This window comes from Periplaneta americana, chromosome 16, assembly GCF_040183065.1.
Source record: "Periplaneta americana isolate PAMFEO1 chromosome 16, P.americana_PAMFEO1_priV1, whole genome shotgun sequence".
In the NCBI taxonomy this organism is placed as follows: domain Eukaryota; kingdom Metazoa; phylum Arthropoda; class Insecta; order Blattodea; family Blattidae; genus Periplaneta; species Periplaneta americana.
The window spans coordinates 43,797,743-43,941,921 of NC_091132.1; the positions used below are offsets into that span (position 1 = coordinate 43,797,743).

At 34.9% G+C, this 144,179-nt stretch overlaps 2 protein-coding genes across 6 annotated transcripts in view; both read right to left on the bottom strand.

Moving 5' to 3' along the window:
* Positions 1 to 7,881: 7,881 nt before the first annotated feature.
* Positions 7,882 to 66,367, bottom strand: GV1. 5 transcript variants are annotated; one of them, XM_069848984.1, is made up of 4 exons: positions 66,283 to 66,367; positions 57,504 to 57,783; positions 12,163 to 12,399; positions 7,882 to 8,224 (listed from the first exon to the last, which is right to left on the bottom strand). In XM_069848984.1, exons 2-4 carry the CDS (start codon positions 57,519 to 57,521, stop codon positions 8,186 to 8,188), a joined length of 294 nt encoding a protein of 97 aa, XP_069705085.1. In that variant the 5' UTR covers positions 57,522 to 57,783; positions 66,283 to 66,367; the 3' UTR covers positions 7,882 to 8,185. The 5 variants fall into 5 exon arrangements, with proteins under 5 accessions (XP_069705085.1, XP_069705084.1, XP_069705083.1 ...); XM_069848983.1 differs by having other exon boundaries at positions 57,504 to 57,774; positions 66,114 to 66,358; XM_069848982.1 differs by having other exon boundaries at positions 66,114 to 66,358.
* A 69,513-nt stretch (positions 66,368 to 135,880) lies between these two features.
* LOC138716157 (cuticle protein 19-like) overlaps positions 135,881 to 144,179 on the bottom strand; it is a 9,826-nt gene continuing 1,527 nt past the window's right edge. The window contains exons 2-3 of the mRNA XM_069848987.1: positions 141,950 to 142,057; positions 135,881 to 136,963 (exon numbers count right to left, since the gene is read on the bottom strand). Of these exons, the coding sequence (XP_069705088.1) occupies positions 136,631 to 136,963; positions 141,950 to 142,057 (441 nt within the window). The 3' untranslated portion in view covers positions 135,881 to 136,630. The remainder of the gene's footprint in view (positions 136,964 to 141,949; positions 142,058 to 144,179) is intronic.

Below are 144,179 nucleotides of genomic sequence, written 5' to 3' on the forward strand. Positions count from 1 at the left end.
TATTTAATATCATGAATGAAATAATCAAGGAAATAAAAAGAATACGAGGATACAGAATGGGACATCATGTTATAAACATTGTTTGCTGTGCGGATGATGTAGTACTGATAGCTGATTCGGAGGACGACCTGCAAAAGCTTCTGTATATCTTCCATCAGTGCTGCTTGAAATTTAATATGAAAATATCCACCTTTAAAAAAAGAAGCCATCACAGTGAGTAGAGAACCAGTACGCTGCTAATCTGTAGACTACTGACAATCAGATAATAGAGGAAGTATCAACTTTGAGGTAGGTATTTAGGAGTTGATACTGGCAGGGTGAAAATCTAGAAGAAGAAGTAAGACGACAGTCAAGTAAAGCAACACGATTCTCCGGTTGTTTGAACACTGTAATTTGGAAGAATAAATATTTACAAAAAGAAACAAAAGTTTTGGGCGAATCCAGAAATGCATATAGAGTGTTAGTTGGGAGACCGGAGGGGAAAAGACCTTTGGGGTAGCCGAGACGTAGATGGGAGATTAATATTAAAATGGATTTGAGGGAGGTGGGATATGATGATAGAGAGTGGATTAATCTTGCACAGGATAGGGACCGATGGCGGGCTTATGTGAGGGCGGCAATGAACCTGCCAGTTCCTTAAAAGCCATTTGTAAGTTAGTAAGAAACAAAAGTTCGTGTGTACTAGCTGAAACTAGAGCTGACACAATAAAAACAAAACATCTCTTAGAAAAAATAGAAATGAGTACATTAGGAAAGATAGTAGGAAAATTCCTGATAGAATTAGAAGTGGGAGTATTAGAGAGCAGTGAGATGTACAGTAGTGGCAAAAAAAAGCCGGACCGACCCTTGTAGCCGATACAAAAGAATCCTGTGCTGTGTATTGTGTCAAACTCTGGTAATTTCAATATGGATAGTGAAGCCAGAGGAATGTACTGCTATTTAATGTAAAAATACGCAGTTATCTTTGCCGAATAGAGGAAGAAATGTAATATTGATACCACATGAAAATAAAACTCTCAAAGTTTTTTCGTCTGTAAGTTTGAGGCACTGAAGGAAACAAAAGACGGTAAGAATCGAACAAATGCAATAAATTTCATTGTTAAATTAATTATACAAGATGGATGTGTTTTGTGACTAGCAAAATTTGAATCTGGACTCTGAAATCAGCTACAAGAGTCGTTCCGATTTTTTTCCACTACTGTACAATCAATTGGAGAATGGGTCATGGGTAGAGTCCTGCGTTTGGTTACTTTGAATACAAGTTAGGTATGCATGGTTCATGGCTATTATAGCTTCGCTTGGAACGGAGCGCTCTGACTACCCGCTCTGTTTTGTGTGTTTATATCTGTTTATGCATATAGGCACTGAACAATGAAAATACTACTCAAGTGCAAAATATATTGTTACGTGGATTTAATAACAAAACGAATATTTATTTAAAGTCACCTTATGTGCAACAGAAAATTATTCTCACAATAAGTAAAACGCATGTAGATTTTAGATAGGCCTACTTTTTTTGTTTCACAATATATTTTTCATCTAAAATGTAAAAATGCTCATTTCTTTCATTGGAGTTTTGAATATTTAAATTGCATTTAATATATATATATATATATATATATATATATATATATATTATCTAAGTAAAAACGAGATTAGAAGTAAATAATATGACAAGTTATTGAAAAGATTAAAATCTGAATATTCACAAATGAAAATAAAATGCATGATGACCTATAATTTTAAAATTTCCAACGTTAAATCTGAGACAATGCCATTTTTAGTAGTAGATAATTTAAGATATAAAATTATAATTAATGATGACGCAATAAAACGAATATCATCCTTTAAATACTTAGGTTGCAAACTTTAGCCGTTCCACTTTTGACTTATGGGTACGAGAACTGGACTTTAAACAGAGATGCTAAAAGAAAACTGGAAAGCAGTGAAATGAAATTTCTCAGAAGTATGGCAGGTTATTCATTATTAGACCATCAGAGAAACGAATACATATGATGTCAATTAAATACAATCTAGTCCATCGAATAGAATAACAAAGACAAAATTGGTACGAACACATTCAAAGAATGGAAGAATATGGGTAAATAACCAAAAATACTCCTTAACTATCTCTCTATTTCACTTCCTTCTGACATTTGTTCTCTTGTCCTGACTTTGACCCGTTGTTTCATATAAAGGTTACTGAACAGCCTCCTCTCTCTTCCAATCCACGCCAATTTTCTTCAGGATCCCCATCAGTTTATTCCAATCCACTCTGTCAAACGCTTTTTCTAAATCCACAAATACCACATAGGCCTACACTTATTTATTCTTCTCTAGGTATCTTTCGCTGATTGTACGTAGCAGTCCAATCGCATCACTCATACATTTTTCCCTTCCTGAAGCCAAGCTATGAAGTAGCGGTTAGCACGCTTGACTGTGAAACGAGCGGACCTGGGTTAATGAAATCCTGGTTATCTGGTCGAGATTTTTTTTCGGAGTTTTCCCTCAACCCATTAAGAACAAATGCTGCGTAACTTTCGGCTCTGGACCCTGAATCATTTCGTTGGCATTATCGCCTTCTATGGCGAGTCCTCGGCATCACTTCATTTCATCCCTTTGATTTGATTACCTGGTTGAGTTTTTCCGAGGTTTTCCCAAACCAAAAGGTAAATGCCGGGTAATCTTTTGGCGAATCCTCGGACCTCACCTCATCTCATTACATTTTGCCAAAATATTGTAAAAAATTGTAAAAATTGTAGAAAATTACTAAATTGTAAAACTGTAAAAGTTGTAAAATATTGTAAAAATTGTGATTTTGTAATATTTTAAAATTTTGACTTGTTCCACATCTTAAAGCTTCATTGTTCATGTAAAATCTATGGAATATAATAAATGAATGAATGAATCATTTCACTCAGATGCTAGATAACCACAGCAGTTGATAAAACGTCGTAAAATTAAGTAATTTGAAAACGAGAAAAATAATTGAAATCGAAACAGAGATATTCGTAATTGATGCTCTATATGACGAATTGAGAACACGATGTTTGAAGGATATCGTTACTGCCAGTCAAGATACACATGCCGTCTTTTTCAAGGGGTTTAGAACAGTTAATCGTGCAGTTTCTTCATGCCCTCCTCATTAGTTTATTACAACAAAGCGTGGGCATACAAAACGACACAATGAAGTATGTAAATATCTTCATTAGTAGTTGTGGCATGCTTTTAAGGTCCCGCATGCATGCAGGAACATTGTATGATCGTGTACAAAAGCCTGCTTGAGTGTATTATGAAATTACTTTACATGACTAGCAGATTCACACTGATCCATTGTAACGACTAATGAGGCATTGTCATTCGTAATACGGATGTGAATCCATGCCAACCTATTGACAGTAAATTCGTGAGATTATAAATTGAGTTCTATGGATTCTGAAAGACAATAAAATAGGCTATATGTCCTTGTTCATTGAGATGCGTTGTTATATCATCAGTGGTCTTTCTCTCCAGTATTTTGCAACATTCCAAGAACCTGTGCAAGAACTAAACACACATCCGGATGGAATAATCCATATATTCACCGCTCTGACATAAAATGCTTCTCGATGACGGTAGAATTTTATGAGGACTGGATAATTTTGTCACATAGAGATGTGAAGAGGCAAAAGCTATTTTTCAGTAATCATCAGGAATGATTTCTGCATTTTGAAGTAGTTGCCATTTTTTAGTGAAACTTTTTAGGCAGGATATTGAGGGAACGCTGTAAAACACAAGTCTGTGACGTATGTTTTAAGAAGAATTTGTTTTGGTTGCTACAGGATTGCATACGATTCTGTGTTATCGCGAAAATAAAGGCTTTGATCTTGCGGTTTTGTATCAATTTACAAAAATTCATGCTTAAATGAGAAAAGTTTGCTGGAAAATGTTCCACAATCAAGGACTGAACGAACAAAAGCATGGAGTGAAAGAATGAGTCCAAATGAACAGCCAAGAATGGAATAAAAGTGAAAAAAAAAAAAGTTTAACTTCTCTTCTGCTGTTCAGTTACAAAGTGTCAACGATTTATTGAATGTTCCTACAAACAATCAGCGGGTGCACTGCCTGATCCATCAGGTGTCAGAAATTCAGAATTAAGTCTTAGTTCACCGTGTAAACATTTCAAATAAATTGAAAGTGCTCTTGAAATATTTTAAAAGCAATTTATAAACAATACATTTTATTTTGAGTGCTTCATTTTTCATGTCTTATTTTTGCTATGTTAAACAATTGCTTTATTCTTGAATTTTGAAGTGTTGTGTAGAAAAGTTTTAAATTTAACCCTAATTTATCGTCTCTTATTGTAAGAACATTAATTGAAAAGATTACAACACATTTACAGCTTAAGAAATTTCACTTTTGCATAGCATACAATCTACGCACTCGTTTTTTTATTTTTGTATACTGCAGTGATTCTATTCGTGTTGGTATTTGTTGATTCTGTCTGTAGGCTACTTGGCACTCGATATTTTTGAAGAAGAATGACTTCAATGTTGTTTGCATTATAATGTGAGAATCTTTCTTTGTTTAGTTGTCTGTAGTGTCATTACTTACTCACAGGTGAACATGACAGGGGATCCATTGGAGGACAATAGTCTTCCCATTGTTATGAAACTCTCACAAATAATTTGATAGCAGGTCAGGGTTTCTACACTTCTTGGCCAACAGACAGCTTGCATTGTCGATATTGCAGAGAATAACATTTTAATAGAACATTGAGAGATTTTGAAATGCTGTTTTATACCATAAATTTTACCATTAAATTGTTTATGAGCCAACGTTGCAATAGGACGTATAAAGTTAATATGTAGTCGTTTATCCCCTAGTTCTACTGTACGTTTAAAGTAAATAGAATATGAATTTTCAAACTTAATTTCGTGCTAATTGTAATTACGTATCTGGTTACATCCGACGAAGGTTGGCTATACTCGTAAATCTTACTAGATAGTAAAATGGCCAATATCATAGGTTGTATTATTATTTGAATTGGAAAAAAAAAATGTTTTTTTACTTTTTTTGACGACGACTTTTAGTGGTAAATATGGTATCACCTCACAATATACATATAACCTAGAACTTTTTACCTTTCCTGTTTTAAAAAAACAAATATAAATCGAATACTATATATTTAGAGTATCACCTGACTCGATAACATTTCATTGATGTGACGTTACGTCTCACGATATTTCACATGAGGTTAATCTTTTCTTCGCTTTGCATTGATATTTATTCACTTAACTTGTAGCTTTTGAGATTGATTTGGATGTGTCCTACAAAATTGTATACGCAGAGATATTAAACATACTTGTGGGATTGCAGATTGCTCTACGTGGACTAGTAAGGAAACGACAGACAGGCAGTACCTGTGTACAGGAGAAATTAATATTTGTATAAAGAAATAACAGAAGAAGTTTGTGATTCTGATGTTTTTATAATGTTTGTTAGGTAGGATTTGATGAGGAGATACATTAGATGCACTGACAGTGATAAGGTTAGGTAGGATTTGATGAGTGACACATCAGTAACAAGTAATCAATGGTCAATTTCACATTCATTATCCCTTTGATATAATGTTTTCGTTCGTAAAATTTGCTTTCGTCGATTTCAACGATATTTCCTGGACCACATTTTTTTTCTCTCTCCATTTCGCTGTGATAAAGTGTTATGATATCTTCGAAAACGTACATTTTCTTTTAATACATTACAAACCCTCCGTTATCCTCGGTAAATCTTGCACTTGACTGGTTTAGTGAATTCTTTAGAATATACACGCCAATTTTACTAGCAACATTTCGATTCACTTTTGTTTGACATGGCACGGTACGGCTCGGTTACTAGTTGTCTCTGCTGTACCGTCCGCACTATCCAGTTTGAGATTTTTTTTATAATTTATTAATCTCAAGAGAAGACCTCTGTACACCCTCTATGTTTCCTAAAGTCGTCGGAAAACGATATAAATGTATCTCTTGAATGCTAATGAACGCTTCTCTACTACACGATGTTCTTATCTAGCACAAAATGAGGAAAAGAAAGTTTCATATAATAACAATAGAATTCGTTGTTCAAAGATATTGGACATTATGGAATGCGGCCACATTGCCGTGAATTTCAGCCCATAAAGCAGTTCTCCTCTTCATCGATGGACTATAGGCCTACTATTTATTTGTCTACCATTTAATTACTCGGTAGATTATCAGACTGCACCTTCCTGAGTTCGCCATCATAATATGGCTCAGGTTTTGGATATAAGATTAATGAAAAATCAAGTGCTGTCAACGGTACAATCATACACCTAGAAAAGCCTGAACCTCACAAGCTATAATGTACAATCTATTTGGCTATTCTTGCACGATACTAACTGCTGAATTACATCAGTGCTGTGTGAACGGTTCTTTAAATATTGAAAATGATTGAATACTATTTTGAAAAATATCGTACTTTTAAGAAAGTTGTATACTTCTTAATCTGGATTTTCGAAGCAAAGAAATTATAGTTGCAGAGCCACGTATAAAGGGGTAGATACAGCTTTGAGCATTAAACTATTTATCATGTGAAATATCTTTTTTCTCAGTATACATAACTGGTACAGAGTTGCAAATTAATAAATAGAAAATCTTATTTTTAATCAATTAATATTAAAGTGATTTTCAATATTTAAGATCACTTTAAATGCATAATTTAATTATTAACCCTTAAATTCGCAAAGTATCCTATAGAATACTACAGGTTTATAGGCTATATGCCATAAATTTAATAGAACAATAGAAAAAAAAAATGATAGAAAAAATAAAATTTCATAATACTATAATATTATATACCTAATATATAAAATATGGATATTGCGATAGTTGTTTTCTTTACAGTCCGACACGGTTTAATAAACTAGTGTGAGAAATAAAGTTTTGCCAATTTAAGGGTTATTTTTTGTATGAAATTTAGATACCTTCTCACTATTCGTGAGTTGCCACAAGGGACAAAGAGTACTTAACCATATAAATGTTTACAAGTTCAGTGAACCATTAATTTTGTTTTAACAATGAAACTCCTACAAGTACATAGTTGCAAATACATTTTGTGATCGGTGGAAAAAAAAATTAGTTTCAGAGAGGTAAGTGTTACAAAAAAGTAAAGAATGCTAATGAACTTGGTTTCATTTCAAATATAGGTGATGCTTCAGGATCCTTTCAATGCAGCTAAAGTTACAATCGGAATAATAGATGTATGTATTCCAAGCCTCTTAAACACATCCAGTCGCTTTGTCAGAATGCAAATTTTTGCTCTCAACTCAACCAATTTTCAACATTTCCATGATGTATTATTTTCATTTTAAAGGTAAAATGTAGCTCTACAAGATTGACAATCATATATCTAGGTAAATAAATATTTTAAATTTACGTTCAAATTTATGTAACAAGTTTTCAAGATATCTTAATTCAACATTTTTGTGGGGAAAATATCTAACAGGAGGGCTTAAGCCACGTCATTTTTGTAGATAATGTGTGTATACATGCAAAAAAAAAAAAAAAACATTAATAAAATTCTATTGACTAATTTCAGAATTATCACTGATATGGATTTTCATATTTAATTATCGGGAAAAGAGTGTTAAAGATATGATATGCAATGTAAGTACCATATGAAGAGTCTTGAATTAATGTTCATAACTTTAAAATAAATTAATACATATATTGAAATAATTGTTTCACCAAAATAAACATGGAACAATAATTGGTGCATATTTAAAAAAATATTTTGAGAAATCAATTTTTTGAAGGAGTTAAGCTGTACCTACCCCATAAGGAGGTGATGTAATAATAATAATAATAATAATAATAATAATAATAATAATAATAATAATAATTAATACAAAAAGTGGTTTCGTTACATAGAAGTGAAACAAGATTTATATGGTGTGAAGAAACAGAAAACATGTTATTATTAGATAAACACGTGAAATTGATCACAATAACACTACACATTATGTAACAATATACACAAAATAATGTAAACGATTATTCAGTCTTGGTAACATAATCCAGCTCGGATTACACGTGATCCAACAGGGATGAAATTCGGTGCAGCAGACATACAGCGTGTCTTCTGAACTTGTGATGACACCCTACTTTCATGATGGCCGGTTTCGTTGTCAGTACACGTACTTGCTGTAGTTGAGTGGCAATTGCTGCTGGAACATAAGAGAAATTAGTTTTTTACTGTGATTATTTTGCTGATTCTTCTTCAGACTGCCGTTTTTAATGGATTCTGTATAGAATTTTGGGATATTTTCTACGAAAAACAAACGGAATTATCATGTAACAGTGTATCGAAGAGGCTTCAATTTAAGAAAGTATCTCAAATCTAGGGGGCGGATATTGATGAAAAGTCGTCTTTTTATTTTTCACATTAGGACGATGCCTGTCAATATAGAAATCCTTTCCATGTTAATATAAACGTAAAAAATTAATTTGTTACATTGCATTTTTTGCATTTTTTTTACTTTTTTGAACTAATAGGTCATTATTTACATTTTTCGTCTTTTTAATATTTTGAAAACTTTTAGATAATTTTGAATGCATTTTATTCCCTTCTTTAGGCCCGTTAAATCTTTTTTCTAAGCAAACAGATCAGTAGTAGGCCCTACTTGTAATTATCTACTGAGTAAGTGAATAACAGTGAGGTTTGAATGTTATAGTTTGGAACAAACTCTAAAATCCATCCCTCATTTCACTGAAGACTTCACCTCACACAACAGAAGTAATATAAAATGATTGACAACAGCTTAGTTTAAGTGAGGGCTAATGTTTTTTGTCAGTATGAGGGTGTTTTTAGAATTTAAGTTTGGAATGAGGGAAACTCACCATTTCCTGGACAATAGGACGTTGTGTCCCCAATATGGTTCGGAAGGGAAGTACTACAGTAGACAGTATTTTTTACATAAAGATTTCAAGGATGCACGCTGCGCCCACAATTTGTTTTGTCATTTACACTCCCTCATGGACATGGACCACCCCTGATTGAAACACATTGTAAACCCTCATTAAAATCTATAGTTTTCCTTTAAAACTTTCGTTTTATTGCATGCTCTTTTTCTTTATTTTAGTCAAATTCCTCCTCCTCTCTCCGACATTTGCAGACAATCATTGAAACAAGGTGACTTATTTTTAAGAAGTTGTGTTGCAAGTATGGTGAATAATATTTAAATGTCATTTTCTTCTAATTTTATGTCATTTTTCATTATTTTAAGGATATTTTATTGATTATTTTTAGTAGAATTTTAGGTCATCAACATCCGCCCTCTGTATCATATCATAGTGAAGCATGGACTCAAAAACAATTCATATACCAAGAGTTGCAGGTTGTGAAATACATTTTCGACACTACGACCCGGTTTCTTCAACCTTTGTTAAATTATAACAGTGTGTCATTCCATTTTAACTGTAAACGTAACAGTTGAAGCATTTCTGCAACTACTGTTAGTACTAACAGGCTGTTAAAACCTATGTTAATTTAACTGTCCAATTTCATGCAGTTAAATCATTTAACTCTCTGTTTGCATAGGAGTATCCAATATGGCTGGTGCGTTAGATGCTGAACTTATATATCTGCATTATTTAGAAAATGATATCCATGAATACATAAACAGAGGGGTTGATTTCTGTGATTTGACAGACCAGAAGTTCATACAAAGGTTTAGGCTATTTATTTCCAAACCTCAGTTTTCGCTTTCAACTTAGATCCGTTTGTTTATTCTCATTAATTGGTTTATACTGCGAAATAATTTCCAGCAGAAGGTTTCTTTCGAACGAAGAGAAATTAGTCCCATGATTTCTTTTTGTTCCAGTGTTTTCCATTTCATAACAGCAATACCAATACGCCGCTCCACACTACTGTGATATAGACGAGGAAAGAAGCAGAAATCAAACCTGAGAGAATAGAAAGAATTCTATCCTCTCTGAATCAATCAACGGAAACAAGCGAGAATCGCAATTATCAGAGTTCAGAAAACAAAATTGAGCCTATACTAGGTTATAGGTTATGGTTAAACTCTAGAATCTCTGGTCCTAACAGAGAGTTAACAAACGGAATGTTAAAATGTGAAATGTAAAGTTGAAGAAACACAATATTTTTAACAGCAATTCATACTTTTAACTTACAGTTAATTAACGCTATTTAGGTTGAAGAAACCGGGCCTACAAATGGCGACATTTTCATTACAAGACCAGCGTGATCATCCGGTTTCTTCAATTATGTGGCGTGGCATCCATCGACATTTATCGTCAACTGAGTAAAACATGTGGTGATGGTATCATGGATGTGGCAACTGCACTTGTTCCACTCGGTAATTCTGTGTTCGGTCCGGCTTGTGCTTGTAGAGACTCTTTCGGTTCATTGTCACATGACGTTGGGCTTCCTTTGAACTGTCTCACCCATGAACACACACAACCTCTTGACACCTTCACCGCATATTTCACTCAGCTGGCGATGAATGTTGATAGGTGTCACACAAAGCAAATGGATAACACACTGATCTTTTAATGAGAACGTCGCCATTTGAAGTATCGAAAACATCTTGTAACTCTCGCTGCAGCCACTCGAGTTCTGTGCGCTGTACGGTGCTGCCATCTGTGTTACGTATTTACTTATTTTAAGCCTACTTATTTTAAGCTCAATTGCTTGTTTCTATGTGCTCTCAGCCCTGAGAGAAAAAAAAAGAGACCTTAGAATGTGAAAGCACCTCGTACTATATTAGTAGAACTACTGCTATTACACTGCTTTTAAATTTTAGTTTCCACAGCATGAAAGACTAAGAAAAATTTGACATTTTTTTTTTAAATTGATTTTGATCCCAAAGGGAGAAATCGACAGAGATATTTCTATTATAACTGCCTACTACTTGTTATACTATTAATTGTGTCCCCGTTTTACCGTGACAACGCTTTTTAGTTCTTTTAGCACTCTGATTGTTGTATTATTTGTGTGTTTGTTTTATGAAGAATTTTTGATAAGGGAGCAAATAGCCATAGTAGCTGACGCGCCTTTCTATTTATTTATTTAACAGGGCAAAGCCCCAATTACAATAGACAGTACAGGTATTTGTTTAAAACATAGAATTGCAGATAACAAGAAAAAAGAGATAAAACAGATACAAATGAAAGATACAAGTTAAAATACAAATTAGAAATGAAAAATGAAAAAAAAAAAACAGACAAAAATAGATACTACCTAAATAAAAGACACAGATATAGATATAAATGAAAAATAAAAAATAAAAATAAATTAAAAATAGATAAGTATAGATATCATAGCCAAAAATGTAAAATGTAGCTATAATTGGCAAATTACAGAGCAACAAATAGTTAGCAAGATAGCAATATTATTTAAAATCAACTACCTTCAGTAAAACCCACCCCACTAACTAACTAACTAATTAACTAACTAACTAACTGTTACACTATTAATGTGGAATGTATAAACTTATGATTGGAAGGAGTTACGTAATAATAGACCAACCGACAATTTGAAAAAAAATAGATATTTGCACAGATCTGTTGATGGCAGGCTAATTTAACTCGGAAAAAATCAAGAATGCGATATCTGAATTTTGCTGCTATTTATAAGCAAAACTTCGTTTATTGCATAAAATTCATTGAGTGGTTGAGTGGAAGAGAAGGCCTTATGACCTTAACTCTGCCAGCGAAAATAAAACATTATTATTATTATTATTATTATTATTATTATTACTATTACTATTATTATTATTATTATTATTATTATTATTATTACTATTATTATTCATTTATTTATTTTGCTTTGAAATATTAATTGAACTGCTGGTCTCTTATCAAAATTCGGTTAGCCTTTTTTGATATTATTTGTGATATTTTTTGTAATAGTATGAATATTATAGCACTTCTTGCATAAAATGTTTTATAAAAAAGAAAAAGATTTATTTCAATGGACAATATCTCGAAACAGGCTTTTGGCGCTTGATCACTTAATGCGAAACTCCGTCCAATTAGAACGTGCTATACCGTATATCTTTAAAGTTGAAACAGACTTGAATTGTCTGTGTCTAATTTCGAACTCAGTAAATTCAGCAACATTTTGTGTGCTTGTACTTACGTATGATCTAGCCAGAGGTTTCAACCGGTAACCGAACTTCACTGGAACTGCATACACGGAGTTGTTTTCCGGTTCTGGGTCCTCGTATACCGGAGCTGGTGGGATCGGAGGATAAGGCGCTATTAGACGCGGAGCTGGTGTTGGTGGGGTAATTGGAGCCATCCTTGTGCCAAAGTCCACCATGATGGGGTTCGCGCTCGCACATAGCAGCACCGCTGCTATGGTAACGAAATACATCTGAAACATAATATCCAATACTTTTTAAGTTGAGAATCCTTTATAATAATTCGTCAGTTACCATATCAACCGTAACAAGGTAATCTTCGATTTCAGGTCAAAACCGTCTTGGAATGTTTATAATAATATAATAATAATAATAATAATAATAATAATAAATAATAATAATAATAATGAGAAAAATGCGCTCGAGTTGAGCATTAATGTCCAAGTTTAGTCTTTGCCATAGTCTGTTATTGGTTTAACTCTCTTCGCACACGTTATGATATGGTATTTCCTACATCTTTGCCCGCACAGCACACATTTGCAGTCTTCGGTCGGTTCATGGAACTTGTTGTTCACATATATTTTATGATGAAACCCGTGTATTGCGAGTCTTGTTGTCACGTGTCTCTGGCTCCTACACTCCCTGGTCCGGCTGTCGTCTAGCATGGCTGATGTGGTGTAGAACTCTAGGTCTATCTCCTTCTTCTTCCGGTCTCTTATGCTTATCAGTTCCTGGTAGGGTCCTGTGGATGGTAGCCAGTGCTGCGATCTGATATCATCTACGAAATATGTCTCTCTCATGAGCTCATATACAAGGCGGGATGGTGCTGCTTTTCCGACTCCTAATATCCGTTTCATAAACATAGTCTTGACTTTTTCTATTCTTATCATGTCACCAATCTTGAGTTTTTCCCAAATGAACTCTATTCCGTACGTCATAACTGGCGCTACTACCGTTTTGAATAGTGTCATCGCTGTGATTGTCGGCAGATTGGTTATGTTCGGAATGTTGTATGAGGCTTTGATGGCTGCTGCAGCTCTTTCCTGAACGTGCATACCGAAAGATGTTGCTGTTGTCTGTAATGTAATTCCCAGGTATTTATATTTCCCTACAACTTGTAGGGGCTCGTCATATAAGGTTATTCTGTCTTTGGGCGCTATTTTTCCGCCCTTCCTGAATGTCATTTGCACTGTCTTCTCTTTGTTTACATCCAGGTCGTTTTCCTCTGCCCAGTTCTCTAGATTTTGTAGCGCCTTCTGCACGTCCTCTTTTACTGCCGACCCTATGTTTATGTAGTGTGATTTTTTGTTAATTATTTTTGTACAATTCTGAAATATATTTTGCAGATTAATATCATTTAGATAACTTGTGCAGGAATACGGTTAATCGGACGACTAGCGCATCGGCTTTCCACGATAGTAGCCTTGGTTGCAATCACATTTCGTCTACGTGGAATTTATGGTGGCCAAAAAGGTTGTTAGGTTCTAGGTTTTCGCGAGATTTTCCCGTTTTCCCTACTGACATGCCACAATTTCTCCTAATAATCATCATAAGCATTATATTATACTAGCATTATAATACTAATACTACTAATTGAGATTTTCACATTGATATGCGCTATGTATCATTTCAGGTTACGTATCCATAGGGACAAGTGCTATGAGACGTTTAAGCTGTTTATAACATTAATCGTGCAAGACACTGGACAATACACAGGCCTTTGTGTTATCAATATTCTCAAATAACTCTGTTCCTTACTTTTGACACTTAGCACCTTTGTTATTTCGAGGCCTCAATTGCAGTGTATTCCTCCTAAAGGCTTATAAATAAATAAATAAATAAATAAATAAATAAATAAATAAATAAATAAATAAATAAATAAATAAATAAATAAATAAATAAATAAATAAATAAATAAGTAAATAAATAAATAAATAAATAAGTTAATATATAAATGAATACATATATATAAATGAATGAATAAATAAGTAAATACGTAAATAATAAGTAAATACATAAATAAATAAATACGTAAATAATAAGTAAATACATAAATAAATAAATACGTAAATAATAAGTAAATACATAAATAAATAAATACGTAAATAATAAGTAAATACATAAATAAATAAATACGTAAATAATAAGTAAATACACAAATAAATAAATACGTAAATAATAAGTAAATACATAAATAAATAAATACGTAAATAAATAAATAAATAAATTAATTAATTAATAACTACTGTACCTGAATAAATTGAAGTTTGAGAAGGGATAATTATGTTTAGGAAATAGTGTTGTCACTTCAGACCAATATACTGTAGTTTTGTTAATTCGGCCACAGAAGACGTTGGTATTAGGCCTATGTTAGTCATACGCAAAATGAAATTCATGACTTAAAAATGGTGCTTGAAAGCAACTTCATATAAGTAGCAAAATTTTAATCGTTATATTGAATTACTTCAACGTTATAAATTGTTTGTTTGTTGGAATGTGTGTATGATAATGTTATGCAATTTCTGTTCCTTTGTTTCGTGTGTTTTTTTGAAAAATATAATTTAAATTAATGCTCCGCCATAAATGTTGTAACTAAAACCTTGTGCATCCCTCGTGTTCATCGTACGGCTAGTCCTTCCCCCACACGTTACCTGCACTTTGTTTACATTTTCACTGTGCCTAAACGAGACGCTCTATTTTACCAAAACGTGGAAACACCAGGCAAATGGCTGCAATGTGTTACGGAGTAATTATTATGGGAAATAAAGGCAATAAAAGTCTTTATGATTATTATTCTTTAATAAAGTATTATGTTACTGTAGTCGATCTCTCGTTCGATAAAAATCCGTCTAGTAATGAACACGTCATGAACTGACCACTTGTCGTGATGTTGCAGAATCTATACAGTATAAAAGACTCGGAAATTAACCACTGATGTCAAACCAACACAATAATAATATTTCATAGGCGTTCACGATCTCTGGGTAAACATTTAACAGCTGCACTTAATTTAAGTGAAGCCGTAACCTAGCAACCTTAACCTTACGATTCCTACTGGGAGATATATTACGCAGTGAACGTGATGCGGGCTACCGCTTTGTACATACAACGGTGATATCTTACCCGACAATTAACAGTAATAAATCTGAACAAAGCGCCCGGCTTTACAACCACAAGTATCTGTCTTAGAAACATAGTACCAACGTTTCCGAGGTCCGTATCTTCAAATTGAGGCCAAAAATAATCCCTTATCACAGCCCGGTATCTTTCTCCATTGGCAATCAGAAACTCTCCTCGTCCATCTTGGAAAAAATATGACCAATGATTCCGCTGTAGCAAAATTCACACCAGACGGTAACCTATTCGGGATGAAGTGGTAGTTCTTGAATCTGCAATGAATTTTCGTTCCTCCAAAAGCGACAATTTTGTTTGTTAACGAAACCGTTAATCTAAAAGTGAACCGTACACTTCACGTAATGCACGGCGAATGGATGATCCGTTTTGATAATAAATTTGAGCAATTTCTTTGCGTTGTGGAATGGTGTAACGTTACATGATTATTTGTCAACAACTGTAACGTGGGAAGAATATGACTGCTGTAGCTTCATAAACACGGCAGCTGTTATATCTGCAGTGCTCGGGAAAAGTGGCATAAGTCAGTTTCCACAAACCTTCTTTGATAATTTATTGACAACTTACGGAACATCTGCTAGCTTGGAAAATACATAAGTATTTCTCAAATTACAATAATTCATACAAAAAAAATCAAATCGACATAAACCAGTGTAACTTGTCAATAAATTATAAAAAAAAAAGGTTTGTGGAAACTGACTTATGTCACTTTTCCCAGGCACTGCAGATATGTTAGATGTAGACCATTCTTATTGGAAGATCCTTTACTACAATTGGACGGAGTTACGCAATAATAGACCAACCGACAATTTTGAAGAAAAATGAGATATTTGCACAGATCTGTTGATGGCAGGCTAATTTAACTCGGAAAAAAACAAGAATGCAATATCTCAATTTTGCTGCTATTTACGAGCAAAAATTCGTTTATTGCATAGAATTCATATATTTATTTTGATTTGAAATATTAATTCAACTGCTGGTCTCTTACCAAAAATCGGTTAGACTTTTTTTGGTATGATTTGTGCTATTTTTTGTAATAGTATGAATGTTATAATACTTCTTGAATAAAATGTTTGATAAAAACAGATTTATTTCAATGGCCAATATCTCGAAACAGGTTTTTGGTGCTTGGGTCACTATTGCTAATCACCGTCCAATTTGTCTTTCTTTCTTTCTTTCTTTCTTTCTTTCTTTCTTTCTTTCTTTCTTTCTTTCTTTCTTTCTTTCTTTCTTTCTTTCTTTCTATTCTTAATAGTATATTATGATACAAGCGTGGTAAGTGCATTATAACAGAATCGACGAAAAGTTAGAGAAGACGAACGAAGTAGAGTCTTCTCTATTTCCAAGATTGTGTTATGCATTTAACACATGTATTGCATACTATTTTTATGCTCGACCATGCCGAAATGTAGTTATTATACACTTGGTAGCAGTCCTTTAATGCATGTCATTAAAGTACACCTATTCATTAAAGTTCAGGTTTTCGATTATTCTCGGATATGCAATCGAAAGACAATGAGGGAAACGTCACGGAGGCTGGAAATCCAATACTGTTGCAGAAGGTTATGTTCTGTTACTATAATAATTAGCGTTAATTGTAAATAATATTCAAATAAATTCAATTTGTCATCTCGTTTTTCAATTCTAAATCAATTTCCAGGTTATACATTCTCTGCATTAATCAAGGTCAATGACATTATTGTTCCTCGGAAAAAATCAATACTTTCTCGTCTGCGCACATCTCACAATTTAAGAGCTATGAACAAGGTCACTTCCGATCTTCTGTCAGATACAAATAAAATTAATACTTCTGAATAATTTCAAGTTAGAAATATGGTCGAGCATAAAAAGTCGTATGAAACTTGCCTTGCGCTCGTTTCATAAACAAACATACTCGCGTCTTAATTACTATCATTATAGGCTCGTTGCATAATGTACTATTTTGGCTGATCTTAATAAAAATACATTATTATTAATCATTTTAAATTTAAACGTTTGTTTTTGGACGCTAATATTTTCATATGTGATCGCCGTGTGTTATTTGTCATTGTCATTCATTTGTTATTATTTGTATTTGTCGATAGGTGTTATTCATTTGTTCTTATTCGACGATTGTGAAAATATTGTAATAAAATGAATTATAGATTGTTTAGTTTTGTCTTCGAAGAAGTAGGTAGGTGACACATTAATCATATATCAGTATAAATAAATAGCATAGCCTATAGAAAATGTTTGTTGGTGACACATTAATTATACATCAGTATAAATAAATTGCATACCGGTATAGGTTAATGTTTGAATACGTATTTTACTCCATGGATGTTTCAGCGTTCAGCCACGACTCCACGAGTGGCGCTCAGAGCAAAAACCGGAAGTCGTCGGAAATAGTTTTCACTCTTACGTCTTAGCCTATCTACAATAATTCCTGTTTTCTTACAAAACTCCACTCAAATAAATTAATTTAAAAAGAGTATAGGTATAATAAGACATTTAGGGTGCTATGCATAGACATTTCGCTAGCCCGCGCTACGAACGTGCTAAACTAGCCCCGGGTATCGACTGATAACTTGTACAGGATTCATATCGTATCATATCGCTAACACTGGTTTATGAATACGAAAAACGTTAGTTCGCTGATCATCCACCTGAAGCCCGCGCTAAGAATGTCTATGAATATGGCCCTTTGTTATTTTCTCATAGCACATAGTGATGCGCGACACTGACATTTCGTTACTTTTAAGTAAATAAGTAAGTTTAACTTACACGGTTTACCAACAACATCGGTAAGGTTCTTAAAAACAGGTACTTTCATGCCATCGTAGCTTTATCAGCTATTAATGTTACTTCTGATTCTTCTCAGACACTTTTACTTTGTACATTGCCCTCAACAAACTGTTCGTATCGTAGGGGTATACAATATGTGTGATACAATACGAAGGATACTTAAAAAGAAAACCAGCAAGGAAACATAATTTAAATTTTATAAAAACATTCCACACCTGTGGAGTAACAGTCAGCGCGTCTGGCCGCGAAACCAGGTGGCCCGGGTTCGATTCCCGGTCGGGGCAAGTTATTCGGTTGAGATTTTTTCCGGGGTTTTCCCTGAACCCAATATGAGCAAATGCTGGGTAACTTTCGGTGCTGGACCCCGGACTCATTTCACCGGCATTATCACCTTCATCTCATTCAGACGCTAAATAACCTAAGCTGTTGATAAAGCGTCGTAAAATAACCTACTAAAATAAAAATAAAAAAAATTATAAAAACATTGGCAGTATCTACAGTTACATTCGGTAGTGAATGTCTTAAGGGGTTAGGTACAGCTTACAGCAGTAAAATTTTTGGAAATATCCAACATTTTTTCCTCCATTACTGTATCTTGTACAATAATGAAAATTGGTACGTGTAAAACGCTGTCCTTCTGCTATATGAAAAACATAGTTTTGCGATTTAAAATTTATTTATATTTTTTTATTTTCAAAATTCATAATGGTGGTAGTTCACTGTGCAGTGATGAAGCGTTTCCCTCGTAACTCATAAATTTGTTAACTTTTTCATGTTCTCTCTCTCTTTTATTTTATTGCTGAAACTCACCTTTACAATATCATGCTCTTTCAACTATGTTCCTTAAAAAATAATATTTTTTTTTTGTGTTAGAAGAAAATACTGATATTTGACAATTTTTTGAATGAATTTATTTTTTATCAGACTATCAAAGGTAGAGAAGTGATCTTGCATCATGTTGTAGATATGACATGCATTAATACACATAAAAAATTTCATCACAGAATGTTGAATAGTTTTTGAGTTATGTGAGAAACGCTTCATCACTGAACAGTGAAATGAGTTTTGAAAAAAAAAATGTAATTAATTTTTTTAAATCGTAAAAATATTTTTTCTTATAGCAGAAGGACAGTGTTTTACACATACTAATTTTCGTTATTGTGCAAGATACAGTAATGGAGGAAAACAATATTGGATATTTCCAGAATTTTACTGCTGTAAGCTGTACCTAACCTCTTAAATATAAAAGAAAAAGCAGAATAAAATCGACCGAAATGATTTTTCGGGAGTAGTAAGAGATGAACATTAAGTGATCACATCTTAATTGAGGATATACAGAAAAGATTAAAAGTAACACCTCTCCTAGATCAAATTATACACTGTAAAAGAAGGTGGATACAGCATGTGGATAAGATGGAAGAAAACCGTGTCTCTGAACGACTTCGGAGTTACACAAGTTTTCCTGTCGGGAAAAGAACTTGAGGCAGACCAAAATAGCGATGGATTATAGAACCAGAACAGGCCATTAGGTCTGCAGCATGATGATGATGATGATGAAGAAGAAAAGCGTGAAGTATATGAAAGATGGAGAGATATGGGTCCGGTGTCCTTTTATTTTTGATGTGATTTCATCAGAAGCAAAACAGTGACATCGATGTGGCAAACTATAATTGCCAGTAAAAAATGAAAACGAAGTCATGTACTTCATACGTAAAGGTATAAAAATTGGAGACTGTGCATAGCTACAAACTCCTACACATATTGGAGACAGTCCAATGATTTCAAGCCACGATCCTTATGAAACAAATCGTACAAAACGCTCACGTGTTTCTTTGATGCATCAAGGCAGTGTTATGTAAACATGAGTCGATTTCTCATCAAGTCGTTATGAATTATTACACAAGTGTAAAAGGAAGTGTGCTGAAGTAGCGCGTATGTGGCTACAAGGTCAGCAGTCCTAAGATCGAGTCCCACTGCGGAGAAATCTTCATCCGTGAAACTTTTACCACTTAGCCAATTCTGCTATCTCATTTTATGAAATATAAAGTGAAAGTATTGTGATGCCGTAAGAACCTATTTCCAAGTTTTAGCGAAATACAACTTTTTACCATCCGCCAAAGTCTGCCAGTGTAACTTACAGAGATTTCTTGTGAACCACAGGTCACATTTCATTCATATTCAGTGTGTATGAGTCATTTTATCTCGTACTTCTATAAATTCTATTCTGAAACGCGAAAAGGACCTAAAGATTGTGATAAAATGGGTTGAGTCTACAGTTTTCTGGAGCGAAAAATCGTTTTATCTAGGTAATTCGTAAAAGAGTGACTAGAAAATGTTAGTTTAAAGAATTGGCTTTTAGAAGTGTTCAGGTCTCTACTTTATTGAGGTTTAAAATTCGTCGATGCTATTTAAAGGCAATATTTAATGATTTAGTTGACAATTCAAATACAAATGAATACAAAAACTACGACTCAACTATTTGGATTATCTTGCGAAATAAAACTTAAGTTTCCTCCTGCTGTAACAGAATACAGTGAAACCTCTCCTTACGGACACCTCCAAAATACGGACATTCCTAATATACGGACAGATTTTTATGTCCCAACTGAAATAATATAGAAATAATGATAGATTCAACTCTCGTTTACGGACACTCACAGACACAGACAAGGACAGCTGTTTCACTGTCTTAAAGCTTGCTTTATCTCCTGACTGCGGACAGAACTTGGATTTCAAGACCTAATGTGTTACAAAAATGGAAAATTTAGTTTCGAGAACTGTACAGAAATTCCTTAACATGAAAGAAGACAATAAGGGTCTCGCAGGCTACCACTAGCCCAGCCGGCTACCCCTTGTTAGCTGGAAGTGGGTGGATAAACAAAGTCATAAAATTTAATTTGTCCGATGGGTCCAAGGTTTCCCGCGATCGTGAAATTGTATTCGACACATGATAGGGTTAGTAGGATTATTCTCTTCACTTCAATCAGTTCTGTTTCGAGAGACATGGCACCTGAAAGTAAAGGTTAAGTTGAAAACTGTAAATTACAGTACTGCATAACTGTAGACCTAGAATAAAACTGCGTGGCACAGTATTGTATTTTCCTTTTTCGGTTTTATCTACTGTAGTTCAAAGTTGCAAAGAATTTACTGTAGTACAGTATATTGTATTTAGAATTAAACTACAGTAATACATTTAAGGGATACATAATGCATATTATAAATTTACTGTTAGAATGGGGAGCCTACCTCCCAAAAAAAGGACACCTTCCAGATATGGACAGATTGTTACGTCCCTTCAATGTCCGTAAATGAGAGGTTTCACTGTATTATGATGCAAGGTTGGGAAGTGCTTTTACAAAATCGAGAAGTTTCGAAAACGAGCATAGCGAGTTTCTTAATTTCCTAGAAACTTTACAAACGTGTATTGTACAACATTTTTTTGCACGATCATTATTTAAAATTGCAAATACAATATATTTTGCATTGAAAATTTAAAGTAATATTATTTGAAAGCCTTCTCAAAACTGTACTGTAATGGTAACTAAGTAACAATAAGTGTACTGCAAGATTAATCCAGTCTCTATCATCATATCCACCTCCCTCAAATCCATTTTAATATTATCTTCCTATCTACGTCTCTGCCTCCCCAAAGGTCTTTTTCCCTCCGGCGTTCCAACTAACATTCTATATGCATTTCTGAAGTCGCCCATACGTGCTACATGCCCTATCCATCTCAAACGTCTGGATTTAATGTTCCTAATTATGTCAGGTGAAGAATACAATGCGTGCAGTTCTTTGTTGTGCAACTTACTCCATTCTCCTGTAACTTCATCCCGCTTAGCCCCAAATATTTTCCTAAGCACCTTATTCTTAAACACCCTTAACCCATGTTCCTCTCTCAAAGTGAGAGTCCAAGTTTCACAACCATACAGAACAACCCGTAATATAACTGTTTTATAAATTCAAACTTTTAGACTTTCTGACAGCAGACTGGATGAGAAAAGCTTCTCAACCGAATAATAACAGGCATTTCCCATATTTATTTATTCATTATTATTATTATTATTATTATTATTATTATTATTATTATTATTATTATTATTACAGTGGAATACATTACATTCTGTTCATAAACGAGTACTACAGACATTTTCCTTATCGGCGATGCGAATATATGGAGATATGAGTTAGTTCAGCATGGAAAGTACTTCATTCGACACGCGTGCTATTATCACTTTCAAGCAAGAACGCGGAAAATAGAATCGCGATTCATAGAGCTTACAGTTGTACACATAAGAACGAGTTTGAAGGTTGTTGGCGTATTACTTGTTTGACATTGCTGCTATACAACTTTTTAATAAAGACTTCTAGACTTTTGACAGCCACACGGCGTCATTGAGAAAGGATTATGGAATTCCAAAGTGCAGTACTACTGTAAATACGGAAAAGAACTAGTATATCTTTTCCTGTAACGTTTTGCAAATCTGAATATATTGACGCGCATGAACTGTAGCATTACAAGAAGAGTAGTTACTGAATTTTTGGTAAAAATAAAGACCTTCATCTTAACTAAATATCTGCACAGACAATAATTATTGTGTGTAAAGTAAAACCCCGATTCATCATCTTAGTTGACAGTCCTGGAAAAAAAATGAATATGGGAAAATAAGTGATGCTGGAGCATTTGCTTATATAAATTTTGGAAATAAAATAAGCTTACGCAATAATGCAATTTGTACTGTATCCATATACAAGTTTATTCAGCCATTGAATGCATTCATTTATTATTATAAATGAATGCTTAAAAATTAATTTTTCCACCGAAGTCAGATATCATTTCTTCAATTTGATGTTACACCCTTTTCGAGGAAGGTCTTCATATTCTTTCCTTCTGCTGTGCAGATTCCTCCATCATGCGCAGATGACTAGGTTTAGTCTATTTTTTATGTGAAGTCTAATATCATGGAAGAGACTTCAGAAAGCGTACTTCATTTGAGATATTTAGAATGATTCTGAGACTAAACATTTTGAGGCTAAGTTAACCTACAGAAATGCTGTATCTTATATTGGTTTTTTTGGTAAAATTTAAAGTTAATATGTAAATGTGTACTCTGATTTTAAATATACTCGCCCCTTGTATGATGTATTTTGCTTCTATAACAGTATTTTTTCAAACACTCTGCATACATACAGAGGTGAGCCTGCCTGGAGAGAAATAAAAAATAGGTTGCAACCGCCAAATTACTCTTCAAGGAACGACCACTCATATAAATTGAGGGAAAGAAGACAGAGGACGGACACTGGAAAGTTTTCTTTTCTCAATCGTACTATCAGGGACTGGAATGCTTTACCTGCAGACTTACTAAAGGCTTTACCAACAACCAAAAACGTATTTAAAAATAGGCTTAAGGACTTTACTAATAGACGGTAATTATGCACAGTATGTAAAGGATGTAAATGATATTTTGTTATTGAAGTGTTGTATCAGTGAAGAATTATGTTGTGTCAGTGAAGTGTGTGGTGTCAGTGAAGTGTGTTGTGTCAGTGAAACGTGTTCCTGTCAGTGAAACTTTATAGTTTATAGTGGCAGTGCAAAGTATTTGAACAGTGAAATGTTTTTGAAGTGTTAGTGAAATCAGGATAGAATCAGTGAAATGTGTCGTAGTTCCAGTGCAGTGAGTGAGTTGACAGCGAAATGAGTGTAATGTGGAAAGGTACTTGTGCAGATATGAACATATCATACTCGTGGGTTTTAGTTCGAACTTAGATTTAAGATACAAATTAGATTTATTTTAAATGTTATTTTAAGTGATCGTGCTTCATTTAATTTAGGATATTCCCTATTATTATTATTATTATTATTATTATTATTATTATTATTATTATTATTATTATTATTATTATTATTATTATTATTATAAATTATTGTTAGTATTAATTATTGGCATTATTATTATTAAGTGTATTTTTAATTAACAAGTTTATTATTGTCATTATTGAGTGTAATTAATTACCACTGCCACCGGGTATATACCCATTGCAGTGTGAATAAATACATACATCAACTTAATAGTACAGTGTAGCTATTAAATTAGTTGCATTTTGGCACAGACTGTACAACAGTTACTCCGCGGGACAAAAAGAAGCGTGTCGAAGTGAATTCCTAGCAGTTATAAAAATTACTACTTAACAATAAAACTGTTTCTGTATTCTGCTACTCTTTCACGTCATTATCCATTCGTTCGTGTTGCTAGTCTAAGGTATTAAACAGCAGGTTAGAGAAACTCTAATGCCGAAAGCAAAATCCACAAACCTCTCGCTAATTTGAGAGTGGCTTGAGAAATTCCCACACTTCAAAATACGAGAACTGTAATTAGTAAACTATGTAACGTGTAATGTGAAATATTCTTGAATAACAGTGGACCCGGGTTCCAATGTTAGTTGGGACAAGTTACCTGGTTGAGATTTTTTCAAGGTTTTTCTTCAACCGATTACCAGCAAATTCTGGGTAACTTGCGGCGCTGGGCTCTGGACTCATTTCGCTGGCATTATCACCTTCATTTCACTCATGCTAGATAACCATCACAGTTGATAAGGCTTCGTAAAGTAAGGTAATTAAAAAGCGCAATAACATCAGTGAATACGCCATGTTTCTTAATTTTTCATTATATTTTGTAGATATTTTATACAGCTCACTTAACTTCTTCAGAGAGTGCATTTTAAGTACGTACAATCTAACTTTTTAAAATACCAAATTTCCTAGTATCATTATTATGACTGCCAGGAAATTAAATTAAAAATACACTTTTGGGTATTTTACTTTGTCCTGAACTACATACTGTTTCGGGTTTTATGATTCTCCCATTTCTTCTCACTCATTACACCAACACTCTCCACTTCCCCTCATTTCATATAGGCCTATCATTTACAGTGGTTAAAAATAAGCTGCGGGTTAAGTCTCATGAGTTTACGGTTTTCGATACCGATACAGGACTTAGGGTCTCTGGGCTCTATCAGGACTCTGCAGGGGATGGAGTCATGGTTGAAGCAGGATGTCCCGTCTGTCAGCACCAACTTTACGAATGCCATGAAGCCCACCCTCGAAAAGTCACCCACCCGTACTCCTGTTTGTTTATTTGTCGTTCTGGGCATTTTCCTGTGCGTGCCAATTCATTGAGATTCAAGGCCTACTAGCCGTCTGCTAACTTCACGTCCACGTGCCTCAACAGAGCATTAAAATATTATGGAGGTACCGTGTGGTTATCACGATTATCCCCCGAGGTGTTAGAGTTGGTTCGCGGAAGAGGATTTCATTACTCGCTATATCTTCTGAAATTCATCCCGATGATGGTGAGCAAAGGTATCATACGTACACTGGCCGACATTTCAACACGCTTAACAACACGCTAATCCCTTATTCATCTGTCGTAAAAAATCTTGGCTTCTTTTTTGATAATAATCTAAGTTGGAATTTTCAAGTTAAAGAAACGATAAAAAAAATCTGTTCCTCCATTCACTGTTTGAGTCGCTTGAGAAACTTCTTGCCCCAGCAACTAAAACTTACCCTAGTGCAAACCCTAGTAACGCCGCACTTCGATTATTGTGACGTTTTGTTAAGTGACCTAAGTTCTGAATTGTCAGTCAAGTTACAGCGAGCTCAGAATATGTGCTTCAGATACGTGTGCAACATCCGACGGTATAATCACATATCACCGTCCTTCGCAAGTCTCTCGTGGCTCCGACTTAAAGAACGTAGAACTTTACACTCTTTGTCTTTACTCTTTCGAATTCTGCACACTTCAACACCAAATTACCTTTCGTCTCGTTTCTCTTATCTATACTCTAACCACGACGTAAATACCAGATCACTTATCTGTGGCACGCTAAGTATACCTCTTCATAGAACATCTTGTTATTCATCATCTTTTACAATATCCACCTCGCGTCAATGGAATTCCTTGTCACAAAGTATTAGGGGCTGCAAGACAATAAACACCTTTAAGAACAGCTTAAAAGATAACCTTATTAGCATTTCACTCCAATCATACTGATTTAAACTATCACTGACTACATTGTTACTTTTTTCTTTAGACATCATCCTGATTGTGCTGTATTTTAATTGTCTCGTAATAATCTCTTTCTATTATATAATATTATTTGAAAAATATTAACATTCTATGTATTTTAGTTTAATTCTGCTACACAGTTTATTTCAGTGTTTAATTAATAGTTCATAGTATTTTGTTGTTTAATTTGTAAATAACTTTTGTATACATGTAACTCTCATCTAAATCAAATTGTTGGATTCTTTGTAAGTTCATGCATATGTATATACACTTTTTGCTGGTTGAGTGGAAGAGAAGGCCTTACGGCCTTAACTCTGCCAGCTAAAATAAATCATTATTATTATTATTATTTCGGTTGGAGGTTAAAATGTCCACACTACATTAATGTCCATTCAATTAAACGTGGACTGAAAAAAAAGTGTCCTATTTATGTAATGTCCACTAATTTTATTACATGGGTGTCCAATGTAAAGAAGGCCCAATATATTTTTCATAATATTGTTCAATTGTTCTCTTTTGGCTGTATAAGACCATGGCGTTTAACGTCGTCGTTGTTTTATAGACTATTCATTGTACCTCCTTACTATGTTTCCTATTCTCCTTTGGCTGGCAACATAATATAGTCTGTTTATAGGAAACCTATTGTTTACGTTACCTGCTTGGATTTGGGTATCATAATTTCGTTCTCGTATTGTTCTTCTCTAATGTGCTGCAGGCACCCCCAGATACGTGGTGAGCAGCAACCATCTTTTGGAATTTACCATGGAAAGCTCTACTGCTTTATTAATTCTTTGGTGCACGTGAAATGTTTGTAAATACGCGTTCCAAATTTCGGAGGGATACCTCGGGGGAACAGCTTTTCTGCGCCCTTGAGCACGTCTGTCCTCCCCCTCCCCCATATTTGTAATTTGAATATAGTCAGCTGGTTCATCGATGTCATCGTGCAACAAACCAAATGTGGCTTCGAAGTCTTGAATGTATCCGTCTTTTACCAAAAATGTCTTATTTATATTTTGGAAATACAGTAAATTATTTGAGGCATGCGACGGTTGTTCTGGGCCACACGTTAGTTGCGCCGATTCGCGACGGTTTATTGTATGTGAGGTTTATGTTGGGCGCCAGTTGCGGTGGTTGCTCTATCCTTCTTTTGCCACGTCGCCGACAAAATCCGGATCGGATAGCTCAGGTGGGACGCCGATCCAAGCTGCTGTCCCGCGGTGGAGATGATCTCTTGTCAGGGCTGCTGAAGTTACGCGGGTATAGGGTTTTGGATGGCATATTTGTCAATCACACGAATACAATAAAAATCCGGAGGTAGAGTTCCATTAATCTGATTTATTGTTGCTCACGTCCATAAGTGAGTCGGAATGACGTAATACTGGCTTGTGTCTGTTTTGTGATATCGGTAACGTCTGTTATCGGATATCCCTATTTAAATCACGAATACATCTAGCGCTGCCGGTCGGCACACCGGTAAATATATTGAGTTAGCATAATACAAAATGTGTACGCTGTGTTCTTCTCATGAATTGAATCTGATTTGCAGTTAATCACTCTGCAGCGGAGTTATTTTAGTCTGTCTCTCCGATCTTGTACTTCGGTCATCTAACTTTATGCAAATAATACCCGACTCCAATGTAATCTAATAACTTGAAGATAAACTGACGTTCAGAATTATCGCTATTCGGTAATTGACACTTAAGTCCCTCTTCCGACGATGTTTGAGGAAAGTTAAACTGCGCTGCCTTTTGGCGAGTAAATCAAAACCCGAAAAATCTAACACTCGCACTGTCTGCCGTATTCAAAACTGTTGCCTACGCGATAACTATACTCGGCTCAAACACACTCCGGCCCGCGTATATGGGCCTAATAAGGGCTCTGCGGCAATAAGGATTTCTAAGCTCTCGAAGTTTGATGACTAACACCAGCGTCTCTATCCCAACACTTGGTAATACAAACTATATTGAATCGTCGCCACTTGACCACCACACTCGGCTCGAAGGTCGGCAATATGAAAAAAAAAATCTTAGTTCGCCTCGCGTTTAAATACATACCGCAATGACGCGCTCTCATGATGCTACTTTACCATTGGCTAATTGAAACATCGCGCGTGTTCCTAAACAATAACCCACGCCTTGCCACGCGTGGAAACTCCAGACTTCTAGAATATTCGATGGGTCTGAGTGCGACAACCTGTGCGAGTCTTCTGGTCGAGTGCGCAAACACTTAGGGGGAATCGAAGCGCGCCTGTGAGTCTGTCGGGACAAAACACCTATTACGCGTTTTGCCGACCACAACTGCTTGGTTTCGAACACCCTAAGATGTCGATGTATAAACGAAGAAATATCTGAGATGTAGCTATATACGATATTAAAGAAATATCTATTCCTATCACTAGTCCATCCTAACTACCGCTTCAGGCATTATATTAGTTATAGTTTGTAACAAATCTTAGTGTTTCTAACTTGCTTAGCAACGGTTATAATGCAGCACAGTAAACAATTTTGGACATTTTTGTTCAAGGTCAGTAAACAGTGGACATTCTTCTGACTGGACATTTGTGTCCACGGACATTTTTCCTTGGACATTTTATACTGGACCTTTTTGTATATGGACTATTTTTTTCTGGACGATTTGGAGAGGATATTTTAACCTGGAAGCGAAATTTCTTCCTTTATTAAGAAGGCGAACAAGCGCCCTTTCAGTAACTTGAGTCCAGGCATGATGCCTAAAGTACACCTGAACCATCAACATTATTTGTCCGTTATATTTTATATTCAGTCGACTTGACATTCCACAAAGCTGGTAAAGTTTTGTAAAGCTGTAGGCATTGAATTTTAAATGCTCTTTCTTCACTTTTGGTACTCGTACTTTTTTACAGTAATAAGAAAATTGGCACGATATGGAAATAAAACAAAGAAATAATCGACAACTACGAAGAAAATAACTTTGAAATAAAGAACGAAGACGACACTCTGTGACAGAGGCGAGCGACTTTACTCCACGGTTTCTCGTGAACAACTGACGGGATATTGCGCAATACTACTTACAGACGACACAATATTTTCAGATTGCACAATACCTTTAAGAAGTTTTGATACCTACACTCCGTAATATTGCACGTTCTTTCAATTTAACTTACATACCCTCATTATTATAATGCAACCTTAAATATTGTGCAATAATATTGATCTTGTTGAGGCCGTTCAAGACCACCACGATATTATAGACACGGGATACCGCCCCATATTCCGCGGATAAATAATTGATAACTTTGTGATGAATTGTGTCCCCTTGCAGTCATGTTATGTCGGGCTTTCACTCTACAATCGTTTAATGAACTTCATTAACTGCCGACACTATATTATTAAGAAAAGGTGTTGAGGTTTTCTGAGTCTATCGACATTGTGAAGTACTTGAACACGTTGCAGGTGCTTAATTACAAAATATTAATGCATTAAGGTGATCGTGAAGGTTAGGTTAATTAATTTAATTACGTTTTAGTTTTCTTTACAAAAAATCCAGACGGTGGGCGTTAGTGTAATACATTTTGTATCAAGCATACTATCGTATTAGTCTCATTAATTATGTACGGATAAGAGCACGTAATCAGTATCGGAAAAAAAAGTCGTGGAGACCTTGGATCGACGTTTGGGTAACTGCCGCTGTCGCCGGAGGCTTGCAACATTAGCGGTGAAAATGGACCGGGCAATGCTGCCGCGCTGTACCCGTTGACCCTGAACTTAGCGAAATCGTCTCGTCGTCAGTGGCGGCTGTTGACAACACCGGTTCCATCGATGCGATGTGCAACCTGATATAAAGGTCAGAGAAATCGCGAACAAAATTACACATGCGGAAGCTGTTTTCTACATGTCTTGGGATGTTCACTTTCTTCCAGTCGAAACTTTGTGCGTGTAGTCTGCGACACGTTAATGTTAAATATAATTAGTAAGCCCAGAATTTTTAGGATTATGTAACTGTAATTATGTTTGATATAGACGAGCTTAGAATTTCATACCTTTTTTATTTATTTAACTAGCTAGCTAGTGAGTACAAATTAAATTTATAAAACAAAAATGTTTCTAGCCACTACCATAAGACCCAGGCTCGTGTACGATGTGGTCTTAGCCAATAATGTAACTTAAAATGTACAAGGACAGTTTACTAAATACAGTAAGTAGGCCTAACTTAATTAAAACCAATAAATAACACACCAAGAGCAAAAAGAAAAAGAAAGAGAAAAAGAGAGAAAAATTCACATTTAATATAAATTTACAATCAAACAGAAGCCAGTGATATTCAATTAAAACATGAATATAGTCGACGGAAATAAAAGGTAAAAAAATACATTTGTTAATAATATATATCATGAATAATTTTATAAATTTCTTTTTTAAAAGCTTCAATTTTAAAATAATTTCAAATTTGGAAAATGGTTTGTAATTTTATTATAAAGTCTTGGGCCGAAACTAGCACCATGTTTAAGAGCTGCAATTGTATGACATTTAGGCTCATTTAATGGGAAAGTAGACTTTTGTCTTCGTGTACGATATTCATGTCGATTAGATTTATGTTTTATTTGATTTCCGTGATAGTACATTAGTAAACTATATTTATACATTTCTTCAATAGTAAGTTAATACATTAAAATCTGTATAAATTAAATTTGTTGGGTAATCCATATTTTTGGCCAGACAAATTTTGATTAATCTCCTGTGTAATAAAATTAATGTGTTAAGTATAGATGATGCTATTCCACCCCAATTTATTATACCATATTGTATTAATGTTTGTACCAAAGCTAAAAATATTATTCTCAATGCCTCCTTAGTTATAAAATTTCCACGTATTATGAATTTATAAATTGTGTTTCTTATACTTGTACACATGAAATCAATTTGTTTATCTCAACGTAAATGCAGATCTATAATAATTCCTAAATATTGAACTTGTGTGAAATGTGTTAGAAGTGGGCAATTACAATTTAAAAGGACATTTAGTATTTTACACAGTTTAATCAGTAAGTGTTAGTAAACAAATGAATAACGGTAAAATTTTCATCTTTTAATTTGTGGTTGACCAGCAGTTAGTTACAGTTGAGGTTCAAGATGATTTATGATTTATGATCAGAAAGCTCAAGGAGATTCATTTTCATCCTTTACTTTGCTGATAACCAGAGTTAGTTACAGCAGTGTCAAGATAACCTTGGGTATTATAGTCGGAAAACTCGGAGAGATCGACTTTCACTGATGACCAGAGCAGTTACATTTGAATATCAAGATGATTCAAGATATATGGTCAGAAAGCTAAAGAAAAAAAAAAAAAACATATTTTCACACTATACATCTCAGACACCTATGAAAAATCTGTATTAAGAATTAATATGAAGAAATCCAAATAGGCCTATTTGTTAGTAGGCAAAAATATAATAAGAAACTTACTCTAGAAAATGAAGAAATTCCATATTTACTTACGTAATTCCCATTAATATTATAGGAGAAAAATCATTTTTTACGAATATTATTTTCTTCTTGTAATTTCCTCCTCTTACATTAAAAAAATTGGACAGCCCTTTTCCTTTTAATAGTTCGAAAAAAAATCTCCTCTTGAATGTTTTTTTAACATATTACAGCAGCATACGCCTACGATACTTAACAGAAATGATCAGTTGAATATAGCCTACCAATAATAGAATGAAACACATAGAAAGAATGACTAAAGACTCTACTTGGAGCAGGAGGAAGAAAATAAATTGTACGGCAATGGAAAATGACGAGACGTGTTGCAAAATTAGAACAGACATCTAACTGAATAGTGAAGTGAACAAGAGAAAATTATTATCAAGATGGTTCCATAACAATGTTATGACATTAATTTTAAGAGTATTACTTAAGACTAATGTAATGCATTTCATTGCTGTATTGAAAGTCTTTCAGTGACACATCCCATTTTTAGAAAAAGTTATTACGAAAAACAGAATCAGCGTTCCTAAATTATTTGCAACATAGTATTTAAGTACGACTCTACTGTAATAAAATAACTTTTTCACCGTGTAAAATAAGATCTACTTCAGGGAGAGATCTACGTCCTATAGAGGCACAGAGTCCACCAAACTACTTAGCAGTTATTGCCGAAGCAAACCCGTTTTCATTTGATTTAATTGAGTTTCAGATCTAATTATTGGAAAGTTAAAATAAATTTGCATAAGGAAATGCAGGTCGAAAGCTTACATGGGTGTCAACTTAATAGGGTGTGGCAAATGTGTGTTAAGGACGGCGATTTCCATCGTAGCAGTTGAATTTATTCTAAGAGTTCACACCAGACAAATCTTGAGTAAGCGTACTGACTTAGCATATGGTTTTCTGCAATAGGTTGTCAAGACAATTTCTAAGTTCTTTCCTTAGGTGTCTCAAACATTTTTTAAGAAATCAGTATCAAAGGAACTACATAGTAATACTTCAACAAAAATGCAAAATTTTATTACAGGCCTCTGGCATGTTATCTCGGTTCATTTCCTTCCCCCTCAATGTTTTTGAGTTGTAGTTTATGAACATTAATCTCACTAGAAGTTTTGATTTATCTAGAGAAAATCAAAACTCGAGTGGGATTTAATTGACTATTACACGATTAGAAGAAAGTATATAAAGAAGAAGAAATAAAGTACTATAATACAATAAAATATTAATTGACTTACTGAAATTCTATTTCACTAATGTTAGCTTCATCAAAACATTTGAACGGAGCCGCCATTTGCAGTTGACTGTCTATGCTGTAAACAAATGACGATCGCAAAGCATGTTTTATAGTACCGTAAAGAATTTGCAGTTTTAAATGTTGGAAAACAAAGAAACAAATGATAGGAAGGTGATAAAAACAGGCGAAAATATATAAAGATTAGAAGAAATAAAGTACTCTGATATTTACTTACTAAAATTCTATTTCACTAATCTTACCTTCACCAAAATGTTTTAACGGAGCCGCCATTTTCAGTCGACTATCTATGCGGAAAACAAATTACTATCGCAAAGCATGTTTTATACTGTAGTACCGTAAAGAATTTGCAGTTTGAAATGTTGGCAAACAAAGAAACAAATACTGGGGTAGTGATAAAAACAAACAAATGCTAGGGAAGTGATAAAATTATGCGATAAGCAGCCATGATTGGTTGAAAGATGTGCTTTCGTACCGTTTTATTGGTCAAAAGTAGTATGATGTACTAGTAAAAGTGTAATAGTCTACATAAAAATCGCTTAAATGGGATTACAATTTCAGCAGGGAATTGGATATTGATGTCTTCCATATGGACTGGTAATTTTTGTCTGTCACTTCAGTCGTCGGACGGATGCGCAGTTTACAGTAACACCACAGGAAGCGCGGCGCACTTCATACGTAAATTGTTGTTGGCAACTGAATTTTCATTAGTGCAGTAAGTCTTTATGATGTTACAATTATCAAATGAGCGACTTTTATTGTATAAAATATTCCACGGTCTAATGGATAACAGCATAATGAAATTTAAGTTATATACGGGGAAAAAAATCGAACCCTATGTACAGTAGTGGAAAAAAAAAAAAAAAAAAAAAAAAACCGGACCGACCCTTGTAGCTGATCAGAGCCTTGTTCGCCCAGAGCACGATACACTGGTAAGTAAAACTTTCGTGGCTCGAATCCTGCCTGGGAAGGAAACTTTTTTTCTTTGTTCCTTATTCAAATTCATTCCCAATACTTTTCGATTGCAGAGATATTTTACTACCTAATTAACTTATTATTCCCAGAACATGAATTTTACCAGCTATCGAAAAGTATTGGGAATAAGTTTGAATAAGGAACAAAAAAAGTTTCTTTCCCAGGCAGGATTCGAACCACGAATGTCTTGGTTACCAATCTATCGTGCTCTGGAGTGAACAAAGCTCTGAAATCAGCTACAAGGGTCGGTCCGGTTTTTTTGCCACTACTGTACACTGCTGTCTGTATGAAATCGATTCGAATAAATGATCATTTCGAGAAATTCCCGTACCGTGTGAACGGGCTCTAAAAGTAACCGTAAACTTATAAATGAGGATCGTAAAAATGAGCTTAATTTTGGTTCAGAAACATTGTGAGACTTTGGCTGTAATGAACTGAAAAGGCAATACTTGAATTAGACTACGACGACGACGACGACGATGATGATGATGATGATGATGATGATGGTGATGGTGATGGTGATGGTGATGGTGATGGTGATGGTGATGAAGTCTTTGCTTTTTCACGGTTATTATTAAACTCTTGGTTTATTATCTTTGCTTTAAGATTTATTTGTCTCCGGGCAGTATTTGAAGTTATACGGTGTTAAACAATTATAGCCTCTAATTAGTGTCTAAGTAGACGTCACGTGAAGAATTACAACTACTCCATCGTCTGTGGTTATTCGCTGTAATTTGAAAGGAACACAAAGTTAAGAAATGCAATTAATCATCTGACTGCCTCTGCGTGCACCGAGCGATTTCAAAAGGAAATTAAATACAGTTACAATATAGTATTCTTCTCATCTGTGTAATAGCCTCTACAGTTAAGAAGGAACGTTAAACAAAAAAGTGCAATTACCGTAATTGACTAGTGCTTATAATTTAAAAGGAACGTCCAATGAAGAATGACAATTACATTCATTTCAAGTGCGTGAATACCTCACGTGCTTTATAAGGCAGGCTTAAAAAAGAGTTCATTTATAATAATCAGTTCATAATCTCTGCCTAGACCTTGCAATTTTGAATGTGAAGTTAATAGAGTTTAAAAATTAACAATCACCTCATATAGGCTACTAATATCTACATGTTCTCTGACTCATTTCATTTCATCTCTGGGATCATTTCATCTCATTCAGACGCTAGATAAACATAGCAGTTCATAAAGCGTCGTAAAATGACCAGCTAAAAAAAGAAAGTAGGCCTACCGACTACATCTTAATGTACAAAATGTGTTCAATAATAATATTAGTAATAATAATAACAATAATTTATTTATTTATTTATTTATTTATTTATTTATTTATTTGCTTATTTACGTACTTATTTTATATTGACAGAGTTAAGGCCATAAGGCCTTCTCCTACACTCCACCAGGTCACAAAGTACAAAAGCAGTGAAATTTAACAAAATGTTAAAGAACTGAAATACTAACATATTACAGAAAATAATAACATAACAAGAGTTGACACTGTGCAAAATGAAAATAATACCATAGACTAATATAAAAAAGTAAAATACAGATCTCAAGATTGAAATATAGCATAAGCAACTCATTTAGTACAAATAGTTAACAGGGAAAACGTAAGGAAGAATACAACAAATGGGATGTAATAAAATAATGGAAAAACTAAATTTAACCAATGACATCATGTGACGTAGAAAAGACTTTCTGAACCTTTAAATTCGTGTTAAATGACAGAAGGTTGAGAATCTCAGAACATAATATAGTGAAGAAGATACTGTAATTGTATAGAAATATTATTTCTAGTATACATTGCACCAAAAATTGGAAGGAAAACGAACTATGAACAGAAATGCTCTATATACGAGTGTTATTTCGTATATTAATCAATTTAATCTTTAAGACAGGAAGTCAAATGGAGGATAGCAATGACCAACGAAGCATTTAATAGAAAAAGCAGCATCTTCTGCCGACCTCTGGAAAAATAACTAAGCAAGAGAGTAGTAAAGTGCTTTGCATGGAGTGTAGCATTCTATGGGCCAAAAACGTGGACATTACGACGAAGTGAAGAGAAGCGAATAGAATTATTTGAAATGTGGATATAGAGAAGAATTGAACGTGTGAAGTGTGCAGACAGAATAAGAAATGAAGCTGTGTTGGAAAGAGTGGGTGAAGAAAGAATGATGCTGAAACTGACCAGGAAGAGAAAAAGTAATTGCTGGCTGAGTAGAAACTGCCTACTGAAGGATGCACTGGAAGGTATGGTGAACGGGAGAAGAGTTCGGGGTAAAAGAAGATATCAGATCATAGACAACATTAAGATATATGGATCATATCATCATTGTTCCTGCAATAACTCCTATGTGCATAATATAAAATTGTTCAGTAGGAAGAAAAAAACATATTTTTTCATCCTATGGCAGCCGTACATAGGAGAATGTGAATTCTTACATTTTCGAAACAAAGAAATATAATTACATATAGGGGATTTTATTATTTGCTGCATCACTATTTAAGTTATTTAATAGATCAAAAATCTGAAAATCGATAAATATGTCACATAGGAGTTATTGCAGGAACAACGACGATATGAGGAAATGAAGAAGGCAGAAAATAGGAAAGATTGAAGAAAGCTGGGTTTGCAGTGAAGGACCTGCCCTTGGGCAGGACACTAAATGGATTAATGTATCTTTAAGAAAATATTTGTATTTTTTAAGAGAATATATTTTTAGGTCCACGCCTGTGGAGTAACGATTAGCACGTCTAGCCGCGAAACCAGGTGGCCCGGGTTCGATTCCCGGTCGGGACAAGTTACCTGGTTGAGGTTTTTTTCCGGGGTTTTCCCTCAATCCAATATGAGCAAATGCTGGGTAACTTTCGGTGTTTGACCCCGGACTCATTTCACCGGCATTATCACCTTCATCTCATTCAGACGCTAAATAACCTAAGCTGTTGATAAAGCGTCGTAAAATAACCTACTAAAGTAAAGTATATTTTTAGTAATTTTAAGAGAATATTTAGTCGAATATTTGGCATATGTTTAGAGTATAAAATTATTATTTACCATTTTATCGGTTATAGAAGCCTCTGGCAGAAAATAGTAGGACAGTAATAATTTACAGTCTCACTGCTCCACAGTCTTCTCTGCATAACGAACCTGCTAACGAAGTAAAGACATACGAGCACCGCCTGAGCTACGCATGGCTAATGTTAATGATACAGCAATGTATTTTGATTGGTATTGAGTTATGAACTGAACGGAATTCCCGTAGTATAAATGATTTTCACAGCACTTGGTTTTATATGGCTGTTTCATTTAATTAGCGTAATAAATCGCTGTGTTCTATTTAGAGATATCGAGTCCACTGTACACAATAACTCTTGTAGCAGGTGGTATTCGGAGCACGCCTTTGTTGGAGAAAGTGAACCCATCAATTTTTCTGCCTCTTAGTTCAACTTCATTCGCTTGCGCCTACCGCAATACCATAAATATTGTACCAGTTTTTACGCCCAATGTTCGTGTTAGTCTTGAATTCTAATCCCAAGCACCAATGTCAATAATTGAGATTAATAATTTTTGGGTTTCATTTGATGATGATGATGATGATGATGATGATGATGATGATGATGATGATGATGATGATGTGAAAACTTATTACGTTTCAGTAAATGCTTTGTGTGGAGTGTGAAATTGTACGGGGGGCAGAAAAGTGGACTAGCGGCAAAGGGAAAAGAAACGACTGGAAGCATTTGAAATGTAGGTATGGAGAAGAATGTGAAATGGACAGACAGATTAAGAAATGAAGCTGACTAGAAATACTGGGTGGAGAAAGAATTATGTTGGAACTGATCAGAAAGAAAAGAACAAATTGACTAGGTCGTGGAATAAGAATAATTTGCCTACTGAAGAATACACTGAAAGGAATGGTGAACGGGAAGAAAGTTGGGGGCAGTAGAAGATATCAGTTGGTAGGCCTAGACAACATATTTTGAAGCGTTGGGCCGAATAACGATCTATGTTACAATTTTTCAAAATCGACTTTTTAATGGAATAATGTTCTATATAGTCTTACACAGCTGTCACAGAAGTTGTTTTCCAGTATCTGTACCAGAGTCGCTTCTACACGTATAGACAGCGCAATGGATTGCTGGAGAATGTAAAGAAACTGTAGTCTGTTCCCTCTATCTACGAGACAAACATACGGGGAGGTAAAGAACATGTGACCTTGCGTGACTGTTTACATTCTCTGACAATCCATTGCGTCGAGTGTACAGTAGTGGCAAAAAAAAAAAAAAAGCGGACCGACCCTTGTAGCTGATTTCAGAGCCTTGTTTACTCCAGAGCACGATAGACTGGTAACTAAGACTTTCGTGGTTCGAATCCTGCTTGGGAAGGAAACTTTTTTTTGTTCCTTATTCAAATTTATTCCTAATACTTTTCGATTGCTGGTAAAATTCATGTTCTGGGAATAATAAGTTAATTAAGTAGTATAATATCGCTGCAATCGAAAAGCATTGGGAATAAATTTGAATAAGGAACAAAAAAAGTTACCTTCCCAGGCAGGATTCGAACCACGAAAGTCTTAGTTACCAGTCTATCGTGCTCAGGAGTGAACAAGACTCTGAAATCAGCTACAAGGGTCGGTCCGGTTTTTTTTGCCACTACTGTACACACAGGGCTTTCAATCTTGAGCGTTCCCAACACATATAGACAGCATTCCAGCCTCTTCCAACCATGACTTTCTTGGTTGGATCAACGGTCTACGATGTAACATTTTTGTTCCTCCTGCACAGCTAGCAGATTGTAATATAGATCGTTACTCGGCCCAACGCTGCATTTGCTGACACGAAGAGGAAGGCGGGAGAGAGGGAAGATTTGAGAATGCTGGGTTTGCAGGGAAGAACCTGCCCTTGAGTAGAAAACAATGCATGAACGTTTATAAAAAATTAAATTAAGATCAAATTTAAGTGGAAAGACTCATAGCCAAATCGCAAACGATTAGGGAAAACGCGGAAATTCTAGTTGAAGCAAGGAAAGCGATAGGGTTGGAAGTAAATCCCGAAAAGACTAAGTATATGATTATGTCTCGTGACCAGAATATTGTACGAAATGGAACTATAAAAGTTGGAGATTTATCTTTCGAAGAGGTGGAAAAATTCAAATATCCTGGAACAACAGTAACAAATATAAATGACACTCGGGAGGAAATTAAACGCAGAATAAATATGGGAAATGCGTGTTATTATTCGGTTCAGAAGCTTTTATCATCCAGTCTGCTGTCAAAAAAATGAAAGTTAGAATTTATAAAACAGTTATATTACCGGTTGTTCTATATGGTTGTGAAACTTGGACTCTCACTTTGAGAGAGGAACAGAGATTAAGGGTGTTTGAGAATAAGGTTCTTAGGAAAATATTTGGGGCTAAGAGGGATGAAGTTACAGGAGAATGGAGAAAGTTACACAACGGAGAGCTGCACGCATTGTATTCTTCACCTGACACAATTAGGAACATAAAATCCAGACGTTTGAGATAGGCAGGGCACGTATGGGCGAATCCAGAAATGCATATAGAGTGTTAGTTGGGAGGCCGGAGGGCAAAAGACCTTTGGGGAGGCCGAGACGTAGATGGGAAGATAATATTAAAATGGATTTGAGGGAGATGGGATATGATGGTAGAGACTGGATTAATCTTGTTCAGGATAGGGACCAATGGCGGGCTTATGTGAAGGCGGCAATGAACCTCCGGGTTCCTTAAAAGCCAGTAAATAAGTAAGTAAGTAAGACTCATAGCCATGTGTCTATTTCTCCATTCTTTAACTACAAATAGGCCTAATGTATACAAAATATGAAATGATAATTTAATATCGGATAGATTTGGAATAAAATTAACAATAAATCGGAAATATTCCCATGAAACATATGATATAGCTACGATACCCTTAGAAACAACATGTGACCAATGAGAGAACTAATATTAATCTTTTTGTTGAAGAGGAATGATCATCTGAGTTTAATACAAGCAGAGGAATATGGATGCAAGTTTCTATTCAGTAGTAGAAATCCGGATATGACTATGTGTAGGTCTTTCCACGCTAAAGGTTTTCAACAGGTTTGTTTCCTGCTAGGTCGTGCCCGCCCCGAAATACAGACGTACATGGCCATGATCCTGATAATAGGTGTTGCAGATCATACTAATGTGCCTTACTGAACAAGTCGCTTGTCAAAACTGGACTTCACAACATCATTCATAATACAAAGGAACCAGTTAACCTCGACTTTATCCTTGCAGTGGCGGATGCCATGTACAGGAAGCAAGACATTAAGATATGTTTTAAATTATTGCAATCCTGTATTTCTCATCTCTTATAAATTACCGAGGCTACCCAGGGATCATGATGTGGCTAGGGTCATAATTTTTAAGTCGCAGAAACCGTAAAATCTAAAATAGTGCAGAACTTTGATATCATTTAAGGGGTTAGGTACAGTTTACAGCAGTAAAATTTTTGGAAATATTCAACATTTTTTTCTCCATTACTATATCTTGTACAATAATGAAATTTGGTATTTGTAAAATACTGTCCTTCTGCTATATGAAAAAATGTTTTTACGATTAAAAAAATTATTTATATATATATATATGTTTTTTTTTTTTTCAAAATTCAAAATATTGTCAGTTCACTGTGCAGTGATGAAGCGTTTCCCTCATAATTCATAAACTTGTTAACTTTTCATGTTCTCTCTCTTTTATTTTATTGCTGAAACTCATGTTTACAATATCATGCTCTTTCAACTACATTCCTTAATAAATATTTTTTTTTGTGTTAGAAGAAAATACTGATATTTGACCATATTTAAATGAATTTATTATTTATCAGACAATCTATCAAAGACAGAAGTGATCTTGCATCATATTGTAGATATGACATGCATAAATACAGGCAAAAAATTTCATCACAGAATGTTGGATAGTTTTTTGAGTTATGTGGGAAACGCTTCATCACTGTACACTGAACTGAATTTTGAAAAAAAAAAAAAAAAAAAAAGTAAATAATTTTTTTAAATTGCAAAAATATTTTTTTTCATATAGCAGAAGGACAGTGTTTTACACATACTAATTTTCATTATTGTATAAAATACAGTAATGAAGGAAAAAAATGTTGAATATTTCCAAACTTTTATTACTGTAAGCTGTACCTAATTCCTTAAACCATAACTATTTAAGTAATGGCAAAGACTGAACAGTTACGTAGTCGGCAATGCGAACCACGCAGTCAGAATTCAATGGAACAGATTCTCTGAGAGTTCCAGTTTTTAAAAGGATGAGAAGAAAGCAATAGATAATGTTGAATTAATCGAATTATGTCACTTTACCATGTGTTTGTGAGATCTCAAAACTGTTACACAACATGAAAAGTTGTGAAGATATGAATTAGCATTCGTATAGACATGAAAACTGCAATATCAGCATTTTTTCCAGAATTTACCTACTATTCATAATATGAATTTGATATAAACATAAAAAGTAGTAAGTTGGAAACTACTGCCATTAATATGACGTTCTTCTAGGCTTCGAGTTGATTGTACTTGAAAATATTTTGAGAGTTCTATCGTGTGTTGAAACTAAATATCTCCAACCTTTCAGAACTACGTACGATTTCAATTATAGTGGTACTACGTATTGCCCAAGACCTGAAGGGTTATATTTTCTTAAAAGAAAAGAAGAAAAAGAAAAAAGAGAACTTGTTTGGCGGTAGATTCCATTCGCAGAAATCTATATATCTGTGACTCCAAGGCAAGAGCGCCTAAAGTTTCAATGACAATATAAAAAATTATAGAAATCGTTTTCCTTAACAACTGGTTAGAGAGGAAAATAATATGCATGTCATATTTTGCTACAATAAAGACACCAATAGGATGCACAACATATCGCAAAATCTAATTTTCGCCGAAAACTGAAATCACGCTTTGCCTTGGAACCACAGGATGTTTAGGGCTATTCGGGGGCCGTTCCTTTAAATAACTATTTTGTACTAAATGAAACATAAGAAAGTTTGATTAAAATTACAAAACCAATACAATTATTACAAAACAGGGATAATTACGAAGAGAATCAAGTCAAGAACAGAATATAAGTTGGAATGAATATAATAGTGTATTGAAATTAAGAAAAAGAAAAAAAAAGGATAAAGGGACATAAATAGTAAATAATTTTCTTAATTTATTTCTTAAATTTATTGATGACTACCTCCGTGGTCTGTTGGTTAGCATTCTGGCTTAGAGATCCGGAGGTCCCGGGTTCGATTCCCGGGCTCGGCTCTCGGTGAATTTTCCTTGAAGAAGAAAAATTATGTGGGTGTCTAGAGTCTGAAAGTTTGTATGAATATGAGTGTGCCGGGTTAATATTAATTAACCAATCATCAAAATATAAAATACATCAGGACTGTCGCTGGGCAGTAACATGAACACACGTTTCAGCGTCACATTGTTGACAAGTAACTCAATCTGTTAGCACAACCATAAAGCATCTAATAGATGCTATAGAGTTACCAACAACGAAAAAAAATAATTTATTGATCTCAAAATAACCTAGGTCAGGATTTATTATTGAAGTAGAGTTGTATAACCTCGGTCCGTAACTATGGCTACGATTTATTCCAATGGTTGTGTAACATTTAGGTTCAGCTAGAGGATATGTCAAATTTCTTCTGGTAGGATGAACATGTTGTTTTTCTTTATATTTCAGACGATTTTTATGATAATATTTTAATAATGTAGTATATTTATATATTAGTTCAATTTGGAAGACATTAAAGTCGGAATAAATCAAATTTGTTGCGTAATCAAGTAGCATGTTTAAGCAAATTGCAATTACCCGCTTTTGAAGCAATATGAGCGGGGGAAGTGTAAATTTTGTTGCTCCTTCTCATCGGATTATACCATACTGCATGATAGATTGAACCAAACCTAAATAAACTAACCGCAGAATGTTTGTAGAGATGTAAGAGCGAAAAACTACAGATTTATAAATTGTTTTACGAAGTTTGTTACATAAAGAAGAAATATGTTTATCCCACCTTAAATGCTGGTCAATAATTAATTCTAAATAATTCACTTCAGTAGATTCCTTCAGAATAGAACATTTGCAATCATTATTAATTGAACAAATAGCAACAACCATATCAATTGTATACAGCATGTGGCATATTAGACAGTACTCTCGTACATAATTGATTTGCACCACATGACTACAAAACGAGACTGTTTTCATACCATTGACTATTGCAAGTTAAGCACGAATAATATATCTTGGACAATTTGAGACAAAGAAGTTTTCCAATCATATACGTTGCAATATGTACATTATTAAAATATATGAATTGTATGGGCATTTCGGGACGGACGTTTTTAATTGATGATTTATCCTCTAATCTTGAGAATTAATTGAAAAATTATGTCCCAGTCTATTCTGGAACATGATGCATCCAGTCAGTTTTGTAAGTTTTGTCAAAATGAGTTCAGTTTTTAAATCATTGTTAATGTATTAAATACGTTTGCGATCCGTTGTTGTGTATTTAGCTCTTTTTCTTGAACATTTCATTTCCGCTGCTGTCATTCTTAATTTATCTCGTTTCGAAGTCCAGATTTCTTATGCACACAGAAGTGTAAATATTGGTAATGTGTTATATAATTATAACCTAGTTTGTTTTAGAGCCGTGAAGGGTTTGAAAGTTATGATACCTATGACTTGCAAAAATTCAGAGTTTTCTTGTCGCATCTTTCTCTGTTTCATAAGACAAGTGTACCGTAGGTAATTGAAAGCGTTCATTTTTTGTGCAATAATATTTTCTATAACCATATTGACTTTCAAATACCATGCCTTTGTTGTTATAAGTAGATAGTGATAAACCAAGTTTTATTAATATACTTTATAATTTGTATATGGACTGTTGTAATGAATTTTTTCAGTCTGCTACAAAGACTTGGTCATCGACAAAAACGAATGTTTTAAGATAAAAAATTTATTGAAAGTTTTACTTCTTTTAACTCGCTGTCCATTTACAGATAATTACATTAATATATGTAGTTAAGGGGGGATATCTAGGTTTGAGGACTTAAAAATTAGGGAAATTCAATATTTTTTTCTCAGCAACTAATGACTCTGTCATCTTGCCAATTTGACATGCTCAGTATTCAATGCTTCTGTAATATTATAGACTATTTTCAGATTTACTAAAAGTTTCACCATTATGAGTAATTATCATGACAAAAAAGTGGCTGTTTTTGTGCACTGATGTGCCCTTTTTATGATAATGTCCACAAATATGAATATTTCTGAGCCATTCTTTTCTATTTATTCCTGAATGCCAAATGAACAATATGAATTATAATTTTTGAAATGTATGCAATAGAAATATTTTTTTATTAATTTCTTATGAGAAGTTAAATTTTTAGTGTTGTTTAGGTAAAGAAAATTAAAAAAATAAATTATAAATTATAAATGTTACAGGAATAATTGAGCCGTTCAGAGCAGAAGTGGTGTAAGTAAAAAATGGGTAATGAGGGTTAAAGTAAATATGCTGTAAAACAGCGCAAAGTAGCAATTAATATTCAATTTATTTAAACTATTAGTAGTCAGTGGATAGCAAGGAGGACATATTAATTGCTACTTTGCGCTGTATTTTTACATAATTTTTACTTTAAACCTCATTATCCAATTTTGACTTACACCACTTTTGCTCTAAACGGCTCAATTGTAGTTCATTTTCTTCAAAAGTATGAAAGACAGTTGTATGCAAAAGTTTACTGCGGGATCTTAAAAACATACCGAGTTATCACAAAACCGGTTTTGAAAAGTACAAATTACTGGAAATGAGCATTAAATATACCTTATGTGTGAAGAGCTACATAAGCGTACGCTCGCACGTTTATGGTCATATCTACCAAAATATTGTGTATATTGTAAAAATTCCTTCTTTCACATAAAGATAAAATAATGTCAAATCTAAACTAAATTTAAAAATGACTTTTTGACCCTCAAATCTGTATATCCTCCCTTAAGAAGTTAATGTGTTGATGATACGGGGCAGCCTTGCTTTATATTTTTTGTTAATACTCGTATATGCAGTTAGTAAATATTAGATTGGAGTTTAATTTGTATTCCATTGCTATTCTGCTTGTTTGTGTTAGTGGATCTGGAACATTTGTATTGCGTAGGATTTCAAAATAATTTCGATCTATTACCACGTTTAAATATTGGTATTATTGTTATTATTGTATGATTCCATTCTTATGTTATATTTCTGGATATATAATTATATATTGTTTAAAGATCAGGTAGTAGCCTTTTCTTGAAACCTCTTAAGGGGTTAGGTACAGTTTACGGCAGTAAAATGTTTGAAAAATAAATAAATAAATAAATAAATAAATAAATAAATAAATAAATAAATAAATAAATAAATAAATAAATAAATAAATAAATAAATAAATAAATAAATAAATAAATAAATAAATAAATAAATAAATAAATAAATAAATAAATAAATAAATAAATAAATAAATAAATAAATAAATAAATAAATAAATAAATAAGTAAGTAAATAAGTAAGTAAGTAAATAAGTAAGTAAATAAGTAAGTAAGTAAATAAGTAAGTAAGTAAATAAGTAAGTAAATAAGTAAATAAGTAAATAAATAAATAAATAAATAAATAAACAAATAAGTAAATAAAACACTTTTTTCCTCCATTAATGTATCTTGTACAGTAATGAAAATTGGTGTGTATAAAACACTATCCTTCTGCTATATGAAAAAAATATTTTTACGATTAAAAAAATTACTTATATCTTTTTTTTTTTAATTAAAAATGATTGCAGTTCACTGTGCAATGATGAAGCGTTTTCCTCATAACTCATAAACTTGGTAACTTTTTTTCATGTTCTCTCTCTTTTATTTTATTGCTGAAACTCATATTTACAATATCATGCTCTTTCAACTACATTCCTTAATAAATAACATTTTTTTTATTTTGTGTTAGAAGAAAATACTGGTATTTGATCATTTTTTAAAAGAATTTATTTTTTATCAGACAATCTATCAAAGACAGAGAAGTGTTCTTGCATCATATTGTTGATAGGCCTATGACATGTATAAATACACACAAAAACTTTCAGTTGGATAGTTTTTGAGTTATGTGGGAAACGCTTCATCATTGCACAGTGAACTGAATTTTGGAAAAAAAAGAAATATATATATATATATGTGAATAAATTTTTTTAAATCGTAAAAGTATTATTTTTTCATATATCAGAAGGACAGTGTTTCAAACATACCAATTTTCATTATTGTACAAGATAGAGTAATGGAGAAAAAGAAAGTTGAATATTTCCAAAATTTTACTGCTCTAAGCTGTATCTAACCCCTTAAACAGAATTTATATAATATGTATATTAATGTGTTTATTTTTATTTGTATTGTGTACATTTTTTTATTGAATTATCGGCTTCTGTTTTTATGTGATTGGTATTTGATTCTAACAACATTAATATGTATTTCACTATGTTTATTTTTATTTTATGAGGTAAATTTTATGTAACTACCTCTTTTGATCTCATTATGTACCTAAATTGTATCAGTATGTAATTACTTAATTCCGATCCAGTTTTATGTTCAACTGTGTAAGCAAGTTTTAATCCTGGTTGAGTGTAAGAGAAGGCCTTACGGCCTTAACTCTGCCAGGTTAAATAAAGCCATTATTATTATTATTATTATTATTATTATTATTATTATTATTATTATTATTAATTTAACAAATAACTGCTAACAATTCCCTACAGTTGGCGGACATGCTGACTTGTCGCTGAAAGGAAATATTTGAAACTGAACTCATAAGAACCGAAATGGTAGCGTAAATCATTTATTAAAGAGTTACATTAGTCTACCAGCAATGAGCCATGACTGAAGGGAATGTGCACAACACGGCTAACCTTTGAAGTATGTTTTCTCTCAGAGCAGTTGGTGATTACTTTTATTTGAAAATGGATGTGAAGCATCACTCTCACTTCCTGAATAGTTCCGTAATCGGAACTTGATGAACCCTTTTTGCAGCCTCGATTTATCTGTTATTCCTGTCTCACTTGTCTTTCTCTGCTACTGTAATATAGGCTACTGTACAGCTGTTTCTTCTCTAACATCTTGCATTTTAAACCAGGGGTCATCAGCACAGAGCACCCTCGGGCTAGCGTCCCCTACCAGCGGATAAGAGACTGCACTATGGTGCAATCGTAGCTACTGGCGGATATGCTCTCTCCCTCTCTGCCTGCTGCACTACGGGGCATATGATGTTGCACCGAATACCCTTTACCCATTTCAGCGATTGTTTTAAACGATCTTTCTTTCTCCTCCTTCATTCTATGTCATCTTCAATTTGTTACTCCTATTTTTCTTACTTATCCTCTTCTTTCAATTTAACCTTTTCCCATTTCAAATTCTTTCTCCTCCTCCTGTTTTCAATTCATTTCCTTCTTCCTCCTCATCCCACTCTTCATTATTATTCTCCTTCCTGTTTTATTTTCTGATTATATTATTCCCTGTTTTCTCTCGTCATGTCATTTTCTTTCTTTCCCTGGTACATTTAATTTTCTTTCGTTTATTCGCACCTATTTTTCCTATCTTCTCTTGCATCTCATTTTCTTCCATCTCATACATAACATATTTTCATGCATTTTACTATGCTTTCGTCCACTTCATTTAATTTTCTTTTCATATATCTCATTTTCTTTTTCTCATACATCTCATTTCTTGTACATCTCATATTCATCTTCCTGCACATCCCATATAATTTCTTCTCCTAGTACATCCCATATTCTTTCTTTTCATCTTACATTCCATAATCTTTCTTCTCCTCATACATTCCATATTCCTTTTTCTTTTCGTATATTTCATATTCTTTCTTCTTCTACATATCATATTCTGTCTCCTCGTACATCCCATATTTTTCCTTCTCGCACATAACACGTTCTTTCTTCTTCACGTACATCCTATATTCTTTCTTCTCCACGTACATCCCATATTCTTTCTTCTCGCATATACCATATTTTTTTCTTCTCATACATATTTCTTCTCCTTGTATATTCCATATTCTTTATTCTCTTCGTAATCTCGTATTCTCTTTTGCTTACATCCCATTCTCTCTCTTATTCTCCAAATAAATCTCATCTTCTTCAGTTTTTTAAAATAAGTTCTTCTTTTACATATCCTTTTGTCACTCTTTAGTCTTTCTTCTCTGACATTCTCGTCTTCCCCCATCTATTCTTACTTCTTTTTCGGAAACTTCAACTCCTACACCTATTGTTCTTTCTTCTGCTTCTCTTGCTTTGCATGTCTTTACTTCTTCTCATCACTCTTCTAACATTTCTTCTCCTTCACAATTTGTCTTCTTTAAGAAGGAATATAGACTGGATTTTTTTTCATTGCTGTTCATGAATAAGAAGTTCACAAAGTTTCTAAGATTTATTTTGTCTTCTTCAGGCAAAAAAAAAAAAGGGGGGGGGAGGTGGAGGGGTATCTTACTCGTTGGGGTCGTTACAAACAGTTTTTTTTTTTTTGCTTGACTGACTCTTCTGTTTGTCTCTCAATTTCGCCCATATGCTGTCGCTTCCCTTCTCCCGTTATTCATCATTTTTTCTTTTTCTTTTATTTCCTCCATTTATTCGTCTCGTCGACCTGGTTGGCGAGTTGGTATAGTGCTGGCCTTCTATGCTCAGGGTTGCGGGTTCGATCCCGGGCCAGGTCGATGGCATTTAAGTGTGCTCATGTCAGTAGATTTACTGGTATGTAAAAGAACTCCTGCGGGACAAAATTCCCCCACATCCGGTGACGCTGATATAACCTCTGCAGTTGCGAGCGTCGTTAAACAAACCATAACATTTAACATTTATTCGTCTCTTCATCTTTTTAAACACTTTATCTCCATCATCTACTTTCTTCCTTTCTGCTTCTCTAACCGCATAACTTCTATTTATTTCTTGAAATGTCATCTCTTATGTCCAAACCGTATCACCAATTTTATTGATACCTAAACTTTAAATTTATTTGGCTTGTAAGAAGTAGCTATATCCCTCAGCTATGCCGCAATATCCTTGTATTGGACTCGCAATACATGTGGAGAGATAATGTTGATTTCGCCGGGACTCCATTCTGTATCTTCGAGTACGAGCTGATGCGAACTGTTGCAGCTAATTGCTCACGTAATCGAACACGTAATAATCTGCAAGTTCAGTTACAGAACGGGCATACATCTCACGATCGACACACACTGGATATCGTGACACGACGTTCAATCTGTTTCGTGGTTTCTGGCTTAATTTAAGACAATCCCTTCGACATATTGTGGTCTGCAAGTGATTTCCAATTACATATTTCTCCAGTTCGTGACGGGTATGTAAGTGTTTTAGTTACGTCGTCTCATACAGATGGTGGTACTTCGGGATTCTTTCTCGATGAGGCAAGTGTCAGATTTTGTAAAAAAAAAATGGAAACTGCTACTCAACTCTTTGAAATACATGAGTGTTATGTTCAAAGTCCACGGACAACCTAATAGCGAGAGCCTCTAACACACGACTGACCGACGATTAGCAATGGTTAAATGATCTGGTTTGAAAGGAAGTGGTTTTTAATATCTGGTGACTGTTAGAAAACTTACGCAATCGCTGTGGTATTGCCTGGATTTAAAATCCTACCCGCATGAGATGTTACTACTCTCATTTCTTCCTCCGAGGGATTCTATATTTATACAAAAGGGTATTAACTCATAGTTAGCATTCGACCTCCGTTGTATTGACCTAAACAAAAGCGAAGATTGTTACCATGGTAAGTAATATATTCTTTGATACATAGTTACCGGTACTTCACGTTTGACGATTCTAGGCCTGTAGCGTGGGTTGAAATGATTTGGGTATAAAACACTTTAATATATTTCCTATCGAAATAAGAAATAAGGTAAGTGTCCCTGATACGGCCATGCTAAGGTTTGAGAATTTTTCTAGCCGCCATTTTGAAAAAAAATTAAACCACTTTTTTCTTACTCGTTCTCAGTCTAATGGACTTTCTTAAAACAATTTCCTTTCCCCATAAAAATAGCTTTAATTATCCAAAAAGTCCCAAATTCCAAAAGTCTACCTAGTGGCCATATCAAGAACATGTGCACATGATATGGCCATCCTTGTTCCATGTTCTACAAATCAGTTTGATAGCGCAGTTGTGCTAAAATTAAATAATTTTGGTGTAAAATGAATAAATATGACACTTAATAATATTTTTTATAATTCAAAAGTGTAGTCAAAACAGGTATTTCCACAAAAAATTAAGTTGTTTTTCTTAAAATACAAAACTTTTGCGTAATCCCAACTATAAGGCATGTAAATTTGTCAGGTGAAAAAATAAAAGTGAAATGATCTTGATATGGCCATGGTGCATTTGATATGGCCGTATCAGGAGCAGGTAAGCTTTCACGAAAATCGTTTGATTATGAACAGCTCGTAAAAGATACGCCATCAACGACAACACCAATCAACAGAACATTAAAAACCGAATGGAGTACGATGGTTTTCATGAAACAAGTATTTCAAAAACATGCATAAAACAAAGGAGACTTACCAGAGAAAAATAAGAAGAGGTCACATGAAAACCGCAAAACAGGCAACTGACGCCATATTGCTCAACCTGACTGGATGGAAAACGATCAAGTGACATACCAGGATGTCCTTTCACTGGATGCTGCTGCAATTTAGCGGATTTTTTGGTTAACTAACTCAGAATAGGGGGGTGGCCATATCAGGAACATGGCCATAACAGGAGCACCCACCTTACTCGTGTTATTATACACCAACAAAACAATGCTTAATAATAAACCACAGACAGGCTTTCACAAATCAATTTTGTTTCAACAGTGAACAAGTTTGAATATGTTTCTTTACATCGAGTCAAATCGACTTCCTGTCATCATCAATGCTATCTCTGTGAAGAAAGTGCGAACGAAATCTTCATAATTCACAAGATGCTTGTATTTTGATTCCAGTAATTTATTGTTTTCTGAATTGTAACATTTCATTTAAAACTAATTTAAACTAAATATGATCTATATAATGGCTACTCATAAACTGTTTGTGGGAGTTGGGGGTGGCAAATTTTTAGCACTGCCTAGGGGAGGCACTATACCTAAATCCGGCCTTGGTCATACTCTGGAAGACTTTGCCTATTCCATGTAACCACCTTACTCGTGTTATTATACACCAACAAAACAATGCTTAATAATAAACCACAGACAGGCTTTCACAAATCAATTTTGTTTCAACAGTGAACAAGTTTGAATATGTTTCTTTACATCGAGTCAAATCGACTTCCTGTCATCATCAATGCTATCTCTGTGAAGAAAGTGCGAACGAAATCTTCATAATTCACAAGATGCTTGTATTTTGATTCCAGTAATTTATTGTTTTCTGAATTGTAACATTTCATTTAAAACTAATTTAAACTAAATATGATCTATATAATGGCTACTCATAAACTGTTTGTGGGAGTTGGGGGTGGCAAATTTTTAGCACTGCCTAGGGGAGGCACTATACCTAAATCCGGCCTTGGTCATACTCTGGAAGACTTTGCCTATTCCATGTATCGCATCCCTCTGTACACGTACATACAAACGCATTAAATGAATTACAGTTGGATATTTACTTATACATAGGTTGGATAAAAAGTAATGGCAACATTGCTGTCACGTGACGATGGTGCGTTCAAGAGTTGCCAGCAGTGTGGACATGAAAAAGGACTGTTAGATGAGTTAGTGCAGCCAGCGGCGACAGTACTCTGTCAATCTACTGCAGTGTGTAGAACGTTGACTTTCATAGGGATAGTGCGAACGCCCTAAGACCACGTTTACAAAACTAGAGCAACGTTCCTGGATCAAAATTGAAGTGACACGAGGTCGTAGTGCACAAGAATCTTTTCAGGGACTGCATGAAGCATATGCCGATGCAGCGTTGCCATATCGCACAGTAGCACGATGGGTTAAAGCGTACCGGGAAGGCAGGGATGCCGTTCAGAACAACCTCCGTACAGGACGACCCCGCGTGGAGGACAACACAGTTCAACTCCTTGCTTCCCTGTTGGATCCACCGTACTCCCCCGATATGATCCATGCGATTACGATCTTTTCACCAAAGTGAAAGAACCACTGCGAGGGACCCGGTACAATACCAGAGATGAACTTATCCGTGCTATAGGGCGGTCAATACGGAACATCAACAAAGATGGACGCACTGATGATGAACGACGCCTTCCAAACATTTGGCAAATGGTAATAAATAAGGGGGGGGCGACTATATAGAAGGTACGTAAATGTTGTACCCCTCTGAATAAAGCCATGTCAGAAATATCGAACTGTTGCCATGACTTTTTATCCAACCTTAGTATATGAAAGTACAATGATCACGGATCATTAAAACATATCAAAGGACAATTGAACAGTTTGTCAAGAATGCCTGGAATGATTATAGAAATAAATATGTAATCATAATGCAGTTTCTAAAATTGTAGGCCTCAAGTTTCAACAATGTAAGATGTAGACGTTGTCATACATCGCAGAAAGGTACCTCGTTTTTCTTATAACTTGATTGTTCGCGCTTATGGATTCTTTATTACACCCAACACTTTCGCGCTTTTGAGCTCTCATTAAGGCCGTATTTGCGCTTATGGGCATAATACATCAACTGAGGTCATAGTAAAAAAGGATTTCCTTCCTTTCCTTCATACAGAGATTATGAGAATGTTTTTCTACACCATAATAGTAGCTCCGTATGCGAAATTATCTACAAAAGACCTTCCACTGTCTGTTACATTGCAGCAATAATTACTTAGAATATTGTACGTAAGTATAAAGAAGTACAAGTCCTCTTCAAAGGTTATAAAACAAAATGTCGATTTGCGTAGTCATGGTAACTGAACGTTCACAAAGGATTATAAGTTGAATATGCTAGTTAATTCATGTGAAATAGCAGGCAGATATGGCACTTTAATAAGCACAAAGAATGCTGAAGTAAACAAACGACTTGTTTGCAATGACTTGCAGCATTTCCTTGCATGCTATTACAACGATCTTAATACGTTAGTAAATTAATTGAAGCACTCAAAGAAATCAGAGAATGTAAACGTCGAAACACTTCATGGCGCTGAAGTGTTTATGCGACAGAAATAGAAAGATTGTCAACAAAGTGACTCAATAAAGCGAGCTGACTCATTCGGCTTCCATTAAATGATCATGTGTTCGATTCGCAGAGGTGGACATTAGTATTTCTAAGAGTGAATAAATGCTGAGTCATAATAATAAATTTTGTTTATTCCAACGAATTACTTTACGATTTCATGAGTCACTCAATTAAAAAAAACAGATGAAGTCAGTTTTGTTATAACATGAACAGAGTCGTCATCAGAATGCATAAATATATTACAAATGTTTATATTTATTTATATATATTTTTTGTTTTACATTTACGAATTAATTTCATAAAATGGTAATTGTAAATTTCAAATATTGTGTTGAAAAATAGACATACGATAGAATTTTCCCCGCGCTTTTTTCATTAACGTGGCACTCAGAATATATCTTATAGATTTATATTTGGCCTAATATCATCGTTAATTTTTTCGGCAATAGAATTCATGTCCTCATTTAATCTGTAAACAATTTACAATGTGATATTCCTATTAATTTACACCTTCTGTATAACGCTATTTCGGTGAAAATCAGTAGCAGATTAATAAGATTTTACTGTACACTAAAATTGATGACAGGAAAATAAATTCATTATTAGTACAGGGAATTGTGAGTAGGAGTTTTTTGGGCAGAATAGTGAGCATCGCTAGGCTCTTCAACTCAATTGACTCTTTGTGCACCCGTGCATACAATCCGCTATACCATCCACTCCTTTCCAGCCATAAAATCCGTATACCATATCTCTGGTGGCGTTTTACCGTACAAACCTATGAAAGTCATCTCATCCTCTTCACGAGAGATAAACCTTAGAATTTTTCCATGCCTTTTATGCAGATCTATAAATCGTACAGAATGCACCGCGAGGAACATCCACTGTGGCAGATGGCTGTTTCGACGTCTCGTAAACACAGGAGAATGCTTATTTTTCGAGAGGAAGATGATAATGAAAGGAGAATTGTGTGGAATGCTGGTGAAATGGTGAAAAAAACCCTCACGAAGTTAGCTATGTTCACTACAAATACAGGGTTGTTTCCGATCTCTGATAACGAATTTGAATGACGTCATGTGCGTCAGGAATCACACCGACATCTGAATTGCGGCGAGAGGTGACAGACTAGTAGTGAGTGATTTCATAATCAGAGTGCACGGTGTATCACAGTAGCAATGCCCAAGAAAATCAAGCCTTTTTGGGAGGGGTACATAACAACTCTTTCCGATGCCAAGTACAGTTACGTGAAAATCATAGGAGCCTGCAAGAAAGGTATCTTGTGTGTACCTAATAAGACTGGCAAAGCTCAAATGGGATTAATTCAAGAGTGAGAAAAGCAAGTTTCCGCACCCCACGAGATGATACAAATTAATTCCATTCGAGCTTTATCAATCTTATTAAATACACAGAAGATGCCTTTCTTGGAAATAACGAAACCTCGTTTATTGCAGGCTTCTTTCATTTTCACTTAACTGTACTTGGCATCGGAAAGGATTGTTATGTACCCCTCCCAGAAAGGCTCGATTTTCTTGGGAATTTCTGCTGTGAGTCGTCGTGTACTCTATGAGATCTCTCACTACTGATCTGTCACCTCGCGCTATATAATTCAGCTGTCGTGTGACTCCTGACGCACATGACATCATTCAAATTCGTTATCAGAGATCGGAAACAACCCTGTATAAGTCCACTTATCCGGAGATTTGAGCTATGTTCGCGTTCGTTGTATGCCAACGCCTTGACAAGTGAAATGCCAAGACGGCTTAGAAAAAGCCTTAAGTCTATATTTGAGTGGTTATAAATTGATTTTTCTTAATATAAATTATTACTAAAATTTTGGAAAATATTTGGGATCTCAAGAAAGTCAAATATCAAATTAGAAAAATGAAGTAATTTGTCAGTGATATTGAGAATTTATTAAATATATTTATTCTTATACAATATTATTAGCTAGGCAATTACATGGAGTTATTTTTATTCAGATTATACATTATTAAAGTAGCTTTAATTTTATGTATAATGCAGTTTCATACGTTAATTAGTTTGGTAATTTTAATGGGGAATTCCACAATTTTAAAAAGACCCAAAGAAATATATTCTTGAAATTTGGATAACATTGCCAAGAAAAATACACTTTAGGTTACAAAAATGCAACACAATTGCTCCTAATATAGTTATTTTGAGTTAATTTTTTATCTTTACAATTTATAATTTCATAGAATGAGCAGTAAAAGTGAACAACGAAATCATCGAATCTGTTTCAAAATATACAGTATATTAATTTGGACAAGTAATATACTTTCAAGGGTATGGACATGGAAATCGGAAGCATAATCTCTCCAGTTTGGTAAAAATTATTCTGGAATTTAGTTCTCATCGTGCTTGATATGAGACAAAAAATGTATCATAAAAGGTTAGTCTTAGGTAGTTTCATTTTATCTGTACTCGTTTATGAAACACGAATCAAGTCTCTTACGAAAAAAAAAAAAACATTTCTAAACTAGCGATATGTCAACGTAAAATGGAAAGAAACATTTAAATACATAACGTTAAAAGACGGGACCGAAAATGAAATAAGAATCGGTTTAGATGATGTGGCAAAAAGGCTCAAAAGATCAAGTGGTATTATGGACACGTGTGAAAAATAGACTAATCAAAATGGTGGGACCCAAACATAGGACGGAGGGGTAATGGAAGCCCAAAAACTAAATAGGCTGACGCATTGAAGATACAGCTAGTTGGCCAACGTAAGAGTGGGACGTCTATTTATACAGTGGAAAGAGCAAATAGATAAATTACATGAAGTGTAATCATAGTCTAGTATATGCAGTCACGAAGCTCAATACATAGTAAATATGCATCCATAGTTAGTTGCTAACCACTAGGATCGCTAATATCGCCTCATTATAGACAATGCGAAATGGTACCGACACAGTCTATTGTTCCTAGCACCCTCACAACTCAAGCTTCGTGACTGTATATACTAGACTGTGGTGTAATAGTGAAGTGAAGAAGACATATTAAATGAGTGAATAACTTAATAAGAGTCGAACAGTATTAACATTTATGTAAAAACAACATTGAACATTTATGTAGGATTAAGATGTGTTTAGTACCCAAACAATGCTGATCTGAGGTGTTTTTCAACAGACAGTATTTTGTCCAATTGGTATCTCGCAACCATTCTCTGATCATTGGAGGTCATGTCCCATTGGTGATTTATGGCTTAAATAAATGCTCTTGGATCCAAAGTATTTATAAATATGTGGCGAATATTTGGAAGCCTAAACAAGTCACGTAACATAGTTTCACAAGTTAAAAAAAAAAATCCAATATTGATGGTGCTGAAAATGTATTAGGTTTTATTTCTCAGTATCATTATGTAAGGCAGCAAATGCTACATTTTCTTCTGTTCGAATTGTACATAATTTGACATTAAAATTATATGAAAGAGTTATATAAATATATATTATTTTAGCTTACATTTTTAGTAGAAAAATTGTTGAACGATGTATATTGAGAAAGAGAGAAAATTTTTGTACTAAAATCAAAGAATATAGATGTTATTGATTACAAAAAACCTTAGTTATTCCATTAAAACTTATATAATCTAGTTTTTTAAATATGTATTTTTTATGGCTATGAAGAACGAAGATTAAGAAAATAACTAACATCTTAAAACCTAGACTTTTGACAAAAAATTATATTTCATGATATTATGAATAACTTCCAGTATATTTAGGGTTTATATACCTGATTTTTATTAATAATAAAATAAAGAAAGAAATAATAATAATAATAATAATAATAATAATAATAATATTATTATTATTATTATTATTATTATTAATGAAAAATTAGGTATAGAATTCTCAAATCTATGGAAAGTTTGTACACACTTCCCTATCTGGAATTGAACCCATGTCCTCTGGAATTGTAGCGAAACAATCCAGCACTTGAATGGCAGTGAAGAAACACAGGATATATTAAGGATACTGTTGAAGCTACTTTCATAATTGTAATTCATATGATAAAAAAGTGCAATAATTTGAAAAAGTGTACTTCATGTAATTTGAAAAAATTATCAGATGAAGGTAAACAAAACATTTGAAAAATTAATTAGAATACTAATTTAAAAATAAAATATATTGCAAAAATTATATTAGTATTGGTTAAAATAAATTACTGGTATAATAAAAATGCAAGACAAATTGTTTATTCAACTATTATTTCACATCGATATGCCTCAAATTGAAACTAATTTACTTCGGAGGGCGGCAATAAAGAATAAAAGCGTACAGCATGTTCACCAGATAAGAAAAGTACTGCATGCAAGAAACACAAGAAGAACTTAATATTGCTTAACATTTTGTACAGCCCTGACAGGATAAATTGTAGTAAACACAGTAAATTACCTGATAGTTGTTCTTCATGGTTGCTTCTGCTCCCGTGCGGTTGCTATTGGCAACTGAATGGAGTCAGCTGTGTTAAAACACTTGAAGTCCGCAAGTCACCACACAGACGACAAGAAATAAAACAAAACGTGAACACATACACACACACGCTGGACTGCCACTTCCACTGTCTCTGCCCGCCGTCACTTCTTCCACCACAGACGCAGATAACTTCCAGGGTCTCTCACTGAGGGAACACTATTATCCTTGAAGTCTCTCGCCGGTTCGTGTACTGCAAATCCTTTGTAAATTATAAGTCGTTTCTTATATACACACACCTGGCTTCCTTTTTTTAAAAGCTAGCCTTGTATTTGTGTCTTTGCGAAGCTGACCTCTATTCGAAGCCTATATCTCATTTGAATACGTTACTGGCTAAGTGCGTGGGGGGAATCGAGTAAGGGGACTACATAGACTTATTTCTTATTGTTTTTCTTATTCACGGCAAACTGCTTAGTAAGCTACATTGGCACGCAATTTCTTCGGGTGTTAGCCTATATGTCTCACCTAACTTCTGAAGCTTCCCCCCCTCCCCTCTCCTCAGTTATTTCATTAACATTTTCACATAGGTCTGAAATACGGGGGAAGAAGTTTAGATGGAAAAAAAGCAGCACTAAATTTTTGCGAATTTAATTCCAAATAAACAGCATTTGATTTTATACAGGATGGAAGCAACGTAACTCTACAGATTTTAACTGCTTATTCTTTGGATAGAGCACAGCAAAAAATTTTAATACCATATTAGTCTCAAATGAATACTTTACTGAGAGAAAAAAAAATTCCCCTAAAGGTTAACACTGTTTTACTCAATAACATTTACGCGTACGATTCTAATTTTTATCTTTATCATTACAGAAACTGAAAAAGTTTGATTTAACCCTTTGCAGTGTGTCATTAAAATGGATGGTTTTCTCGCAAATTAAACGAAAGTTTAATACGTGCATTTATTTCCAGCCATTAAGAAATCTGGCTATCATACTGTAGTGGGCTAAATGACTGAATACTGCATTTCAGACTTGAATTTGTGAGCCAGCGCGCCGATGCGTTGTTGCCAAATTAAGTAAACCTTCAGCTTAATTGTCTTATTAACTGTGCACTTAATTAAAAACATATAATAGTTTTTATGTTTATTTTATTCACATTGTATTCGCCCCTGCAATCTAGAGAATTTAACATAGGCATATATTGTGTTTATAGAGTTCTAAAGGATTTTTGATGGGGAATATAGGGTTCTAGGAAAATTGGTCACATTTCTATTGGACACATCTACTATTGGTCATACCAAATTCGTCATATTCATATTTGTCACGTGTGGAATACTTGGACGGAGTTACGCAATAAGAGACTAAGCGCCAAAAACCTGTTTCGAGATATTGGTCATTGAAATAAATCTGTTTTTTTTTTAATAAAACATTTTAAGGAAGAAGTATTAGGGGAGAGTCGGGTAGTATCGGACAGTGCGTCTCTTTCATCTACCACCATATGGTAGTACCTGAATGACATGTTTACGTTTCTCAATGCGACATCACAGAAACGTAACTATGTCAATCAGGTACTATCATCGTGTGGTATATGAAAGAAACTCACTGTCCGATATTACCCGATGTCCGATACTACCCAACTCTTCCTATAACATTACAAAAAATAGCACAAATAATACCAAAAAGGGCTAACCGATTTTTAATAAGAGACTAGCAGTTGAATTAATATTTCAAAGCAAAATAAATAAATGAATTTTATGCGATAAACGAATTTTTGCTTATAAATAGTAGCAAAATTCAGATGTCGCATTCTTGATTTTTCCGAGTTAAATTGGCCTGCCATCAACAGATTTGTGCAAATATCTCTTCTTTTTTTCTGATTGTCTGTTGATCTATTATTCCGTAACTCCGTCCATTTATCACTCTTATCGAATTTGTCACTAAATGACTTTGGCCACGTGTGGAATATTTGTCATATTTTTAATCTATAATATTAGACCATAAATTTATGATTTATTAATGAAAAAACTGATCATTTACAAGTAAGATCTTTCAAGTATTATGAAAGGATGTTGAGACAAATTACTGCAATTTAAAAATTATATACTGACAATATAAGGTCTGCAAGAATTAGATCTAATAATTTATTCTGAGTGTGAATAAATCGAGATGTTGTGAAACGTTGCACTTTTATCATTCTAACTTTTTAATATATACAGCTATTAATTAATTAATTTTAATTAAATGATTAATTACTGAAAGAAAATTAACTAAACCTGTAGATATTCGTATTAACCGTAATATTAATTTATACAATATATAAATGTTCAGATTTTGTTCTGTTGCTTGCAAATTGCGAAAATGATTTACAGAGATTCATGCGCCTATTATAGAAAATTTCGAAAGAATTTAATTAGGAAATTTCAGTCAACAAGCCCAGAGTAATAACTTTCCAGGTAAAAATTCAGTTAAGTACTAAATCCTGTATATATTAACAACCAGTGGAACGAGTTCATTCTTTTAAGTGTTCAGGTTAATACTTATCATAGTTATAAGAACTAGTTATCTCGGTCAAAATTTACAATTACAATAAAGCAATAAACATTATTGAACAGGTCTTCGACACAGAAACACAAACAAATTGAAGATTATAACACCATATCTCGCCCTATGTTTGTTTATGGCAATGACGCCTTAACTATCGAAAAAAATGACAGAAAAGATCTGTTGCAAAAGAAATGAAACTCTTGTGGAGGACTGGAAGTTATACGAGGTTGGATAGGATGCAGTGCTGTTTACCTGTGTAGACTGAATAGAAAGAATCAAGTACTCCGAATGGAGAGATGTAGAATCCCTCAGCAAATATTAAATTACACACAAATTGGAAAGAGACCATTAAGGGGACGTACTGAAAACAGACATGAAACTGTAACGAACCATAGGCTTAATATCAGACAAGAAGAGGAAGAAATTTAACATTCCTCCCACTAAACCTCCAGTTATTTGGTGTATGTTAGTTTAAGTGTGATGCCGATCAAACCACTTCATTCTAATACCGAAAGCATGGAGCTCTATCTCAATGCCCCCCATGTATCTTCATTGCGTCGAAAGAGGATACCTTTAGTTCATAAGTTAAAAATAAAGGATGACAATTACAATCGTTTGAAGATCACGAATAACCGCTGCTACGTAGAGAGGACATCGAATGATGATCTGTATATGCAATAATTTAATGGTTTGTGCATAAGAACTGTATTTTAAAGTGGCGTAGAAAAATATTTACAATAACTATACAGGCTGGAAGGTGTTCAGTAACAGTTCTTTTAAGAGGTTAGATACAGCTTACAGCAGTAAAATTTTGGAAATATTCAACATTTTTTTACTCCATTACTCTATCTTGTACAATAATGAAAATTAGTATGTGTAGAACACTGTCCTTCTGCTATATGAAAAAATATTTTTATGATTAAAAACAATTTACATTTTTGTTTTGAAAATTCAGTTCACTGTGGAGTAATGAAGCGTTTCCCTCATAACTCAAAAACTATCCAACATTCTATGATGAAATTTTTTGTGCATTTATGCATGTCATATCTACAATGTGATGCAAGATCACTTCTCTATCTTTGATAGATTGTTTGATAAAAATAAATTAATTTTTTTAAATAGTCAAATATCAGTATTTTCTTCTAACACAAAATAAAAAAAAAATATTATTTATTAAGAAATGTAGTTTAAAGAGCATGATATTGTAAACATGAGTTTCAGCAATAAAATAAAAGAGAGAGAACATGAAAAAGTTAACAAGTTTATGAGTGAAACGCTTTATCACTGCACAGTAAACTACCACCATTTTGAATTTTGAAAACATAAATAAATATATATTTTTTTTAAATCTTAAAAATATATTTTTTTCACATAGGAGAAGGACAGTGTTTTACACATACTAATTTTCATTATTGTACATACAGTAATGGAGGAAACAAATGTTGAATATTTCCAAAAAATTTACTGCTGTAAGCTGTACCTAACCCCTTAAGCGAAGAAACCTTAGCATATTTTGAATGGAAACGTCCTATACCATTTCATTTGTTTGAGCTTAGATTTTACAGAAATAATTATGCTGTTGTTGTTTAGTCAATTGTCTGACGACAGGTCTGAACCTCACACATGATAGCAACAAGGCACCAATTATGAGGCAACTAGGTCAGGCGATACTGGGGTAGGGTTGCCAGGTCCTTTCCCCCTAACAACTATTTTATATGAAAAATTTTGATCCCATTATCTTGGGAGATATATTCGGAGCAGAAGAAATCAGATAATACACAACATTAAGATATATGGATCATATGCGGACACCAAGAGGAAAAAAAAGAAAAAGTAAGATTGGAGAATTCTGGGTTTGCAGTGAAAAACTGCCCTTGGGTAGAAAAGTGTGAGTGAATATCTTTTAAACAAATTTAGAAATACGTACACTGTATTTGATAAATGTTTTTATATTTCAACAAATGATTTCGCAAGTTATTTGTCACATTTACGGCTTAAGAGTATTTTAATACTTTAAACTAAATTATTAATAAACCACTTTAAGTAATGGATGTTTGGCAACGCTGTTGCCATTACATACTTCAACCTAACGCCTGACTACGCTGGACGTAGGTCAGTCACCTCCTGAAAAAGGTTTAATAATGTTATTGACTACATAAACTGCCCTCACTACTGCGGAGAAGGTGTGTTTTCATGTCCTGACAAATGCTACTGTATTTACTTTGATGTTGCAATTCGTTCTAGAAACAAAGGATATTTCCTACTAAATAAGTAGAAATAACGGAAAATGACAAGGGAAATTTATTTTCCTTTCGTCTGAAGGATTTATGCAATGAAGTTAGTGTCACTGAACACTTCCCAGCCTCTCTTCCTCTGTGTGTATGTGTGTTTATAGAGAGTGGATGGTAACCTCTGCACCAAAATGAAACCGGTGAAAGATCATGAGGAGAGGTTTGAAGAATCTGAATAAGTTTATTCTCTAAAATTTACCGTTTTAGAGAAAATCGTTATGTTTCTATGAAGCATTTGGCAAAAGCACGGCTACTCTAGCAAGCGCGGTGTGCATCCTTACCTTCCCCTCTCCCTCTGCTGCACTCTGTCGGTGACGCGCGACATTGCCCTGCGTTTTAAAATTTTTTATTTTAACGATTTTCGCTATTATTCAATTTAAATCATGACTAAACGGTTTAATTTGCAAAAAAAAAAAAAAAAAAAAAAATCAAGACATTAACTATACAGATTATTTTTTACCTATCTGCTTATAGTATAGCAATCAGCCATTTCTCTCGAGTCATTACCGCAATAGAGCGTAGTAAACACTGAACAAAGACTATTTTTTTCCTACTTAACGGTGCTTCATCGAAAGAAAAGTGTAATAAAAGTACTGTTGTATTTAACATATTATAGAATGACCTCTTAAATGTTGGTTCATAGGTCCCCTTCCTCTCTGATTATATGTACATATATATGTGTGTGTATATATAAATAAATATAATATATTATATATATATTTACCAACATGGCACCACCTATGAGGCAACTAGCCCAGGAGATAAGATAAGATGACCAGATATATATTAATTGGCAGATCTAGAATACCTCAGCAAGTTTTAAAGTTCACACCAATTGAAAAGAGATCATTAAGAAGATCGAAATACAAGGTGATACGAGATCATAAAGAGCCACTAGACTTAATATGAGACTCAACCTCCCGTGATAGTGCGTAAGCATACCGGGTCTTATCCTTGGGTAAATTTTGGTTGGAGCATGGTGCCGATCAAACTATTTTATATTATACCAAGGTCACGCAACCATGGGATTATAATTTCATGCTCCAAATGCTCTACTGTCGTGTCAAAAGGGAATACTTTTTTTTTCCCCCGCAAGTTACGATAAAAGTACAGGACAACAATCATTTGAACATCCATCAACATCCATTGCTGTGTAAAGAGGACCTCAAATATCTATATTTGTAATCATATTATAATCGTTCGTGCATGATATGTGTTAAAAGTGACGTAGTAAGAATTTATAGTAACTACCTACATTTAATGGATGATTGTAATATGAAATTATAATTGAGTCATATTTTGCATGGTGATGATTATCTTTCCACACAAGTATGATTGATTCATAAACTATAGCTGTTTATGAGAAACATTTTGTTTTAACGCAGTTGGTCAATGGATTGAAAGCTGAACAAGTAATATTGATATATTATAAGACGTAGGCCTATACCAGGTGAGTCACCTGCCCCTTATTTATACCAAGTTACGCAACCCCGCACATTAACAGCCAACTCCGTAAACACAGTACTCGTACTCATATTTAAAACGCGAAAGGCAGTAGTGTGCCAATCATACTAAAGTAGATGATAAAGGCATGTAGCTAATTACAGTATATTGCGATACTAGGTCGGTAAGTGCTCTATAACAGAGGCCAGGGAAAGTTTGAAAAAACGAGGCGTTTGAGCCGAGTGTTTTTTTTAATTCCCGAGATTCTGTCATGTACTCGTACTTGACGCCCGTATATTGCATATTATTTTTTGCACAATCATAATTTATATCTCAATTTTATTTATTATTTATTTTAGTTATGCATTAATTTTGAACTGAACGTTTGTCATTTTGTTAATGGCATTGTATAATTCTCTAGGTGACCGTGTTTTTATATTCTTTTGTTATATTTATTGGATACGACTGTCTTTTATGTGTATGCATTGTTCAAATAAATAAAAAGCTATTGCAATATACGAAATTGAATTATGATGTATTTCAAGTTTGTAGAGAATTTACTAACACAGCTGTGTTGTAAGTAATTTACTTACTTCACTGTTATTTCTTGCGTTTTCGTAGTAACCACTGAACGTGTTGTATCTTCAACTTACATGTCATGCAACAATGATGGTAAATATGCAAATAGGGATCTGGAATTTTCGTCACCGGTTTTTCGTCACCCGGTGGTTTCGTCACTATTACATTTTGCCACTGCAACATTTTGTCACCGATTCACTTTTGTCACCATCATATTTTGTCATCAATTTAATTTCCTCATCACTGTTCGCCACCTTCGTGTCGATGATACCTATACAAAATCATACGTAATATAAAACCACTTACTTCATTGTGTTCATATTGTCCATTTCGTTTCCAAAGATACATTGATTTTTTGAATTCGAAATCTTCAAGTTACAGGATTCATTGGTTTCAAAATCTTCAAGTTAAGGTATGTCGGAATTATTTCGATTCGTAAAAAGTAATAGAGCAAGAGATAAGTTAATCTGCAATGGACATACTTATGTATACAGAGCATTAAATTACGAAGACCGGAATTATATGGAGATGTGATCAGCGCGACATTTGTAATTCACTGATGACTATTTCCTCAGATAAGAAAACCATTATAAAAGAACCTACAGAGCATTCGAACCACTCAGCAAATTGGGGTAGAATTGGAGCTGCGGAATGTGTAGAAGCAATGAAAGCTGAAGCTGGAACTTCAGCGGAAGCTACGTCATCTATTTTACAGTGACATACAATTATTATTTTGGTGAAGAAATCCCCTAATATAAAAGAGATGACAAAATGTATATGATGACGACATAACTTCGGTGACAAATTCTCCTCAATGAAAAAAAACATGACAAAATGTATTTCATGACCAAAAAACTGACGAAAAATAAGTGACAAACTGTAACGGTGACGAAATTTCCTGTTACGAAATGCCTTAAATCCATGAAAAAAGAGCAGGATTGTGCAAAAAATAATTTGCGGATTCGGATCTTACACTGTATTTGTTACATTATCTAATTATAAATAAATAAACATAATACGTTATTAATTTGTCAGTATAACCAAACCTATTATCTGTGCTTACTTCATTAGCATTTTAAAATAAAAATGTGTCTAATAATCAACTGGGGCTGACTTTAGTTGGTATCCAAATAAAATGCGAAGTTGCCTATTTTGAAATAAGGAATCTAATCGGAATATGTATGATAAGACCTTCACGTATTAAACTCCAACGTACCTCATTTACATGTTTCGACCTATTTATGGGTCATCCTCAGAACTGGTCGTTGTTGGTTTTGGCGCCTCTTCTGTTTTATGTGTGGGTGCGTTCATGTGGTATAGTATAGAGTCAAAGAGTGTGTGTGTTTTGAAGTTGAATTGTGTGTTGAGAATTTCGTTGGGGTGTGTTTTCGTGTGTCCATATATTTCATATTGTTCTAGTGTGTTTAGTTTCTGGCTTTTTGGTTGGATGTGTGGACACGAAAACACACCCCAACGAAATTCTCAACACACAACTCAACTTCAAAACAGACACACATTCTTTGACTCTACACTACACCACATGAACGCACCCTTACAGGAAACAGAACAAGAGGCGCCAAGACCAACAACGACCAGTTCTGAGGAGGACCCATAAATAGGTCGAAACATGTAAACGAGGTACGTTGGAGTTTATCACGTGAAAGTCTTATCATAATATTCCGAAGTGATACATTGTTAAAAGTTGTGTAATCAAGATGTATAAGGAATCTAACCTTGCGTTGATGTCTCCTAGAAACAGGTACTACAATTTCTCGGGCATGCTGTAAAGTGTAAGTTTGCAAAAAAAAATTGGGGCAAGTGAATCACACAGTGCAAGCTTAATTGCTCTGTCTGAAGCTGCACTTAAAGAATCTTCACGCATTAAAAATGAAGACTAAATACTTGTCTAGAATAACAACTTCTTCTGGCTCACAACACACCGTGTGACTGACACAACACTTTAGAACCGCAACACCTTCTACGTTCACTGCGAGATATGCTAATGGATTGATCGAAAGTTGGCGCCTTATTTATATACCACGAAGTTGACTGAATTATGATGAGACGGTGATTATGAAATTCAAAGGGGACGCACAGTTTCTTCGTTTCCTATCTTGAGTTTTGAACCCTCGAATGAGGTCGGATATAACCTCTCTTTCACGACTTTGAAGAACTGGGTCCGATGCAGCTGCAGATAACGCATATGTCAGGGATTTGGGTTTCCTCGTGGAAGGACAGAGGAAGCACGTGTGAAACCGCGGCAGACCTCGAAGTCGAGACACGAGGGACATGCATTCACAACCAGAATCCGCCGTTTCTCTAAACATATTCGGCGGAAGTGCTATTTATAGCTGGCCCACGCAGGAGAAGTACTGCTTTCAGTTTTCCACTTTTACGTAAAACTATATGCTAGCTCTTTTTTATTTCTTGCAAAGGTCTCCCGTGTTTGCGGTCGAGCAAAAGCTCAACCTTCTCCCCTCCACTGTCTCTTTTAATTAGAAACCAAGTACGGTAGTTGCTTGCTCTAATGACCGGATGAAATAATACTCGCCTGTCTGTGAACCCCGGCTGTGATTTATGATCCTACTATCGGTCAGAACTCTGTTACTGTATCCAATACATAGATCCAAGTGTAATGTTGACGTGAGTGCGTGTATAATGTAATATATGGTGTTGTATAAGGTTATTCAAAAGTAAGTTCCCATTTTGAAACAGCTGTATCTTCTGTACATATCAGCAGTTTGGTTTCATATAGGTACCGTTACTGTTTAGAAGGTTTGTTTTTTTTTTTTTAATCGATGCGTGTTTCGTTGCTATGGTAACTGTGTCACGCTTGTATAAATTAAACATTTGAGAGTCCACTGCAAGAATGATGGATGCCATTTGGAATACATTTTGCAGGAGAAGCAATTGAAAGTTTGAAATGCTTAGCGCTCAAAGCTTAACTGTGATTTTCCCATCATTACTGGACAATGACTATCAGTGTTAATGCCACATATCTCTCTATGTACATTCTATATGTCTTAAGCTATGCATTGGCAGTCTTGATTCATTTTCGACAAGAAAGTGACATCCATCATTCTTGCAGTGGACTCTTCATTTGTGTATAAAGTTTAAATTAAAAAGAAGAGACGTTACATTACTTAAAGTGACATGTATTTACTTAGCCTGACGAGTTATTCCCTTGGCTTGAATTGTAACTTATTTTAAAATAGCTTGTAAGAGGGTCTTAGACTAGAAATGTCCAGTTTAATGTAGTTCTGTTTATAAGTATGAATAAGGTTATAATTTTTGTCTTATTTGAACTGTTGTATTGGTGAAGCGTGGTGAGTCAGTGAAGTTATGGTTTACAATGGCAGTGAATAGTTTTGATCAGTGATAATTTATAGTGTGTTCTATAGTGTAAGAGAAATGTGTTATATAGTGTCAGTGAAATGTGTTGTATAGTGTCAGTGAAATGTGCTGTATAGTGTCAGTGAAGTGTGTCATAGTGCCAGTGCAGCGAGTGAGATGTGTCATAGTGCCAGTGCAGTGAGTGAGGTGAGAGTGAAGTCAAAGGTTATCAGTATCAATGTGAAACTTATGTAGGGCCTATACATATGTGGGTTGTAATAGAAAATTAGGTTCACTTATTAATTAGGTTATTTTATGTATTATTATTATTATTATTATTATTATTATTATTATTATTGTGTATTATTTGTTGTGTATTTTAATTGTATTGTGTATTATTTTTATTCTGTTAATTAAGTTACCACTGCCACCGGGTGTTTGCTCACTTGCAGTGTTAATAAATAAATAAATACATACATACATACATTAACAATAATTGTTGTTCAGAATACAGACGGCAGTTGTAGGAGAGTAATGTCAATAATTGTTACAATGGTTTTATCTTTACGAGTTCAAATTGGCCCCCTTCATTGCTTTTACGAATGCAATAGACAATATGCATATGCATTGAGAAGATATTGAACGTTACATGGATTGAGAAATGGATCCTGCTCTGTAAAATCATTTCGTAAGTTGATGAACAAATTTGAGGAAACTGGTTCAGTTACCGAAAGAAATCGATCGAGTAGACCAAAATGAGTAGAAAACGAGGTGAGTGCAGCTCTAGCTTTACGAGAAGTCCAGGAAGATAGTGAAAATTCAGATTATAATCTTAGCATGCAGGCTTTCACGGCCGGTGTCTAGTTGAAACAGAGCTTCCGGGCTAAGATGCCGTGGTCTACTGGTGCTGACGTTACCAGACGTTTCGTCTACTTCTACGGCAGACATCTTCAGACCACTGAAGATGTCTACCGTAGAAGTAGACGAAACGTCTGGTAACGTCAGCACCAGTAGACCACGGCATCTTAGCCCGGAAGCTCTGTTTCAATCAGATTATAATGTTTGTAGCTCTAATAAAGTTACAAAGCGTTTGGAAATGAGTTATTCAACAGTTTGGCGAATTCTGAGAAGACAGCTTAGGTTCTATCTCTTTAAAATGAAAATGCGTTTTGAACTCAAAGAACGAGATAGGCCGATTCCTGTCAATTTCGCTTTGCAAATGTTAGCACAAATTCAGATTAACATTGAGTGTTTAGACAGTATCTTACTACTTAATTACCTTATTATTCCCAGAACATGAATTTTACCAGCAATCGAAAAGTATTGGGAATAAATTTGAATAAGGAAAAAAAAAAAGTTTCTTAGTTATCAGTCTATCGTGCTCTGGACTGAACAAGGCTCTGAAATCAGCTACAAGGGTCGGTCTGTTTTTTTTTGCCACCACTGTACATATAAGGCAGAACCTCGATAGAGAATTCTTTACGTTATAATAGGCCTATATTGTATTTCATTATAATGCATGTATTACATTGCAATGCAGTGTATTGTACCGTCTCGTAATTTAATGTGCTGCATTTCTCTTCAGTTGAGTATATTGAATTGCCCTCTAATTTACAAGTAGTTTAATCTTTGTCGTCAAATGAGGTACCCGTACTCAGTGAATCAGTCACTACAGATAATCCTGTAAATCAATCGTTGAATATTCAGTCTCTCCGCATATGAGTGACTTTATATCTTAATTGGTCTCTTGACTAATGAAATTAATACCACTATCATCATAAAACATTACAGTAAGTATGAGAGTTCGTGGCGAATAAACAGACTATAATATAAATACTTGTCTGGTAGATGGAACTGTTGGGTAATGTCTGGCACTTGCCTTTCAAAAGTGAATGATTGTGCAGGAAATAGAAGTGGAATATACTAATACAGTACACGCACTGACTCTATTAGAGAGTAGGATGCATTAGTAATATGCATGAGTAAGGTGATTACTGTCACTTTATACTGTAAGGGTCAACTGAAGATCAGTTAAGCAATAGTGTTTTTGCAGAAGAATCGGGGATTCGATGTCTGTTAGATTCTGTCAGGTTAGTAGCGAAAAATAACCATGTGGGTTAGTCTTCCGTATTGCTTAGTTTTCCTCTGTTATTTTCATTGTACAATATCCCGTTTTAATGATATTAATAATTCATCATATCTGTATTTGGAACAGAATTACAATTACGATTATTATTTAATACCTTTGAATATCTCAGTGGTTGAAAAACATGTTATACAGGCAGTGTTGTAGTTAACATTAAAATAATAAGAACACTATCGGAAATGGGAATTGGGAGACAGAGATGTAGAGAGACATAAACATATTGAAATATAGATACCGAGAAGATGTAGGTAAACAGAGAGAAAAGGACAACACAGATGCATAGCGTAAACAGGAACAAGATAATATATTATACAGAGATGCAAGTCAAAAACAGAATTAGAGAGAGAGAGGGGGGGATGGTGGGAGAGGCTGTAGAGACTGAAATTCAGGAGCAGCACAGATGTAGACATTAATATACAAGAACAATACATATGTGGAAAGAGAAACAGCAAAAGCATAAGTGTGGACACTGACAAAAAAAACTACAGCGGTTAGAACACACACACACAGAGCGAAAGAGAGAAAGAGAGAGAGAGGGAGTTAAAATGTAGTAGTTAACACAGGAAGACAGAACAACACAGATATGGACACCGAGTGACAAAAATACCTATGTTAACACAAAAACAACAATACAGGAGGGGACACAGAGATATAAAAATACAGATGTCATCATAGAGAGACAGAAACAACATAGGAGGGAAAGCAGACATATAAAACAACGATGTGAATACAGAGAGACAAAAACAACACAGGAGAGAACACAGCGACATAACAATACAGATTTTAATACAGAGAGACAAAAACGACACTGGAGAGGACACACATAAATGTAGATTTTAATACTGAGACACAGAAACAACACAGGAGGGGACAAAGAAACATAAAAATATATACTTCAATACAGAGAGACAGAAGCAATATAGGAGGCGACACAGAAACATAAAAATAAACAACATAGGAGGCGATACAGAAACAAAAATATAGATTTCAATACAGAGAGACAGAAGCAACATAGGAGGCGACACAGAAACATAAAAATATAGATTTCAATACAGAGAGACAAAAACAACATAGGAGGCGATACAGAAACAAAAATATAGATTTCAATACAGAGAGACAGAAACAACATAGGAGGCGACACAAAAACATAAAAATATAGATTTCAATACAGAGAGACAGAAACAACATAGGAGGCGATACAGAAACAAAAATATAGATTTCAATACAGAGAGACAGAAACAACACAGGAGGCGACACAGAAACATAAAAATATAGATTTCAATACAGAGAGACAGAAACAACATAGGAGGCGATACAGAAACAAAAATATAGATTTCAATACAGAGAGACAGAAACAACATAGGAGGCGACACAAAAACATAAAAATATAGATTTCAATACAGAGAGACAGAAACAACATAGGAGGCGATACAGAAACAAAAATATAGATTTCAATACAGAGAGACAGAAACAACACAGGAGGCGACACAGAAACATAAAAATGCAGATGTTAACACAGACAGAAACAACACAGATTTGGACACAGAGGCATAAAAATTAGTGCTGCTGATCGATCAAAATATTTAATCGCCTAACTATTTGAATTTAATCGATTAATCGATAGATTAATCGAGTTTTTATCGAGTTGAAAAAATGTTTTAATATGCTGTAACACAGTTATTGTTAAGTTTAACTTGTGTTCAGTGATAAGCATAAGTATTAAATGTTGTATATCTGTTTATATTGTATCGTTATTTTACAAAACAACTATTTTAATTACTTACTAGCATATTTATTATTAGGCTTATAATTTATTGTATCAATTTCTCCGGGAATTTTTGAGACAAGCATAAATAACAAAAAGTATGAAGACTCACATAGTTAATACTGTTTCATCCATGATTTTAAACATGTGAATGCATTCACATGCTCCGTATTAAGTACCGCTCTACGTTTAGTAACAATGTTTTCTGCATCACTAAACACGAAAAAACTTTTTTTCTGTCAAGCACTTCTCCACGATCGTTCAATTTAAATCCAAACGTTTCACCGAATTTACCTCTCAAATTCTCATATGACATAATGGAGTTTACACTTTTCACAAACTACAGAAAACTGATCTTTTTTCTTTATCAAACTAAACACACAACCTTCACATACAAACTCAGTATAGAAACTGCAACTCCTGCAAAAGTACAGCGATCGAAACAGAAGACTGGCCCCTATTGTAATCTAATTACCAGATTTTAGAAATAGAAGAAGGTAGTTACGCTCTTAAAGGTTTCGCATTGCGTTTCAACTTTCAATAGAGATAGACTAGGTCACTGTCCTGATATCTCCATCTCTTTCTGAAGTGTTTGTGCAAACATTTTCTGTACGCTACCTGGTTTACAGTTAGAAAATAATAGTAATATTGTGCTTTTAAGTAAGCAATTTCCGAGAGAGAAATATTGTCGGAATTTTTAGTATCAGTTTGTATTAACAAAATAATAATTAATATCAACTACAACCGATTCATTTTAATCGACTCGATTATTCGAATAAATATTTTGATCGATTAATCTTACAACAGAAATTGATCGATTAATCGATTAAATCCCATAACACTAATAAAAATACAGATGTCAATACAAAGAAACAGACAACACGGGAGGGGACACAGAGACATAAGAATACAAATGTTAACACAGAAATAGAAACAATACAGGAGGGGACACGGAGACATAAAAATACAGATGTTAACACAGAAACAACACAGGAGGAGCCACAGAGACATAAAAATTACGGATGTTAAGACACAGAATCAGAAATAACAGAGATGTGGACACAGATAAAAAATACAGATGTTAACACAGAAACATGTAGAAACAAAGAAACAACACAAATGTAGACATGAAGAGACAGTTACAGTACAGTTATAGTTACTAAGATACAGAGAGAATACAGACAGTAATAAAGAGAAACGGAAATACATGTAGAAATACAAAGTTAGTAACAAACAGATATATAGATACAGATACAGTAACAACACAGATTTTGAAACACAGAGACGAGATGGTAACAACACAGATGTACAAACTCTGATATAGTAACAACATAGATTTATAAACACAGAGAGAAATTGAAAATAGAGATGTACAAACACATACAGTAACAAAACAGATGTAGAAGCAAAATATGATAACACAAGTGTAGAAACAAGAGATAATAACACATACGAAGAAACACATTGAAAGAACACAGATATAGCAACATAGATTTTAAATTTCATTATCTCAAAAAAGACATTTTTTACGTTTTCAACTTACTTACTTACTGGCGTTTGAGGAAACCGGAGGTTCATTGCCGCCCTCACATAAGCCCGTCATTTGTCCATATTCTGAGCAAGATTAATCCAGTCTCTACCATCATATCCTACCTCCCTTAAATCCATTTCAATATTATCTTCCCATCTACGTCTCGGCCTCTCCAAAGGTCTTTTTTCCTCCGGCCTCCCAACTAAAACTCTATAATCTTCTGGATTCGCCCATACATACTACTTGCCCTGCCCATCTCAAACGTCTGGATTTAATGTTCCTAATTATGTCAGGTGAAGAATACAATGCGTGCAGTTCTGTGTTGTGTAACTTTCTCCATTCTCCTGTAACTTCATCCCTCTTAGCCCCAAATATTTTCCTAAGCACCTTATTCTCAAACACCCTTAACTTATGTTGCTCTCTCAAAGTGAAAGTCCAAGTTTCACAATCATAAAGAACAACCGGTATCAACTACATCTACTAATTTTATTTCTCAGTTGTGAAAGCTAGAGTGATGGAACTTGACATACTTATTCATTAATATCTCTGTTATGAAATATGGATCATTTGATTTACTGTATTCAACATAGTTTTATTGCTAGAGAATTCTACGTAAAGCAGTATTATTCTTTTTATTAATGTTTGAACAGTAAAGAAATTATATATTTTTTTATAAATGAATAAATTAGAGTAGAGCATTACTAATGCTCCATTGCACAATATGCACGGTTATCTTTAAGAAAAAAAATAGATTAAGAAATATATAAATATTTTATAGGATTTTCACTAAGGAAAAAAAAAGTTTAATTTTTTGTGAAGAGTTTATGAGAAAAGATTGAAATTTACAATGTGTGATTATGATATTGATAATCATATTCAGGAAAAATTTCAACTCTCTAGCTCAAAAATTGTAAATTTTAGAAATTTCAGTATCGCCCTAATTCATTATTAATTTTATATTTGATCTAAGTACCTTATTTGAGGTGAAATATCAGCAAATGTTTGGAGCCAAATGTACTCAACACTCTTTACTCACCTAGAGACTTTACAAGCTATAATTACCGCGAAAGCTTGAAGTTTCGGATTTATTAAAATCGTTTTATTGCTGTTTGATACTAATCGTCACACTTCTTTATCAGACTTGTTTTTCGTTTTGAACAAACTCTTACTTCAGCGTACGTATGCTGAATTTAAATTCATAAAAATTCTTTCCGCACGTAACATTCACTCACAAGTAGGTGAACTCAATGAATAAGAATGAACGCAACAGTCGGCAAATCCAAGAATCATGTTTAAAGTCCGTAACGAAACGCTTCTACCATTCTTTCGATCGAAGTAAGAGGTCGAACACTTTCATTACAGTGTCACTCTGCAAGAACACGCGCCCAATATGTACTCAGTTCTCAGAGAACCCCACAAGCTGCTTCAGAAATCTGTACGTAATAAATTTAATGAAAGCCACAGCTACAACTAATATCATTCTGGTTAAATTGGACGTCAGCTTCATGTAGCACAGACTCTTAATGAGTTATGGATCGTCCGTGATGTCACGATCAACTAAGTGTTTGAGAGAGCAATAAATCTCTTTACTGCTTTATTGGAGCAGTGTAACTGCATATTTAGGACTCGCATGAAGTCACGTTAGAAGGGATTTGTTTTAGTCAGACGTTAGAATGTTGGAGGTCTCGGAACTATCTAAACACATTTTTCTATTAAAGGACAACAGTCTGGTGCCTTTCGAAAAACCAACCAATGAATTGTGCCATTTAACAGGGATTGGCATACTTGGAGGTTAGTGGCAGAGGTGACAAGAGAACGGAGATCCTAATCTTGCAAGAAGCATATGTAAACAACAAGGAAGTGTGATGTAGTAGTTGGATTTTTTCAGTAGTTCGAGAATCAGAACAAAATATCATACTTCGTACGTGGCTTTTACAGTCTATAAATGGGCCTATGTAAAGCATAGGAAAGAACAGAATTAGATTTCAACAATATTTTAATTAATAGTGTAACATTTTACTTCAAGTCATATATATTTTTTTTCCATCAATACAAATGCACAAATTTCACAATAGTACATTATGCAACGAGCCTATAATGGTAGTAATTAAGACGCGACTATGTATATGAAACGAGCGCAAGCTAGTTTCATAATTTTCATGCGAGCGTCTTAATTACCATTATAGGCAAGTTTCATACAACTTTTTATGCTCGACCATATTTCAAACTTGAAATTATTCATAAGCATTCATCTTATTCCTATCTGACTGGGGAGCGGAACTGACCTTGTGCAATATCTCGTAAATTGTGAGATGTGCGCAGACGCGAAAGTATCGATTTTTTCCGAGAAACAAATGTCATTGACCTTGATATAATCTAGAGAGTAAAATAAACGTTAATCTTGATATAACCTTGAAATTGATTTAGACATTGAAAAATGAGATGACAAATTGACTTTATTTGAATATTATTTACAATTGACGCTAATTATTATAGTAACAGAACATAACCTTCTGCGACAGTATTGGATTTCCAGCCTCCGTGACGTTTCGCTAGTTGTCTTTCGATTGCATATCCGAGAATAATCGATACTGCGCTTTCATATTGCTTTCTGATTGGTGGAAAACCTGAACTTTAATGGATAGGTATACTTTAATGAGGTCCATTAAAGGGCTGCTACCAGATGTATAATTACTACATTTCTGCATGGTCGAGCATAAAAATGTTTTATTAATGGTTCAGAAGACAAAATTTGAAAGCATAACAATTTCGCTGTAGGCCTATTTAAATGACTGCACTCTTGAATTTCAATTTCGTGCAAACTTTAAAAGCTGTTTCCTCATACCTTTTTCCAGCACATTTTTTCATGTTCAAAATGTAAATGCTCTTAAAATTTTGATGCTCGGTATATAACATTTTTATTGCATGTTCTATATACTATGGCTAACGAAAATGATTATCAGATTTTTGATAAACCAAATATGTAGTTTCGAAATTTAAATATGTATAGGGTACAGAGGGGTAAATCAGATAGCAGGGCTATATGGATAATGTTAAGTTTTTTCGCATTCTCTGTGTCTACCGACGACACCATATTGTCGTTTTTAGCTTCACATTGAATGAAAGAGTTTTGTTAACATTTGTGGATAGTTTGGTGAGAATTCTCCTATCCTGAGACAAGCAACACGAATTATTCTAACCGACAGTAAGTAACAAATATCTCTAGTATATGTAGCATGTAATATTGTGGTCAGTGAACGTAAGTTTTAATTTGTCTCCAAATACTAAATATCATATCGCTTTTATCTGTGATGATGTCCATGGTATGTAACAGTCCATCAGACTGGATGGTGACGCTGTCCCTTGCATTGTCCAGTAAGTAGGTTCTCCTTGGTTATAGATAACCTGCGGGGCTATTTGGATACATTTTTGTGGGGCTATACGGATAACAAATATATTTTTTCTCGTGAATAATTACTAAAAGTTACAGCACATCATCAGAGAACGTAGCGGCTGTTGTATGTATGTATGTATGTATGTATGTATGTATGTATGTATGTATGTATGTATGTATGTATGTATGTATGTATTTATTTACACTGCAAGTGGGCAAGCACCCGGTGGCAGTGGTATATACAATATTAACAATACACAATAAAATGATAACCAATACACAATAACATTTACAATACACAATACAATTTACAACACATATACAATTTTATACACAATACAATAAGAATACACAATACAATTTAACACTAATAATAAAACATAAAATAAAACACCTAATTTTACAACACAACCTACATAATTATGTATAGGTCCTACACAAGTTTCAATAGTCTTTCACTTTACTCTCGTCTCATTCCCTGTAGTGGCACTATGACGCATTTCACTGACACTTTAGCACACATTTCACTGACACTCTGTAACACATTTCACTGACACTATAGAACACATTTCATTGACGCTATAAATTATCACTGATCGGAACTGTTCACTGCACTGTAAAACCATAACTTCACTGACTCACCTCGCTTCACTGATACAACAGTTCAAATAAGTCAAATAATTGCATTCTTATGCATACTTATAAACAGAACAACATTTAAACTAAACATTTCTAGTCTAAGACCCTCTTACACGCTATTTTTAAATAATTTACAATTCAAACCAAGGAAGTAAACTCGTCAGGCTAGATAAATACATGTCACCTTAAAAAATTAAATGTTGAATGTCACCTTAATTTTAATTTTCACTTTATGCACAACTCTTTGAATTATTCTTGAATCTCCTTAAGGAAGGACAGCCCTCAAAGACCGCTGCAGGTAGGTAATTCCAATCATTTATAGTTCTATTTAAAAATGAGAATTTACCTACATCCGTTTTCTGTTTCCTACATTTGATTTTAAAATCATAATCGTTCCTACCATAGTACGTTGGCTTTTCTAACCGAGCCGTTATGTCTACCCATGCTTTCTGACCTAGATGTGCTCTATACAATGATGTTATTCTAGTTTTCCTACGTCTGTTTTCCAAAGTTTCCCATTTAAGTTCTTTTATCGTATCGTTCCCATCTTCTCTTTTACCTTTAACAAATTTAGCTGCCCTATACTGGATTCTTTCTAAGGAATTTATCTGATATATTCTATAGGGATCCCAACACGTAGTTCCGTATTCCATTAACGGTCGCACTAATGTTAGATATGCTATTTCCCTCGATTTGGGGCTAGCCTTTCTCAAGATTCTCATAATAAAGTGAAGTGCCCTCCATGCTTTGCCTGTAACATTATCAACATGCTCTCCCCAAGAAAGTTTGGAGTTTAAATACACTCCTAGGTATTTACAACATTGTTCTTGCGGAATTACAACACCACTGAATTCGTAATTTAGACTAGTTTCCTCTCGGGTTTTACAAAATGTTATAGATTTACTTTTAGTTATAGATTTACTTTTAGATTATAGATTAAGGCAAAGAAAGAGATCCGATTAAAGGGCAAACAAACTCGACTTCAATTCAGTGATATGCCTTAGGAGAATGTCAAAGAAAGTGGAAAAAAAAAATAAATAAAAAACTAAAAAGGCAGTTGAAGAGAATAATGACTATAAATGTGTGTTTTGCATGATCAGTTACTACTTCAAGTCATCAACTCTGAAAGGTGAACGGATTCACTCCCAGAAATGTAAGGTATGGTTTCATGAGAACTGCGTGGGAGCACAAGGAAGAAAACAATTCATTTGTGGTAAATGCTTATAAAATAACCATGTAATTAATAAATTAGTTTTAGTGCCTAAAATACCAACATTACATAGCTTTTTCATTGCTATCCATATTACCCCGCAGCAGTATCCAATTAGCCACTCTTAATTTCTTCATTTCCAATTTGTCGGGTAATTCGGATAGCTTAATTTCAGTGTCAATAGTAATTTCTCTTTTGTGAAATTAATTCCACAGTACGACAAAATAATGTACTATTTGTATATCTACTTGTTTTCTCTCTACAAGATCAAGTTTTTTCTGAATTTGAAAATTTTTGTTAACCCAGCCGAATTACCTCTCTATACCCTATATATATATATATATATATATATATATATATATATATAGTGGGTACTAAAAATTTAAATTTTGAAGTTTCTCTCAATTTGTAAATGTATATTTTATATCTGAATGCTTAGTTCTTTTCTAATCTTATTAATGATCCGTAAAGAAGAGTCATGTTTGAAACTTAAATTTTATAAAAGGAGATAGATTTTGACAATATTTATTTTTAAATTTGAATAATTAAAAAACCATTAATTTGTTCATGAATACTTATAGAATGGGAATGAAATGTATAAAATATAAAGTCTCTACCTTAAAAATTGTATAAAATCGAAATTTCTCCCATCATCACTCTCAAAGGTAAGAAACTTAAGACAGAATACACTGAAATTCCGTTAGTGAAAGTACAATGAAAGTAAAATTGAATTAATGTACGCACTTTTTTACAGAAAACTAGATACTTACAGAAATACAGAGACGACATCGACGCAAATAAGATTATTGTATCGTATCGAAGGTTCAATTTATTTAGAGTCATTTTAATATCTTCTAGGCCTCAAAACGATCAACTGTCATATCAATAAAATTGACGATATACCTATATTTCGTAACACTAGGAAAAAAGTACAATCGCAAGTATTATTAACAAATGAGTTCCTATTACAACACTAATGCAATGGGGTGTAATCATGTGCTGTCTACTAATTTTTTATATTTTGATAACGTTAAATTATGAAAACGCTGTTGATGTGTTATTAGAAATCAGATTTCTCTTGATCATTTTAAGAAGACGTGAAGTCATTACAAGTTGTAACTCCATTTCTCTTTACTATAGATTTATAAGCATCAAATTGTAATTATTGATGTGAAGTCCTGCACGTTAGACATTTTACATCTGTGACCATTGATCCCTATCTCAAATTTACCCGTCCAAGTCCCCTCTACTCTCGCTGAAAACACTGCGTTGTTCTTCATTAACACCTTCTACAAACATCATCAGCATAATTTTTATACAGCGACTTCTATCGAAAAGCACAATAATTCCTATGGAATATCATAAACTTTAATGATATAACGATGTAAACACGGAAAGCAACAGAAATGATTGTTTGGTAATTTATGAAAATGACTATGTGACTAGTTGCAGCAAATGGGACCTAAAGTCGGATTTTTTATTTATTTATTTATTTTTGTGGCTTCAAGAAGAGGATGAAATACTGAGCAGTAAAAAAAAATTCATGGTTCTAGGTGCTATAGTTTTTAATATATTGCTTATTGAACATTGATATTACATTATGTACTTTTCGAGAAAAATACAAGTTATAGTTTTCATTTGTTTTCTTAGCAACTATAAGAAAGATTTACGTATTTAAGAAGCATTGTGTAAAACTACGCCCTAGTTTAGTATGTATAAAAGCCTACAGGTAGCGCTAGATGTCAAAACATAGAAATGCAGTTTTTACACTGCAAATTCGTTATTTTGTTCTCCTGTAAAATTTTCTTTCACGACTTTAGGTCCCTTTTCGCGCAACGGATCACATATATTGATTGGTGGATGCTGGTTAATGAATGTTCTGATCTATTGAAGGCCCTTACAAAAATAAAAAATAAATACTTTACTTATAATATAAATGTGACGCAATATATTTTCATATTAGAAATCGCTTCTTTAAATTAATAAGATAATATCACAGAATGGAAGTCTGAATTTCATGTATATCCTGTTAATATCAAAATTCCACGTGCACAAGAAAATTAATTGAGTGGCTAAATTTCTCTGACGGTATCGTAAATGTTTGCCTTGAGAGTCATCCACCGTGAAATCACTCCTCCTTGCTACAAGTGAGTATTTGTGTGACCTTGTGTATTGATGTCTAAATGTTGAATCATGCTGCTTATCGTACACTGTAGCATAACAATCATTGATGAACTCATTAGTTACTATTTTATGACTTTATTTTCTACATTTGTGTTGACAGTATATAATAAAATTAATAAGAACATGATTATTTACGTTATATACACACAGACCCTCTCTTTATTGTTTCTTTCTTCGTGTCTTTTGCTTCAGTTTAATACCGTCATCCAGTTCAATGCGGCAGTTTTGATAATATGTAATAAAAGTAACTATACTTGCTCTACTAGTAAACATCTCATAACATAATAATTGTATTTTTAGCAATACAGTAGTGTTATGTAAAATTATCAAACAGGTCTCTCTCTTTCCATTCGTTTCTTGTATACGTCATGCTCTTCGTCTTCTTTCTGACCTACATTATCTTCTTCAGTTCCATTATTGTACCCCACGCCTGACTATTTTATACGTGGAATAACTCTTCTCGGGTTCTCAGCCAGGTGAGTTGGAGATTAGCTTCCAAGCTTTCGACGGCTAGCTCTGCCATCTTCTTCACCCCTGAAGAAAATGGCAGAGCTAGCCGTAGAAAGCTTGGAAGCTAGTCTCCAACTCACCTGGCTGAGAACCCGAGAAGAGTTATTCTACATCAAACGCCGGGAAAGCCTCAAGTCATACATTATTTTATACGTGGCCATTGCAATGTTATTTTTCACCTTCTTTATCTTCTTTCTCGCCTTTGCTGTCTTCTTTCTTGTCTACACCATAGGCCTACTTTGTTCTTATTAACTTTCTTCTTGTTCACATTTATTACGTTATTCCTGTACGTCTTCGATATCTTCCTCCATCTCACCTTCGCCATTTTAAACGTCGTCTCGTCTCGCCTCCACAATTTATTTTTCTCGCCTTGCCTATTATCTTACTCGCATTCACTGTCATCCTTCTCACCTTCACTATTATCTTCCTCGTCTTCACCATCACCATCACCTAACTTGTCTTTCTCTCCTTCGCAATCATTTATCTCGCCTTTGCATCATCTTTCTATTTTTTTTACAGTCGTTATCCTTGCCTTTGCATCATATTCCTCACCTTCGCATCATCTTCCTCGCATTCGTATAATCTTTCTCCCCTTCACATCATCTTCTTCGCCTTCTCATCTCCTTCATCTTCACATCATCTTCCTTGTCTTCACATTACCTTCCTCGTCTTCGCATCATCTTCCTCATTTGCGCATAATCTGTATCGTCTTCGCATCAACTTCCTCGTCGGCGCACCATCTTCCTCGCCTTCGCATAATCTTCCTCGCTGTCGCATAATCTTCCTCGCCTTCGCATCATCTTCCTCGCCTTTGCATAATTTCCTCGCTTTCGCATCTTCTTCCTCGCCTTCGCATCATCTTCCTCGCCTTCGCATAATCTTCCTTGCTTTCTCATCTTCTTCCTCGCCTTCGCATAATTTCCTCGCTTTCGCATCTTCTTCCTCGCTTTCGCGTCATCTTTCTCGCCTTCGCATAAACTTCCTCGCCTTCGCATAATCTTCCTCGCCTTCGCATAATCTTCCTCGCTTTCGCATAATCTTCCTCGCCTTCGCATCATCTTCCTCGCCTTCGCATAATTTCCTCGCTTTCGCATCTTCTTCCTCGCCTTCGCATAATCTTCCTTGCTTTCTCATCTTCTTCCTCGCCTTCGCATAATTTCCTCTCTTTCGCATCTTCTTCCTCGCTTTCGCGTCATCTTTCTCGCCTTCGCATAAACTTCCTCGCCTTCGCATAATCTTCCTCACTTTCGCATCATCTTTCTCGCCTTCGCATAATCTTGCTCGCTTTCTCATCTTCTTCCTCGCCTTCGCATGATCTTCCTCGCCTTCGCATAATTTCCTCGCTTTCGCATCTTCTTCCTTGCTTTCGCTTCATCTTCTCGCCTTCGCATAATCTTCCTCGCCTTCGCATAATTTCCTCTCTTTCGCATCTTCTTCCTCGCTTTCGCATCATCTTTCTCGCCTTCGCATAAACTTTCTCGACTTCGCATAATCTTCCTCACTTTCGCATCATCTTTCTCGCCTTCGCATAATCTTGCTCGCTTTCGTATCTTCTTCCTCGCTTTCGCATCATCTTCCTTGTCTTCGTATAATCTTCTTCGCCTTCAGAACCATCTTCCTCGTCTTCACAACCCTATTTCTCGCTTTCACAACCATCTTCCTCTCCTTTCCATCCTCTTCCTCGACTTGTTCTCTACACCCACACACAGTTCTACGTAAAGCTATGCAGCATTGTAAAGCTATGCACCCGTCGATTTTTTCTCGGAGATCTTCTATTTCCCTATGATAGACATCAATGTCAATCAGAGTGATCTTCATTTTGCCCATGGACAAGCGTAATTACTCGTACCTTATTAAATTCCTGGTTGTCAGCGAACCTTAGTGTAGTCAGCTTGTAAGATTTGGAATTTCAGCTAGCTGAGAATAAACGTAATAGTTCCCTCTGGCTCGTCCTAGCCCTTCAGGATGATGATAATTTGTTCGCTTAGTGCGTACGTCAGGTTAAGAAGAAAAAATACGAACCCTACTTCGCAAAAGAGGAGAGAGGACCAATAACGAAAAAAGTGTTCGTCATTTTATAGTGGCAAGGACAAGTGATTTGGTCTGCTGATCAGAATCTGACAGATGAGATGCAAGATCAATGTCGAAGGCATCGTCCAAGGTTTTGTTTCCATTTGCAGTTTTGCCTTGTAATCATTAAAGCAACACTTTACCAAGACATGATACAGTCCTTGCTGATCTTATCTTCTATATCCCACATCTAGCCATTTATCCAATCTGTCTAATTACCATCGCCAAGATAAAGCTTCGAGATAGAAACTTGTGAACCGTTTCATCCTCACTTCTCGGAACGTATGAAACCAACATTACACATTCATAAGTATCAAAAGTCCCTGATCATGTGTTTAAGTTTAGAAAATTGATTGACCTATTATGTCCGGCTTCGCAAGTGAACTTCAAATTGGGATGCAAGATATTAATATTATCCAGAGTTGTATCGTGTATTGAATCACTATCGTTGAAAAATATCGAAGTATCATCAACGTTTCTGTCATAGAAATGGCTGCAGTATGTGCTGTTGCACCGTCTTGCTGAAGTAGTTATCATCTCAGTTGACCACTTCAAACAATTTTGTATCATTACCACATAACGAACTGCATTAACAGTTTGCGCACGACCGCTGGCATCCTCAAAGAAATGTGGCCCAATAATTAATTCCTTTCGAAGACACTTTAGTGATGAGCCTGTTTCTTCTAAATTGCGAACACAGGTTTTAAACGCTTGTGAAGAAGGTACAGGATCATGACGATGGAGTTGAAAGTGGGGGAAAAACTCTTTACGGGCAGCTTCTGCGCATTGACCATTTAGATAGTAAGATTTTACATTATGTGGTAGCTAATAGCGTACGTCCTTTTCAATTTTTTTTCCCTTCAAAATTTTCTAGAGCTCCTTCAGTGGAGCAGCGAAAACCGAAGTGAGACAAGTGGTCAACAGGCTTGAAGCTCACGTATTCAGTTTTTTCAGCCACGAACTCCCTTGCAGGATGCATTTTCGCGTACCTTTTAAAGTCTCTTCTTCCATTTATCTCTTTTTTTCTATTCAAAGTAGGCCAGGAAATCCTCGTTGCTCACCAGTCCAATGCTCCATGTTTCATAAATTGCAACAATGAGACTAAACAATGACAATGAATATAAGCTTACTAAAATAATACGTGTACTATCAACAACAAAATTAAAATCTCTATTTTATTTGGCTCATCTTGTACAGGAACAACATTTTATTTTTACTTAAATTTTTATTGTATCTGAATTCTTGAATGTACTTCACTCCCACCCCTTCTACTAATGAAGTTCCAAGTGTCCTCCACACAGAACCAAGACCGCATATAATAAACAGTACTGAGTTAGTGAGTATAGTACGTTCCAGAAATATGTTCGCGTTTTCCAGTGACGAAAGAGCTTTCAATATTGAATCATTTTCGCACAGGCACTGTCGTCCGTTTGCCTACGTCGCATCCATTTCCCCCTCCTGCTTCTGCTCGCCCCACTGTGAAGGCTAGTGGCTGACCTGTCTTAGCTCTTTCTGAAAACATTAATTTCTGTTAGGAATTGGACGTCTACGTAATAATATACAACTGTTTAAAATAACTTAAATAAAAGAGCATCGTTAAGTAATTAACTGTCGCGTGATTCCCCCTATTTTCTACGACCCTGCAATATAACCACTTGGACGGATAGTAGATAACATGTCTGAGTAATTTTATCTGTGCGGTTCGGGCAGAAGTGAAGATTGAATTTACAGTAGGTAAGGTACTCTTTTATGGAATAATTACAGAATTATTTCAACATGAGTTACTAATACGAAGGACGAAACTGGTAATTTGAATTAGATCCAATAGTCTATAGTGCGATAATATGCACAAAAGAACTGAAGCCTGTATCGAAATGAATGGCCACAATTTTCAAAAATGTGTTTAAATATCCATATTATGATTATTTTTCAATTTAACTTCATTCTCTATATTGTACGCTAATGTGTCGACCTGGTTGGCAAGTTGGTATAGCGCTGGCCTTCTATGCCCACGGTTGCGGGTTCGATCCCGGGTCAGGTCGATGGCATTTAAGTGTGCTTAAAATGCGACAGGCTCATGTCAGTAGATTTACTGGCATGTAAAAGAACTCCTGCGGGACAAAATTCCGGCACATCCGGCGACGCTGATATAACCTTTGCAGTTGCGAGCGTCGTTAAATAAAACATAACATTTTTTGTACGCTAATGTACTGTAGACAGTATAATATACACTGCATAATGAATACGTTCGCATGGATAACTCAATTCGTGAGTAAAAACACTTCGATAATATTTATTAGGTTTTTGTTCAATCAAACTCAAAATTGCGATATTTCCTAGTTTACGTAAATGGATGAACTACTTTTCTTCCCTCCTATACTTAGTAAAGCGATTTGTTTGTATTTTACGCCATATTATCGAACTCCAGTCGTAGAAGGGGGTAGCAAACGGCGTTTCCGGTTCTCAACCCTTAATCCAAATGTATAGCCAGGTTAATATTAAAAATGTTAGTAAAATAAAATGATGTCCGTATATATCTGTTCGAAATTGAAAAAGTTAAATTACGTTGGGTAGTTAGTAGTTGTAAAGATTTTATGTTTTACATAATCAGGTCCGCGGAAAGTTAGTAGGTAGCATCACACTTCGCCTATTTTACATCGTAAAATAGCCTATGTACACATTGTTCCGAATCTGAGTTGAAAATTACGATGAAATACATGACTATCATTCTGATTCATTCCAGATCATGCCTATCTACAACCATTCAGTTTCTGGCTGTTGCAACAACAACGGTGTCAACAAAAGCCTTGTGTAGTTTTTGTAAGCTAGGTCCAGTAACAAAGAAGCGTGTGTATTGTAACAGGTTGTATGTTGGTTGAAATCTAACCGTGGCAATCTTGAAATGCGCCACTCCTCTCGCAAGGTGTTTTACGTCGTTGCGGTTGGTTTTGAAGGTGCATAGGGGAATCGAATCGCAGCGAAAGGAACATTTCTGAGTCACCATTATCCTACTTATTGGATATGAAAGGACGGCAAAATTATCCAATTGTATGACACTTGATATCTGAACCTCCATTCGTGATAACCTTGGACTTATTTGGTAAAGAAGAGAATTTTAGTCGTGTTCCTCCTCTCATTGGATAACACACGCTCATTGCAAATGTTTATCTCGAAGTTCGTTGCTGACCTACGAAATATTTCTCACATAACTGGTTCTCTTTCGATGTTATCAGTATTTGCCCTCTATATGCTCTGGAAGATGTCGACATTGAAAGATAGGTTGAAGTATTGCCTATTAACACAGGATGATTTCAAAATTGTAGTCAAATTTTTGGGACAGAAACACCACCGTTGCCCAGTGCCAGGGGGACCCTGGATTCAAATCCTGATCGATCCACACTGAATTTATGAATTGTGTTTAGAAAGTCCGTGGTGCAAAAAACATACAGATTTCATCCTCTTACTCCCTTTCCCCTCTGATTACTGACTAATATCTGTTGTTTTGATGTAGAATTACATCTCCCTCCATAGTAGGTACGGCGAGTGACCAGGAATTGACTGTCACGTAAAAACCCAACCCCCTTGTTCTCCTAACGCCCATATTCTAGTGTTGCTCCTGTTCCCCTTGTCCTCGCCCTATTCTCTTTATTTCCCCTTGCTCTCCTTGTGTCCCCATGTTCTCATCGTATTCCAAATGTTCCCTTCTGTTCCCCCTGTACTCCTTATATTCCCCCTGTTCTCCTCGTATTGCCTTGTTCTCCTTGTTTCCCTCTACTGTGTTCAACTGTCCTCTTTCTTTCCCCCTCTTCTACTTATGTTCCCTTCTTCTCCATGTGTTCCCCCCTTCTTCTGTTCTCCCTGTATTTCTTGTTTTCTCCTCTTCTCCTTGTGTTCTCTCTCTTCTTCTTGTGCTTGTGTTCATCCTGTTCTGGTGTTCCTCCTGTTCTTGTGCTTGTGTTCCCTGTGCTCTTGTGCTTATGTCCGCCTGTTCTCCTTGTGCTTGTGTCCCCATGTTCTCTTCGTGCTTGTGTCCCCCTGTTATCCTTATGGTTCTGTTCCGTCTATTCTCTTTGTGCTTGAATTACTTCTGTTCTCCTTGTGCTTATGTTCCCTTGTTCTCCTAGTGCTTATGTTTTCCGTTCTGCTAGTGCTTGTGTTCCCCTTTTCTCCTAGTGCTTATGTTTTCTGTTCTGCTAGTGCTTGTGTTCCCCTGTTCTCCTAGTGCTTATGTTTTCTGTTCTGCTAGTGCTTGTGTTCCCCTGTTCTCCTAGTGCTTATGTTTTCTGTTCTGCTAGTGCTTGTGTTCCCCTGTTCTCCTAGTGCTTGTGTTCCACTGATCTCCTAATGCTTAAGTTCCCTTGATCTCCTAGTGCTTATGTTTTCTATTCTGCTAGTACTTGTGTTCCCCTTTTCTCCTAGCGCTTATGTTTTCTGTTCTGCTAGAGCTTGTGTTCCCCTGTTCTCCTAGCGCTTGTGTTCCACTGATCTCCTAGTGCTTATGTTCCCCTGTTCTCCTAGTGCTTGTGTTCCACTGATCTCCTAATGCTTAAGTTTCCTTGATCTCCTAGTGCTTATGTTTTCTATTCTGCTAGTACTTGTGTTCCCCTTTTCTCCTAGTGCTTATGTTTTCTGTTCTGCTAGTGCTTGTGTTCCCCTGTTCTCCTAGTGCTTATGTTTTCTGTTCTGCTAGTACTTGTGTTCCCCTATTCTCTTAGTGTTTATGTTTTCTGTTCTGCTAGTACTTGTGTTCCCCTGTTCTCCTAGTGCTTATGTTTTCTGTTCTGCTAGTGCTTGTGTTCCCCTGTTCTCCTAGTGCTTATGTTTTCTGTTCTGCTAGTACTTGTGTTCCCCTTTTCTCCTAGTGCTTATGTTTTCCGTTCTGCTAGTACTTGTGTTCCCCTGTTCTCCTAGTGCTTATGTTTTCTGTTCTGCTAATACTTGTGTTTCCCTGTTCTTCTAGTGCTTATGTTTCCTGTTCTCCTAGTGCTTATGTTTTCTGTTCTGCTAGTGCTTGTGTTCCCTTGTTCTCCTAGTGCTTATGTTTTCTGTTCTGCTAGTACTTGTGTTCCCCTGTTCTCCTAGTGCTTATGTTTTCTGTTCTGCTAGTACTTGTGTTCCCCTGTTCTCCTAGTGCTTGTGTTCCACTGATCTCCTAATGCTTATGTTCCCCTGTTCTCCTACTGCTTATGTGTCTGTTCTGCTAGTGCTTGTGTTCCCCTGTTCTCCTAGTGCTTATGTTTTCTGTTCTGCTAGTGCTTGTGTTCCCCTGTTCTCCTAGTGCTTGTGTTCCACTGATCTCCTAATGCTTATGTTCCCCTGTTCTCCTAGTGCTTATGTTTTCTGTTCTGCTAGTACTTGTGTTCCCCTGTTCTCCTAGTGCTTATGTTTTCTGTTCTGCTCATACTTGTGTTCCCCTGTTCTCCTAGTGCTTATGTTTTCTGTTCTGCTAGTGCTTGTGTTCCCCTGTTCTCCTAGAGCTTATATTTTCTGATCTGCTAGTGCTTGTATTCCCCTGTTCTCCTAGTGCTTATGTTTTCTGCTCTGCTAGTGCTTGTGTTCGCCTGTTCTCCTAGTGCTTGTGTTCCACTGATCTCCTAATGCTTATGTTCCCCTGTTCTCCTAGTGCTTATGTTTTCTGTTCTGCTAGTGCTTGTGTTCCCCTGTTCTCCTAGTGCTTATGTTTTCTGTTCTCCTAGTACTTGTGTTTCTCTGCTCTCCTAGTGCTTGTGTTCCATTTATCTACTAGTGTTTGTGTTCCCTCTGTTTTCCTTGTACTTGTGTTTTTTGTTCTCCTAGTACTTGTGTTTCTCTGCTCTCCTAGTGCTTGTGTTCCACTTATCTACTAGTGTTTGTGTTCCCTCTGTTCTCCTTGTGCTTGTGTTTTCTGTTCTGCTAGTGCTTGTGTTCCCCTGTTCTCCTAGTGCTTATGTTTTCTGTTCTGCTAGTACTTGTGTTCCCCTGTTCTCCTAGTGCTTATGTTTTCTGTTCTGCTAGTACTTGTGTTCCCCTGTTCTCCTAGTGCTTATGTTTTCTATTCTGCTAGTGCTTGTGTTCCCCTGTTCTCCTAGTGCTTATGTTTTCTGTTCTGCTAGTACTTGTGTTCCCCTGTTCTCCTAGTGCTTATGTTTTCTGTTCTGCTAGTACTTGTGTTCCCCTGTTCTCCTAGCGCTTATGTTTTCTGTTCTGCTAATGCTTGTGTTCCCCTGTTCTCCTAGTGCTTATGTTTTCTGTTCTGCTAGTGATGTGTTCCCCTGTTCTCCTAGTGATTATGTTTTCTGTTCTGCTAGTGCTTGTGTTCCCCTGTTCTCCTAGTGCTTGTGCTCCACTGATCTCCTAATGCTTATGTTCCCCTGTTCTCCTAGTGCTTATGTTTTCTGTTCTGCTAGTGCTTGTGTTCTCCTGTTCTCCTAGTGCTTATGTTTTCTGTTCTGCTAGTACTTGTGTTCCCCTGTTCTCCTAGTGCTTATGTTTTCTGTTCTGCTAGTGCTTGTGTTCCCCTGTTCTCCTAGAGCTTATGTTTTTTGTTCTGCTAGTACTTGTGTTCCCCTGTTCTCCTAGTGCTTATGTTTTCTGTTCTGCTAGTGCTTGTGTTCCCCTGTTCTCCTAGTGCTTGTGTTCCACTGATCTCCTAATGCTTTTGTTCCCCTGTTCTCCTAGTGCTTATGTTTTCTGTTCTGCTAGTGCTTGTGTTCCCCTGTTCTCCTAGTGCTTATGTTTTCTGTTCTCCTAGTACTTGTGTTTCTCTGCTCTCCTAGTGCTTGTGTTCCACTTATCTACTAGTGTTTGTGTTCCCTCTGTTCTCCTTGTGCTTGTGTTTTCTGTTCTCCTAGTACTTGTGTTTCTCTGCTCTCCTAGTGCTTGTGTTCCACTTATCTACTAGTGTTTGTGTTCCCTCTGTTCTCCTTGTGCTTGTGTTTTCCTATACTCCTTTTTTCATTCTAGTACTCCTCGTCTTATCCTTTTACTCCTCGTCTTCGTCTTGTTATCCTTGTATTTATCCTGTTCCACTGGCATTTCTCTATTCTCCTTGTCTTTTCCTTGTTTTCCGGACGACTGATCCAGTCGTAACTAGTCCATTACAGTAGGCGACCTATCTTCTCTGATGATGGAACCTGTAGCCTGTGTAATTCAGAAACTTTGGAAGTGTCAAGTTTAATGACGGGGTGGAATACGTAAAAGTCTAATTCTGATGACATTTGCCGTGGTAGCCTAAAAATGTCTGTACTGTAGTTCCAATCAAGTTTTCTCGTAAATTTATTGGTAAAACCAAACCGTCTACTGACATTGCATAGTCGTATTTTAAATTGTATATGACGATGCCATACATGTTCCACATGTTTTTGCAAAATAAACTATCTATCTATCTATCTATCTATCTATCTATCTATCTATCTATCTATCTATCTATCTATCTATCTATCTATCTATCTATCTATCTATCTATCTATCTATCTATCTATCTATCTGTCTGTCTGTCTGTCTGTCTGTCTGTCTGTCTGTCTGTCTGTCTGTCTGTCTGTCTGTCTGTCTGTCTGTCTGTCTGTCTGTCTGTCTGTCTGTCTGTCTGTCTGTCTGTCTGTCTGTCTGTCTGTCTATCTATCTATCTATCTATCTATCTATCTATGTCTGTCTGTCTGTCTGTCTGTCTATCCATCCATCCCACCCACCCACCCATCTATCTATCCTCGGTGCGTGAATATTTACTATATTAGACGTTGGACCCACGGTACCGTTGGCCGACGGTAATGGACATTAAAGGGCAATGAAATTCTTAGCATGGTGAGAGAACCCTGTTTCTGAGAGACGGCTCGTAGCAAAATTTGCAGGTCATTCCTAGTCCTGGTTGAATTTTGACATTAAATATCCTGCAGTTAAAAGCGCCTTTAAATAAAATAATTTTACTAAATATATTTCAATTTATTAATTTCCAAGAATTTCAATTTATGTAACGAAAAGAAGACGACGATTGAAGTAAATATAATATATGAAAGCTATTTTCTTCTTTGGCCTTCATTTGAGGTACTGTAGAACATTCAGAAGGAAATTCACACCTAAGAATGTTCAGAGTTTGTGTAATTTTAGGGCGTTGGCAAATTCTTTATTGAATTATCAATAACGCTGAATAAGGCCAATTGACATCTGTAGACATATTTGCGAAATAAGGCACAGTAACCCACATACGAAAAATTGAATAGCATTTGTCTGTTACATTTCGAAACAAATGTTGCCACAGCAACAGAATGGAAACAATTGAATATAGATATCGTGAAACCGAACGCCGTCCTTTTGCGAATGAAATTGCTTATTTATTTTTATGAGAACTGTTTTTTTTATAAATTTTCGGCAATCTATAAATAATACTAAAAATTATTTTAAGTTTCTGAAAATTGAAAGGAATGTGATGGAAGAGCCGTTTTCTCATTTGTGTTTGACAGTATTCCTTAAATAGTTGTCTATGCGCAGAATAAATTGTACTAAACTTAGAAGTCATATTATACAGTGAGATCTATTTTTAATTTGAGAGTGACTATAGCGCACATGTATAGGCTACAATAAATTATCGGCACTTAACGTCACCTCTTCCCATATACGTTGAGTCACCTTTACGGCGAAAAAGCGCATGACCATACTATAGCGTCCGTCATTTTAATGAACTGAATGGCTGTAGTATTACGTAGAAAATGTTTGTAGTGAAAACTTGATTACAGAACATAAACTTTGTAAAGCGAGTTAAAATGTGAGGGTGCAGACGGCTGTCACACACTGATACCAATTTCAGCCGACAGCTTTCTGCGACATAGGAATACAAAAGTTGATCTCACGGTATGACAGATGTCTCAATTCCGATGGAGAATATGTTGAAAAAAACTCAACTACTGTATCTGTTCCAATAAATCTTTTCATGAAATTGTGTTTTATTTCTGTAAACGGCTTACAGAAAACTTAAGACCTCCCACGTACGTAATAAATTACAAATACATATTTATATTATGTGAATATGATCCAGATTAGGTCCTCCAAGACCTGTTCCGTTAAAACTCTTGAAAATGTTCCTGGTATTTCCATCGTTGCCGTGATCTTCCCAAGTCATCTTGCTCATAAGTTTACATTGTAGAGCTAATTTTTGGTGGATATATATTTTTTTTATATGTTAAAACCTTTTTTTTTTTCTGATAACAATAAACACCAGCAGTTATACCGCAGTCTACTATATAGTCACGAAGTTTGAGTTTCGAGGGCGCTAGAAACAATAGACTGTGACGGTTCTATTTTGCATTGCCTGTAATGAGGCGATATTAGCGATCCTAGTGGTGAGCAACTATCTGATGTTTACATATTTACTACGTATTGAGCTTCGCGACTGTATATACTAGACTGTGGTTATGCTATCTATTTTTATTTATTTTTTTTGCGGATATCTACTTTTTTTGGTAATCCAATCTCGTGATACCTAATAATTAATTTTTTCTGCTTCTAATTTCACTGTTTTTTTTTTCATTTATTGTATCCCATATATCTTACACTAGCAATGAAGCTTTAAGATGTGGAACAAGTCAAAATTTTACAAGATTACAATTACAATTTTTATAATTTTTTTACAATTTCAATTTCTACAAATTTTTTTTTGGCGAGATGTAGTGGGATGAAGTGAGGCCGAGGATTCGCCAACAGATTACCTGGCATTTGCCTTATAGCTGAGGAAAACGTCGGAAAAAACGAACCAGGTAATCAGACCAAACGGGGATGAAGTGAAGTGAGGCCGAGGAGTCGCCATAGACCACTCAGCATCAGTCCCATGGCTGGGGAAAACCTCGGAAGAAACCAATCAGACCAAACGGGGGATCCAACCCAAGCAGGCCAGCGAGTCTGCCGATTGAGCTGCATTGATGGCTCTACTAAAAATATAGAGTACATAGCCATTCAGATTACTAAATTAGAAACTATTATTCATTATTCATTAGTTAAGCTATAAAATATAATACATAACAAGTCAGTTAATTCACTGTAAAAGCATAAACAATTTAATCAGTTGAGATATACAGAAAATGATAATACATATCATTAGATTCCGTATTTCAGCTACATATAAACTGGAATGAAGTTGCCTGATTCCAAGTATATGTGTCGTCACTGCGCAGGTACAGGTACGTTCGTATACAAAATAGTTACGCATCCTCTGCCCTCTTCCTCTAGAAAGTAAAACCGGGACGCAGTCATAATGAGTAGTCTTATCGATCACTGCTCTTACTAGTCGTATTATTTAAATAACTACATCTTTGTGGCTGACTGAAGGTTCATTGCAGAGGTAAAATATCTTGGGTAAGACCTGAAGCGTGTAATATTGCAGGGCATAGTTCAGGATATTATTGAACTAATATTTTCAACAACATTACATATATTGTGTAAAATAAGATAGATAAGTGCATTTATTGATGCATAATAAATTATACAAACTCGTGTACACAAGATCCTTCGCACGAGCTCGTACGGCCACTCGTGCTATAACTATGCACAGTTTGGATCTTCAAAACGAAAATAATACCTACTAATAATAAAATAGTGAAACAACAGTTATTATTATTACTACCGTTATCATTGATTACCACTATTATAACTAATCTAACTTTATACCAAATTTCACAAAAATAATACAAATAAAATAAAAGGGAGATATGAAAAACACACACACACAGTGACACACACACACACACACACACACACACACATATATATACACAGTATAAACAATTCAATTTCTTGTTGAAGCTGCACCAAATAATCCAAATAATAAATATAAAAGTAATACAGTATATACATAAAAACATACACACGCAATAAAATACAAAAGACACAATAAATACAAAAAAAAAGAACATTATCCCCTAATTATTAAACGCAGAAGTGACAAAAACAATGCACTGAAAAACACTGCAATACCAAAAGGCACAAAAAGCACGTTGAACGTAATCCAAAAAAACCAGTACCATCAAAATATGAAAATTATGAACATAACTCGATGTTTAGCATGGATATGTGTAGCCTACCATAACGATCAATGCCAACATCCCAATTAATTAAATAATGTACATTTTAGGGAATTTCTGGATAAGTACATAGAAAAGTAGTAGGTTTTCAGTGATGAGCGACATGCAACATTCTAATGAAACACGAAAAAATATCAAACAATGAGAATATATTGTATTACATCGTGCACAATAACGTCATGTGTAAACAGATTAATTCGATTTACAAGCATACTTTCGTTAAGCTATGTAAAATTGTACTATTCATATCAAGTAGATTAATTCAATTTATGATCATAAACATTCATCAGTTGAGCTATACAGACTACTATTCAATTTACAGCATATACAGTTAATCAGTTAACCTGTACAGACTACTATTCATTTTAAAACATATACAATTAATAAATCAAACTATACAAATATATGCAATACATAGTAAAGAAAATAATTCAATTTACAAGCATATTTTCATTAAGCTATAAAAAATTATACAATTCATATCAAGTAGATTAATTCAATTTATGCTCGACCATGCCGAAATTTAGTAATTATACACCTGGTAGCAGACCTTTAATGTATGTAATTAAAGTACACCTACTCATTAAAGGTCAGGTCTTTCAGCCAATGACGACTCAGGTTACAACTGTTCAGCCAATGACAGGTCAGCTTTCTACCCTTATAAAACCGCAAGTATCGATTATTCTCGGATATGCAATCGAAAGAGAATTAGCGAAAAGTCACGGAGGCTGGAAATCCAATACTGTCGCAGAAGGTTATGTTCTGTTACTATAATAATTAACGTTAATTATAAATAATATTCAAATAAATTCAATTTGTCATCTCGTTTTTCAATGTCTAATTTAATTTTAATGTTACCTCTGTAGGTTCTTATGGCCTAGCAAGGTCAATGTGAACATCTGTTCCTCGGAAAAAATCAATACTTTCGCGTCTGCGCACATCTCACAACATACGGGACATTGGCCAAGGTCAGATACAAAGAAAATTAATAATATCAAGTTAGAAATATGGTCGAGCATAAAAAGTCGTATGAAACTCGCCTATAATGGTAATTAAGAAGCTCGTATGAAAATTATGAAACTCGCTTGCGCTCGTTTCATAAATATCCATACTCGCTTCTTAATTACCTTCATTATAGGCTCGTTGCATAATGTACTATTATAATCATAAACAATTCATTATTTGAGCTATAAAGACTACTGTAACCCCTTTTATTTAGCACCCAAGGTTCACTGTCATATAATAATATTTGTTTTTACGTGATTTTATGTAATCGAAATTTAACATTTGTTTACATTTGGCTATGTGTAAGAATAAAGAATATGAATATGAACAGTGATTCTGTAGTTCTTGGTTACAACGATTTAATTGTGGTTAATATACTTCGCCATCCGTGTGTCTCGCTTATAATTTTGTCTATTGTAACATGAACATAGTTGCAGCATAATAATAATTATTTGAATAAATTGCAGCGCTCGCCGTTTTGTAGGTATGACGCAATACTGTTACGCTAGTCCCGGGCGACATAATAAAACGAGGTTCTTCCACAATGTCACTTGAAAGTGTAACTCGCTGGCGTGTAGCATGACACGTTCAGAAATACACAAAAAATAAAAGAAAGGGAGTAACGTCCGTCCTTGAACTGTCGTTTAGTGGTAACTAATCAATGGATTTGCATATTAACCGAGAGCATAGTCTGCACGACAAACTGGTTCCGCCGTGTTCGGGCTCCTCGGAGCACGTTCTTATTTTATGCATTTATAAGTTATTCCACATGCGATCTCTCTGTCTGTGTTGAATCTACCGCACATAAGCATGATTTCCCTCTCACGCGTCAGCCTGGTTATTACTCTCAGCATTCTCTTACTGAAGCCCGCTACTGTTCCATATGCAATCACTCATACATTGCCATTCAATGAAAAACGTCAGCAAATAATATACTACTGCAGGGGTTGCCAACCGGTGTGTCGCAGCTCCATGGAGTGTGTCGCGAAATTTTGGATTTGAAATAGTAATATGCGTTACAAGAGCGGTATGTTGAAGTTTTCATGTTCGAGGAAAAGTTTGAAAAAGCTCAACTACGTTTCGCTTTTTTAATTTCCGAGAATTGAAAGAAAACATACCGCTCATGTATCGTACATTATTTTGTGCGAAGATCGTTTATTACCAGGGAAAGGATTTATATGTAAATACATATTTACTTATAAAGCTAATATAATTTATATTTTGCATTATCTTTATGTTTCACAATGTGTAGGGTTGAAAAATCCTACTTTTATTTTCCATATTTTTCCATATTTTAGAGTTTAGTGCATATTTTCGTTAATTTCCATATATTTTCCATATTTCATATAAAACAGTCCATATTATATTAGGTTTAACAATAAAACAAAACAAAATTCCATTAACTTTTAAAAATACATTTCAACAATAGAGATTTAAACACATGTTCAGTAATCCCTTTAACATCAGAGTTATTTGAAAATTAGCAGTCCTATCAACAATGGGAAAGTAAGTTACAAAACTGTATTAATTTAATTTAAAATTTTTAACAGACTTCAGTTGTGCAGCTCAACAGTTAAATGCCAGTCAGAGTACACATAGGTTCAGTTTTGTAAATCATACTATAAAGACGGTAAATATGCCAAAAGTACGTCATTCAGTCAATTTAAAATCAAAACTAACAAGTTACATTTCAGAATTTAAAGAAGATGGTTTATCAACTGACAATAAAATATTATTTTGTAATTTGTGTCAGTGTGCAGTATCATCTACACAAAAGTTCCTGGTGCAACAACACATTACAACTAGTAAACATCAGGCCAACAAACAACTAAATTCCAAGCAGAGACAATTGTTTTTAACACAACCAACAACATCGAATGTAAGATCTGAGTTTAACATCGACCTGTGCCGTTCTCTCATCTCTGCTGATATTCCTCTCTACAAACTAAAGAATAAGGTCTTCAGGGAATTCCTTGAAAAATATACTCAACATACAATCCCGGATGAGTCAACACTTAGGAAGACGTATGCTCCATCCATCTACGATGAGACAATACAGAAGATAAGAGATGAAATTAAAGATAGTTCAATTTGGGTTTCCATTGATGAGACTCCCGACAAAGAAGGTAGACTTGTTGGTAATGTAGTTATCGGTTTGTTAAGTGAACAATATTCTGAACGAATTCTTTTACATTGTGATGTTCTAGAAAAGTGCAATAACAAAACTATAGTTAAACTGTTCAACGAAGCTATGGGTATCCTGTGGCCAAAGGGTATTATGTACGATAATGTGTTATTCTTTATTAGCGATGCTGCCCCTTATATGGTCAAAGCTGGACAAGCATTATCTGTTGTATATCCTAAATTGACTCATTTTACTTGTGTGGCGCATGCATTTCATCGTGTGGCAGAAGTGGTCAGAGACAATTTCCCTAAAGTAGATTTGTTGATTTCATCAGTGAAAAAAGTATTTCTCAAAGCTCCCAGTAGAGTTAACGTGTTGAAAGAAATGTACCCTGAAATTCCATTGCCACCAAAGCCAATTTTAACTATCTGTTGTATATCCTAAATTGACTCATTTTACTTGTGTGGCGCATGCATTTCATCGTGTGGCAGAAGTGGTCAGAGACAATTTCCCTAAAGTAGATTTGTTGATTTCATCAGTGAAAAAAGTATTTCTCAAAGCTCCCAGTAGAGTTAACGTGTTGAAAGAAATGTACCCTGAAATTCCATTGCCACCAAAGCCAATTTTAACTAGATGGGGTACATGGCTAGAAGCAGTTGAATATTATGCCGAACATATAGACTCTATTAACAATGTTCTCCTTGCATTGGACTCTGAAGATGCAGTCTCAATTGATACTGCGAAAACAGTTACCTGTGACATAAGTGTGAAGAATGACTTAGCTCACATTCAGCATACATTTTCATGCATCATAAAAACGCTCAAAAGTCTCCAAAATAGGCACCTTTCACTATCTGAAAGTTTTGAAATTATAAATAGTACTGTGGAACAACTGAATCGTGGTAGAGGTAAAGTTGCAGATGCAGTAAGAGCTAAGGTGGACACTGTACTTTCAAAAAACCCTGGATATGAAGAACTACAAAAGGTTGTTGCTGTGATGAGTGGTGAATCAACAGTGAAGATTAACTTGGACTTATCCCCAGCAGACATTGTGAAATTGAATTATGTACCAGTTACTTCTTGTGACGTCGAACGCTCTTTTAGTCAGTATAAATCTATCCTCAGAGACAATAGAAGAAGATTCACTTTTCAGCACTTGAAAGAAATGTTTGTAACCTATTGTTATGGTAACAGACAATAAAAATTGTGTTTTGTTGAAACTACATTGGAAGATAAGGTACGTCCATTATATTTTTTGTTTAGTTTGATTAAAATGTACCAATATTTAACGTACATAGTCATTTTTTTATAATTTTAAGTCCATATTTAATTCCATATTTTGGTAAAAATCCATATTTAATTCCATATTTTGGTAAAAATAACTACATATATATTTACATATTTCATATATTTTTAGTCCATATAAATCCGTTCCCTGTTTATTACATACCTGAAAGAGGGATTTCTAATTAGTTGCAATGAAATCTCCATCTTGGTTTCTGTTCAATGACGGCAAATTTGCAAAACAAAAATATCTATCTCCAGCAGGCCGTGACATACGTCTGTCTTTTTTTCCCGCAGTCTATAAATGCGAACTTAAAACAAACGGTTTCCTTAATGTTACATGCATCACGAATGCAGTAACTTTAGTGGAGTTGTAGAGTTTACTTAATTTTTGCAAATATTTAAAAACAATAATTAACAGTGCAATTTAGGTGAAATTGCAATGGTAAGTTTCCAATTTATAATCATTACTATATTGAACGTCTCTAAAAATAATATGTTAAAAGCCTAAAGCAGTAAAATCAATATGTCACTTAAGCGGTAAGAAGAGGGAAATTGTTATGTGTGTTAGGTTGGGAATACTGAATGTGGAATTTTAGACTTACCGCGGATTGGTTTTGTGCGGAAACCAAGCAAATACGCACGATCTCGCACAAAATAAATTGTATTGCATCCAGAAAGTCTCTTTACAACGCATTTTTTATTTGCAACGAAGTCTTTAATATTGTATATTTTATTTTGAGACAGACTTTACCAATGAAATGTGAACACCGACAACAATGTTCAGTACAGTTTTTCAACTATAAGGCCACGTGTAAAGAAACTCTGTGCAATCCACCAAGCGCAGACTTCACATTAATTTAAATTGGCGAGTTATCAGAAACGATAATAAAAGTCTTTTATCGGACATCCAGCATAGATAGGTTGGGATTTTTTACACATACCTTTGTTTTCTTTTTTTAAATGCTACAAAAATTACTGCTTGTTCTTTTAGAATTTTCGATTGCGTGTTAACATCAACCTATGTACTGTACAACATTGGACGTCCGATACTACATAGAAGTTATCAGTGTTTTTTCTGGCGGAACGTGATGGAACGGCGTTCCTGCACCTTTCTGTTACATTTTTCACCAAGGAACCGAAAAATGTCTGAATAACCATGTTTTTAATATGTTTCTTTGAATTCCGCTTAGCCCTTGAAAGTCTTAGTTGGACGACAAGATTTCCGTACACTGGACAGTAATCATCTGTCCGTTTACTATAAAATATTCTATATAGAATTCCATCACATTTTTTTCCAAAAGAAAAGCACAGATTATCCTAATTCTGGGTTGTGTGTTTAAAAAATGGACACTTGCATCTCTGTTTCAAAAACGGACAAAAGCCAATTTTAGTTTCAGAAGTGGACAATATAATTGTTAAGTATGTTTTAAAGCACTTTATACTAATATTTTTGAGTGAAGACCTGAATTATTTTGTTAAAGAAGTTACCAATATGATACACAGAAATTGTTATGCTTAGGCCTATACTAGAAGTTAAATGTAATGGAACAAAAATATAGCTCTACTAACAAATAATAAAATGGCTCTTGTCCGTCTTTGATACTAGGATCCTCAATTAATTATCCAAGAAATTTGGTTTATTCCGATTTTAATGTTTTCCAAATTGAAAAAATATATAAATATACATTATTAAAATATTATCATAAAAATCATCAGAAATATAAAGAAGAACATATTTATTCTACCAGATGAAATTTGACATGTCATTTAGCTGAACCTAAGTATTATACAACTACTGGAATAAATCACAGCCAGAGATACGGGCCAAGGTTATACAACTCTATTTTGATAATAAATCCTAATCTGAGATATTTTGAGTTTAAGAAATTTAAGAAGAAAATTAAACAAATTAGTATTTGTCTCTTTCTCCTTTTTCTTGATTTCAATATATTTATATTCTGTTCTTGGCATCAATCTCTATTTTTATCTTCGTAATTATCCCTGTTTTGTAATTTTATTGAATCTTTGTTTTGTTCCATTTAGTACAAAATAGCTATTTATAGAAGCCTCCCCCGAACACGAGCTTCCTCAAACGGGTGTGCGCTACGTCCATAATATGTAGATATTTATTTTGTATTTTATGCAGCAATAAATACTGAATAAATCTGAAGTTTTGATTCATGAAATATGTTAATAGTCAGAGATGTATGCAATGGAAGGAACTGGCCGCCTTATCTCATTATCTCCTGGCTTACTTACCTCATGAATGGCCTTATTGGTGTCACTTATGAGTTTCAAACCTGTCTTCGGACAGTTGACTAAACAACAGGAACAATAAATCAGATTAAATTAGTCACTCGTAATGATTGCACCTCTGTACATAGTGCGTTGGACATTGTGCCACTGTCACATATTCTGTGACACAGTACATGAGGGTACACCACCAAAAGGAAAGCTAAGAGGTAGAACTTAAACTAAGGGGATTCGATCCGGCATCGGAACTGGAATCCGTTGTGGCTTAGTAGATAAAATATCAGCAGGTAGAGGTGAAAATTCGGGTTCGAGTCCCGGTGCCGGAGAGAGTTTTTCTCTGTTCTAGCTATCCTTCATCATATGATAACGCAGAATTACTGCACGGAAATATCATAAGTACTTCGGTACATGATAATAAATTAAAGTACAAATGAAACGTCTGGGCTCAGTTATAAAACCGTTTAGAAGTTATCATTATACTTACAGACTCATGTGTTTATTATAATTGTTTTACGATTCGCTATGCTACAATTTTTACTTTGTACAATAATATCTATTAATTTTAAATACCGACTTTCTTGTGTAACGAGTAATATTACAATAATAATGATTAAGTTATACGTACGTACTATATGTACATCACGCGAACTTCTGTAGAACTAGTTACATGCGTCCACTTGAACCATAAAATTTGTAACTTGATTTACATAATTATTACCGTCTGGATAATAGGAAACAGTTTGCTGTTCGTGACAGAAGTATCTATCTGCTCCTTTAAGCCCATTAGATAATTTTACTGATGTATAGATCTAGTTTTAACACAATTTCAAGAAAATAAAACGTAGTATGTTAATTTTATTACTATCGTAATAAATAATTCAAACATAACATGAGATAGTGTGCTTTATATCCACGGAATCGATATGATTGTTTCTCTGTGAACGATTACCAAAATAATCATAAAAATTCAGTAAACACGGAAAATTTTACGACCACAATTAGAACGAATATTAAGTGTTTATATCCCGTATATAAATACCTTACCTCTACAAACCATTAGTTGAAAGAATTTACGATTCATAATAGTTGCATTCCCGTAGAAGAGTGGGGCAATAATTGTTTTCCCACGTTTGTTGGGAAACGGCTATATATGTTGGGAATATTTATTTTTAAACTTCTGATCTTCTATAAAAGTAAAAGCAAAAAGCATATATGCAACATATTAGCCTGTAAAAAGTGACTGAATTATATGTAATCACTCCAAATACATGTCATACCTAACGGATTTGATTACTGTAAAATGCCTACACTATTTCAATTTAACAAATAAATGCCACCGCAGACGTTGATGTTAGTAGTAACACAAATATAAAATAGATAAAATCACTCGTCTTTCAGTAAACTTCCTCATGGTACTATAAATTATACTTCATCTTCCCTTCACAGTACATTTCATCGTTTATTCTGAAGTATTTCAGTCCTTCTCTTTTTTCTACTAAGTGATTCAAAAGCTTGTAGGGCTTAGTACAAGCAGGTAACTCCAGAACCTTACCTCCTTCTTCTTCTTTGGTTCTACAGCCGGGTTCCAGCCTTGATCGGCCCAACGATGATTTTCCATGTCCTTCGATCTAATACCTTTGTTTTTCATCCTCTAACACCTGCTGCTATTATATCCTTCTCCACTTCATCCAGCTATCTTAGCTGAGGTCTCCCTACTTTTCTGGTGCCAAAAGGTGTAGTGAGACTCAATTTCTTGCAAGGATCATTTTCATCCTTCCTACAGATATGGCCCAGCCACCTAACTCTCCTCGCTTTAATTTCTCTGCAAACATCTGGTTCTTTAAAAAGTTGGTATAATTCATAGTTATACCTTTTCCTCCAACTGCCCTCATCATTTACTCCTCCGTATATCGTCCTCAGAACCTTTCTCTCAAATATCCTCAGCCTACAATTGTCGGCACTACCAACTGCCCAGGTTTCAGATCCATAAAGCAAGACTGGTCTTATTAATGTTTTATATAATTTGCACTTAGTGTTGAGGCTGATATCATGTGATCTTAACTGTTTTTGGAGTTCATGATAGCATCTATTTGCTGTGAGGAGTCTATGTTGGATTTCTGGAACCTTACCTCCTGTCACCCCATTTCAACGACGAGATTTTCAGTAATTTTCTTGCAACAATTTTTTTTTCCAGAAAAAGTGTCACTTATGGAGTTCAGACCCGTCTTTGGACAGTTGACTAAATAACAAACAACAATGGGGTTATAACATCTTCCTTCCTTCCTTCCTTCCCATTGTAAACGTTAATAGGAGATAGAATTATTTACTTCTGTCTGGGGGGGGGTAAAATCTTTCACAAATATTGCAACGAAAGTATAAATAATAATTTATGTAATTTTTAATACGCATTAATTTCTCTCAGCAAAACTTTCGACGTGAATCAACTTTACTCGAAGTACAAGGAGAGAAGAATTGTAACGTTTTAAAATGAAGATTTTCTGTAAACTCTTGACGTCACTCATGGCATCGTGGAAATAGAAGACTATTGCTACTTTCTTACATAATCTATGATCTTGCATATTGTAGGAAACTCTGACATTACTCACGGCAAGTGGTAATGCCACACGCGATAGGATAAGAGCAACTTTCTGATGAGTTCATTGTTACACAAAGGTGCGTGTATGTACGAGTATAAGGCGCATGGACGGGTCTATTATTGTGGAGAGGTGTTTACATTGATTTGAAAGGGTAATGTATGTCATTATACTTCGTTGTGGAACATAAGAAAGAACATGATACTGTATTTTATTAATTTTATTAGAATATAGACGTTTCATACACTCAGGATGACTTTATATCCCTTGTCAATTTTTTTTAGATATTAGTTTGTCGTAATGAAAAGAAAAGGAGTAAATCGAGATTTGAACTGAATTGTTATTTTGTTCCTGGTATAAAATGAAGGCCTATAATTAGTTCGGTTACAAATTTTTTGTGCAACATTTCCGAATAAATTGTACCCTATGTACTGAAAATTAAGAAACTCTGTCAAATGGTTTAGGAGAAAGCGATGCACACAGACTGAAAAAAACTATTTTCTCGCTGTTGAGATGGATGCATTTGTCTGGAAATCTAGATAATCAATTTTCACTAGCATCATAAAATTTTCCCTTCAATACCTTGTATTAGATACTGAAAATGAAAACTTTTCCAGATAGCCTATGAACGTCCAATTAATTTTAAGCTTGGTCACATTCTCTGAAGGCGAAAAAACTTAATTTAGCACTCGTAAGGTTTTCAATTTCTGCTTGTGAAACTTGATATTATATTATTTAAGAGGATTAGTAATAAATAATTTTCACATGCAAAAATGCTCAGTTTTTATCTGCCTTATTTCTGAACCTCACCACACGAGCTGTCAAATACTAAGCCAAGTAAGCTTAAGTACTAAGATTCCTGAGTAATGTGACACGACGGTTGATTGAAATGTCGCCTTGGCTGCCACTAACCGTGATTTAATTACCGTCATAGGAATTCTAAGCCTCTTATCTTGCTCGGAAGCATGTCACGAAGTAAACCTGCCCGCATTGTGATCGTGACGATAACTTACTGCTTCCCTTATAGTTTTTATTATCTTTAGTTTCTCGTCTTTATATCAACTTTTATTTTCTTATCCCTCCAATTTATTTTTCTTTTATGCATTCTGAAATTCAAATTTCTTTCTTTTCTTTAAACCTTCCTTTTCTTTTTATGTAATAGACCCTTATGACATTCTTTTTCTTCTCCCCTCCTTTCATTCAATAATTTTACGTTTTATTCCATCTTCTCTCATTCCATTCCGTCATTTTACTCTGGTTTCTTATGTAGGCCTATCTCTGGTTTTCTTTTTTTCTGTATTTTTCTTTTAATTTTGTTTCTAATTGTTTCTAGTCTTTGTTTCTTTCTTTCCGTCTGGATTTTTCTCTCTCCGTTGGTTTGTCTTTGTTTCTGATCTTTCGTTTCTTCCTTCTCTCTGGTTTCTTCTTTCTCTCTGGTTTCTTTTTTCTCCCTGGTTTCTTCCTTCTCTCTGGTTCCTTCTTTCTCTCTGGTTTCTTCTTTCTCTCTGGTTTCTTCTTCCTTCTCTCTGGTTTCTTCTTCCTTCTCTCTGGTTTCTTCCTTCTCTCTGGTTTCTTCTTTCTCTCTGGTTTCTTCTTTTTCTCTGGTTTCTTCTTTCGCTCTGGTTTCTTCTTTCTCTCTGGTTTCTTCTTTCTCCCTGGTTTCTTCCTTCTCTCTGGTTTCTTCTTTCTCTCTGGTTTCTTCTTTCTCTCTGGTTTCTTCTTTCTCTCTGGTTTCTTCTTTCTCTCTGGTTTCTTCTTTCTCCCTGGTTTCTTCCTTCTCTCTGGTTTCTTCTTTCTCTCTGGTTTCTTCTTTCTCTCTGGTTTCTTCTTTCTCTCTGGTTTCTTCTTTCTCTCTGGTTTCTTCTTTCTCTCTGGTTTCTTATTTGTCTCTAGTGTCTTCTTTCTCTGTGGTTTTTTATTTCTCTCTGTTTTCTTCTTTGACTATGTTTTCTGTTTGTCTCTGGATTTTTATTTGTCTTTTTTTTTCTTTGTCTGTGGTTTTCTTTGCCTGTGGTTTTTGTTTGTTTTTTTCTTTCTCTGTGCTTTTTCTTTGTGGTTTTTTTATTGTCTCTGTTTTGTGTTTTTTTTATTTGTCTGTGGTTTTGTCTTTGTCGTCCTTCTGTATGGTATGTTCTTTGTATTTTTTTGTCTGTGGGTTTTTCTTTGTCTCTGAATTTTTTTTCTTCTGAATTTTCTTTCACTTTGGTTTTTCTCTGATTTTTATTTATCAATTTTTTTCCGTTCTTTTTTCCTTTGTTTTTATTCTATGCTTTACAATTTTCTATTTCTTTAATGTCTTGGCTTTCCGTAATTTATTACTTCTCCCTTCCTTGTGGCGTGTGAATTTTAAGATATAAGGAAGTACCGGTAGACACGTTCTTATAAAAATATAAAATGCAATAAAAGTAAATATGTGTTCTCACAATTACATGGGACTCAGTCAAGAAAAATTTAGATATACAATTTCCTATGATCAAATCACTTACGTAATGAGCAGTAATAGCTCTGGAATTAATTTTAAACTCTGATACAAATTTAAGAATAGACATTGGTGATTCAAATCAGAAATGAAAAGCAAGGACTCTAGACAAGAAGTTCGTTTAATGCCTTCAATAATGACGATGACGATGATGTTGATATCGTTTATGATTATAATATTGACGCCTTTAATAATGTTGTTGATGGTGACGCTGTTGCAACGTTTGTGATAGCAAAGTCGTCGATTATGATTATGATTTTTGGTAGCTATAACCTTAACTATGTTGTTGTTGACGATGATAAAGATACCTTTGAAGACGCAATTGATGACGCTGATGAAAATGCCGGCGTTGATAGTGATATAAACACATTTGATGTTGATGCGATAACGATGCCTTTGATGATGTAATGCCACTAGCAAGGACGTAAAATGACGCAATTCATGACATTATGATGACGCCATTGATAATGACGATGATGATAAAACTGTCTGTGATGATGAAGGTTATTGCGGTATTTTGTGTCATTACAATCACACCGTTTACTTCTTGTTAATTTTTTCGAAATGCGGTAATGGTTACATCGTTACTTCCAGCACACGTTATGCAAGAACAGTTGTTCAAGGAGAAGACGGCTCGCGTCATAACGGAAAGCTTGTGTACGTCCTGCCAGGGAGTCTTCCGTGCGTAGTCTGGTCTCACTTCATCAAGGACGTTGAAGGATGTGAGGGTGTGGCGACTGATTGACACTCACACGCTAATGTTGTGGATTTGCTCACCTGAGATGATGACGAGAGATAATTTTATGGAGAAAATGGAACCTGTCGACGGATGGATTGAGGCGTTCCCTGGAATAACAATTTAACATGCATTAAGTCGTTTTTTTCATTTCCAGGATATATTGTATCCTTAATAACGAATAACCTTCCTGAAAAAAATATTATTTCCCTCCAACAAACACAGCGCCCTCTAGGAAAATTTGAATGTCATTCTGCGCAATGCTGTTGTACCAAAACTATAATGTTTGATGCTCTGTAGGGCTATCTCAAATTCAAGATTTTGTAGTTAATTTCGTGTTCCAGAAAACGCCTCAATTAAGGGTTAGAAGTTGGGAGATGTTACTCACGCTTACATTACACCACTGATACCGGTCCGTTGTGCTATCTCCAAATTTAATGAGAAATGATTGACATATATTGTTTCGAGTCTGTATCGATGACAGTAATTCTTCAAAGGGGAAAGCAGTATAATTTTACTACATTTCAACATTTTTTTCTCAGAATCTATATGCCCTTTGGAAATGCAAATTAGCACGCTTAATATACACTATCTGAACATTACTGGGCAGTTATAATATTTTTGAAAACACAATAATTTTCTGAGATATTGATGAAAAACACACTGCGAAATGCATGTTGAGATATCTACAACACCGTTTTTTAGCGCACGAATGAGTCACTTACAGTTGAGCTACGGCAAAGACAATTTAGTATGATATTCTCATATGGATCTTCCTCCCATAGATTGAATAAAATGAAATTTGAAAAATTGGCACTTAGCACATTTAGAATAGTTAGTCTTCAATTGTATTTAATAATAATAATAATAATAATAATAATAATAATAATAATAATAATAATAATAATAATATCGGGAACTCGTATTGAGATTAACTAATATTCCTCTTATAGCAGGCGAAAGTCTCGAAAAAACCTAAGCAGGTAATGTGATCAAGTAGGATTTAAATTCACACCCGATAGCCGCCGTCTCGAGGCTCCAGTTCCGCTCGTTTGACCCCTAGACCACGTCCGTGATCTTTCAGGTTACACAGCAATGCTTGGTTGCTGTATTTGCTATATTTTATTTCGGCTGTCATTTTCAATGTTCCATAAGTTCAGCCTTCCCATAATATCCTACCGAATTGTTTATAATCTGCTGCTGTCATAAACTTTAACTCGACTGTTTTTTACCTCTGACGACTCTCTCTCTCTCTCTCTCTCTGTAAATTGTCTGAATATGGATACGAATGTGTGTATGTATGGTTGCACACATATTTCATGGGAGGATTTTTAAATAAGGTACGATGTATTTCAGTTCACAAAATAACACAGGAGTTATGAAGGAGACTCTTAGGTATATATAAGAAACAATGATTTGATTTATCAAATTTTGTTATATCATTTTCAGGCATTGTTAGTTCAAATAAAATTCATGTAGTTTGCTCCACCGTTAAACGGAATGGTTGATTTTAGACTATGATATGAATTTAGACACATTTAGGCTCGATGATATTCACATAGTTTGCTTCACCATCGAAAGCAAAGTTAAGAATTTTTAGATCAAATAAAATTAACGCGCCCATATTTAGCTCCATTGTGTGTGAAACATATAAAGGTTTTTAAATGTTCAAATTTAATTGCAAGGAACAAAACAGATAAAAAACTAAACGTACATGATCCCATTAACGAGCATTATAATGGTGATAAATAAGGGGTGTTCGCCTGGAAACAGTCTTCGGCGTTATTCAAAATGTGACAAGTCACATGTGCAGTACAGTTAACAGCCCGCTTAGCGGTGATTCTGCGCGTCAGAGTCCAGCAAAGAAATCTCGCGATTTACATTTTAAGATGTAGGCCAATTTAATAACTTACCGTACCTTATAATAAATGCTGGAAATATATCACGATGCTTTTGTTCGTAATGTACGTATCGTAGCTGAAGATTCGCATTTATAATGTATACATTATTTCCAGGAACTAAAATTAACTGAACTGAATGGAAGTCAGCTGTATACTAATACTATAACATTCGATGAGCACGTGGAGTTTTTTTGTGATCCCAGAGTTGTTCTGTAATGTATAGAGAATGACGTATACGTAGAGCCCGATCGCAAACTCGTGGCACCTGCGCGAAAGACGAATTGGCATCCGCTTACATGGACTCGCCCAAGAGTTTTGCTGGGGGGGGGGGTTTGAACAGCACGCTCTATGAGTAAGCAGTCGCCCGCACACACAGAACCCCCCACTCGGAAGCCTGAGAAAGTAGCTTGCACATGTTGGTGCTACGAGTTTGCAATCGGGTTCTACCTGGGTCACTATCGTCCGAAATATCTCTCTCTGGTTGATTTCGTACATTAATTGATTTCTGTAATTTAAAAATTAGTTTTACTCTTATCATAACTTGATCTGAAATTTAAAAATTCGTTCGATGTGCACTTGGGGTTTCTGAAGATCACAATGAAAGTACTATTTAATTGTTGGTTTGACTGTGCAATAATTGTTAAAACATCCATATATTATTATTTTAGCAGATTGTGATTTATGTTCTTACGACTATAATTAAGTTATATTATATGTCCACAAGACTTGTAAAAGAAATGTAGGGGTCCTCAAAGACCCCCAGTGCCCATCTACGTAAGTTCTCCAACGTGTCGGCCACCGGCGTGGCTCAGTCGGTTAAGGCGTTTGCCTGCCGGTCTGAAGTTACGCTCTGGCGCGGATTCGATCCCCGCTTGAGCTGAATACCTGGTTGGGTTTTCTCCGAGGTTTTCCCTAATCGTAAGGTGAATGACAGGTAATCTATGGCGAATCCTCGGCCTCATCTCGCCAAGTACCATCTCGCTATCACCAATCTCATCGACGCTAAATAACATCGTAGTTGATACAGCGTCGTTAAATAACCAACTAAAAATATCTCCAACGTGCCGAGCAAAGAATAAGGATTAGCCTAATAAAAATGTGTTCTTATACAAGAAATTATTTGTGATTGTGATTTATGTCATTAATGACTATTATGATGTAATAATATCGAATACAACCACAAGATTGCTTGTGAAAAAATTCAGAGCTCCTTAAAGATCCCAAGCGCCCATCTACGTAACTTCTCCCTTGTGCCCAGCAAAAGGCTAATCTTGACGTCCTTTCTGCTTGTATTATCTGTTCATATTTTAAAACACGAAACTTTCCCACGCTCGATCTAGGAGAACTGTACATACTCGCACTCGCAGTCACGTTCCATTTGTAGGCATAAGAGTATAATGGCGACGGAATATATCTCAGCGGAACCTGTTTCCTGGCGAACGCTTTGTATAGGCCTATAAAGAGTTTTACGATGTTTACCATGAGCCATATTTAGTATTTTCTTCGACCTGAAACTGAAGTGATAAATTGATTCCAGAATACTGAAGTCCCGCCAGGTGTTGCTGTATCTAAAGTTGAAATTTCCTTAAAAGGATTAAGTTACAAACTTTAAGAAGGGTAAGATGTGTAAGAAATAAGAATAGTTATATAACAGCTATGATATATAGTGAAGAATTTTCTCACCGAAGTGAACTGATGAAATAGAAACATTGACTTGTCATGAGGTACACATTGTTTATATGAAGATAAATTGCTATTTAGTTATAAATGTGTTTTGTGGAGAAAGTAATACATTTTCAGGTCTTGCTTTCGTTCATAATTGCGATTTATATAGGACAGGGTCGTCTGCTTCCCGCCTCGAATCGCCCATAATTCAAATAGGTATCAGTCGCTCTCGATAATTTTTAACCCTCAGTATGAACGTCTAGACAGACTCTGTCACGAGTTCCAGCCCGGGTGGCATGAAGTGTTTACAATCCTGTTCCTCTTTTATGATCTCGAGGCTTCCTTCACCGACACCCACGTTCAGAATAACTTCGAAGTCGATGCACTTGCAGACATTTCATTCATTTAGAGCTGGAGATTTATTAAACTTCGCTCACTGGTTTGGTCTATGGTTGCTTGTTTGTTAGTATGTCTCCGGACATGGCGAGAAAATTTGTCTGGTTTTCGAACCATGTCTTATGCACAGAAACATCTAAATTTTTTGTTTATGGGCTCCTACACTGAAGATAAGGAAGACTTCCTAATACCAAACGCTATTCATAAGGAAAGATAGGAAAGGGGAAAATATCTTAAAGATCCGTAAATTGGAAACTCAAAGAAGCCACGTTCTGCAAATTAATTAATTAATTAATTCATTCATTCACTTATTTATTTATTTATTTATTTTGCTAATAATTGTAACATATAATGTAATATATACAGAAAAACTTTAGTTCGCCCCTGAAAGAGTAGAACTCATGCTCAGGGGCGAATTCCTGAATTGAAATTAAGTAGTATATAATACAATTTGTCTTAAGTCTACTACGCAATAAGAATATATAAATTTAAATTTGCAATTTTTCAATTTTTATAAGATCCATACATAACTTTTTAAATTTAATACTAGAACTATTAGAGTTGACAAGATTAGGATATTTAAATATTAATTTATTATATATTATTGGGCATAAATTAGTACTATGATTAAATACTGTAGCATTGTTCCATTTTGGTTCAAACAATCTTAAAGAATTCATACCTTTTGTTTCATAACTATGAGAATAAAATTTAAAATCATTTCGATTTTTATGTATGAATTTTATTAATACAATATAATAAATTTGTCTTATGTTAAGAACATTAAAGTCTCGAAACAATTTTTGAGATGGAAAATCAATAGGTTTATGAAGACGTATTTTAATTATTTTCTTCTGTAATAAATAAAGTGGATTAAAATTGGTGGGGCTTATTTTCAAAACTACTCTTGTCCATACCTGTAACTTTGTGAGAAATCACGAAAAAAGTTTATAGGTCTAAAATTTCTTACCAGCTAGGCAAGAGACATTATGAAACCAAAAGTTTGGAGTGCATTTATAATCACATGGGAGCAAGAGACTCTTTGATTCCAAAACTGGAACTAATATTTTTGTCGGAATTTTACTGTGGACGAGATCAGTTTGATTTCAATAGTCACTTTTAAAGCAAAATTTTAGTGATTTATAGGGCGTTCTGAAGCAAAATCATGACATTTGTATGTAGAATTATATATAAAGAATGCAAGCTCATTTTTGTTATCAGGTGGACAAGAGACGTTTTGAAAATGAGCTACTTAATGATTTAGACAACTATTTTTGGCACACTGTCATTAATTTTTTAGAGAATACCCCTAGGTTTCTTTGACCCTCTGCTCTGCATCTCCAACTACCACCAAGAAACCAAGGAGAGGTAAACCCCTGGTCTCCAGTTTTTCAATGGCCTTATGTAGGAGCGAGTAGTGTGCTACTAGGAATTGCAGGCTTTTCTACAGAAAGGCGTATCAGAGCGTTGCCCTATTCATATATATTCGCTGAGAATTGGAAGTCGGCTATCCGTAGTCCGTTTCTGAACTGCGACTAAGCTGTTTCTTTTTTTCTTCTCGGAGGCTTGCCCAAACCAAGCGCATAAACAACAAAACATATTGGAATTCTTGGCCATCCCCTTGAATCACGAATTCCTTGAATGCGGTTGTGATAATCGTTCCTCTTACTTCAAGTAACTTTTGAAAGTTCCAACGTTAAAATGTGTGGGATACATATAAAATGACAAAAACAGACAATTATGTGCAATATTAAATTAAAACTTGCAGTTTACCAAAACTATTGCAATATGAACAATGTGCTAAATAAAATTGGTCCTATTCGATTATTCTTCGTTCGAAACGCAGAGATATCAATACTTCTTAAATATGATATCTTAATAAAAGTATGTAGCTCTATTTTCATGAAATATCGCTATGAAAAATCCCGCGACTCGCACCTGGGCAGGGTCTGTGACAGATCACATAAGCAGTACACAGATTCCGCAACCATTACTAATAGCATTCTGCTATTTCCAATTTCATATTGCTGTGTACTCTGTCACGCCCTAGTCTTTGCAGGCGACATTTGGTATCCGCCTTGTACTGCCTTTTACTTACATTATGTAGAGAAAGAGTGCATTAACATCATGAATATGTCGTTCTCTCGGCCGTCCAGTGGTTGCCATGATTCGAGGTTTTCGGCTTGAAATCGGCCAAGGCTGTTGGATTTTGAAGTCCGATAATAATTGAAGTATTTTTTTTTTCAGAGGAGGGAAAAAAAAGAGAAACTTTCTCATATTTATGGAATGTAAAATTACTATTTAATATGGATTGATAGTTAATAATGCTAAAACTAAATATTTAAACAATAATACAAAAAATAGAGCAACAAAAGATCTTAAAATAGAAAATGTTAATTATGAAGGAGTAAATTCCTTTAAATATTTAGGTTCCATTATAAACCAAAACAATAGTATAGAAGAAGAAATAAATTAGAGAATTACTACAGCCAATAAAGCATATTTTGCGAATAAAATGTTGTTCAAACGTAAATTAATATCTAAGTCAGCAAAATTCAAACTATATAAAACAATTATAAGACCAATTGTGACATAGGTATGTGAAACCTGCGTGTTGAAGGAAACAACAAAACGAAAGCTTTTGATTTTTTACAGGAAAATTTTGCGTAGGATAATGGGACCAATTAAAGAAAAAGATGGTACATGGAAGATCCAAAACAACATGGAATTAAATAATACAATTAAAAATAAAAATATAATATATTTTGTTAAAACTCAAAGACTAGGATGGTTTGTACATGTAAACCGAATGCAAAATGACAGACTGGTGAATAAGATCTACCAGTGGCAACCTCTAACGACAAGAGCAATAGGAATACCAAAAAATAGGTGGAGGGATGACGTACTGGAAGATATAAAATTATTAAGGATTCAGAATTAGCACAAAATTATCCAAGATAAAGAGAAAAGGAAAGAGATCGTTGAGAAGGCCAAAACTTCAATGAAGTTGTACTACAGTTTAGTATATACAGTCACGAAGCTTGAGTTGTGAGGGTGCTAGGAACAATAGACTGTGCCGATACTATTTTGCATTATCTGTAATAAGGCGATATTAGCGGTCCTAGTGGTTAGCAACTATCTACGGATGCATATTTACTACGTATTGAGCTTCGTGACTGTATATACTAGACTGTTGTAGTACATTAAGAAGAAAAAAATTATAATTTTTCCATTTTTACTGAAAGACGAGAAAGAGGAAAGAAAGGAGACAGAATAGAAGCCAGACAGGAGAATGGAGAGGAACAGAGAAGAGACAGGGACGAAAAAGAGATGATAGAAGGAAAACAGCAGAAAAATTAAAAGAAAAATAAGACAGAAAAAGGAGCGGAAAAAGAAAGAAGCGAAGACGAAAAAAGGGAATATATCAGAAAGAAGATAAACATGAAATAAAAAGGTGAAACCGAGCGCTTTGGTTCAGACTCGTATTCTGAAGGTCCTGGGTTCAAATCCCGTGGCTACCAATTTAACTGGGAATTTTAATGGTTTCCCTCAGTCACAAAGGCAAATGCCGGATTTGAAATTTACATGTCATGATTTATCTCTGCCTAAACCACCAAAATAATAAATATTAATTAAAATCTATAATCAGTCACATGAACACAAAGCAACGATATACAACATACAATAGAAACAGAAACTCAACAATAGTGAAAACGGCCTACTGATATGCCCACAGATTCTAAACATACGATATGACCACAGCTGTTAAAGCGTGTGTAAATAAACGTAACAAAAATAATACTGATATTACTATTACATATACTTATTACTAGGCCTGAGAAATATATGCCGTTATACTACCAGTGCGCTTCGTGCGCCTCTAACTTTGAGTACGTCTCAGTTGGGGTGAGTTAACGCAGTGTCTTTCGTTCGTTTGAACTCATGCTTATCACCACGGTAAGTTAGTCCTCAGCATTTGGATGGTTGAAAGCCACTCCTTTGACTTCGAAACACAACTGTCTACTAAAGAAAAATTTAAAGGCATCATTTTCTTTGTTAAAGAAAAATTGCACTATTTTAAAGACATTTTATTTTCTGTCTGTAGAAAATACACCTAATATAACAATGAAAAGTATCAGCCTTATTATTTTACTATGTTAATATGATGGTGAATTATGTTTTTGTTTTACATAATTTTTCATTTCATATTTTGTTACAGTGAATAACAAACCACATTGTCAAATTTTCGTAGGAGAATGATTGTCTTTTGCTAAAAAAAACACAGTCTTTCTTCCAGAAACATTTCGTTCCACTTCTGCGGAAGCAATGAGGACATATTTCTGTGGTGTTTGGGTAAAGGGAGATAAGCCATAAAAATGAATTCGGAGATAAATGAAAATTAAACTTGGAACCCTTATTACAAATAATTTTCTACACAAATAAAACACATCAACTGCTAGTATTCTTTGATTTTTGCACACCCACTTGTATAATTTAACTTGTGTGTTCATCTGGGGAACAAAATTCCACCTGGACAAAAAAATGACTTATACCCCTTTAACCGAACACCACAAATTTGAACTAATTTATACAAGCACTATCTATCTCAAAATCTGTATCATTATTATAAATTTCCTCATTTGAAATTGTCACAAATTTTACTTGGAGCTAAATATCCATAATGTTTATCCAGTATTTTTTCATCTTGTTTGCTACATGTTTTCCTATTTCGTGTTCCAACTATTCGGTTAGTCAGAATATCATTGACTACATGCTGTTTTATGTCTGCAGAAAATACACCTAATATGGCATTGACAATATCAGCGTTATTATTTCACTATGTTTATATGATGGTATATTACTTTTTTGTTTAACATAATTTTTCATTTCATGCAATGTTGCAGTGAATAACAAACCACATTTTCAAAATTTTAAAGGAGAATGATTGCCTGTTGCTAGAAAATACAGCGTTATATCTAGAGAAATTTAGTTCCACTTCTGCGGAAACAATAGGGGGTCCACACCTGTGGAGTAACGGTTAGCGCGTCTGGCCGCGAAACAGGTGGGGGTTCGAGTCCCGGTTGAGTTTTTTCCCGGACTCATTTACCGGCATTATCACCTTCATCTCATTCAGACGCTAAATAACCTAAGATGTTGATAAAGCGTCGTAAAATAACCTAATAAAATAAAAAAAAACAATGGGGAATATTTGAAATATTTTACACAAGAATTATCTCAAAATCTGTATCATTATTACAAATTTCCTCATTTGGAATTAAGTCACATATTTCGTTCTCGGCATCTTGCTATTATTCTTCTTCACAGGACCTTGAATGTTGCCTGTTACGAATAGCAGTATTCGGTCATAATGTAACCGATCAACTAAAGTTCACTTCTGAACGAAACACACTTAAATCCCCCACCCCAACGTAATTACTCGTACGTACTGGTACCTAAAGTCAGAGACGCATGAAATGCAATGTAACGGCATACCATTCTTAGCCTTATTCATTACTATTATTGCTACTAATATTACTACTATACTATTGATGTTACTACTATTATTACTATTACGTTATTAATTTCACTGCTACAACTGTTATTACGAATGCTTACAGTAATAATACTACTACTGTTACTATCACTACTACTGTTACTACTATACTGGTATTATTGCCACTGTTACTACTAATAACTATTGCATGTAATGAATAAAAATGCACCTCGGGATAATCAGAAACGTTTGTTTTTCTAGCAATTAAAGGCCGTTAATGTCAACTCAAATTAAGAACATGGAGCAATGCAGTATTTAACGGTAGCCTACATTCACGGACTGTGCCAGGCCTCTATTTGCTCACTTTCACTCTTGAGTATTGGATTGCAGCAAGTGCCCTATATCTTAAATGAAAAATAGAATTTTTATTGAAGTCCAGTATTAAATCCTACACTGATACCTAAGATATGAAACTGCTTGTACAGCCATTCATAACAAGAAAATTGTGTTCCATTGTGTAACGAGCGCAGATTCTAATAAACTAGGCGTGGCTTCATGACATATTCCTATCAAGCGTGTAGTCCATGCATTAATATTGAATCCAATTATAGGACGTTGTCAATGCAGGCTGGTTTTCATAAAAGGTGATGAAATGTAGAAGGTAAGTTCGAAATGGCGGGAAAGCAAAAGAAGCTAGGAAGATAAAATGAAGGAAGGGAAGCACGAGGGAAGGAAGAATAATAAAATTTAGTGTCACCAAGATGATACACGCTTTCTTACTATAGCCTACTTTTTAGCATTTCGCAGCAATGAAATGCCATCCTTCAGTAGACACCGTGCTAAAAATATAAATTTTTACTTCAATTCAGGGAAAAAAGTTAATTCATTTTTAACGTAGGGTACAAGTTATTGGTCTGTAAAGTACTTTAGCCATTGGCGTAGCTCAGGCTGCAGGTGACTTTACCTAGTGATCCAGAACTGCGTCTGCGCGTGAGTTCGATTCCCGCTTGGGCTGATTTCCTGGTTGGGTTCTTCTGAGGTTTTCCCAACTGTTAAAGTGAAAGTCAGTTAATCCCGCGGGAAATCTTCGTGCTTATCTTGCCAAGTACTTTCTCACTATCGCTATCACCAATTTAACCGATGCTAAATGACCTTATAACGAAAAACAGACGTTAGGTCCTTTTTATAATGTCCACAATTTTAATGTCCATTTTATTATGCCCATTACATAAAAGTCCATTACACTGTTTCCATAAATATATGTCCAATGAAGTATATGTGAACTTTATTTTAGTCCAATTGCACAAATTTTGTCCACATTTTTACGTCCACTACATGATTGTATAATACATTATGTTCATCTACAAATTTACTTCAATTCCCTACTCAATCTCTTCTGCCTGTTCATCTTCACACAGCTTCAGGTGATAACTAATAGCTTTAAGGTAAGTTCTGTTGTGCCCTTCTTCGTTGTAGTGGTTGTAATTCCAAACAATCTCTTCTACTCGACTTAAATTCTGTAGGTACGACCTTTTACTAGGATGTCGCACATTCAAATGCCGGCGAAGCAATTGGATTATTATAATTTCATTATTCCTTTGGCTTTTCTTGATAAATGCCATGAAATTCCAGACCTACGCGTGATGTGTGACGATGTGTTTCTACGGTTGAAGGGTGGACGTTCAACAATGTTTCCTATTCACCATCCTATTGCCATTCTATCGGACAGTAACATCAACGCCTCTTCATCTTCTATTTCAAATAGTTCTTGAATAACAATACCTTGAGGTAGTCCGTTTGGGTGACTTGCAGCCCTGTATTTCACTCAAGCGACTATTTCCTTAACGCGATTCTCGGCCGGATTTGCGATATGCGTATTATTACCTTCTTTAAAGATTTGTAGGCCTACGTCATTCTCCACATTCCTGTTTGTGCAACATCTTGCATTACACACATCTCTCTTTTCACATCTCCACTATCTCTTTTGCCCATTACTGCTGTATGAATGATGATAACAAAAACCTTTATACAATAGCAAAGGTTTTCCTTTTTTAGACTGGATCAATTTTGATTCATCCATGGTTGTGGCTCAATGTAGCCTACTCTATAGAGGAAACAGGGTAGCCGTTTCCATAGTTTCAATGAACACTGAAACAGGAAGCAAAGAATACTGCTGAAGCAGTATTAAATAAAAGCGGACATTAAAAAAGTGGACATAAATGACAGTAGACTTAAATAAAAGTGGACATAAATTAAAGTGGACATAAATGAAAGTGGACTTAAATAAAATTGGACGTAAATAAAAGTGGACATAACAGTCATGGACCCAAAAAAATGGACGCACATAAAATGTGGACATAAATGAAAGTGGACAAAAATATTAGTGGACATAAGTCATATGGACATGATTTCAATAGACTTAACGTCTTGGAACCCTTATAACTTGATATAGCATCGTAAAATGAGGGATTAAAGAAACGAAAGTACTTGTATTTTAATATAATAACAGATTTTTGTAGTATTCTATCACTATTAAAAAATTTCGGTAGGGTGATGTACTATATAGAAATTGGTAATATATTATTTGTTCTCAATAAGAGTTGGTTAATGAAACATGGCGGATCAAACATACGGGAAAGTTCCAGACTACTGAAAACAAATTTCGTCGTTCTTTTGTCAGAACACTATGGCCACAGGTTGTTTCCAATGAATAATTGTAGAATATGACACAAGGTCATAAACAAACGATTCTCCCAAAACAATTATTGGAAGAATGTTTTCCATATAAAGCCATTCAAAGGGCGTTCAAATTTTAAATCGTTATAAATATATTTGAGGTAGAAAAATGATAGACATAGGCTTGTACTATCCTATCAGAGAGGTTTTCACTACTCTGACAAAGTATTTGTTATAGCCTAAGATGACGTAATTTGTATTGGACTTGATCCAACATTGGTAATAAATATATTAATCCTAGATACTTCAAAAGATGGGTCTGACGTTAGTCAGAATTTCTATCAAGACAGACGCGTAAGATATTCTAACTTGAAGAAGAAAGTAATGTCTATCATTGAAGCGTTGTGAATTTATGTATTCTGGAAATGCCGCTCACACCTAACTATTCATCCCGTACAATCTTCCGCAGAATCCCCTTATCTGTCTCTGATCAAATTATATTACTCTACCAGTTAATAACCAACCAGTAGCGTAGTTGGTATACCGCTGGCCTTCTATGCTCGAGGTTGCGGGTTCGATCCCGGCCGAGGTCGATGGCATTTAAGTGTGTTTAAATGCGACAGATTTACTGGTATGTAAAAGAACTCCTGGGGGACAAAATTCCAGCACACCGGTAACGGTGATATAACCTCTACAGTTGCGAGCGTTGTTAAATAAACCACTTTTTTTTAATAACCAACTATGACTCTACTAAATGATGAAAACGTCCTCGCCAATTTGCAATTGCCCAGAAAATTCTACACAAAAGAATTGTCACCTCCTGACGGAATGCATCGTGTTCACAAGAGACCGATCAGCTGTGCTAAAATCTCTTCCTCTGTCTCTGAAGCTTCCTACGCAACATTTTCTGCAAGCTTAGAAAATATAAATAATTGATTAAATGGCCATCTTACTCGTGTTAATTGTGTAAGCATGTGCGGCTTACAGCTGTTTCGGTGCTTCTTCACACTATCCTCGGAGCCTACTAGATCTCGGCGTCATCTCGAACTTCGCTGCCTGTTGTGTGTGTACGTTCGATTGTTGAAAAGCGTTGAAATGTAGTTTCAAATAGTGTGTGTGTTCTGAAATTGATCTGTGTGTTGAGAATTTGACCTGGGTGTGTTTTAGTGTGTCTATATATTTCATATTGTTCTAGTGTGTTGAGTTTTTGGTTTTTGGGTTGTATGTGTAGGATTTCCATGTCTGTATTTATGTTATTGTATGTGTGGTTAGCATTAGTTATGTGTTCGGAATATGTAGATGTATTGTGTCCTCTGGTTATTGCTTTAATGTGTTCTTTGTATCGAGTTTGGAATGATCTGCCGGCCTGTCCAATGTAGAAGCTGTCGCAACTATTGCATGTGAGTTTGTATACGCCTGTGTGGTTGTATTTATTAGTTTGTGTTGTGTGTGTGTTGAGATGTCTTTGTAGTGTGTTTTCTGTTCTGTACGCTATGTTGTATTTCTGTTTTCTGAATGAGGATGCGATTTTATGTGTGCTTTTGTTTTCATATGTTAGTGTGATGTATTTCTTGTGTTCTTGAGTTTGTGTTGTGTTTTGTGTATTTTTGTGTTTGTTAAGTTTTTGTTTTGTCTTCCTTATGATGTTGTCTATTATGTTTGGATTGTATCCGTTTTCTTGTGCTATGTATTTGATTGTGTTCACTTCTTCATTGTAGCGTTGTTGGCTCATGGGTATGTTGAGTAATCTGTGTACCATTGTCCTGAATGCAGCATGTTTGTTGTGTGGGGTGATTAGATGTGTTGTGTATGTGTATGGTGGTGGTGGTTGGTTTTCTGTATATTTTGAAGGTGTGTTTGTTGTCAACTTTTGTCATGGTGATGTCTAGGCACATGCTTACACAATTAACACGTGTAAGATCGCCATTTAATGAATTATTTATATTCAAGTGTAAAAGTAGTATACGAAAGATTCAACATGGACTTAAAAAATAATTCACAATATTACCGAGCTCTGCAAATGCCCCGTGATACACCTTAAGGTGAAATATGAGTTGTAATTTTTTGTTGAAACAAAAATATCCTGTTCTACTTTTTGATGTTAACACATTTGGCGATAAATCCATTGGTAGATTCTGACCGTAACTGGCAGTCACGTGACACCCGTGTTCTTGTCCGACTATGAAGGGCCGATTCTGAGTGAAAAAAGGAAAAAGATTGAATATTGGGAAGAGGTGAGGTTTTGACTTATTTGTTTCCTGATTCTGAATACAGAATTCCTAACTGGAGGAAGAGGGTGGCGGAAGAAAAACGAATATTGCCTTCGTCGAAATAGTTGAAAGGTTAGTGGAGCAATATTGCCGCAGAAGGCCTTCATAACCTGTCGCGGTGTACTGTCATTCATTGTGCACGCCCAGCCACTTTCAACCCAGATATGTAACAAATGTGACTAGCGAAATACATGCAGTTAGAGAATATATTAACGAGGTGTTTTCAATAGCGAATTTTGTTGCCATTGTCATCAACATGTTTATCATCAATTTAATAAAATTAGAAGGGTTATAGTCAACAAATTCACTGGGAGTTAAGTTGACTGTTGGTATTTCCGGATCCCATGTAACTCTAATAAAATATTAATGAGTTGTCGCCGTAACATTATTTTACCGTCTCTTTTTAATGATTAAATTCTGTAGTTTAAAAGGGCATTAAACAGGAACTATAACCACTTCGTCTGTCAGTAGCAACTGTATTTTATAAGGAAAAAGAATTTAACTGCATTATTATAATTAATAGAGTGCATACATTTTATCTTTCCACGCTCGCATGTGTGTAGCTGCGCAGTGCAGTGCCGCTTCCCCTGTATATCCGCGAGCGTGGAAAGATAAAATGTATGCACTATTAAGTGGCAAATAATGTCTTATTTAAAGATGCTTTCAACTACAGAAGTTATTCGTTGTTTAAATTTAGCGTGGGCGAGAAATAGAAGACATTTATTGAGATCTCTTCTTAGGTACAGGGTAATGTTTTAAAATTCATTGGCCTAGGTCGAGTTTGAATCTGATAATCTCGAATCCAACAGGCAAGCAAGACTTTCAAGTTATCTGATCGTCTGTTAATAGCATCTGTATTTTGGGAGGATGAAAAGTAAAATCAACCCCATGAAAGGCAAAATCGGCCCAAAGGGTGGCAAGAGATTAAGGCTCCCACATTTACAGACTATCGGCAATTAATGACAGTAGGGATGTCAGTCCTACGTGACAGTCGCCTTTACCTCTAAGAAAATGCCTCTGCTACTCATTTCTGTTAAGGCTGAGTAGATCCCAGTACTATAGTGCGACTGGAAGAATTATATCAATGGGAAAATCCATGATTTCATCGGGAATCGAACCGCGACGCTACCGCATGCTTCATTTTGGGAGGGACTTTAATAAATTTTTACATTTATATAATCTCATGATCTCTCAATAGCATCTGTAGTATTGAAGTAATTCCACTAATACTGAGGAAATTTTAAGATGCTACGCATAGACATTTCGTAGCCCGCGCTACGAGTGTGCTAAACTAGCCCCGGCTATCGACTGGTTACTTGTACAGGATTCATATCATAAATCATGTCGCTAACACTGGTTTATGAATACGAAAAACGTTAGTTCGCTGATCATCCACCGGAAGCCCGCGCTAAGAATGTCTATGAATATGGCCCTAAGAGACTTAAAAAAGTAGGAGAATACTTAAAACTGAGAAAATGAAAAACAGATAGATTATTAAGAAAATGGAGGAAACGACTGAGAAAACTTGAAATGAGAGATGAGGTAATTTATGTTGAAAATGATATAAAAACTATTTCTACGATAATTACTTAAACATTTTATTAGAAATATATGTTTCGTGGCGATTCAGTTGTATTAGCATGTTTCGAATTTCTTGTTACTATTTATATTACATGATTTTCTTCAAATGTTACTTAAAACTGCACTATTATGTAAAATATTTAATATACACAGAAAGAAGGACTAGTACAACTATTATTTTGCTGAATTGTACACAAGAAAAGTATTCTTCTTAATCTCGAAAGGTAAGAAATGTGACTTCGTTTATAACTTCACACAGTTTAAGTAGAAATATATAATTAATTTTTGTGCAGATTCCTAAGATATTTTTCTTCTATACTCTGTTTATTTTTAATATCACTTTGCCTTTTACTCATCTATTTCTTTTTCTTCGTTTGCAAAAGCAGGTGCCTGTTTATTTTCACAAAAGGATCTCGTCAATTTTGTCACGTCCTCACATTGCATCGTTTCAAAGATCTGCCCACTCTTCTTCTTTTTCTAGGTCTTGAGTCTCTTGCTACATTGATTAATCCCCTGTTTTCGACGAGAGCATTCCATTCTTTTCTTCTTGTTTTAAAAAATATCGTCTCAACTTCAACATCACATTCCTTTCTCACATTCTACTTCCTAACTGCATTCAATCTTGTTTTGTCTATGACGGCTCAAGATATTTATTTCCGCTGTAATCATGAGTTGCTTAGTTTTGTTGGTAAGTGCACTATACATCATTGTCATCAGTATATATTTTGGGGATTTCTGCCTTGTTGTGACTTACTACAAAATGAACTAGATGGCTATGCCAGGAAGCGAACGCTGCTGGCTGGTGAAGCGAACAGGAAACTACAACGGACAGTCAGAGCGAAGACCACTCGTCTAAAGCCTTGGTTTTTCTGAACCGACGTATGCGACGTGCGGCTTGCGAGGTGCGAGGCCCGCCTCGCACAAATTCGGACTACACGAGAGACAGTGAGTGGTTTCTATGAAAAGAAGCGCTAGGGTGAGTCTTTAAACCGGAACAAAATTCAAAACCTAACTCGTGAAGAAGAAGAAGAAGAAGAAGAAGAAGAAGAAGATAATGAATACTATGATGATGGATGATGATGACATTGAGATTTGGTGCGTGTCTCTCCGATTTCTTTGACAGAAAGTACAGTATTTTTTTAAGTTTCAATTCCGTTGTCCTATTTTCTTAACAGAGTTTGTTAGTTTCAAGAATTAACTCGCATAGTTTTTTTTAGTTTCTATCAGTCTCGTTTGAAGAAGTTTACAGTATTTTCGTAAAATCTAAGATTAGGTTGTTATTACATGAAAATTTTTATATTTAGGTCTGTAACATCTACATATTTATGTATGAAGTTCTCGATTAATGGTATAATTATGCCAATAATTCACATCATATAAACATATTGAGAACGCAATGTCAGTGTACCCAGATAATTTTAGTTGTCACTATTTATCCCCATAACGAAATTCAGATATGAGCCGTTCAGAGCAAAAGTGGTTAAGTCAAAATTGGGTAATGAGGTTTAAAGTAAAAATTCTGTAAAATACAGTGCAAAGTAGCAATTAATATGACCTCCCTGCTATTCACTGACTACTAATAGTTTAAATAAATTGAATATTAATTGCTACTTTGCGCTGTATTTTACAGTATATTTACTTTAAACCTCATTACTCATTTTTGACTTACACCACTCTTGCTTTGAACGGCTCATATGTAACACGAAACTAAATGAAATACAGATATATTCAAGTGTCCACCTGCGGGCAGAACCTCGTTCACACGACGGGGGAAAGAATGTGTGCTTATTTTCACACAATTTACTCTTGATATCTTTTTTATGGATTATTTATAACAATTGATCTATACAGAGACAGGAAAAGCAATAAACAAACATAACAAAGAAGGACAGAGTGGAGTCTTGCATAAATTCGTTCACGTGTAAACCTAAACGCACGAAATGAAGTGAAATCTTCCGAATGGGACCTTGCTTATGGTAGCCGGTCTTTTTTTATTTATTGTCTAAGATGAAATACTTAGAATCTGTATCTTAATTTAAATTAAAGAAATTTAGATTTTAATAATGTAATTTATCGCTTTTGTGCATGTGCGGATGTTTAAAATTACATCTCAATTAATTTTACAAAATACTGATCCATTCTTTACAAAAAAAAAGTACGTATTAAGAAATGCACCTTTTAAACTAATATTGTGTTCATAGTCCTGTGCAAGGACAAATTATAAAAGTATGTCATTAATTATAGTAACTTAATTGCCTTTTTTAGTTTTCATATTTCGTTCAGTTTCGTGTTACAAGCCTGCATTTTGTTAGGGAGATAAATACTTCATGCTCTTTCGCCTTTTAAAATGTGGTCAATATAATGCAATCATTCAGTGAAAGGAAATATTGCATTTTCTATGTTAACAAACTATTTATTTAGGTTAGTAGTTAAACAAATGAAATTTCTGCAGTGACAGTGAGCGTATTTGAAGGTAACTTGAATGGTATGACATAATTCAATTGAGCACGACAACATGAATTTATTGGACAATAAAGCGCCATATGGATCATAGTACATTTTAATATGCTTTCAAAATAAGTACCAGAGGACATGGGGCTTTACTTTGATATTCATTACTATGTCGAAAAGTGGTGACTCTACCTAAGTATTGAAGAACGAAATTGAAATATGCGTTGTTAACCAAATCCAAGGTGTCCGAACATTTCCATCTTGCGCCCTGAGTTGAGTTTTTCGTCTTAATGTCAAGGATTACATGATAGCATGTTTCGACTTCACTTCGTAAATATTTTTCAAGATTTTTTTCTGTATCACATAGTTCTCTGGGCTTATAATGTATGTTTTGTTCATGAAAGTATTTCTTTCAATTCTTTCCACGAATAGTAACATTTTTTTTTTTATTTTGTCTAAATTTTATGGGCCATATTCATAGACATTCTTAGCTTGGGCTTCCGGTGGATGATCAGCGAACTAACGTTTTTCGTATTCATAAACCAGTGTTGGCGATATGATATGATATAAATCCTGTACAAGTAATCAGTCGATAGCCAGGGCTAGTTTAGCACACTCGTAGCGCGGGCTAGCGAAATGTCTATGCATAGCACCCCTATTAGACTGATCCTGTATCTTTATTTATGGGAGTGCAAGTCAGTGCATCCTTTTGCCGCTTTTAGGTAACTCATTTCCGTTATATTTATATCACTTTTATCTATGGTTTTCGCTGCCATATACTAATGTTGAAAGCGGCGATGATTTTATAAAATTATATATTTTCTCTCGATATGTTTTGTTTAGGAGTAGTAATTTTAAGTGAACTATTACATATTCTACTAAATTCGTTTCATATTGATAAATGATTTCATACCTTTAAATATTTGAAAATGAGATCACTGTTCTTACAGCATGTTATTATTAATTTTATAGTATCATTTATTTAACGGGAAACGATCTAAATGGGAATAAATTTCGTTTCGTTTTATAAATTACCAAAATTATAAACTTGATACACCTCATACTAAAATGAATTGTTATATTCATTAAATTAATAATTCCTGTTAACCAGATTGTTGTAAATTTATTCTAGATCTAGTGCATTTATTTCCTGTCGAAGTTTGGTGTTACCCTGACCTTTTAAACATTTTCAATGTTACCTTATTAAACTCTTGTTAATTAATTGTCTCTCTTCTTGAGCTTCAGTTATTCTTAAATTCATGTTTGTTGTTACCATGATTCTTTTAATTTTTTTGTAGGATATCTATTTCTTATTAATTCTCTGTCTTGAAGTTTGTGTTATTTATTAAATTAATATCTGGTATTATCCTGATTGTTACACATATTTGTAGTTATTTATTTCTTATTCATTATCTGAATTTATTCTTGGTACTTGGTTTTGTCTCAAATTAATACATGGTGTTACACAAATTCTTACATATTACACTAATCAAACTTTAGATGTATACAAACAATGTTCTTCCTCTTACACATATCGTGTTAGAGTACTTTATTTCTTCGAATCTTTATATAATCGTACTTTTTTCTAATCGTGTAATAGTCAATGGAATTCCACTCGAGTATTGATTTTCTCTAGATAAATCAAGCGACGTGGTAAAATAGAAAAATAAGAAAAAATTCCAGCAATAATTTAGTGTCAGTAATTGCGAGAAGGTCTATTATTACAGCAGATAGTCGTATATAATGACAATGTGTTGCTTCATCGCCAGGCGTTGACTGTTTTGACTGAAATATTACCTCTCTACGACACAGTCCTTTATCCTGCCTCGCAATGGATGGTGTTATTGTCATCTTGACACAGATAGTTCTGCTATTTCATAATCGTGCTTCGTTTTAGATGTGTTTACTTCATTCACAAGGAATCTAAAAGTCGTTTCGAATTGTGCCGCTTACAATAAATTATTGTACATATTTTTCCATTCTCTGCTCATTATTTCAAGAATTATCTTAAGCCACTTCTTGATGTACAAGATTGAGGATATGGTGCTCGACGGATTAACGTTGATGTCTGGAATAAGGAAAACTGAGAATTCGGAGGAAGACTCAACTGCCTCCATAAATTTTCGGTGCCATTCCCGGATTATTACGTGTGTTGACGGTTCTCTTCCATATTGGGTCCCGGCGTAACGTTGCGCCTGTGTATCTGATAGTATCTCGATAAACCTTGATGCACATTTACCATCTCCTGAGGTTTCCACATTTCCTTGATTGTCAGATTTGAGATTTCACGAAAATTTATACCTGCAACCAAAAAAACTCATTTCAACAATCCAAAAAAATTCCCATAAAAACTTTGACAGTTTATAATTAATATGCTGAAAACCGCATACTGATATCTTGTCTCAATAGTTTGTTATTTACATTTGAAATTGTAAAGGTTTCATGTGGACATCCAGTATTACTGAATTGTGTTGTTGAGTTAACTGTCCGAAGACAGGTCTGAACCTTATAAGTACACAGTGTATGCGGGATGACTTTAGGAAAAGTGAAGTTGTTTCGTATCAGAGTATATGGCACGTGCCGTGTCGTCCGTCTTTTGTATACCTGGCGAGTACAGCAGCGAACAGAACGAAGGGACCCCGGTCCGTTCATAGTAATATTGCAACGCAATGTGTGCAGTTGTGTTATCCTGCAGGATAGGCGAAGACGATTCAGCTTCGACAACTTACGAGACTATATCGTCGTTTACTGCAACGCTAGTAATTCCATCAATGATGACGAGGTATGTGCTTCAGTACGTCATTTTTCTTTTCATTCTGACTGTAGGGAGATACAGTAGCATGTTGACGTCGTCTGTTTACGTTTAAAATCTGTTCAGCCAATGATCTGAATAAAAAAAATTGTAACATATAATAAATGTGCACCTACATTCAACGATAAGTCATCCCGCATCCAATGTCTACTCATAAGTGATACAAACAAGGCACCAGTTATGAGGCAACTAGGCCAAGAGATAATGGAGTAGGGTGGCTAGGTCCTTTCCCCCTCCATTGCATACATCGCCGATTAGCTACATATTACACTAGTTAGACTTCAGATGTATACAAAAAATTGTTATTTCTCTGACACATATCGTCAAGTGAGATGTAGGCTACTGCCTGGTAATAGGCCCAAGAACTGTACCTTGGGGAACACCTATATTAATAATTCAAGGTTCTCTTGACTAACTGATAATTTTCGTTATTTAAATTCTGTCGTTGAGATGCGATTTTATTAAGTTTAAAGCATTACATTTAATTCCTAATAAATCTAATTTCTCAATAGATATACATATCAACCATATTACTGAATTAAGAAGCAAATTATTCTATAGCCAATAAATGTAATTTATTAATAAGTTTGCAAGCCCGTGTCGTAAAATTAAGGAAGCGTAGGAGGACGCTTAAAAACGTTTATGCTCGACCATGCCGAAATGTAGTAATTATACACCTGGTAGCAGTACTTTAATGCATGTCATTAAAGTACACCTATTCATTAAAGTTCAGGTTTTCGATTATTCTCCGATATGCAATCGAAAGATAACAAGGGAAACGTCACGGAGGCTGGAAATCCAATACTGTCGCAGAAGGTTATGTTCTGTTACTACTGGGTGTTCATTTCAAAGTGAGTCATGAGGTCACTGTTGTGAGTCAGCGATTTGAAGCGAGTTTCAGCTTTTATGTCAGAGAAGTTGCCTATTAATCAAGGCGTTCAATCTGAACTTGAGAACGCGTACGGTATAACTTGAACGTCGTAGCAAACAGATGGCGGTCTGTACGGTCTGTGTGCTACCATAACCTCTTTCGAACTGTGTTTTGCGCGGGCAAGTCGTACGTAGGCTATTTGTTATCATCGGTTGCGTACCGCAACATTCCACAACACAAGTCAAATGCTCCGTGTCCATGTTGACCGTCCAAGTTAATGTCAACAAATACGTAAGTAATCGTCTTAACCCTCTCCCCATATACCGACAGTAAGAAAAAAAACTCCCCTTCAGTTCGTGTTTCCAAACAGTTCACATTCCTAACACTACCGGCGTTACCGTATGTATCGGTAAGTTCTCTTCTGAATGAACGCCGTACTTGATAGGCAACTTCTCTAGCACATAGGTAATACGCTCTGCGGAAGTGTAGGAAGATTGAATTCTCTAGGCTCATCGGCTAGCCATATGACGACATACAGCGAGCCATGACACATTTTGAACTGAACACCCAGTATAATAATTAGCGTTAATTGTAAATAATATTCAAATAAATTCAATTTGTCATCGCGTTTTTCAATTCTAAATCAATTTCCAAGTTATACCAAAATTAGTTCATGTTATTCTCTACACCAAGGTCAATGACATTATTGTTCCTCGGAAAAAATCAATACTTTCGCGTCTGCGCACATTTCACACGAGCTATGCACAAGATCACTTCCGATCTTGAGTCAGATACAAATGAAATTATACTTCTGAATAATTTCAAGTTAGAAATATGGTCGAGCATAAAAAGTCGTATGAAACTTGCCTATAATGGTAATTAAGACGCTCGTATGAAAATTATGAAACTCGCTTGCGCTCGTTTCATAAATAAACATACTTGCGTCTTAATTACTATCATTATGGGCTCGTTGCATAATGTACTATTAATGTATCGCCTTCATAATTAATTATTTCGATATACCAAGAGTTGTATAGCTCTAAAATCTTAACACTGTCTGCAGGATCATTTACGGCTTGTCATGCAAATAACAAACTGTGTAAATCTTCCCAAACCCAAAAGGAAACAAATGATAATAAAAGAATAACGAAATGTTGACGTAACATAATTATTAGACGTCTCCGTAAATTTTATTCTGTACCTGGGAATGCGTCATGTAAAACAAACTAAAACTCCATTATTCATTGTCAGTATGGATACGGGAATGTCGCTGAGTGCGATCATTACAGATACAATGTTTGTAATAAATCTGTGAAAGCGTTTGACCCCTGATTTAAACGTCGATTACATCGTGTGAATGTCTTGTAACGGGGTTTAATAATTAAACGGGACCTTCTACATAAAAATACACAACTTGTCATTCAGGTCTCTTAGACGTCCTTAACCGTTCATACGGACAAAAATCTGGGGCGATAAGGTCAAGTGATTGGAAAATAAACTAGTGCAATTACTTTTCTGACATGCCAGAAACTTAAGAAAAAAAAAGTGGATTAGTAATGTTGAAGAATTGTCACCCGTACTAATAAGTCAAGTTGATTTGAAAGTTGCAGTAGAATTATGTAGATTACTCCAGGGCTAAACAACATGAAGTTCATATCGAACAGAACAAATATGTTTGCCATGAAATTGTGCTTCAAATCAAGAACGTAGGTGTCCCAACGGCTTTCAAGGTCTGGGTAGCGCGTTCCATTTCATTAATACGTAGTGAAAGGCGGAATGTTTTTTCAATAAAATGTTCAGGAACTGCACTGAAACTTGATAATTTACAAATTATATAGTTTTTTTTTCCAACAAGTTAAAGGATTTGTAAGGTTAAAATCTCTAGTACATACTCGTAGTATTAGCATATGAATGAGTCAAACGCCGGTTGCAGTCGAAAGCGGCAGAGGTAAAGAATTTTAATTTAATAACTTGCATATTACGAGTGCAGGATTTATGACAAGTTAAAGTAATTTACTGCAACTAACAAGGAATTGAAGAATAGGCTCGGAGACCGGTTTCCCAAGTGTGACAAAGTGGAGAAATTCAGGAGGAAAACGAGTTGGTAAATTGGATTCCCCCTACCAAAATCTGTCACATTAAAAATATTGATAATAATAATAATAATAATAATAATAATAATAATAATAATAATAATGCTTAGGACCTTCTCATACACTCAATCATTAGTAAAACGTGCTTATACAGTGTGTTTCAAAAATACGGGGCATAATTTCAGGTATGTATTTCCCACATGTAGACAATCAAAATAGTTCATTACAACATGTGTCCGGAAATGCTTTATTTCCGAGTTATGGCCTTCACAACATTGAAATTCACCGGAACGTTTTTTCTTTCCGCAGGTCGTTGCCGTCAAAGGAGACATTAAGAGGGCACTCTGACAGTTCATTCCGAGGCGAAGGTTACATTCAGTGTTGTGTAGGCGTTAGACTGTGCGACATGCATTTAAATCAAGAGCTGGCCGAGATACACTTCGTGTACGGTAAGGCAGACGGCAATGCTGCGCTGGCTCGTCGTTTGTACCAGGAGAGGTACCCACAGCGACAATGTCCAGATCGGAAGACATTAGTACGTCTCCATTACCGTCTGTGCGAGTATGGAAAATTTAACTCGATGGATAGGTAGAGGTGGCCCAATTGCTTGGCCTCCACGCTCACCTGATCTGGACCCTCTCGATTTCTACTTGTGGGGCCATTTAAAATCATTGGTTTATTCGTCTCCGGTGCCTGATTTGAAATCCCTTCGGAATCGAATTGTGGCATGTTCTGAGGACATACGCAATACTCCTGGATCGTGTTCGCAGGTCAATGAGACATCGATGTGAGGTCTGTATTCAAGCAGGAGGTGGACATTTTGAACATCTTCTGTAATGACAACGACCTGCGGAAAGAAAAACGTTCCGGTGAATTTCAATGTTGTGAAGGCCATAACTCGGAAATGAAGCATTTCCGGACACATGTTGTAATGAACTATTTTGATTGTCTACATATGGGAAATACATACCTGAAATTATGCCCCGTATTTTTGAAACATCCAGTATAGTTGAACATACAACTGCATCGGATTTTAGTAATAATTACTAAAATCCGATGCAGTTGTATGTTCAAGTATTAGTCTTGAGCTAGACGGATACGATTTACATAATGAAAACAAAAGAGACAGTTATATAAAAAATGTACCTAATAAAAATGAAGATAAACACAGTGGAATACATATTAATGTTTTAGGATCAAATATGATTCACATATTAAAACCAGACACCGACAATTCAATGAAATGTACACTTACCTAATTACTTACTTACAAATGGCTTTTAAGGAACCCGGAGGTTCATTGCCGCCCTCACATAAGCAAGCCGTTGGTCCCTATCCTGTGTAAGATTAATCCAGTCTCTATCATCATATCCCACCTCCTTCAAATACATTTAATATTATCCTCCCATCTACGTCTCGGCCTCCCCAAAGGTCTTTTCCCTCCGGTCTCGCAACTAATATTCTATGTGCATTTCTGGATTCGCTCATACGTGCTACATGCTCTGCCCATCTCAAACGTCTGGATTTAATGTTCCTAATTATGTCAGGTGAAGAATACAATGCGTGCAGCTCTGCGTTGTGTAACTTACTCATTCTCCTGTAACTTCATCTCTCTTAGACCCAAATATTTTCCTAACACTCTTATGGCCGGTTTGTCCAAGTATTGTTAGAACACTTAACGACTGTTAAACCTTCAACAGTTTGTTAAATACAGTTTTTCCATTTGTTCAACACCAGTTTGGCTTAACAGATTCTTAACCATTTGTTAACTTTAAATGTAGGATTTCAGGCCGTTAACTCATTTAACAAACAGTTAAACATGGCGGATAACACCACAGCTGTTCAGACAAAAGTTGTGAAAATAACATGTAATGTTTCTCTTTGAGGAATGTTTAGAGTAAGGGCCGGTTTCACCAAGCTTCAGTAAATCAGTCCAAATAAAACATTAACTAGTAGTGAACAGTAAAATATTTACACGAGTACGTTTACATGTGCGCTGTCTCCGTAGACTTCAAGCTGTCCAGCTATATGTGCCTCGTCCCCCTGGTTACGTCACAACTCCACGATGGAGCAGTCAGTAGCGAGTTGGCTTGCCATCGCAGGGGCCCGTGTTCGATTCTCGGCGATAATTTTTTTTATTAACGTAACTAATTTTATACGTGTTACCTTTCTTCATTTTTTAAATTTTGTGTAGTGGAACGAATTATTTCGAAACTCTGGCTCCAGTAGGAGAATTTTAAAAAACTCTTGGGAGATGAATTTTCTTCCCGAAATAAAACAAAGATAAACAAACAAATTAAAGACAAATAAAATAAATACACATGTGGATTTAATACATTGTCCACATGCCACCGGCGTCTATCACTGCCTGGCATTTTCGGGGCATTTAGTCCACCAGATCGCGGAAATAGTTCTGGTCCTTAGCGAAATCTTCCCAGGTAGCCAGAACTTGATACCAGAACTGATCTGGATTTTGAGGTGGGATGTTTTGATATTTATCAATCCTCCTCTTTTTCATGCTTTTCCGTGAACCGTCTTTGAACGTTTATGGAGGTGTAAGCGGGGTGATTATCCTGCTGGAAAATTAAATTTCCATCGGAAAGAAACCATTATAAATTCCAAGAATCCAGCTCTTTCGCTTCTGTTTTAAAGCCAGTGCAAATATATCTTATCGCTAGCTATAATATAATTCTAATAAATGAAAGTTAATATACCAATTAAGTTTTGTTATGTTTTAATGCACATTATGTATTAATTTACTAATATTTCTTAGGTACCGATATGTAGTTATAATAATCACTTTCATGTCTTAAAATAAAACTCAGTTGTATGTTACCTAGTTGACTAGTTTCAGCTTTGTCTCAGCCGTTTTTATGATATTCTAACGTATGATCAGTTTCTTCTAAAATTTTGAGTACCGGTACCACGATCTTCGTGATGCGGTATCTTTTGTTAATTTTTGTGTCATTCAAATTTTCAAAATGATCGGTTTTTAAATGGTTAACATTATCTCCATTTGACTCTTAATTTTCGAGCAGTTCCAGATATAACAACTCTACGTCGAAACGTTCCGCCATTTTATATTGCAACTAATGAATAATTAAAAATTTAAAGACGGAAATTTCTATCACTAAATTTAATGATAGTTGTACTGGTTAGTTAGGCTAAAGATGCTTGGTGAGATATAAAAATGATTTAATGAACCAGTAAATACATTAATGAATCATTAAAACCTTAATGAAGCTTTGTGAAACCGGCCATAAGACTGGTAATATATAATTTAAAAGATATTTTGGAATATTAATATATATATATATATATATATATATATATATATATATATATATATATATATATATATATATATATATATATATATATAAGTCAACTGATTATCATACTGACGCTTATTTCGATGCTGAGCTATTATCCATTTAATATTGAGGAAATGTGCGATCTCAACGTGGCAAGAAATTGAAGTCAGATTTGAATATCCTACAACCAGAAATAGGCCACTTGTTCCAATTCACCAGCTACTATTAACTCTAGATTCTATGTTACTGGCTCTTCAACTATAGCCGATGTCAATAGTGCTTCAAAATACGCAGTGAGTAAATAATAAAATGTTTCAGCAGCAATTGCTTCTTTAGGACTAAATTACGTATAATTTATACATGGTCCTGAATTAGAGAATTTTATATGATACGGAATTCTCCTCGGGGTTTTGTGTACAGTTGACTACACACACATTCGTGTAATTATTGTCACCTGGTGGTAATAATGCTGAGATTTTTCTAAACAGAAATTCATATAACCATACTTATAATTATTATTATTATTATTCAATAGTAGTCAATGCAACTTTCATTTATCAACTCTCTGTACTGTATGAATCATGGCTACTGTAACAGGTTACGATTTTACACATGTTTCATGACTTACTCTATAGTACAGAATTTAAATAATAATATCAGCCAATAAGAAGTTGTCTTATATATGCAAAATCATTACCAACTGCTGTTGAGTAGTTAGAATAGTATTAACGACAGTTAAAGTTAAGTGTTGGTTATTTTAAACAAAATTATGTTGGAAAAATGAAAAAAAAATCTTAACAAAACGTTAAAAATAAACCAGCTGTTAATTTAACATTTGTTAAGCCAAATTAAACATTACTTGGAAAAACTGGCCATTAATCTCTGTTTCGCTCTCAAAGTGAGAGTCCAAGTTTCACAACCATACAGAATAACAGGTAATATAACTGTTTTATAAATTCCAACTTTAAGACTTTTTGACAGCAGACTAGATGACAAATGCTTCTCAACCGAATAATAACAGGCATTTCCCATATTTATTCTGTGTTTAATATCCTCCCGAGTGTCACTTGTATTTGTTACAGTTGCTCCAAGATATTTGAATTTTTCCACCTCTTCGAAGGATGAATCTCGAATTTTTATGTGTCTCGGTGAAACTTACAACAGAGTTCGTTCAGGCTAGTTTCTATCTGATGCTTTTCCAATTCACTGCGGGATAAAACAAGAAGTGCACTATCACCTTTACTTTTTAATTTCGCTCTAGAATATGCCATTAGGGAAGTTCACGATAACAGACAGGATTTGGAATTGATCGGGTTACATCAGCTTCTTGTTTATGCAGATGACGTGAATATGTTAGGAGAAAATCCGCAAACGATTAGGGAAAACAGGGAAATTTTACTTGAAGCAAGTAAAGCGATAAGTTTGGAAGTAAATCTCGATAAGACGAAGTATACGATTATGTCTCGTGGCCAGAATATTGAATATTGTACGAAATGGAAATAATAATAATAATAATAATAATAATAATAATAATAATAATAATAATAATAATAAAGTAATAATAATATTACAATAATTAATATTAAAATAATAGTAATAATAATAATAAGAATAATAATAATAGTACAGTATAATGTGAGGAGAAATAAATTGATACAAGAAAATCACTTATGAAGTGAATTTTATTTAACATGTTTATATTATATTTCACGAAACATGTTAACAATCAAATTACATACTGTATTTATTTTATTTTAAAGACAACTTTGTCTTAATGCATTTAATTATTTAAAGCATATTAAAGAACACAGGTACAGACAGATATAGTTAGTAATAAACTGTGGCAATTAACGAGCGATGTGCATCCATTCTTAATAGGTGAATAGTAACAAACAAAATATAAGTCAACAAAGGTCCTTGTCGGTTGCTAGTGATGGCGCTGCTGATTTATAAGTGTGTACAGGCACAGAGTACGTAAAGCAAAACCTGGAGAATAAATTATGTTTCGTTTTGTTTCTTCTTTTTTTAAAGATTGCAATTTAAATTGCATTAAATCTCTGGTAACAATTATGAAAATATTTCAATAAAAATAGTGAAGTATCCCATTTATAAGTAGGAGTTGGTTACAGTTTCGTAAACTACTTTCGTTGTATTTTGAAAGGGACGTGACAACTAAGAAATCCTGTGTTGTTGAAGTCATAAGAATGTATGGTGTAAATTTTCCTTTGTTTTCCATATTTATAAAATACTAATGGGTAACAACAAACAGAGTCTAACTGGGCGTCACAAATACTTCAAGATAACACCGTGCAAGTACATACTTTTGAGCGCTTCACTTAACCGACAGTCATTTGCCGATATCGCATCCATTCACAATTCATTCAGATGATTCATGTCGGTTTAATTGATTTGAGCTTGGCCTAGTAATAACCCCCATAGGCTCCATAACCGCCGTATCCGCCATATCCACCATAACCGCCATAGCCATAGCCTCCATAACCGCCATGGCCATAACCTCCATAGCCGTGGTACACGGGGCCAGCAGGATGGACAGCGTGGCCGGCCTTGTGGACGACGGCGTTGAATCCGTTGTGGTCGTCAGCGGTGTACTCCACAGTACGTACGGTGCCATCGGGCTCCACCAGGCTGTACGATCCCTTTACTACGTCGCCATCACGGTTCTCCCATTGACTTTTTACGTCACCGGTGTGGGGGTCATGAACGGCGTAGTCGAAGGCGTAGCGAGGGTAGGCCTTAAGGGAGATAAATATACAAGAATTGAAATCACACAATGAGGCGTAGATATCAACATTACTACTAATTCTATTTTAATAGAAATATTACCATGTGTGTGGTCTAGGGGTGGCAAATTATATGGTTGTTTCTTTTAAAGCTTTTTTTTTTTTACTCTAAGGTAAAAGTTTAGTAATCCCAAAGTCAATCAAACAAATCTCAGCTATTCCATCGACGCTAGGTTATCGTGTAATTCTATAACGCCGTTTAATAATCGATTAAAAATAAAGTAGCCCATATATTTTCTATAGGATTCACACTAATACCACAGTCTAGTATATACAGTCACGAAGCTCAAAACATAGGGAATATGCATCCATTAGATAGTTGCTAACCACTAGGATCGCTACTATCTCCTCATCACAGACAATGCGAAATAGTACCGGCACAGTCTTTTCTTCCTAGACTAGACGGCAGTTTGGAAGGCGGTCGGCTGCTATTTGCGCCGTAGCATTTCTGGAATGTGACGTCACAAGCTTGTACAGTAGAACCAATCGGAATCAGTCTGTAACAAGTACTTCCCAAGTTCGTTTGTTCACGTGTGAGTGTTTCAATACATTGAGTAAGTAAAACTAACATTTACTGTGTGTGTGTAAGATAAATAAATGGAAGAAGAGACTGTAAAAAAATAAGTATTGCACAGGCAGGTGCGGAAAATATTGTTTAATGTGTATAATTATTTTAAAAACGTTGACGAGCAGAACGCTGCCGGCCATCTTGATGCTGGCTGCAACGTTGCCAACGCGCAAGAAACGACTGCAGAAGCATGTGGTGTGGGACTGAGAACCGGGCAAGGAATATTGTTAGTGAAGGAAACAGGATTTGTTTGGTGTCATGCTTACAGTAATCAATGGCTGAGATCATTATTGTCTTTTGATAATTTAAATTCTCTCCTGCGCTATTTGCATCGCACGTGCGCGTGAAGTACGATGTGGCAATGTTGTTCGCTGCCTTGCCCTCTCTAGCTGTCTCTCTTGACGTAAACGCTAGCAGACTACCGCCTTCCGAATTGCCGTCGACCCTAGTACCCTCAAGAATTCAAGCTTCGTGACTGTATATACTAGTCTGTACTAATACTATCTGTAAGTTTTATGAGTAACTTATACGCTATATTGTTGTCGAGACGACCGTGGAATACGTTTTCTTATGCTCTTTTAATAATTTATTTTGTTAATGGCCATTCATAATGAAAAGTAAATGCAAACGTGACGTGAGCATCAAAGCTTGCGGTCAGGTTACTTAAAGGACCATTCACAATGATTTTCGTAAAGGTTAGCATTAGAAGTGAACGAAAACGTGAACGCAGAAACTTGCAAACTCCAAGCTTTTCGTTTGTGGTAACGTAAGTGATTGCTGATCGTTTACACTGTCATACAGAAAGCGATATGACTGGAAGAGGATTAAGGCCAATTCACAATGAAAATTAAACATAACCGTAACATAAAGACAGAAGTTTGCGGCTAGGTTATCAAATGGGATCATTCACAATGATTTACATAAACACTGACATTAACAGTGCCGTTAGACGTTAACATGAAAATTTGCGAACTCCAAACTTTCATGCTTATGCTTACGTGATTTGCAAACAGTACACAATCGTGGAGCGCGGAAGTATACGGCAGAATATGAGGAAATGGCGTCGTTGTTATGTTTCCATGGTTACCAAGTATCTTTGCGGTTATGTTTATGTCCCCATCATGAATTATGTGATTTTACCGTAACGTTTACATTCTTAAGTTAACGCTTACGTTATGTTTAATTTTCATTGTGAATGGGCCTTTAATCTTTCGTCGAACGATGTCATTTTATTTGTTTCTTCCAGCGTTCTCCGATAGCGCTCTTGTTTTTATGCGCCTTCAGATAGTTTTTTGTTTCAATATAGTTGCTCATGTTACCGCAAAAGAAAAGCTTGGAGTTTGCAAGATTTTGCGTTCTCATTATTGTTCACGTGTAACGATAAAGTTTTCGAAGATCATTGTGAATCGTTATATTAAATAACATGACTGCAAGCTTTGGTGTCACGTTGCGTTTGCATTTACTTTCCATTGTGAATGGCCCTTCAGAGTAGGAACGTACACAGAATGAATACAGTTATAAATATCTGAATGCTTAGGAATAAATTACTAGTTAGAAGTAACATTGAATGAAAATTAGATAATGCTAGGTATATCTTCAGATCTTTTTAGGATTAAATGTGTTTTTATCTATTATACTGCTAATTAGTAGTGGTTGTAGTTAAGGATTTCATGTCTGTAAGCTATCTTCTGTTTCCGGGATCAAAATCATCAAAACACTTAATTACGAGCAATTATTGAAAATATTTTTGTGTGAGAATTCGAGAGTCTCTTAATAACAATATTTCGTAAAATTAACATAATTAAGGCACAACATTTAATTGTATGGAGGCGAGCTTATGTAAAATTTCAACCGCAAAGAGATTTCGCAAGGTTGCAGTGACAATTACAGAGTTATATAAGACTATGACAATAACATTGTCTTTAGTGTTGCTCTTCCATTAAGTCGTGTAGCTTTTAATTTAAATACACCGTTGTTTTCACACAATTTCCGACTGCAAATTTCTGTAACTGAGAAAGTGATACATCTTTATTGTGGTAAAGTTTTTAAGTACTCCTGTTCTGAAAGGAATTGTAATGTAATCTAGCAAACCAATTTGAAAACGAAAAGGAAAAAGAAAGTTGTCATGTGTGAGATTAAATAAGAAATATGCAAAAAAAGAAAGTAAATATAGAGTTATGGCTAGTCCACAATAAACCGTGAACGGAACAGACAACAAGAACGAGAACGGAAGTATTGTTAAAATAAATGAATTTAAACGTGAGCATTTACAATTAACTTTCACGTTCCCGTTCTCGGACTCCGGAAGCTTCTCGTTAATTGTGAATACTGACATTTAAATACACTTATTTTAACAATATTTTCGTTCTCGTTTCCATTGCCTGTTTATTGTGGACCAGCCTTATTAAATATGTTCATTACGTCAAGGCTGTTCATAAACGAGTGGTGCGTAAATGTAGCAAATACAATATTAATAAAAATACTATTGTATTTTCGAAAATTCGAGCTTTTGTTTCAATCGTAGCCGTACACTCTATACCAGAGAAAATTCGAGCTTTTGTTTCAATCGTAGCCGTACACTCTATACCAGATATCTTTGGAGCAGACCATAACAAGGGTCTCGATGCATCTCATGTTATCGCTGCGTTCCCATTGGTTGGCGAGTCATTACTTAGCTGAGAGCGTTGTAGACACTAGAGCGTGCATATCCTGGTTACGAGACGGTATTCAGAGACGCGTCCACTATTACAGTTCTATTGCGTCTAGCATCTGTGCGGTGTATGAGCAGACGACAGTAGTACAACTAGTGACTGATGCAAGAAGGTATGTTCAAAGACATATTACTTTAATTTTCACTTTTCGTTATATGAACGTAGTCGGTCACTTAATTCATACACAGACATTTAGTATCGTGTGAACCGCGCTCTCTTGCATTTCGTTTCGTTGTTTATATCTGCTCCAAAGACATCTGGTATAGAGTGTAGATCAAGCTTACTTAGCTTCCGCCCCATATATATATATATATATATATATATATATATATATATATATATATATTTTTTTTTCTAGCGATTTCATTACACATTATTGCTACATTGCTCAAAATTAAATGTCAGTTCTGTGTGTGTATGTATGTATGTATGTATGTATGTATGTATGTATGTATGTACACACACATTCATATCACTAGCGATTTCATTACGCAGTTTTGCTACATCGCTCAAAATTAAATGTCAATTCTTCAGAAAAATACATTTTACAGAATTCGGAAGACAACAAGAACCAAGCATGAGCTACGTATAGTACAAAATATATATAAGTTCAATCATAAGACATATCTCTTTGCAAATGTTTATTTTCTATGAAAGTATTAATATATATATTAACGTTTTCGCCTTATTTGGCATTTATCAGATATAATAAAATGCTTGATCTGAAACTTGAGTAAATTGATACAAGTTTGAAGGAATTGACTCTTTCAAACATTGTTGATTCGTGTAATTTTCAAGTTCAGATAACGCTTATATAATACTGCCTGATTGGCAGTATTATATAAACATTTTCAAAGAGATATGTCTTATGATTGAACTTATATATATATTGTACTATATTACTAGACTTATCTGAATAAAAATGAACTGTAAATGAGCTACGTATACTTTCTTACTTTTAGTGGATGAGTTTTGCAAATTTAGTTTGAAATTTAATCCACATGACATGTTTATTAGAATTTACCTAAAGGTAACTGGACTTTAGAATTGAGTTGTTAATATCTTTACACCTTATTCGACAGGGAGGGAATGTGCCTGTGAAAACTGACCACGGGAGGAAACTGACCCACGCTCGATGGACAGAAAGGATGAATATCATAAAATATTGCTTATGTATACGCTATAGGCTATGTACAAAAGCTCTTGAAATATTATATGTAGGTCTGTTGACAAGAGTATAGTGTAACACTGGAAATACTTGTTCATTGTGACGTGAAATTATTCTACTGTGCATGCAACTTTCATAATGCATTTTATTGACCCATATCCAGGAATGAGTCTCACATGTAAACGCAGTCCAATTAAGACAACACAACTTAACGTTCGAGAGTGTAATTTTAAAATGGTACTGGTCATTGCTTAATTCTTGAGGCTGCAAGTGGACACACGCCCAATAACGATGGTCCAGTCTCATAAATTATTGAGAGACATGACAATTGCCGTGATATTAGGACTTTTTGTGCTACTCCACGAGGTCGCAAGCCAATACTTGAACAAGAATACGCTTTTTGTTTCGACACAAGACCGTGGCCAGTCATTGTCACGTGGCATTTGATTCTGAGGTTGAAAACAACTTTTTAATTGGGTCCTTGTACTTACGTAATAATCCACGCCGTGCCCCACTGCAGGAAGGGCTACGGGATAGGCAGCAGGCGCTAGGGGGGCGATAATACCTGCGCTGGCACTCACAACAGCGAGAAGGGCAAGCTAGAAACACATTTTGGTTTATATTACACAAAGATATTGCAAAAAAATTATTCTTAATTCTAAGAATTTAGAGAAGTAACTGAATGGGGAATGAAATTGGATTTTGGGTTAAGTTTTATATTAATTTTTTATTTGTCCAATTTATTATTTGGTTCCCGAATTTCAAAATGGCGTACCACAATATATGACCATATTAAAATTATATCTATATTAATTTTCCGCTTTTTTTTTTTCCGAGAAATGAGCGTATACCTTCAGGGCTTTCGCCCTACAGATTCTCCTACGGGCCGCCCCCGAACTCCCTGAACAACCATAGCCCAAAAACATAACTTTTCAGGAGAAACAAAAAAACTATCTGGCATGATGTTGTTAACACGTCAAGTATGAAATTGGTTATGCCATTTCTTAAGGTTGTGTAGAAGCTTGGGAAAACCGAAGTACATTATTTTATAACTTAAATTTCCTCATAGAAATACATGTGTAAATGTAGGTAGGTAACTGTAGAAAATGATTGTTTTAAGAAAAACTACTCTGTTGTGGCTGACTTTCTTGATTATATCCTGTTTCTTCTCTTTTCGTTGCTTACGTTAATTTTACAATAGTAAGTAACGAGAGGAGTGTAGTGCATAAGCCAAAGTCTCAGAGACCATGTGTCAGCCCCTTACAGACTACAATTAACTCTGTAAAAAAACCGGTTCAACCTTAATCTAATTTCAGTCAGTATCGGTATTACAATCAGCCAATATTTGAAATATGTGTTAAATTTGAGTGCGAGGTCACACCTACAGCGATGGAAATGAGAGTGCAGACTGTTCGCTAAGACAGTAACGTCTTCGCATCTGAGGTGTGTGTGTGTGTGTGTGTGTGTGTGTGTATATATATATATATATATATATATATATATATATATATATAATAGATACACACATGCCGAAAGTGTCGATATTTGTTTGTTGATGAGAAATAATTAAAGGAAAATTTGATTTTACAATAACTCAAACACTAGAAAATATAATCTACGAGTAGGATCTTGTGCCTAAAAACTACTTGCTATTTCCACTATATTGATCGGATAAATGCGAATTATCTAGACTTAATTATACCGGTATTACTGAATATCTCATATCTAGTCATGGGAAATTTGAAGCTTATTTGGAGATATTACACATTAAATCGAAAATGATTTAAGGTACTGAAAATGTGCAGAAATGCCACAGAACCTTCTAAATGTTATGACAATGGCGATGAAAGTTTTATTTTAAAATCATAATTTATGGAGAAAGACATCAGTAATCATTGTTCTCTCTTTTATGAGTTTTGTGTATAACAAACTTCATTTGCTACACGTTTAAAAAACTTTCTTAAGGGGAGAGGACGATATTTTTTGGTGAAAAATGAGTAAATTAAAAAAAAATCTTTAAAATACTCTGTGAAATGTGTGGAATGCATTGCATATCATTTTGTGGGTATTTGTGCCCTTAGCGGATGTTGAGACGCCATTTTTAAACTTCCTGCGCTATGGATTTTTAAGTCACACGACCTCTTTATCGTTGTTTCCTGTAACTTCATTTTTTTTTGCTACATTGCCAGATAAAAATGGATATAATTTCTGAACTATTAAAGATACATGCATTAAATTTAGACCACACATTCTTTGGACTATTAGGAAACTTTTCTCTGTAACAGAATTTTGTTAATAGATTTCATTTTTAAAATATGCCCGTTTGTTTGCGAAAAAGGAAATAAAAAAGTGTTATTAAATTGTAATTGTTTATTTTACAAACGTAGGGACTATATCAAAATTCTGTTACAGACAGATTGTAGAGCATGCTTTTGCAAGTACATTGCAAAAATTTATTAAATCTATCTTTAAAAATGGTTTAGATATATCAGTTTTAGTAAAATCCTACATTGGGTATATATTTTTTTAAATATGGGACCCCCAAATATTTTGTTTTCAAAATATTTACATTTGGTTGAGTTGCTACAGCTATGAGCTCTCGACATACAAAAAATTAATATTTTACACCAAATAGGAAAAATGTTTTTAAAAATACCATCCTCTCCCCTTAATTATTTATAAGTGCCAAGCTTAAATTTTGAAGTAAAATCGTAACTTACA

Coding starts and splice junctions, on each gene's coding strand:
- GV1 (XM_069848984.1), bottom strand. Junction 8,225..12,162: donor AACCTCTGGCTAGATCATAC/GTAAGTACAAGC, acceptor CTTATGTTCCAG/CAGCAATTGCCACTCAACTA.